The sequence below is a fragment of the Lineus longissimus genome, chromosome 9 (genome assembly GCF_910592395.1).
Source record: "Lineus longissimus chromosome 9, tnLinLong1.2, whole genome shotgun sequence".
NCBI lineage: Eukaryota > Metazoa > Nemertea > Pilidiophora > Heteronemertea > Lineidae > Lineus > Lineus longissimus.
The window spans coordinates 11,929,563-12,052,060 of record NC_088316.1 but is presented as its reverse complement, the minus strand read 5'-3'; the positions used below and the strand labels follow the sequence as shown (position 1 = coordinate 12,052,060).

General features: G+C 42.0%; 3 protein-coding genes, 1 long non-coding RNA gene and 2 other non-coding genes across 10 annotated transcripts; 5 read left to right on the top strand and 1 right to left on the bottom strand.

Moving 5' to 3' along the window:
* Positions 1–3,039: 3,039 nt before the first annotated feature.
* LOC135493767 (uncharacterized) lies at positions 3,040–118,757 on the top strand. Its single transcript, XR_010448292.1, has 3 exons — positions 3,040–3,239; positions 26,149–28,402; positions 118,722–118,757. It is a non-coding gene; the product is annotated as an uncharacterized LOC135493767 (long non-coding RNA).
* On the bottom strand, positions 28,343–32,893 carry LOC135493766 (cyclopentanol dehydrogenase-like). Of its 2 annotated transcripts, none has more exons than XM_064781317.1 (4): positions 32,549–32,893; positions 31,769–31,867; positions 30,060–30,241; positions 28,343–29,518 (listed from the first exon to the last, which is right to left on the bottom strand). In XM_064781317.1, the coding sequence occupies exons 1-4, from the start codon at positions 32,880–32,882 to the stop codon at positions 29,258–29,260; spliced, it is 876 nt and encodes a 291-aa protein (XP_064637387.1). In that variant the 5' UTR covers positions 32,883–32,893; the 3' UTR covers positions 28,343–29,257. The 2 variants fall into 2 exon arrangements, with proteins under 2 accessions (XP_064637387.1, XP_064637388.1); XM_064781318.1 differs by having other exon boundaries at positions 30,060–30,238.
* On the top strand, positions 36,288–69,712 carry LOC135493585 (uncharacterized). 4 transcript variants are annotated; one of them, XM_064781009.1, is made up of 15 exons: positions 46,586–46,828; positions 48,907–49,535; positions 53,025–53,095; positions 56,123–56,273; positions 56,502–56,576; positions 57,347–57,435; positions 57,799–57,872; positions 61,681–61,769; positions 62,253–62,404; positions 62,812–62,950; positions 63,180–63,282; positions 63,587–63,684; positions 64,767–64,820; positions 67,070–67,213; positions 67,826–69,712. In XM_064781009.1, exons 2-15 carry the CDS (start codon positions 49,098–49,100, stop codon positions 68,123–68,125), a joined length of 1,977 nt encoding a protein of 658 aa, XP_064637079.1. In that variant the 5' UTR covers positions 46,586–46,828; positions 48,907–49,097; the 3' UTR covers positions 68,126–69,712. The 4 variants fall into 4 exon arrangements, with proteins under 4 accessions (XP_064637081.1, XP_064637079.1, XP_064637077.1 ...); XM_064781007.1 differs by having other exon boundaries at positions 64,767–65,054; XM_064781011.1 differs by lacking the exons at positions 46,586–46,828; positions 48,907–49,535 and adding an exon at positions 36,288–36,336 and having other exon boundaries at positions 64,767–65,054.
* Trnaf-gaa (transfer RNA phenylalanine (anticodon GAA)) lies at positions 56,721–56,793 on the top strand. Its single transcript has one exon. It is a non-coding gene; the product is annotated as a tRNA-Phe (tRNA).
* Positions 80,366–82,235, top strand: LOC135493761 (uncharacterized). Its single transcript, XM_064781311.1, has 3 exons — positions 80,366–81,055; positions 81,401–81,623; positions 81,793–82,235. The coding sequence occupies exons 1-3, from the start codon at positions 80,656–80,658 to the stop codon at positions 82,178–82,180; spliced, it is 1,011 nt and encodes a 336-aa protein (XP_064637381.1). The 5' UTR covers positions 80,366–80,655; the 3' UTR covers positions 82,181–82,235.
* Positions 94,150–94,222, top strand: Trnaf-gaa (transfer RNA phenylalanine (anticodon GAA)). Its single transcript has one exon. It is a non-coding gene; the product is annotated as a tRNA-Phe (tRNA).
* Positions 118,758–122,498: the final 3,741 nt, after the last annotated feature.

Genomic DNA, 122,498 nt, shown 5'->3' with positions numbered 1-122,498 from the left:
TTTGAGGATGATGATGATGACGATGACGATGACGACGGCGACGACGACGAAGAGGACTACGATGACGATGGCGATAATGGCGACGGCGACGAGATGATGATGATGAGAACGATGATGATGATGATGATGACCCATGCCCACTATAGAACGATTGCAGAATATGAGAGTTTATACATTCCTACTGAATCAACCGACTGTCCGAAAATGTCTTTGGAAAATGAATATATTTAGCAAACTATACCGGCGCTCTGTAGTGTTAAAATCGCAGCGTTGTATTTGACAGAAACAGCAGAATATGAATGAACTGGGCGGACTCACCCTAAAAACAGAACGATGATATCGATATTAGATAAAAATCACCACAATATTGTAATATTTTGTCTCTCCTCACCACTACAGCCGATGTAATTAGATGGTCTGAGAATTACATATAGGCTTTTTTTCACCCATGTTGGAATTTTTCCTGAATGCGTAATACGTGAGCGCGGTTTAAACAATTTGATACTTATAGAATATTACAAATATTCATTTTAGTATGATATCAATATTCTTATACAGTTTCGAGGCTGTTCCCGCCCAGTTCCCGCTGATTCCGCTAAATCGCCATTGTAGACCGTAAACATTATCAAAATAGGTTTTTGGCAAAATGCGGCTGACAAATTAACTGTCGCCGAAGAAAGCAAATATTTGTGATTTTTAAGAATTTTGGACCCCTCTATGCATGTTACATTGTTTGGGGGCGACTACTGTGCGTGCTTTGGCCGCACACGGGTTGATGGATCGAGGAGATTTTTTAAATTGATAGGTACATTTATACAACCGTAGATATACAATAGTCTGTGTGTGTGGATGCTTTTAATGCAACTAATGTACTAATACTTGTTACAGTCAACAGCGACTAGACTATGAATGGCGTCAAACCTTGCCACTCTATGACTTCTTACCAGGGTACATTTAAGTGTATGGCAGATTTCTGGCAGTTGAAAAGAGTGGTGCATAAGAAATAGCACTGCAGCCGCAGAATGTTCGAAAAATTAGCATTTTGATCTTCCCCAAATATTTATGCATACATAGATCTCACTGCGCTTTATTCCTTGGACATTCGTCAACTTCACGCACCGGCAATCTCCTACCATTGCTGAATAGAAGAGCCTACTGCGATGACATCTCTCTGAAAGATTTATTACAGAAAGTAAGCGCCCAACAAAAAACGTGACACTCAAAGTCCTTTGATGAAACTCCGTGTCCGCTCCTTCTCCCTTTGAATCGTGGAAATCTCCGGCGCTATTAAAGTGCGCGCGTGCTAAAGCGAGAACGTACGTGACTTGCCGCGATTTGGTGGTGGCGTCAAGTTCGACTCTAATTTCCTTATTGCATCTCGTCCCTAGGTATGAAATTTGGCCTCTCCAAACCACCAACTGAAATCAATGTTAAGATATAAATACCGTTGTGACATCAATATTTGTTAGATATAAACAGTTCGTGTAAACACATAAGATAACGTCCGGTGAAACCAATGCATCCGGGCTTTTTTAGGATTTATATATGTTCAAGTACACAAACTGTGCGGCGACTAAATTACAGTTGGCATACATCGGGTTCTTCACAAAAAAACTTCCTGTTATTCAGAGATTGTATCTGAGAGTTGGACGCATAGAAAGAGTCTATAACTTATGTGAATCGAGGATTACAAATATCTCGTGAAAATTTCGGCATGGTGGCTATTGTATGGTTTGTATGGCCATAGATCTTGCATCAAAGACGTGTCAAAAATGCGCGTATTGAGAAATTTACGATGTTATCCAGTTTTGTTATGAGTTGGCTAGCAATATCGAAAACACGGTCATTCAAAGTGTTTGAATTCTTTGTGGTAATTGTCAAATGTGACGGTATTGGTGACATGCTGTAGGCGTTATATGACCCGATTCTAACGTCTGATATTAATCGCTTTGTTGTCACGTCATCATGCCCAAGTGTCCATTAATACGGTGTTTCGTACTAAAAAATGGTTCAAGTCAATTCAAAAGTACATGCATATTTCACGAGATTTATGGACATCATTTTAGGCTGTACGGTCTACTTATCACAAAAGCAATAATAATAAATATTGAAAGTATTGACGATTTTCGAAGTGAAAGTACAGTATTACGCGTGACTCAGCTGTAAAACTAAGCGATCGGGCATGTTGAAGTCCTCATATCAATGGCAGCCATTCATGTATCTGCCTACATAACAAGCCAAATCTGGTATTAAACAATCAAAGGAATGAGGAGTGGCATTCTTCATGTTCTGAAGGCTAAAGGCGATGTCTTTTTGGGTTTTTTTGTCATATTTGTGGTCACCTGTTAATCCATGGCACATTTTTGAAGAAAATGGTAGATCACTGATGGTCTGATTTTTGAGGGTTATACAAATGTCGTTGCTGTTTGATTAAACAGTAGCCATGCTGCGATTTATACGAGATCTGTAAAAAAAAAGTCGTCCCGATAATCAATGTACATATTTTGGACACTTTTCGTCTCTCCATCTCTGAGATCAGGCAGTTTTTCTGCCAGTGAATAACCCGGCCGATATAAGGAGTTTCAAACTTTAACTATTCTGATAAATAGCCGGTACGTGATTCGAATCATCTACGCCGTTCGTTGAATATATTTGAAATTTGTAATTAGATTTGAAAATTTCAAATAACCCGGCCGATATAAGGAGTTTCAAACTTTTAACTCTTTTGATAAATACCCGGTACGTGATTCGAATCACCTACGCCGTTCGTTGAATATATATGACATTTTTTAATTAGATTTGAAAATTGCAAATTGTGTAAATGAAAACTGAACATAAATTTCGACAATGCATTTATGCAGACAAATAAACATATGCTATAAACACCAAGTTTCAGCAAATTGGCATGCATGATAAATGCAATGCGACATTGTGTTTATAACTGCATCACTATTCCTGTAACCAGTACCACGAGTGGCGTACCCCTTTAAGTACACTTTATACGTATCGCACTAAAACCAAGACAATCACGAGATCGCACTCCAATGTTGTTCTACGATTTGGAAACACCACAAGTAATGTAGATCGCCTAGATGCGAGGTTACCAACGAGGCCTTTGGCTCTGCAGCGGCTAGACTGCGTGTGAAGATTTAAAGCCCGTTGCTCCTCTCATTCGGTCACTAGTTACTCAGAGGAGATGCAGCCTGTAGGAGCTATAGTCACCAAGATGTCGTTTTACGGTGAGTTTTAAACTTTTACTGCAATCAATGCTCATTCCATCTTGACTTTATTTACTGACAGTATCACTTGTTACCTTATACATCTATCGATAATCGTTGCCATTTTTACTTCGTTAACTGACAAAAGTATTAGTTTTACTTCAGTCCATAAAACCCATTGCCGTTTTTACATCGTCAACTGACGATAACTTCGTTGTTAGTTTTACCTCTATCAGTAATCATTGCTGTTTTACTTCGTTAACTGACAATATCTTGTTACTTTTACTTCTATCAGTTATCATTGCTGTTTTTCCTTCGTTAACTGACAATAGTGTTACTTTTACCTCAGTCCATCAATAACATAATCTTTGCTTTTTTACTTCGTCATTGGCTGATATGAATAAAGACTAGCAAATGCTTTTACTTCAATTTTGTACAGAAAGGCATAGTGTAAATGTACATGGAGTTTTAGACAAAGCATTTGCTAGTCTTTATTCATATCACCAAATAACTTGGTACTTTTACTTCTATCTAAATAAGTGCCTTTTTTCGTCGTTACCTGACAATAGTACAATAGTGTTACTTTTACTTCACTCCATAAATAATGACAACTCTCTCTACCCCTTTTTCCTCTGCGTGTGTTCGTTTTTAAAGCACTTGTTCTTCTCGATAATTTACTCGCACTGCCCGTTGCTGATCATGAATTAAGAATCTTTGTTACCATTGAATAGTTGGAAAACTATACTTTGGCCATTGCTAACGCATTCCCATTGAACAATGTACAAGGTTGTGTTTTTTTGTATAACTACTAACAATAAGTTAAGGCAATACCTCTGTCACTTTGTCCATTGTTTACTTCAAGTTTTGTCACTTTATAAAGAACTGCAATAATAATGTGTAAGGACAGGTGTACTTTGCAAGTCAAAACAGTCACATCTTCCCGTAGCAAACGTACGTACGGTCGCTGAGAAAGGACATCACACAATTTATTTTCTAAAGATGAATTTTTTTTTTTTTTAGATATCTCGACAGATGGGTTTATTATCTCGATCGATCGCGATATTATCTTGGGCGATCGAGATGATAAGTCCATCTATCGAGATATTTGAGGAAATTGTTTTTTTTCATGTTATAGAAATTAATCATGTGATGTCCTTTCGTTGCCACTCTAAAAACGCGTTAACTCGGATCGATACACTTTTCTTTATCACTTTTTATAGCTAAAAGAGCGTGGACTTACATTTGTCAATTACACACTGTACTTTGCAAAACAGCGGGCCATTTGATGTGGTTCCACTATTCCTTCCACGTTTTGTCAATACGGAACATTAAAATGCAATGAATGTTAAGAAGAGCTTCCCTTAAAACATAGCCGGGGTATATCCCATGAAATATTCCACCGCCATTTTCTGTTTTTGTTAAATTTCAAGGCGACTTGAACTTAGCGTGGCGTACATGCAACAGTGCTCAAGTAGCCAGTAACACATGTAAATTCCTATGCCAGGCTCACCTAAAATTATGATCTTCTCTCGAAGATGCAGCCATTCAAAAAGATATAGGGCCCAGGGGTTTTACCTCCAAGGCAAATGTCCTACACTTTTTGATCAGTTTTATGTAATGCTGTATCAATACTATATATCAGTCTATTGTAATGTATTAGGTGTGTACTGTTCGGGAACAGAAAACTGGTTACAAGGGAAGGTTTTAAATCTTGATAAGATGAAAAATCTTGGTGGTCAAGATGAGGTAGCATATGCCAAAAGAAAAAATACCATTTTATGCGAATGTAGCTCTATTGTCAACGTGTCCCACCGAGACCTATTTTAAGACTTCTCTGATCGAAAAGATGTTTGCTGATTTGAGAAAATTTGATAAAAGAAAAAACTTATAACGAATAGGCTTTATAAATTCTTGATCCGCTCTGGAAAAATGTAGCTGTTGGCTAAAATTCTTGAAAATGAGTTATTGATACCAGCTTATTCTGCACAAAGTTATCTTTGAAATTATGTTTGATACATGAGGATCTCTTGGGGATGGGCTGATGAGATATGGACTTCAGAATACATGATTCTCTGAAGTAAAAAGTTGAGAAAACCTTGTCCGAAAATGGGTTACTTATGGATAAACATTAGAAGGAGAAAATTATTTGCTGTATTTTGTGGCTTTAGTGGCCTCTAGACAGAGTTGAAATAACCCAGGAAAGTCATAAAATCATTTTTCCCAAAAAATGTTTGTCTCCCTTTTCCCTATATGCGACCTCCGCCTCCTTTTGCCGGAGTAGGTCACCGGTAAGGAAATAAAAACTTAACACTGAGCGGGTCAAAACATTACCTTGCACACCCTTACTATTTATACAATAACGAAATAGATTACTTTTAGCACGTTAAAGACTCTGATATTACGAAGCCCCTGCTAGCTTATGAGAAGCTCGATATTTTTTTAATCGTACACCAGCAGTGGCCGTTATATAACTTTAAGGCAAGGGAGTGAGCATAGTGCGTTATGCATTGGAATTAAGACCAATATTTTAAGACGAATTCTGAATAATGAACAACTGCATCGCAAAAGGCTGTAGGTTTTGTATTTCCTCGCTGATTGAAATAGAATGACAACAAGACGCTGATTGGTTAAAGCCGAAAGCACGTGTGGAAAATCTCGTGCAAATAAAAATTTCGCCTACCGGACGGTAGATTTTGAGACAAAGTTCGGAATTTATTGGAAAATGCGTTAGACATGATTCCGATGTTGGTCTCTGCAAAATATATTCAGACATTAACTCAAGGATTAGGCTTGGTGACAAGTCATATTCGGCACAACACCAGACATTGTTCATGTTTCTTGTCTTAGCTTTGATTGGCGTTTCGTGCGGGGCTCATTTGAAATATGATGAGATTATTTGTCTAAGTTTTATTAACTTAACTATAATCCGTCCACCGAACCCTTACATACCTAAATCCAATAAAAATAATGGCATATTGCTTGTTATATCTCATACTAACACCTTAATGGTCTTTCGAGTTAGTCAATTTTGACATAATGGTTTGGATGGGGTTTAATGTGCTCACCACAATCACTAAATAAAAGTGACGACCATAGCCATCAGATAAAGATATGGTAATATAAACCGACTTCTCGCAGGCGTAGCGATAAGAATGAGTTCGGAAGCAAATAGTGTATATATGAGCCAGTATTGCTTGTCCTTCCGGAGAAACTTTTTGTTGCTATATTCTAAAACACATTGATTTAACACGAACTGCACTTTACAGTGTAAATGCAGTATGCGCAAACGAAACTTCGTTTTGAATTCAGCGGTTATGGTTAAGCATTCATAACGGCTCGGGTTGGTGCAAAATGTGGAAGCTGTCAAGAAGCATTTAAAGCCAAATTTGTCGTTGTTAATTTGTGATATTTTAGAATAGAAATTCTACCACTGTTTTGGTCTACATTTTAGCTCCACCCTCGCGGTTTTAGTGAGACAGTTAGTACCTCCAGTTCGGTATCTATTCCCTAAATCACTATGCACGGGTTTCTAATGAATTCCGTCCAACACTTTTATTTTACTCTTTAATGTCATTGAATAACTGTGGAAAAGGTGTTCACGTTACGAGAATAGGTATCCAGGGAAATTATACAAACACAATAGGCATATGATGGTAGGCTTTTTCTTACTTCTTAACGGTACGATTTCTCTATCTTCTCTTAATTTATCCGACAAAGGTCGGACCATGTCCGACAATTCCCTGAAAGATCGGATTTCTAGAAAACCTGTAGAATACGAGGGCTTCCGAAAATAGAGCACCGAAGATAAAGTGCATATTTTGAATGGGATTAATGAGGTGTGAGCCAAACGCTCAGAGTGACATTTGGTCTTTCATGCCCCATTTTGGGTTTTTAGAAATCCGATCTTTGAGGGAAAAGTCGGACGATGTCGAACTTTTGTCGGATAAATCAGGAAAAAGTTAGAGAAACCGTTGAGAAGTTTGAAAAAACCTCCAACCAGTGAAGAGGACAGATATTAATGTTTTAATCCAACGCAGCTTGAAAACAGGAAGTGTCGACTCAGTTGTTTTTTTTCATTATCGGACGGAACGAAATATTATTTGGTCAAAAACTTGAAAACCTTTAATTGTACATGTCGTTCATCAAAATGAACCATCTCCCTAGGATGAATAGATATGATGTGTGGTGATTTAATTTATGTTTCGTGTAACCTTTCAGTTTCAATTCATTATGAGTGTGAAATTTATTACATTTCTTCAAATTCAGAATTTTCAAGCTAGGCATTGGGCAACATTTTGGCGATGACCGCTTAATAAATAACGCACCGATTAAGAATAAATGAAGTTTATATTTATAACCTAGGTTAGATTTATTCTTGATGATAATTATCAGTTACTTGTATAACTCTGAGTAGACAATGGCTGCGGGATACGGCACAATCTGTCTCCTATTTTTCAAAGTTTATAAATGTGTTGAAAGCGTCTCATATTTGAGAGACCGTGTCAGTGACCGTTGTAGTTAAAAGACACGACCCGACCTTGTTATAACCTACGTGCATGTATACATGTATGCACAGGTCAAATTTGAAATTGAAAATATAATTGTAAAGATGCAGTTGGAATAGCATTATGAAAACGATCGTCAGTTGAATTAAATCGAATGTATCACTTTGACTAGATAAATGTAATTCAAGCTCGCAAGTCGGATCGATTGCAAGAAGGTTGGGTGACACGCTCTATTAAAGGGGTACGCCATTCGTAATAACTGTTTGTCCAGGATAATTGATAAAGAGAGTTATAAACGCAGTGCCGTAGTGCAGTGGTTACTATCTGAGAGAAAAAGCTTGAACTTGATATGTGTATATCTGTCTACACGACAGTATTGTAGAAATTTATATTCACTAGTACGTAATTTACACAATTTGAATTTTTTTAATTCAATTACAAATTTCAAATCCTTAAAGGTTCTTTGGTATTTTATGGGTAATAGATAACCCAGCTTTTGGCTACCCAGTCACCTCCTAATCTCATAAGTAGTTTCCATGAACAAAATTGCACAAAAAAGGAAAAATTCAAAATCTAACTGAATAAAAACGCTTTTCCGATGTTGATTCCGATTTGACTCGAGTTTATAGCTCTCCATCCGTCGATCTTTTCCATGTGGAACGATGCACTAGTACGGCGCTTCCTAGAGCCATGGATCTACCCTGTGACGACTTGGTGTAGATATCAATATCGATTTTTTTCGACGTCACGCGGATGGCGCTTGATTACCCCGCTATTGCAACGATAAATGGAAATGAGGTTACGTCGTAACGTGACGTGAACTTGGATCTCGACGTGCACTCACGTGGCGGGAAAGGTATTTCGCGCCAGGACTTGTGCGTACTACAACGAATACCGCGTTTTTCTAATATCTAAGGGCTGAAAACAAATTGGAAAAGCATCAAACACGTTCAGAAAAATAGTTTACTGATGAACTAGAAGAAGAACTAACATACTGCAGTGAAAAGCCGCCCATTCCTTTAAGGAACCTAACAACGACCCCTTGGTGATGAACCCGATGTGAAGAGCTAAGATGTTTCCAATACAAAAGGCGTCCTTGCAAGAGCTGCGAACATTTGTTAGCAAAGTGAATGAGCATTTTAGTGGTCACAAAATTTCCTCAGTATATATTGTGGAACTTTGAGTTCTCGGAAGCAGGAAGTAACGATAGTCTTGCGTCCGCACAGTGTCTTCCCCACCTCTTCTCTCTTTCAAGGGTATTCTATTGGTCAAAGAAAGAATAAGTGAAACATGTCATCAGAGCTAAATGGGTTCGCAGAACAAATAACATTCAAAAGTTCATAAGCACTGTGACTAAAGGTGTCGGTTTGCCTGAGAAAAATATGTGCTCACCTGGTGAGGAAATGACGACACAAAAGAAACATGCAAAAGATTAATTCATTGTGAGGGATGTAAGGCCCGCATTTATTATTATCTGATTGTACCCCTCAAACACTCTAATGGGAGGGCCTTGTTTCTATTGTGTTGCAAAAATGTAACCAATACCTTTACCAACCGTAATAAGAGGCCATATCACGAACATCATCCAATGTCCGTAACACGCGCACTTTTTTCAGTCTCTCTCTCTCCCACGGACTTCTCAGGAAAATAACAAGAATTCGGGTTTTTTTTGCCTTTGGCAAACAAACACAGTGGTGAAAAGCGCATTAATATCGAACTACCCATCTTCAAGTTATGGCAGTTGGAAAATTCAAACATTCCAGGTGGTGCAGGAAGAGCAAACTGATGATGTACGTACATCGTGCTTTACTGAAATAAAAAAAATGTATATAGTTTCATGCCTATTTTTTTAAAATAGGACATTAACATGTTCATTAAAAGCTCATACCTGTGACAAGGTAATTAAGCATGAAACTATCAAAACTTTATTTCAGTACAGCACAATGTACATCTTCAATTTGTTCTTCCTGCACCACCTGGAACGTTTGTATTACATAATGCTATAACTTAAAGATGAGTACTTTGCCTATTTTTTAAAAATAGGACATTAACATGTTCACTAAAAGCTCATACCTGTGACAAGGTAATTAAGCATGAAACTATCAAAACTTTATTTCAGTACAGCACAATGTACATCATCAATTTGTTCTTCCTGCACCACCTGGAACGTTTGTATTACATAATGCTATAACTTAAAGATGAGTAGGTTGCTTTTTATGCGGTTTTCACACCTGTGCTTCTTATGTGATGCCCTATAATTTATACCCCAAGTTAAAATTTTAATAAGAGCGTTTCACGTCACCTTTAAGGAATATATACTAGACGACTCGGGACCTGAATTTGGATCGTAATGACCGGCGTTTAGAATTTGATTCTCCAGGGTGTCTCAGTGATCGTGTTATGGGAAGGTTGCTTTCTTGGGTAGAGAGTATTGCGCTTCCCGAACAAGGAAAACGGATGCGGTCATTCCGCTCATTACGAGAGGGATACGTGGCTATAACTGCGGGAAATCAGGCCACCTTCCCAGTGAGTCTGTGTTAACATCTTGTGAGTGAAAAATCCAAACCAGTGCCCAACCCACGTCAGCCTTCATGTAACCCATGTGCTCATTGGTCCGAGCCACGTGGTGTATTTTTCAATAGATGCTTTTACCGTGGTCTGAAATAAAGTGTGCCCCGCCCGCCCTCTTTGTTCTGGCTATGATACTATGTGGTATTTACTAAAATACCAAGTGTTTTTAAAGTTTAAATTGACCTAAAAAATAACGTGTTTATAACTATTTAGTTTGACCAGTGTTGGTCATATCGCGCGCTGTCCATCCTTCGATCTAACCTGTCTATTGTCGCTGATACCAAATTATAATGCCCGACTGCTACAGGGTGGCCCAGAATTATTTTCCATCGCACAATAGAATTCGTTTGTGTATCCATTGTGTGAGGGAGAATGATACTGGGCCACCATGTAGCATCTGTTCAGGAATTAGGCTCACGGAACAATAGGCCCAATCTTGGGAGGACCTGGATTGTTCGAATTTTGTTATAAATGTCATGTAAACGTAGACCACTCCACCTTAACAGTAAATCTCATCCCCAGACTGCTAAATATTGAAATGGTCATTACTCCGTAAGTAAACAGAAACGATCACGCGGTGCCTTTCAGATTCCTCCGAGCCAATTGGTATCTTTCTCTTGTCAGGCGTTCGTGTTTGTGCAAAATGTAGCTCAGGCATTCAGTCTGTCCTTTCATGTGCTTTCTAAATACCTAAGGAAATGTTGGTGATCAAATAGCCAATACCCATTGTACTACCCACGGATTACTCTTTTAAAAGAGCGATTATTAATTGTGCGGGCTATTCTAAAGAGACGACAGTCTGGTAGAGGCGTCCAGACTCCCTGGTATAATTGATGAGAAGTAAAAACTCGGCCGTCAAGATGGGTAGAGGAAACTCACCGATTTCTTTCCGCAGTTTTCTTCATCTCACAAATCGTCGATGATTTCACAAAGTGACCTATCTGCATTTTTTCTGAAATTGAGATAGCAGCTCCATCTGGGTTCTACTACCCACGTCTACTTACACACTTATTATCATGGTGATATTCAAAGTAGTCCAGAGTCATTCAAACTTATACAGAAACTTTGAGTTGTGTTAATTTGCCGATTGGCCACTTCGTGAAATCATCGACAAAATGCTTCTTTCGATGAAGGTATAACCCTGCTGGCCATGCGGAAACTCCTTTCTCGAAATAACCACTACCCTTTACATAAACTCGTAAATAAAAAAACAACATTTTTTTCCTGTTTAGAAGAGGCTCTTCAATGTCTGCCCACCGGAATTATAGCAAGATGTTTATTTGCAAAGGTTCTTTCAACTTCCTGTCTCTTTTAACCGGCACACGTGGGCAAAAAATACTTCCGGTCCTGTCTTGAAACTGAAACAGTTGGCAAAGGGTGAGTGGGTCGGAGTGCAAGAAATTGATAATGATAATCCAACAGTTACCTAAAAGTTCCTCTCTACGCTCGCCTCATGGCCAGCCACGAATGACTTCCTTGCTGCACCTTTGCAGATATGGTAGCCTTCTATTGTAACAACCCTTATCTGTTACCAAATGACGACCCTCACTCGTCAAATTTCATCGCCTCATGGCCAGCCATGAATGACTTCCTCACTGCAGCTAATAAAGGCTATCGATTAGACAACTAAAAAAGAGCGAAAAACCATTTTTCTCGGATGCTGAGATGAAAGAAATTTTAACTCCAAATGGTACCCTACCACCATCTCCAGTACATCAGTTCACCGTATCATGATGACGAAGTTTCCCCACAGGTTTCACAAGTCTTTCAATAAATTTTTGAACCTATTGAAAGACTCGGGGTTGTCAAACATTCACAGTTAAGAACTGGGCCTGGTAAAGACTGGTTAGTCTGACTAGACTAGTGTCGATATACAGTGAAATTGCGCAGCCACCAATTGGTGTTATACGGGTATTTTAATACGCTTTGTTTGAGCTGCAGCGCTAGTGGTGTCGCAACCTTCCACGTAATGTCACTATCCTTTTGGACCGCTGTGCGGAAACATCATTTAGGCCCTGAAAAAAAGCCCGTCTCTGAAACTTTAACCCTAATACGACACCTATATGGTCGCCTCGGACAAATATTCCCGGCAAGAACGGTATTTATGAGATCCAATTCAGTTTTCATACGATCCTTACATTTGTTCTCAAGAATCTTGTTTAGATAGTCCTCTGTCTGTAACCATGGCCCAACATCATTCATGCCAAAGTTTACATGGCAGATATTCTCTTTAAAACCCTCTCCGTTCGTTCAAAACTTTATAAATATAACTCGAATTTGAATTTTAGTTGTGTAAATACGCACTGAATATACAATGTACATGTATATTTTGGTTAGTTTCATGCATTGGATGGTTTCATGGTTTCATGGTTTTGGAATGTCCGAAGGTTAACATTTAGAACCTATCCTTTAAAAATATGACTGCCGTAAGAATAGCCAGTTGTTTGTGTGTGTGCACAATGCATTAGAGGCGCATAGGACTAATAGCAATTTTATGCACGCGCGCCCATGAACAAAACGCTGAAAAATTCCAAATGTACAGTTATAGCTTCATCATGCTTGCCACCCTTTTTAACTGCCGCTTTTGATGACGAACCACACGGTCTATTTTGAGGCCAATGCTCGACACAAAATGTAGTAAATATTTATTGTTGATTTAATGATAAACGCTTCCGGTAAAGTATCAGAAGAAAACGCAGCAAATCGGGGTGAATTCGACACCCCGCGGCTGATTGGTTTTTTTTAACATCACCAGATAAAAAAAAATGCTCGTGTTAATGGTTAAGGCTCAACCATCGCATAGAGTGTAACTTCCAGATCTGTTTATCTTCTAATCTTTAAAGGCTCACCACTGTCAAGGGAACCATTAACCAAAACCATATGAATTTATCCTCGCCCCCGGGAATGACGCACACCTTGGTATAAGTACATGCATTACTGACGTGATATTAGGACTGAAAAGGTTGCCTCTAGTGTCCGCAGAAACTTGTCTAACATACGCCGTTTTTTTTTGCATCTGCATCGACCTTTTTATCAATAATTCGATATATAGTCTTCCAGCAGTAGTATCATGCATAGTGTCACCACAGGTGTCACCTTGGTAAAAAAGATCATCCATTTTCCTCTACTGAGAAGTGGATCATGTCGAATGCTTACCCGAAGGTTGCTATGTACTCCTTTAATGGAAGTATCATTTTTTTTTTATCTCTCTGGTTTGAATACTATGTTAACCTATCAACGCACGAACATTGATGGCTGCGTTCTTCTTTGGGCAGAGCTTAAAGTCTGTGTCGATTGCAGTTAACCTGTTTATTGGCTACACGAAGGTAAAACAAAACTGACCACAATTTTATACAGAAATAGGCTATTGCCATCTGAAATACATGGGAAGTTAAATTGGCCGTTTATAGGAATATGAACTTAAATGATAGTTAATGTATGATATGATGTATAAATAATTGCTTTTTCCAGCCATTGTGTTTACTCAAACGATTTTGGGATTTCTTTTACCGACAAAACTTCAGGCCCCTGTGGTTCGAGTTGCAAACGTATTGGCGCCAAAAATGCACCTACATGTAATTTTGGCGAAAATGACTTCATACGATGTAATGCCGTATGTGCGAAAACCCGCCGCGAGAGCAGTTTAGTATGACCAGAGTCTTTCAAATAAATGTTCCAGTTGTGCGGAATTGGCTTGGGTCAACGCGAGACCCGAAAGAGCTTCGTAGAGCTCTGTCCCAACGTGCGTCTTTCGCAATGGGCGGTGGCTTTGATATTGAAACAATGCGGTCCCTAGTTGCCTGACTCTTTATTTGAAAGACTTTGTTTAAACAAAGGCCAAGCTGAGTGCAGAAGCAACAACTGCTGGGTTACAAGCAAACACTCGTAGATTGCATTGTATTTCTAATTATAATTTCTATATGTCCCCTTTGAGAACAAAGTCACAGTCAGAATGCAGGGATAAGTTCACTTTACATCGTCTTTCACACGCCTGCATGGCTGCGGTGGTTTTGTTCTTCACTTGGATATAAAGGAACGGTACACAAGTAACAACAAACGATTCCATTAGCCGACGTTCTATCGGGCATTTACTTTCACTTTACAACAATGTCACATTGTTGTGCAATAGGTTATATCCACGTTCTTGAAGTTCGTGCACCTCTGGGCCTCCGCACTCGATCACAAAAGCTTTCCCCAGCCCAAAAGGGAAAATGTCCTATGAAAAACGTGGCCGTCCCCATTGTATAATGACGGATTATGGTATAGGATTAAGCAGAGGCTATGACTCTCAATACCTCAGGTTGTTTCGTCCGGTTTCTTTTTTTGCGCAAGGCTGCATCTGTCAAAAAAATATCTGCGTGCAGACCTTTTAGGCAATTGTGAGCAAGCTTTTATCGCATCAAGACACGATTTTGATAATTCCTTGTATTATGCCTATGGTCTTCCTGTCTGTAAAACGAAACGCCACCAGCCGAGGCGTATTTTAAGACCTACGTTTTTACAGAGGCTTTTAACAATTATATGGTTGTAACAGTGTTTTAAAGAGTATTGTCTTTATGTATTTTTATTAGTATCTCTGGAAAAGCGCCATTAGTTATATGATAACTATTTTTATCATTATTATTACCTCAGAGATTGAAGTGCAGAATCCTTTGTTCCACGCACATTATCACCCTAGAATATTTCCAACTTCGACCCCGGCAGTTGTAGGGAATTCATATTAAAAAGGTCACTCTTTCGGGTGACTAGGGGTCACGCAACTTTACCCATCAGTTACCTGTAATTCGAAGTTGCTGTTCTCAGGTAGATAATAGGGAGTTGTCATTTGTAGCTGGGATCGTAAAGTAGAGTTCGTTTCACTGGATTGGGATTACGAAGTGTACTTCATGAATTTCTTTCTTAGACTAACTCTATTCTCAAAAATTAACTGGTACAAATGATAATGAGTATGAATCATGCATCAGTACTTCCCGAAAGGATCCGTCCGGCTGTGTGGATCTGGTGATGATAATAGGATGCTAGGCATAGTACTGTAATAAAAACTGTCTTCAAAGAGTTACCGATAAGTGCTGTTTTCAAACAGGATAGACGACCAAAGTTTCAGAGTGACACCAAATCCCCATCAGGAGTTTTCGCAAGCCCCCGAAACGTCCACGTGAAGACCTATCCCATTCTTCGACTTTCGTTATCAGGTGGTCAAAACAATGAGATAGGCGTTCCCGTTGAGGTTTCGGGGATTTGTGAAAACTGCCTCGAAATAACTTGAAACGCTTTGAGCGATGAATTTCGTTAGTTAACAGAACTTGATTCATTTCTAGAAACGTCGGCAAACTCAACAATAAAAACCAAGGCCATAGAAATTCATCTGAATTGTTTGCCAACCAAGTTAAAATGAAAACAGGATACGAATAATGAGACATAGAAAGAATATCCCCGGGCATGGGGCGTGTGCGTTCTTTCCTGCAACACATCTATATGTCAAATATCGTCTTCGGCTTTTAAATGTGTTTTTTTAAAGTAGCACTTCTTCTAGTTTGTCTGTCATGTGTGTCTACAGATTGGTAAGGTGTTCTGAATGACGACGCCCCCTTTTGCACTAAATCTTATCGAAGTCGCTTTATGCCTTCCCGTCTGATTTCCCAACAGCTTGTATTAAAACCACGAAAATGTAGATATGGCTAAACGTGGTTTTAAAATCATTTTTGTCACAGATCATGTCAGAGTCTCATTTCTACCACAGTGGTTTTGGAGAGACAATTAAAACTGCTGCTGAAAGGGTAAATGTCGTCCTAAGTGCACCTAAATGGCACCTAAAGTGCACCCAGGATCAGCCTGGATGCACGTAAGTATCCTTAAGTGGACCAGATTGAAACTCGCGCTGATTAAAAACCTGTGTCCGAGGTGTGGTACGCGTGCGTTTAGCTTCACACGAGTTGTAAACGAGGCGTCAAAATGTCAGTACGGGTTCCGCTAGCATTGCACGACAGCAACAGCTGCTCATCATCGTCATCATCATCATCCCCATCACTAGAGCGATATCGCTGCCGTATTACATGTCAATCCATATTTATAAACTTTTAAGGGGAAAATACAGAGAAAATGTTCGGCACGAGATTTCGAGATTTGCAACAAAACAAACATAATTTCAACCTCGGACACATGATTTAGTCGGCGTGAACCCAGACTGATACTGGGTGCACTTAAGGTACACCCATTTACCCTTTCTGCAGTGCTTACTAGGTTGGTATAAAATGTGTAATGCAAGCCCGTTGGCTTCGAGGTTCGCTGCTAGTGAGGCTGATGATTGCTGAAGGAGAGATAGACGGGGTATAAAAGCTACGACTAAAACTCACCATGGCAAAAAATCCCATTGGGAAGGGGAATCCTCAACAGCGTGTTAGTACTCATCACCGTATGAAAAAATTCATGCTCTAAATTTCTACCCTAGTTTACTGTAGCCCACCAAGGCTCATACACGGTCACAATGTACACTGTAATAAAAAGGAAAATTTCAAAAAGCCTCTGAGATTTTCAATAGAAATACTTCATTCTCTCTCAAACTGAGTTATTCGCATCAAACCCAGACATTGTGAGATTTTAGAATCAATGTCAGACCAGTCCGTGTATAATTCATGTAGGCCTCCTCCACAAAAGTGCAAAACGAAACGGCTAGGCTATGCTTCAATTATAAAGCGAGCTAAAAGCTTAAGGCTAGCTGCTCCGTATATGATTTTCGGTGACTTATTTCTTAAGCATATTTTAGGCCTCCATACTGGTAGTCTTTCCCAACACCGCACAAGTATCTTTCATTTCGAAAAAAAAATCGTCTGCCGCCTCAGTGTTCGCCAACAGTTTAGCACCACCCTCGCGGTGTTGAATGAGACAACCAGTATAATCAGATCGGTATATCAGTGACAAAAAATCACTTGTCTTGCGTTAACGCCTGAAAAGAGCTGACTCGGCTTTATGTGAGAATGGACGATTGTCGTTAATTGCTGTGGGGGACGAGTTAAGTTGTCTGTAGTCTTTTGTCATATATTATCGCAAAACAATTTTTGTCTTCGTTTTAACGGAACTATGATGAGCAATTCTTTTCTTGATGTATTAAGTTATAACTCCGGGCCTTATTTCTTGAAGAATCCGAGGTTTAGCCGGCTTAAATGTTACGATTGAATTGCTAATAATAATAGCTTCATCACAAGAAAGGCTGGCTACCATTGCTGCTCTTTATAACAACAATCGCAGACTAAAGTACATTGTTCTCGCACACAATTTGTAAAGACTAGGCACTGCCGTGGGACGGGAGGCTTTTGGTTAGCAACCATCCCATGGTCTTATATTCCCTCTAAATATTCATATTGTACAAATAAGACAAATAGCCAAACCGGATATAAAAAAGTCTCCCCCAACTTCTCACTTCTAAGTGAGATAAGTTCTTGTATTGCTTCCTGGCATCAGATGATAGTGTTTTACATATTGTTGGGAAGTTATTTCGAAAGATTTTAGATTCACTGGTACTTAAGACATTTTCTCATTTTTGATATCATTATACTTAATTAGTTGTCATACTTGACTTGACATGCTAAATGTTAAATGATTATTTCCTCTTTTTATGCACTTAAATGTCGCTAATACGTCATGTTTCTTGCTGTCAAACCCGATGGTTATGTAAGTTTTCAAGGAGTAATAAATACACATTGTTATTAGCGTAATATCACTTGATAAGATGCAGAACATGGATTTCGACGTGTATATGCTTTTCTCTGGTCTACGAGGCCACCTGGCGGAAGTTTTACGCCGAGACAAGACCACTAATGACTATTCATTCAGGTTGGAGGGTCGAGGCCTATCAATTAGACGAGTGCATGTTTTTAACTCTCAAGTACATATTTGGAGAGGTATTGAAAAAATATTTGTTGTGGCAAGTCTACAGATATAAAGAAATTATTTGATGAAAAAATTAATTTCGAAATTTGCTAATTGGGTAATAGGGGGCGTGTTTTGAGTTTTTTCTGCCAGTTGGCTGAAAAGAGTGGAAATATCAAAGTCTGTCTAATTTGTCGATTATCAAAAAATTTCCGTGGTCAATCACCAGTTTATTTTTCACCATTTACTTGCCCGACTGTCCGGAATAACATAATCTAAATTTCAGATTCACAACCGCACGCACGCTAAAAGGCTTAAAAAATCAAATGTGGTCTTGTCTCCGCCTCGGGCAATGGCGCTACGCTGATCAGTTTCTCCGTAACTCGCCATCATTTGAGCACTCCCCGCCCCCGCCTCGCTTTGGCTTTGCAAAGACAGGTCAAGTAGCAAGCACTTGGAGTGCAATCGGGCAAACTAAGACAAAAAACGATTTTAGTCCAAAAACTAACCCCAATGGTGTTTCAATCATGACGAAAATCTGTATGTGTCATGAACAGAATATATTGACAATCTTATATGAATTTAAAACCAAAGACCTGAGAAAAAAACGCTTTGTGTAAACAGTCTCCACAAATCGACTCCCGCGCATTGATTTTTGACTACAAACCTGCAAGTTCGAAACTGGCCAGTAAGACCTGATTGTCGTAAATGTATTATCAAAAAGCATTCCTCGGATGTCCTGGCTCTGTAGATTAATAATTTACGTTTCGGATTGAATCCAATTTCACCCAACACAGCGATCTATTTACCACAATTTGATATCTTAGTGTGTCCTCTGTCACACTTTCAGTAACGATGAAAACAAGTCTCTGTCTAGATCAGCCTCGTCCCAAGGCATCGCACCTCCACCAATTCCTGAGGCTAGGTTGGACTGTAGCTACATTTCGTACGTTGACCGGAGCAATCGACGACCCAATGTCATGAATTCTCGCAGGGAGGCGCGTGGCTTTAGGCCAGAGACCTCTATTAAAACCTGTGTACATTACGTGTACATTGTTGTGCATAAGTTTTGGTAAAAAAAATACACATTGGACCAATCAATCTGCACAAAATTTTATATGTGTCAAGAAGAACTTTGCCAATAGCATAATAAAGTTTAAAAACATTCCAATACCAATTACCTGAGAAAAAGAGATTTCCGTACACCATATCCATCAAAACGTCACTGGCGCATTGATATGGCCCTGTCAAAGTACAAGTTCTAAACTGACCAGTGAGACCACATTTTCTTAAATATATTATCAAAAAGCATATTTCTGTGATGGCCTGACTCTGTAGATTAAGAATCAACCACAGATTGAGAATTAATTCCACTTTGGTCCATCCCAGCCATGTATTTACCACAACTTGACATTTTGATAAGCTCTATGTGACTGCCACACTTCCGGTCGTGGATGACTACAGGACTCTGCCCTTTACCAGGATATGCCCAGACGCCTGAATTTTCATTGAGCGCTGGCCTAAATAGGTTCTTGAAAACAGTAAAGAATGACAGACTCTGTCACAAAAAGGTCAAAAACAAAGAGAAGACCATTGATGTGCTTGGAGATTATCTTTGGTGATTTTCATTGCGAAAACAGCTTGATTCAGTGGTGCGGTGACCACCGTGGCCATGCATTCAGTGGAAACCTACCATAGACGAGCAATCTTTGTCGCATGAGATTATGATCACAGGTCGCAGTGACAAAAATCGCTCGTTTGTGGAGCGTTTATGAACAACACTTTTGTCTCTGCAAAAAGAAACACATCCTGAAAAAATACTAGACTAAGTCGTCATTATTTGAGGAAGTCGTAACTCATTCCCGTAAACACGTCGATGTAACTTATACATACAAAGGCAAATAAAACTTAATCATCTTGTATGCTTTAACGGTTTGTTTTGTTCTGCATCCATTTTTTTATCGTTTGTAGACTTTGTCATTTAAATATTGCGCGGTTCGGAAAGAGGAGATCGGGTAAAAACACTTATGCTATCCTTCAGTGCCCCGGGCACGTGATTATATAAGGCAGTGTAACGAAAGTCGTATACCTTCAGGCTAGCCTCTCCCTCCCCTTGGTAACACCTGCATCGATCTGAAGGCAGTTAAAGTTTCGAGAGCCCCAAGCGTCTGAGCTGTTCATTCGAATATTTGAAAACCCTTTCTTTCATACACGCCATAACTGCCTGTGGTAAGGTTTGAAACTTTGGCAGTTTGAGAATTTTGATCATTCATTCCTCCAAAGGGCAATGCTACTGCAGCTGCAGGTAATAAGCATAATGTATACCTCAAATTCTAGAGCAACAATATACTTGATAAAAATCAAACTAAAGTGTAGTAGAATGCTGCAGCTTGAATAGTTCTCCGAATGAGGCTTTTTGGGTTAAATAGCTTTTTGCCGAGCACAGGACACCACGAACAAGCAGTGTCGTTCTTTCAACAGCCCACAATGGTCGTACCAGAAACGTGCCGTTCTGCATCTCCACAAATCGTTGATCGATTATAGTTACAGAGGAAAAAATGAGGCAAAATTTGACATCTATTGCTGAGATGCAACGCCATTTTTTACGTTCGCATTACTCTCAAGGCAGGCGTCACGAATGTGAGTGTAATACCCCTTCAAATCACACGGACATCTCATAACAACATGGACATCCAAGTTCCTTTGGGCAAGATATGTTTTTCTTCCTCGATTTGATCGTCAAGTCGTTGAGGTGTCACTGAGTGAAATAATCAATCTGGCTCTCTACTTCACAGCAACCTTTTCATACACCGAATTAAAAGGAAGTTTTCTTGCTTCAGATACAACATTTTTTCCTTTATCGGCCGCTACTCTTAAACAAACTTGTCATAATGACCACTAAATGTCAAAAGATAAGAAGGCGATCAGTACATAGTTTGTAACCATCCCTAATCGGTTGAAATAGATAATTTTTCTAAAAGTTGTTTCAAAAAATATTTAGAGACACAACGGATGTTGCCAGTCCATTTATATACCCAACCGCGAGTGATAACCTTCAAACTGATGCTATAAACAGTTCCATCGTTTGTGTCGTTATTTTTTGCATGCTGTACATTTCCAGTTTAGCCGTTAGGTCCCCTTAAACCGCATCGTCGAAGATGAGAGCATAAGTATTTCTTTATTTCCTACTTGCTAGAAGATTACAACACAACTAGGTATATTTACAACAACAAAAACAAAAGAAAGAAATTGCACAAAACAGAAAAGGAAAAGTGTCTGTGAATTATTTTCCTGAACATTCTTTCTCAATGCCGCCAGGTGGCGGCAGTGACACCAAGAACTTGTGACATCGCGTCAAAATCAAGGCCATCTATTTGCTTTCCCAGCAATGTTTCTACCAGTTTTTAGATCCAGTTCTTACTGACAAAAAAAATTAACTGGTGGTTCGCTATCCCGTTCCGAGAACCGATCCACCGAGAATGATCGACTTCTGCAAATGATGCCATCTATTTTCGGCCAGGTTTTCTCAATCTCGAAACCAGATTTCGTGATTGAGGCCTTGGTGCCTTGGTGCCCGGGTGCCCGTCCGTGATTCGGAATAACATTCAAAAGTGAGAAATGTTTGCGGCATGGACTAGGGTATGGACTCCGTATGGACTGCGGCAATCGTTGACGGTGCAGCAGCTCTCGGGCAGAATAGCAAAACCTCTCACTCTTATTGCCTGAAACATCGTATCAACGTCAGCCAAGAGACCTTGTTGTCAAATCTATGCGTTAGATTTATGTAAAAAGACCATGAAATATGCCATCGGAAGACGAGCCCAAAAGCCTACCCATCTTTGAAAATAAAAAAAAATCGTTAAAACCTAATCCGATTTCCCAATCGGATTAGGTTTTAACCAACCTTCATAATCGTCTCAGACGAATATATTAAAAGTAACATTTCAAACTCTGGGATCTACAAATTCCCCCGAGGATGATAATTCTCCAAAAATATTTTATTATGCTTTGGGTTTTTTTCTTGGTTGTGCTGAGGAAATTTTTTTGTGGAAGATATTTCCTCGGAAGGTTAGTGAACCTGAAGTCTTAGCAAATGTCTTTTAGTCTCAGTTTTATTTCTTATTGTCTTTTCCCTTATTCTCTTACTGGTCATAGCAAAATTGTCGTATTCATTGTATTTTTATTAAATGTAAAGCGCCTTGTAGTTGTTTTACAGAGAGCGCTATATAAATTGTGTGTAATAATAATAATAATAATTACTCTGTTGTGAATAAAAGGCTAGACATTCAACGTTAGGGTTTTTACATAATTATGTAACCCTGCCGTAGGCAGGTAATTTGAATAACGAGAAAAAGAAAGTGTGTATATAACCTGTTCTTCTGCAAGGCTTGGCCTGTGCATATGCAAAGTTACCGTGTTTTGCGATGAGCGATTTGTACAAAATGCATCAGATATTCGGTGCCCTGAAAAATAACTCGCTCTATAATTCAATGCACAGACCACAAACAACTCGCGAGAAATTCGACACATGTTTTCTAAGAGGTTGCCCGGAAATTTACTGTACCTCAGGACTCGCATTCAATGCGTCAAACCATGAAGGGGGATACAGAGTTCACATTGACGGCTGCATATAAGTCAGAAAAGAACTCGTGATTTTATAACCAACTCCAAAAGAAACAGTGGAGCTTTTCCACATAAAAGATAACCTCGCTTTGATTAAAAACAGCATCCGATAGACGGAAGAAAGCCAAAAAGAACAATCCACACCCTTATTGAGCCATGTATTTAGCAAATAGTTAAGGCAATGTATTATTTTCCGTATAAAAAAACTGACAATGCCTGATGAAATCGTTCATTTAAGTGAAATTTGCGCCAGAACCTGTATAGAGATGTCTTTAAAGATGTATCTCTTCGAAATGTAACTTTTACCCTTTTCCATTAACGTGGGCAGCATATTATAAGCAGTGTTGCCGAGTATAATGAAAATGAACCAGCAACACGCGCCCTCCAGGGAAATAAGAAAACATCTTGCCCGACTGAATGGCATTTGCTTTACTTTCGCCGAGTTTGCAGTGTCTCATACTCTTTAGACAAGCGATACAGATTCATACTTGGTACATGTAATAACAGATTTTTTAACATTGCAAAAGGCTGTCTGCCGGCGATTCAAGTTGATTGTTGAGGTTGGTTGGTCGATAGGACTACGATATTTTGCTCGAACAACTCTTAGGTATACACCTATGCGTTCTGTTGACGAGCCTTGAGCAAAATAGCACAGCGATATATATCAAATAGATCATTCAAAGAGAGTAATAAATTGGCTACTGCTATGGTAAATTTGAAATCTCAATCATCTTAATTCATGAAAACAATATTATACTAGTTTTTTTCTATGCACCGACAGCCACACGGTGTTTTTATGAGCGGAGATTGCGAAATGGGCCGATAATTCTAACCGCGAAATCAGCAAGTAGCTGCTTTAAGCGACAACTGGCAAGTCAATAAATGTGCATGCATTTGTAGCAGCAAGGTGAAATGTTTTAAGCGTTCCCCTATTGTTTGGGGAACGCAAGAAAACAGCTTGTTCCTCTGCGTATCTTATGTCATGTCATGGCTTATTCCGTCAGCGTTTTGTATTAAAAGGAGATGATACTGAGAGATGGCGTTTAACGAAATATGTTGCACTGGCATCGGCGTGTATACAAAGTTCGGGGAGATGGGAATGTCCCAGATAGTGAATAGCATCCCGCGAAGATGACGTCACTGCAGCTGCTGCCCTCTATTTCCCCATCGCTGAATTACAGGCAATGTCGGACAAACATGCGGTTTCGTAATGGATTCAGGCTTTCTAACTAGGGCAGTTAGATTCAATCTGACACATGTCCGAGTGTTGGAAATACTACATAATTGTTCTGAATATTTCTCTCTCTGACTCTATGGTATCATGCATGCTAAAAACAATGCAGGGTCAAAGATAATTGACTTTGAAATAAGCTCAAATGCGTAGAAATAAGTGTCTATGTCCGACTGTCTCGTGACTAAAACGTTATCAATATCTTATGCAAATGACCTTGTGAGCTATAAATAGTAACTTCGCGGAATGCTATTGTTCAAAGTCAATCAATTCTTTCCGTGTCATTCTCTGTCGACAAGCACCCTGCTTCATTTGTTATGTTGTAATGAGTGGGGGAACATAGTCAGGTGCTACACCGGTATGATCTGTTGAACACACTGAAGGTCTTCTAGTTTGATATCACCTGGCAGCTGGTGTTTATTAGTCAAACCAACTGATTCAACCTTCAAGCGAATGTTTTATCTCACGTAAATGCGTCAATGCATGTCCATGATGTCAGATATCCATGAATATCTGATGATGTACATGTAAGCTATAAGGTAAAGTTATATGGCCGCGAGAAAGCTATAGCCTATATATTGTGTACTGTCAGCTCTTTTTACTCTGCTAGTGGCTATCATTGTTCTTAATTGTGCTATAATTGTACCATTTACCTTATACATGTCAGACCACTTGCTGATGAAGAAACAAGTCTATTTAGGTCCGCGATTTATACATTATATTGTCTCTAATGTGCACTGGATGATGCATATACTTTATGCATGCTGGCCAAACTGATTTTGAGGGGTAATGGGTAATGAATAATGAGTCGGTTAATGAGTTTTTGATACTGGGGATAGACAAAAAAAACACAAACATCTTGATTGTTCGACCTGATTCAGTTACATATCCTACATGTACATGCAAAATTATTGCTTCGACGCGGATTAGCTTACCTGTCGCCGCTATAATATTTAAGGAAGTGACTACTTGGCAAGCCCGGCTTACCAAACAGCGACTTTTTCTTGTCCTGAATGGAGAGCCGAACTCAATATTAAAGTAAAGACTCCAGCTCGCCAAACAGGGTAGATTTTTTACCTGTTTGGCAAGCCCGGCTGGCCGAACAGGGTGGCTTTTTAGTGCTGTTTGGCAAGCGGCCCTCCAAACAGGACAAAAAAAGATACCTGTTCGGCGAGCGGCTTGCCAAATAGACCCAGCCAATATTTAAATTTGACTTTTTGTGGAATTCTTAGGTTGCTGTTCACGCTCTAACTAGCTAGACCTGACTTTGATACAGAACGTAGCTACTCCCCTATGATCCACCATCACTCCGCAAATCAGTGACGCTCGTAAAGGCTTGACCTGTGTATCATTGTATTCTGAATAGTACGAAATAATTCGATGAAACAACTTTTTAAAGGGACACTCTAGGCAACAGCTAGGTAGGGAAGATCAATTTGCACAAAGTCGCCAATAGGGGTCTCTCCCATCTCACAGTAGGTCAAAACCATTCACACTTGTACGAGGAAAATATCTAGTGGTGAATCAAACATGACCTTGTGCCGTTACTGTGCATATCAGTCACCCGAAGATAGCCAATTTAACTCCGCTGCTCTTGCGTTTTTTCGTATTCTGTACAATCCCTTGCACATAAATGTTAAGCCATTGCAGGGCTTTTTATATTTTTTCATCTTAGTTTTTTGTCAATGGTGAATTCATGTTCCACTAGGTTTTCCATGAAGCCTGGCCCTGGATAACAGTTAAATAATATCGACATTTGCAAAGTTAAAAGTCTTTTGACGGTATTTTTATTCAAATGAATTTTGACTTAAAATATAGCAAACCATAGGGCACCAAAAAAAAGAGTAGTTATATCCCCAGGCCTTAATGGACTACAATGTAGCAACTAAAAGTGCAAGTATTGTCGTTTCTTTTTGCCAAAAGCAGAAATTGAAGAGGCGTAAATTTGGTGTACACTGATGCAAACGAATGTGTACTGGAGGACAAAAACTCAAATGTGAAAATCAATATCATTATTATTGCTCAGATCGACTTACTTTTTGTGACTTTTCAGTGGTTTAAACCCACTGTGAAAGATTTACAGTGGGTTTTAACAACAAGTGGGTTTAAAACAATATCCGTTCTTATTTTTCAGCTTTCCTCACGACGCTGCTGCCTTTACTCATAATCCTGGCCACATTTTCAACCCAGCCGACAGAGGGAGCTGCCTGCAAGTGTTCCGTGTCATGCGCACAAAGTCTGTGCGCGTCTCGATGCGCAGCGAACTGCTTTGATTGCTGCCGGTGCTGTGTTTATCACGAAACGCTCTACGGAAAGCGTTCGGGGCTCTCTTTCCTCAACGGCTTTCAGGACTCTGAAATTATGAGCGAATACGAACAGCAAGCAGAGAATATCCTTGAAAGGGAACTCAATCCTGAGGGCAACTTCGTTTCATCGGACTCCTCAAAATACCCTCTTTTGAAAAGCAGGTCTATTGCGCGTGCACGCAGAAGTCAACGGAACTAAAAGACCACTTGTGGAATATTTCCCCAATATAGTCCACACTGCACGAGCAAAGTGAGGCGACAACCTGAGGCAACTTATCAAACTCTGCTCTTCAAAAAAAAGTATTCCGGATGCGTTTCATTGACTTTGGTAGGCTTTCCGACAGATCATACTGAACAATCTAAACAGAGCTGCAGACAGCTAATTCAATCAAAGACAAATAGTCTGTAATGATACCTTCCGAGGCAAAGACTTGGCGGAAACACTGACCAGGCGCTTTGTTCTTCCGAGGCCGTTCGAGTGTCATTAAAAGAACTGTAAGTTCCCTTAGCGCTTCAGCTTCCATCAGTTGGTCGTACGTCACCTCCTCAAAAATTTGTTTGCAGCACTCGTGAGAATGGCCTAACTGACTTTGCAAGAAGCGTTCATGTACATAAACAACACCTCCTTGATAGTTGATAGTTTGCAAATATGATGGAAAAAGGCCTGGTACTGACTTTGCCAGAAACGTTCTTTTCCGACAGTAACGATTTTTAAATATTTTCCCTGTATCAAACTGGCGAATTCTTATTCTGTTATTACTCAGGAAATTATTGTCATCCGGATTTTATTTCAAAACTACTGTGCAGTCGTAGGCCTACAGTATATGTCATGTACTATGTGACGCATTGGGAATTTATATGGTAAAATTGTCAAGAATTATCTGTATGGATTGAAAGGCTCAAATGATTAAACAATGACCAGAGCACTTGTTTCAATGTTGAGGAAGGCGATCTCGAGTAGAAGGTTGTCAGTGGAGCTATTAAGGACAAGGGGAAGCATTCACCCGATCTCTTTGAAAGACATACACACAACCATACCCAGAGGCAGGTATTGATTACTTGTGGTCAGAACTCACCAATGTAAGTCAGTTTTGGCGTTTTTGAAGCGAGATAAAAACCTATTGCAAATGCATAATTGTGGACAGCAGATGGAGTAACCTTTAAGACAACACTAATCTAAGAACGATTTCGTAAAAATTACGGATTGCAGGTGAAGTTTAGCCAACTAACTAACGTCACCACAGAAAACAAATCGTCGCCAAATCACTTCACATGTTTTCTTCTTTCTTAAACTGTGTGGCAATACTGGATTCTACTACAATGTACGTGTATGTCTATCGGTTGTATTAATTCCATAATTTTGTCTTTTTTTTAAAGGTAAATCTCAAGGTGAAATCACCTAGGTTCCTTTTTAACACCTTTCTCATCACATTTATCCTAAGTATATTTATTGGAGTAATGTACACCTGCATCACAGTCTGAAGATCAAACGAAAAAATCTGGAAACTTTTGTTCATTTTCTTATAAGTGTTCCCAAATTAACTTGCGAAAGCACTGTAAAAGAAAAAAACGGATGCAGGAAGGCCGCTTCAGTTTCCAATATAGCTTAGAGCAGAATTTTGAATAAGCTTTTTGAGATAAGGTTGAAAAGCTTTCTACGTGGGATTCAGTGTTACGGCGCCTTGGCGGCAGCTGGTTCCACAATTTTGAAGCAGTTGCCGCAAAGAAACGACCACCAAGAGTTTGGCACTTGACCCGGGGAACCTCCAGGAACATCGCAGATCCAGATCTAAAGCCTTGGCGATCGATCCTTCTTAATTGAATCATGGATCAGAGATATGCTGCAGCCTCCCCAGTCAAATACTTGAACACCAAGAGCAGGATCTTGTACTGGATCCTGAGCTTGACTGGAACCAGTGCAAGTGAACCAGCACAGGGGAAATGTGGTAAAACTGTCTCACCGAACACACTCTTGCAGTAGAGTTGAAATCCCGTTGGATTTGGTTCGAAACCTAGGCAGGGATACCATTCAGGACAGCATTATAGTAGTAAAGGTGGGAAATGATGAAGGCATGTATCAAGGTCTTGGTGGATTTCTCCGACAGAAAGTTTCGGATTTGCGAAGAAGTGGTAAAACCTGTCGCACCATCTCGGTTTTCAGATAACGGTTTTAGTATTATTATGATTATGGACGGATGCACATGGTGAAAGAGTTTCATTTTCAAAACGTGTTGCTCCTATGGAAACGAAGATTTACTTGGAAGTTTTAAGCCGCTGCTACCTTCCTGAATATTCAACCTATGGTAACTCCGGAACTGGTTTTTTGCAAAATAATGTTTTAAATGGTTATTTTGCACATAATCTTAACCGATACATGTAGCACTTTTTCTCTGCAATGAAGTCTCCGAGATGGCGTAGACCGAAAACAGGTCAGTCAACCTCTGCAGTCACTTTAACACCGGTACCCAGTCGATGGTCGTACCACTATTAGGGAATGGACTGATTTCTGGTAACAACAGACCTACCCAATTATTCTCAAACAAATTGTGGAGGGACGTATGCCTTCCTTACAGTCCTCAATCTCACCAGTTACAAGAGATTCGGCGCCAAGCTAGTACCACCAGGTATGGGTTAAGTCTCTAATCCATACTTAGTACCACAAATCGACTCGGCACCGTGCATAAGCATTAAAAGGTTAAGTAGTACAATTATAACCCTAGTCCCACCAGTGTGAAAAGCAGTTAGCAGCACACATTTATGCATACAGGACTATAACTGTACCACCGTACCTTACCAGTAAAATTGTCACCGAGTTTTCCGCACATCTGGCTCGATCCTTTTGATGGAAATTCGGAATGTAACGTACTCTATGCAGATGGAATTTGCAAATTCCCTTGAGATTTCATCTTCATGTAAGGAACCATCATCTTATAGTATTTAGTTTGTATCACTTTTCTTTTTCTCCGCCTCGTAAGTTGTCCCGGCGAAGTTATTAGGGTCGCCGTACCCCTCCGCACTCATGGCAGTGTAGCCCCCATCCACGTCAAGATTGGCCCCAGTGATAAAGGATGCATCCTTACTAAGCAGGAACACGATAGAAGCAGCCACCTCACATGGTTCAGCTATTCGACGTAGCATGTGGTAAGCGCCCCATTTTGGCTCATGGGTAGCTCGATCGTTTTTAGCTGCTTTCAGAACCTTGAAAGAGAAAGCACTTAGAAATTTAACGCCCTTCAGTGATACCAGCTACATGTGGATATCAATAGTTTCGTCAATAAAGATAGGCTATGATGCCTATCTTTCTTTACATTTTTTACGTGAACTGTACCATGAGGTATTCATACCATTTAACATGTTCTTTGTGGTAAGGAATTAATACACATCGCGGAAATTACGACATGGCCGAAGCTAGCGTGGGGAGGGCAAAAAAGTTCAGAAAAAAATGTGTTTTTGACCATGGTTTTGGACGAAAAAATTCACAAAGTATAATTTTGCCCCCTAAGACCGAAAACTAAGCTAGCTACACCCCTATACGGATTACCTGAACAACGACCTGCAACTTCACCTACATCGCATAATCGGTAAAAAAAGGTCAGTAAATGAAAATGATCGAGAAGATCGTTCAATTCAAGCTAATCAATTGACTACTTGACTTCTAGCAGGCTTACGCATCAACAGGCTTCGTAACACTTACAGCAGGCAGGCCTCGTACTGTCATCCTATCGGTACATGTACTTACCTCTGGTGTCCAGACCCAGCTGGGGCTGCAAGAGTTCACCCGTATCCCCCTTTCCGACAGATCAAGAGCCATACACTTAGTAAGCGAGATTATCCCACCTTTGCTTGTGGCGTAGGTCCATCTGTTTGGCTGGGCCCTCAACCCCGATATACTGGTTAGGTTGACGATGGCAGGGTCTTCTTCTATCACGTATGAAATGAAAGAAAATGCATGGACTACTCTAGTAATAAACGCATAGGACTCCTCATGACAAACCGTTTAACTTTTTATTGCTCGCATCTATCTCCGTGTCCTAGGATACTCACAATAGAATCGATTACATTCAGCGACTCGCCTACGGCTTACTGGACTTTGCGCAACGAAACGAAACGAGCGAAATGGGGGAGCGACCATTATGTTTTACCCCGGTAGGTCAAGTTCGATACATGGTGTCAGTCACTAGTATGGATGTTTATTTCCATTATGAATACGTGTTTTTAAAAATCTAAATCATGAATTTCCTTTCCATTAGAAGAAAACGATGACGACGTTTCAGTTTAGGAGCCTAAGTTTTGTGGTCCCAATGGCCAAATTGGCAGAAAAGTCGATTCACCGGTCACAAATGGTCGAAAATGACCCACAAAACTTCAGACCCCCAACCTGGTAATTATCACGGTCAGACCACAACAAAATTTCTATGGTTTGAAGATCTAACCCCGGGCTGTATTATCTGCCGAAAATTGATTTTCATCGGCACGTCTTGGAAAAATCTATGGGGCGCTAAACTTTACCAATTCAACTTTTTAATGCATTAGCAATTTGATGATAAATGTTGTGTGTAGCCGTAACCCCTTGAGGTCTGAACTTAAAACTTTGTTTACAAATTCACACCAATTTTCGTTTCAAAATTATTCTTTGTTTGAGTGATGACCCACACCCACCAAGGCAGCTGAGACACATGTCTTGTTGGACATGCCTACCGATTTTTACTAAATAAAAGCATAACTTCACTACACACTTTTCGGGGTTGAAAATGTACTCACGTAAATTACCAAAATTACATGCCAAATTCGCACATGACCTGTTATTTCTCAAAGCTTGGAAGCTCAAATGTCTGAATGTAATGTATGCGCGTAATGTATACTCTCAGCAAGCGAATAGTTGTGATCGTCCGTTTTTGATACGAATCGTTTCCTGTATGGCCGTTACAAGCCGTTGTCTGAATATGATGTGAACCTGTTTACCGTTCAATGCTGCTCCCTGTGACGCTGTACCCGCAAATGTTCAATGAAAAAAATGCTGACTTACACGGCTTGTTCGCATCGTAAACATAGGGGTACCCGGGTTAACTGTCTTTGCGTTTGGCCTAGATCGTGGTTACATGAACAGGCTGTGTATTATGAATAAGAAAAGTCACCTAGGGACCGTTGCGTAGAATACTTTTTTGGCGAAATATTGCGCAAAGTCCAGTAAGCCCTCGCCTACTCCAGGTCAAAAGGTGACTAGGTCTATATATTGAACCTTACTCGGGGTGTGACCCCCGGCTGACGGGGTCAATTTCACCAGCAACCCCTAGTGTTTGTTTTGCCTAGGCGCGCCTGGAACGATCATAATATGTAGGTTAAGAGAGGGTAAGTGCATTCCAGGAGTGTGCATGTACATGTTAGTATAACTTCAGTCTTCCACTGACTTGCTGTTGATGACCCTCCCTGAATACGGAAAAAACCTACCTTTTTTCATGTACGGGACGCATGCCTGGACCATGTTGGAGACACCTAGGACGTTGACACTCATGGTTTTTTCCCAGTCCGCGTTAGTCGCCTGGAGACCTTGAGATGAAATTATCAAAATTGGAAGTTCTGATTGGCGGATGATAGGTAAACCTCACAAATATATTTGTGATGACATAGGGAACTGAGTTAGCGGATTATGTTCCGTGAACCCGATATACACCTCAGGCATAAGAATAAAATCGTACATGTAGGTGCAGTCAAGTCAAATCGACTAGGAGAAGGTCCGTTCTCAATAAGACTATTTCTTGGCCGTACCACAGGCGCGTGGAAAAAAAGAGCTCAATAGCCCCCCCCCCCCCCCCCCCCAATCGACTTACAAACACGCACACACTGACATCACACATAAAATACAAGAAGGCGTACCAGTTGATATCAGTGAGATCTTGGTTACCGCATTTGCAACAATAATATTACAGAGTCACCTTAAAATGTTATCAAAACTTCAACTGTTTTGCATAATGAAAATACTATATTTTAACATGGGACACAGCAGTAATCTTTAATATCTATACCTGTTCGCCGAAAATTGGAAGAAAGGTTTTAAAAATTTATCAAATATTTCGAAGTATTAATTATCGCCCGAGAGGCGACAACTTGCCGTTCGGAGATCCTTGCCTAGCTGGCTACCCCTCAACTAGCCAGTCAGCCATTTTTAATAAGTAGCGCACGACCCGTTCGGAGGATGGAATTTCGTTTGCTTCATGATTACGACCCTACCTTGCGAGCCGAAGTAGACAGCAGAGTTCACCAGTCCATGGATGCTCCCCGTCCCAAGCTCCGACACTACTCGTCCGACTGCTTCAGCACAGATATCCTGTTGCGAGACATCAACACTGTAGAATCGAACGGCATACCCCGAGCTTTTCAGTCGCTGCTCTGCCTCCTCCCCTGCTTGATTGTTGATGTCAAAGATAGCCACCGAGGCGCCATCATTCAGGAGGCGTTCGGCAGTGGCAAGTCCTACACCCGAGGCACCCCCGGTCACGATGAACACCCGACAGACAAATCTGGTCTTAGTGGCGGCGCTATCAAGTACAAGTTGTTTCGCCATTTGTAAGCCGAATGTTGGCCTGATTTTCGAGGAATAAAATAGAATTGACACTAAACATCGATTTTCTTTATCAAGGACTTTTATCAAAGTAGTAGGTAGTTACATCGACATGTTATCAATGATTGTAATTCGAGAGATAGGCCTACGTAACGACGATAAGCAAACGACTGCTATTCTGTTGTGCTTGATATCGTCGGTCGTTTACACTCGTGTAAGAAAGTAGAGGGACACCAAATTTACCTGAATATCTCGGAAGACATTGGATATATCTACCTCATAAGCATGGCGTTGCTTTAACATATTGAACGACCTCCTGCCGAAATAATCATAGTTTCGAATAAATTATCATGTATGGATATCACACTTCCAAAACATCAAGACATTTTTTATCTTTTAAAGGCCATATATCTAGGTTTGAAAACATGCTTGATACTCATGAAATATGTTGAGGGTTAAAAAAACAAGATCCCAGACATTAAAAAAATTCTAATAATAAAGTCATTATTTAGTTATTTCAATTTTCAATTTTAAACTATTTGAATTTCCCACCACACACAACTTTAGATTAGTTCCACATATGGCCGCTAAGGATTTTTTGATGACGTAGATCAGGCCAGTCAAAACAAAGCAAGATGGCTTCCGCATACAGTTCAGAGAGTGAGAGCAGTGAATTTGAGGATGTTTTGGTCGATACAGAAGGATATTTAAACGTTGAGCCGTACATGTTCGAGCCATTAATATCACTAGATCATAATGAGAGTGATCATTCGGACGAAAGTGATTAGAATTTGTGGTTAATCAATTTGCATGGCAGACCTGCCGATATAGCAAAGAAGACATTGATAGACGGTTGCAGATGCATAACATGTATGATTTTTGAACAGACTAATGTTGCACAATTGTTTCGCCTCGTCTGTGTTGTATCGCCAGTTATGTCATGACGCTGAACTACTATTGAAAAGTGACGGTATTATGCACAATCATCTTGACGTGACGATATAATGCCGTGCAACGTTAGATAGGCCTAGATGTCAGATGACAATAATCTGTCATTGACAGTGGCTGTCACCGACACTGACCTGTGTCGCTGTCACCTTGCTATGGCTGGAACACAAGAAGACACTATGCGGTATCACAGGCCCCGATAGGGCCTACACATTATGTATAACAACCGACCTCGGCAGCCTCGGGCATTAAATGCAATTGACATGGTTGGAACAGCTGTTTTTAACAAGTGGCATTTGATATACAGTTGGATGCAGATATCCGGCTTCATGTGATAATCCGTATCGATAAAGTGATCACTGCAAAGTTTGGCCGAAGGCCCAGGCTTCCAACACTCCAAACGTTTGCACTTCCGAATCCACAGCTTCCTCCTCTCTCGTTCAACTGGCTTTGGAAATTCATGAAAATGAGTCCCATCCGTCATTCGATTGTTCTTTGTGCTATCCTTGACACAATTCGGAGCCACACAATACACCATAGTGAATGAAACACATTACTTTCAGGTGTGCATAATTAATTAAGGCCCTCCTGCTTTTATGATTGCATGACATGTACAGATAGCCTGATCTACATCACAACTTTTGCTGAACCCGCCGCCTGGCTCTAACAAGCCAGTTGCTAGCCTGATTAGGTAATCAAGTTGTCAAACACATAATTGGCTATATCTTCAAAATGGATGGAGCTAATTGCATTTGGTTTTCTGTATTGTATAAAGTGTTAGGTACACTTTTGAAATCGTCTTACAGCAGAAAATGGCAAAAAACCTTGAGTTATGGCCTTTAAGCTTGAAATGGTAACTATAAAAACATTTAAATTCCACCCGATGAGAATGTCTTTGGTCAATTTCAAAAGGTGTGGTTCAGAAATATCGCTCTTAAAAACTAAAGGGCAGCAATATTTTCCGGATTTTAAAGAAAATTATGTACGTTGAAGTGCTTTTGCAGCCTGCGGTAATGGTAACGTGAAAATAAGGCATCAAAAGTGATTATAGGAAGCAAAACACCCGATGATAGCAGGACCGATAATTGTGTTTAGTGTAAGAAGCCTCCTATGATTGGAGCGGATTTCAGCTTTTCTTCCTCCTCTGATCTGAGGAGGCCTGACAAAATCTGAGGAGCCTCTTCAGAAATAGTGGGCGTCCACGAATGGTCAGGTTTTAGTCTCCTTTTCACACGGCTAGCGCTGCCCCATCAATCCCACCTGTGGCTGCCATACCGCATTGACGTCGATACATATGGATTGAATTAATAGGGTAGGGATATCATAACGTGCGTGATATCAAGGAATCCATAACAAAAATTTGAATAGGATTCCCCTTGTAAATAGCAACGCCGGATAAAAATGCCTTTTACCCGTGGGCATGTTGTTTGAAATGATGTACCGCTTTGTGGCGGATTGTGTTTACATAATTCGTCATATTCATTCAAACTGTAGTTTTAACCAAACTAATGGTTTACAACTTTATGCAATGGTTTGGGATAGTTTTCAATGGATCAAACAAAACAAGATATGCGGTACTCGATATCTGTTGTGTCGGATCATAGGTCCTTCACATACATGTCAAGTACATATAACGTCTGAAGTTCCCTACTGGTCCACTGGTCAATGATACAACATTAGATTAGTAAATATCTGGATAAAGTCTGCGTCCCTAGAAAATAAAGATCGACTGGTGGAGATTTTTCCTGTTTAAGCATGTCCTGTGACACACGTTTTCACCGACAGGGTGAGATAAAGACATCAATTGAAGTGTCTATAAGCTAAGGGAACCAGGCTGGTTATTCTAAGCTAAGCTATACTTTCGGATCAGCGCAGTTAGGTAATTAATGGAATCGTCGCGGCTCCCAAACCTCATGGCATGTTGAATTCTAAGACAAGCTACATCACTGAACATGAAGGCGAAGCGAGGGCAGGCTGGTTATCTTTCCTGTGGTGCTTTATGTGAGTTGACTGTACCGCGCCCATTCGGATATAAGCCAAGACGTCCACATTGATGATAGTGCCCATGGACACTCAAATTCGCGTTGGTTCTCTTTGCTACCCTGACTATGTTTAAAACAATTAAAGCCTTATCAATATCCTTTTATTTATTCATCTAAACGGCAAATTGTGGTATGGTGCCATATCGTACATGTTCACATACCCTCTTCACCCGTTCATTGGCCTTCCAATAGTTTGTTGATGAAGACAGAGAGGCAAACCAATGTTCATTGAAAAATTACTTGACCCGCCATATGGGCATCATCCATATTGAGACACCATCCGTATTGGAGCATATCCGGATGAGCGCGGCACAGGCAGGATGCTCCCATTTGATAAAAGCAAGGCCATCCTTAACTTCAGGTCAACACTTGGCACGAACGACCGAGCTCAGTAGAGCTTGTGCGAGGCGAGGAGGATAAGACTGACTCCGGTTTTTTCGAGGATGGGCTTTGACATGTAAAAGAAGGTATAGTTGTGTGTTGGCTGTAACTCCGGGTGTAAGTGCGCCTTAGCGCAGTTTTGTAATCTTCAAAAGTGACGCTGAACTGCGGATACGGAAACTGGGTCGTTTTCCCGCGCTGCCTTCGCGCATGCGCTTAACCTTCGAATATTCGTCATTTTGATATTTTTGTAGTATTGTTGTGGACAACGAAACACATCTATGCAAAGTACAATAGTTCAGGCACTCATAGAGGTAATTACTAAATTAAGGCATAAATGCTTCATGCGTTGTGTTGACCATATTCAGGGAGCATTGCCATTGTATAATTCATAATCAGGCCCCTTTTATAAAGACTTTGTTCCTGCCGTCTTTGGACTTCTCGGATGTGATTTCCCGGGCCCCTTTTCTCGGCAATGTCATTTCGGAATCTCGCTATGCGTGAGCTGTATGTTTTAACTATCGTTGCCTAGGTGAATCTTGATGTATTATCATTGTATTGGTGTTCCTTTCGAACGTTCTATTAGCCCAAATTACTGTTTAATAGAGTATTTACAGCTGAGTTATTTTGGGACACCCTGTATCGCACCCTTTTGCGGGGTCACGTGACCTGCCATCGGTCTGCCTTGTAGTTCCGATTCAAAACACCAGTTGGCAGCACCTCCTTGTCCTTGTTTTATCTGAGGCAAATTGCCTATGTTAGCTTCATTTTTGTATCTTTGTAGATTTCACGGACGACACAGAAATTCGTATTAAAGTAAATCATCCCGTCGAGTCCTATGAGTTGTTTGTTGATAGTTTCGCTGCCCGCATCCACAGTGAAATCTCTATGATCAAGAATCGAGATGGATGGAGACAGCCACGCTGATGAGATGTCGAAGCTAAGTAGAGAGGAGAGCGAGGCCAGATTCGAGATAGTGGAGTTGCAGATAGAATTGGAGCACATGGTGAGAAGCAACCAAATAGAAACACAGATGAGAGAAATGACTTTCGAACTTGAAAAGCTCAGACTAGAACGGGAAATCAAGCGTAAGGAAGTTCGGAGACTCGCGGAACAACCAGTAGACTCAGATGAAACGTTAATAACCAACTTGCAGCTCCTTGCTAACGTAGCAGTGGCCAGTACCACCGCCAAGACAACTCCCACGGATGAGGATGCTGACACAACTAGTACTAGCAGACCCCCACCGGAGGTATCGGCACAGCAGAACTTGGACCCACAAGCACCTGTCTTCAAACCAACAGTTGAGAACAGCCACCCACCTGGGATACCGTTTCCCCAGGTACCGCCTACAATGAACCCGCCCTTTTCGGAAGATCAGTTTGGGGAACTCATTAAGATGTTTACAGGCCAGATAACGATCGGACGGCTTCCACCACCCGAGCCCACAGTCTTCAGCGGTGATCCCCTCATGTACCCAGCATGGAAAGCGGCATTTCATACACTAATAGAAGGTCGAGGGATACCTAAGAGGGAACAGATACACTACCTACGGAGATATTTGTCGGGCCCCGCCAAAGAGGCCATTGAAGGTTACCTGTACATGGATACTGAGGAGGCATACATTAGAGCAAAGGAGGTTTTGGAAAAACGGTTTGGTGAGCCATTTGTCGTTGCTGATGCGTTCCGTAAGAAGTTGGAGTCATGGCCCAAGGTTGGAAATCGTGATGGGACGGGATTGAGGAAACTCAGTGATTTCCTACAGCAATGTAATACAGCAATGAGTTCCATTGGTTATCTCAGCATTTTGGACGATTGTCGTGAAAACCGTAAAATACTGGCCAAGTTACCAGATTGGTTAGTATCGAGATGGGGGAGAAAAGTGTCAGACTATAAGCTCGTAACTGAACAGTTTCCACCCTTTCGTGTGTTCGCTGATTTTATGTCTCGTGAAGCCGACATTTCTTGTGATCCTATCACGTCGCTACAGTCTCTTCACTCTGGTGCCACTGGTAACGCCAGGACAGGGGACAAGCCTACAACAGGGTCGTCGCATGGGCATGAAAAGAGAAGCCATGAAAAGATGTCTTCCCTTGCTACTGAGACAACTGAACCCATGAACAGCCATCGAAAATCCACTATGACAGGTTCCTTTGTTGATAAGAAGAAATGCGTTTGCTGTGAAGAGGTCCATATGCTTGATGATTGTCCGGTGTTCTTGGCGAAGACACTGGAGGACCGTAAGCAATTTGTCAAGGCAAACCGTCTTTGTTTTTCCTGTATGAAAAAGGCACACCAAGCTAAGGACTGCAAGAGACGCTCCAAATGTAAAAAGTGTGAGAGAACTCACCCTACTGCACTACATGATGAGGCACGCTTTATCCAGGTCAACAGTACGGTAAAAGACAGTGGATTGAAGGAAGATAAGACAGAAAGGGCCAGCGTCAAACATAGCGGAATCAGTCATGTTGGCGGTTGTGACAGTGCATCGGTCAGTAAGAGCTCCATGATAGTACCGGTCTGGGTGTCTCATGAGGACCGGCCTGAGTATGAGATACTATCGTACGCCATGTTGGATACTCAATCCGATACCACGTTTGTATTAGAGAACACTCGGAAAACGCTTGGCTTGGTTGGGACAAAGTCACATCTGAGTTTGTCGACCATGTCTAGAGAAAACGAAATCATAGAAACTGTTAAAGTCAAAGGATTGGTCGTCAGAGGGATGAACAGTGACTTGAAAATAAATCTGCCTCCATCCTTCAGTCGTGATGTGATGCCGATGAACCGGGAACACATTCCCACCCCTGAGATTGCGAATGTGTGGCCCCACCTGACTAGGATTGCATCTGAATTGCCACCACTCCAGGATTGCAACGTCGCGCTGCTGATCGGGTACAACTGCCCCCAGGCCTTGGCCCCAAGAGAAGTTATAGCCCTCTCCGCTAATGCACCCTATGCCCAGAGAACGGATTTGGGATGGGGTATAGTAGGAACCGTAGATCCGAATCAAATCGACATGACGGGTGACAACATAGGTGTGAGCCATAGAATTGTTACGTATGGTGACAAAACCAGCGCTGAACATTGCCAAGAACAAAGAACACTAGTCATGCCAAACCGTATTAAAGAAATCATCACCATCCTCGAGTCTGATTTCAAGGACGCTGATGTCAAGGACAGTTGCGGACCACAGTCTTATGAAGACAAAAAGTTCATGGGCATACTTGATGCTGGCATAGTGCAGCGTGCCGATGGTCACTACGAGATGCCACTGCCTTTTAAGGGAAACCGACCAGAGCTACCAGAGAGTCGGGGAAAGGCGCTGAGGAGACTAAATCAGCTGAAGTTGAAGCTCAACCGGGAACCGGCTTACAGGGATAAGTATGTAGCGTTCATGCAAAGGATGATCGATAAGGGTGATGCCGAGCTTGTACCATGGGATGCTCAGTCATCAAAAGAGCACTCCTCACAGCATTGGTACGTGCCACATTTTGGAGTCGTGAATGCCAAGAAACCCGACAAAGTCAGAGTCGTCTTCGATTGCCAAGCAGAATGTGCCGGACACTCGATAAATAAACATCTGCTGCAGGGACCAGACCTGACCAACTCCCTACTAGGCGTCCTTTGCCGCTTCCGCCAAGAGACCGTAGCAATCACATGTGACGTGGAACAAATGTTCCATCAGTTTAAGGTAGCTGAGGAGGATAGAGACTATCTTCGATTTTTATGGTGGTCCGATGGTAAACTCGATGAGCAGCCCAAGGAGTACCGAATGACTGTGCACCTTTTTGGAGGCACATCATCCCCATCATGCTGCAACTTTGGATTTAAGCGACTGGCAGATGACTATGAAGCTGAGTATGGACACCAGGCTGCTGATTTCATCAGAGATAATTTCTACGTTGATGATGGCCTAACATCGCTACCAAGCGATGGAGAAGTCATACACTTGCTTGAAAACACTCAGAAACTGTGTAAAGAGGGAGGACTGCACCTTCACAAGATCAATTCTAACTCAGACGCTGTGATCCAGAGTGTAGCAGAAAAGGATAGAGCCGCTAAGAATAGTACGCGCCTACTAACTGAGAGCAATAATGTCACTACTCATGAGCCTACACTGGATCGGGCCCTGGGGATATACTGGTGTGTAACATCCGACACGTTTCAGTTCAAGATCGTCCTGCGAGACCGCCCCAACACCCGACGTGGTATTCTGTCAACTATTGGGACCATCTATGACCCAATGGGCTTAATTGGGCCTGTGCTTCTGATCGGCCGGCAGATATTGCAAGAACTCTGTGCTCTTGACCTAGATTGGGACAGTCAACCACCTGAAGACATACTACTGAGATGGGAACGCTGGAGAGATGATTTGTTTACCTTGGATCAGCTGAAAATCCCTCGTTGTTTGAAACCAGCAGATTTTGGTGAAGTCACATCCATAGGTCTTCACCATTTCTCAGATGCTTCGCAGCTTGCTTACGGACAATGTTCCTATGTAAGAATGGTAAATCAAGAAGGAAGAGTTCACTGCAGTCTTGTCCTGGGAAAGGCTAGAGTAGCTCCTTTACGCCCAATCACCATACCACGACTCGAACTCACAGCTGCGGTGCTATCTGCGAATATGAGTGCTGTTGTCAGGAGAGAGCTGACTTACAAGATAGACTCTGAGACTTTCTGGACTGATAGTACTGTAGTCCTAGGGTATATACAGAACGATGCAAAACGCTTCCACGTCTATGTCGCGAATAGAATCCAACAGATTCGGGACAAGAGCAAGTCGAACCAGTGGAGACACGTTAAAGGCGAGAATAACCCAGCAGATGAAGGATCCAGGGGAGTAACTGCGACGAGATTTGTACAGCCTGAGATGACAAAATGGTTGACCGGACCTGCCTTCCTGTGGGAGACCAAACTGCCAGACGCATCTGACATTGAGAGTGCACTATCACCCAAGGACCCTGAGGTGAAAAGTGTTGCCCTGGTCACCAAAGTCACCAAAACAGAACCAGGCCTCATACCAGATCGCCTGACACGTTTCTCTTCCTGGAGCAAAGCTAAGACTTCGATTGCCACCTGTCTTCAGTATAAACGCCGTTTGAGGGACAAAGCCAATGGAGCACAGCTGAAACCCAAGACACTTCACACATCCGATCTAAAAGAGGCTGAGACGGAGATCGTGAAAAGGATACAAGCCCTGGCTTTCGGAGAAGAGGTTGAGACATTGAAGCAGTTGAGACGTACAAAGGACAATGTCACAACCAAGAAAAATGCCATCGATAGGAAGCCAGTCTTGAAGGACAACTCGAGATTGCGTAAGCTGGACCCCTACCTGGATGGAGATGACGTACTACGAGTGGGTGGACGGATTAGGAGGGCTGACTTCCCGAATGAGGTAAAACATCCTGCGGTCTTGCCTAGAGACAATCATGTAACAACCCTGGTCATACGGCACTTCCATGAGGCCCAGGGACACACAGGACGTGGGATGACGGTAAATGCTATCAGGTTGGCTGGGTTTTGGATTCTCGGATGTCGACGTGCTGTGGCAAGCTATATACATACCTGCGTCGGTTGCAGAAAATTACGACGTGCGTTGCAAGGGCAGAAGATGGCGGACCTCCCAACCGATCGACTAGAACCAGCGCCCCCCTTTACTCATTGCGGTGTAGATGTTTTCGGGCCTTGGACCATCAAAGAGGGCAGAAAGGAGATTAAGCGATGGGGAGTACTGTACACCTGTCTTGGAATGAGGGCAATACACGTTGAGACGCTTAATTCCATGTCCACAGACTCCTTTATCAACTCGTTGAGACGCTTGATAGCTGTCCGCGGCGCTGTACAACTTATTAGGTGTGATAACGGTACCAACTTCGTAGGAGCGAAAAACGAATTAGAGCAGGCCTGGTCAGAAATGGATTTTGACCAAATACGGAAATACTTGCTGAAAGAAGAATGTGATCTTGATTTCCGGATGAATGTTCCCCGGGCTAGCCATCACGGAGGAGTCTGGGAACGCCAGATACGCTCAGTACGCAACGTTTTGGCAGGGATGCTGTTACATGAAGGAACACAGCTGGATGATGAGTCACTACGCACTCTATTGTATGAGGTGATGGCCATCGTCAATGGGCGCCCTCTCACTACAGACAATCTTTACGATCCTACCTCACTGCAGCCGTTAGTACCAAATCAGTTATTGACCATGAAATCTCGGGTGATCATTCCACCACCAGGCACCTTTCCACGAGAGGACCTACTTCTAAAGAAAAGGTGGCGCCGCGTGCAACATCTTGCAAATCGCTTCTGGTGCCAGTGGCGAAAGGAGTATGTCAATAACCTGCAAGAACGGCCAAAATGGAATCAGGACGTGCGCAATCTCAAAGTCGGTGACATCGTCATCATGAAAGATGATGAGCTACCTCGCAATCTCTGGAGGCTATGTAGAGTAGCAGCTGTCGTGGTGGACGAGGACGGTCATGTCCGTAAAGTCCGTCTTGCTGTAGGAGATCGCGCTCTGGACAAAAATGGAAAACGTATTCAAGCCACCACTTATTTTGAAAGACCTGTACAGAAGGTTGTGCTGATTTGTGAAGGAGACTAGGAGCAGTAGGACATGTACTTGCATAAAGAGCTGCACTAACGATTTCTAGTCATAGTTGTGACGAGGAGCCACAGAGGAGTACGTATAGGATCATACGTTTCATGAGGAGCCATTAAAATCGGATAGCATACGACGGTTCCAAGCGCTTATGTGTGTGAAAATTGAGTCATGTTGGCTCTTTCATAAGGGTGAAGTACTGGCGACCTCTCCCCTTCATTACAAGTGAAATATGTTGATTTTGTTTCAAGCTATCATAGTATAACCACAGACCAATGTTCTTCAGGGAGACAGAGTATCGTTAATAATGACTGGAAATCGTCCTGGGCTGGACATTGTGCAATTTCATGGACTTAATGTCATTCCCTAGAGGAGAGAACATCGGGACTTTGATTTAATGAGGGACCGTGTTTCAAGGCTTGAGTTGTTGAGGAGCAAATTCGCTCGTATCATTTTCTCAAGTAATTATTTGGTCATTTGTTTTGTTGTTTACAGTTGGAATCCTTTAGTATTCCGGGTTTTTTGTAACCGTTCTAAGCAGTTTCATGGAATTTGCCGAAGTTCAGTTCAAGCCTTTGATACATTAAGTTGTGTTTTTATATGTGATGTATGTTAGGAAAATCACCCTAGGTAATTTTGAGGAGCCATGTAAGTGCGCCTTAGCGCAGTTTTGTAATCTTCAAAAGTGACGCTGAACTGCGGATACGGAAACTGGGTCGTTTTCCCGCGCTGCCTTCGCGCATGCGCTTAACCTTCGAATATTCGTCATTTTGATATTTTTGTAGTATTGTTGTGGACAACGAAACACATCTATGCAAAGTACAATAGTTCAGGCACTCATAGAGGTAATTACTAAATTAAGGCATAAATGCTTCATGCGTTGTGTTGACCATATTCAGGGAGCATTGCCATTGTATAATTCATAATCAGGCCCCTTTTATAAAGACTTTGTTCCTGCCGTCTTTGGACTTCTCGGATGTGATTTCCCGGGCCCCTTTTCTCGGCAATGTCATTTCGGAATCTCGCTATGCGTGAGCTGTATGTTTTAACTATCGTTGCCTAGGTGAATCTTGATGTATTATCATTGTATTGGTGTTCCTTTCGAACGTTCTATTAGCCCAAATTACTGTTTAATAGAGTATTTACAGCTGAGTTATTTTGGGACACCCTGTATCGCACCCTTTTGCGGGGTCACGTGACCTGCCATCGGTCTGCCTTGTAGTTCCGATTCAAAACACCAGTTGGCAGCACCTCCTTGTCCTTGTTTTATCTGAGGCAAATTGCCTATGTTAGCTTCATTTTTGTATCTTTGTAGATTTCACGGACGACACAGAAATTCGTATTAAAGTAAATCATCCCGTCGAGTCCTATGAGTTGTTTGTTGATAGTTTCGCTGCCCGCATCCACACCGGGTGATCATAGCGTTTGTCATAGTGACAAAGGTAAAACATGGGTATTTGTGCTTCATCGCAAGAAACCAGCGCGACGTCTCTTTTTAATGAGCCTTTTACTTGTGGTAGGGCTATATCAATATAGACAGTATTCAAAACATTACGCACAACAAGAGAGAGAATGCGCAAAACTGCTATGCTTGTTTGATTAAACACCGCAAACAGATAAAGCTTAGTATTTTCTCTTTTCCGTCAATTATTTCTCGTCTCTGTGTTTTTCTACACTCCAATGTGAGTTTCCTTTTGGAAACTCAAATCACGTTGGAGGTTGACATCACTTCCTTTGATACTGTAATTGTCCCTCTGTTGAAAAAGGCCTGCTGAACTATTTCTATGAAATTGATGCAAAGGTAAATGGCATTACCACCAGACAAACTGGTATCGCCCACCCATCAATCTTGAATGCCATCCCACGACAATGCGCTTAATATCTCAGAGGGTTTGGCTCGCATATCGAGAAACAGTCTTAGATCGATGAGTCTCGAGTGAATTTCAACAATGCTGTTGTGCCACAGAGTACCAGTAATGTGTGATAATAGTGATGATATCATAACAACTTTATTACCAATGATTAAGGCCATCGGCCCGTTACAATCAATACGAATTGATACACACATACGTGTATATGTATACATATATATATATATATATCAAGCCACTCAATATGACACATATCAGCAGCTATTCTAACACATAAAATACTGCACATTATCAGTTTAACCGAATTTGCGCTCATATTGAACCCCTGCAAAGTTGATTTACGCTTATTTGAGCCACACCAAAATGCAACGAACCAGAACAGCGTAACTTTGCTGCAAGTATAGATTGGAGAAGAATGAGCAACTCAAATAATATGTGTGTTTTTAAATCGTATGGCGCTCAGTTGCAATTGACCCCCTAGCCATTTGCAAGGGTTGCTATTGAATGCAAGACTTACACAAACAAAATGATACCAATCTCATCTTCATACTTGCTATAACAACTGGGCTGCTTCGATTTTTGTAAATGGGCCAACTATGAAAATGTGTACATGTATATGTGACTCGCTCTACCAAAACTAGGCGCTTGTCGCATCTGAACTTGACAGATTGATACGGACTTGTTGTTCATTTCCCTATTGTAGACCTTTTGTGAAATCTATTACAAACTGATTTGGTCACATTTCACAAAAGGTCCACAATAGGGAAATGAACAAGTCCGTATCAACCTGTCAAGTTCAGATGCGACAAGCGCCTAGTTTTGGTAGAGCGGGTCACATATTCTCTATTTTCTTAATTGATCACCTAGATAGGCGGGCACTCAACCTTTTTTTAATTTTTGAGTCCAATTAACACATTTTGTTTGCGGGTAATATTTAGTACAGGGTTGTAATGAAACAATTTAGGCAGAAGCAATCCGCTAAGTTCAACGGGTTGATTTAAAAAAGCCCCCTATGTTCAAAATTAGAACCAAGTGCTAGTTTATCTAACCAATTGTTAGATAATATTCTTCTTTAATCCATACTTGTTTGCGGTAGCAAGAAACTACCATCCAAGATTGATGTCCATTTCCGGTGTTCAACTTAATTCTTTATTTATTAGTAAAACATCTCATTTTAGTAGCTGCTATTGCACCAACTGTGAATAATTAAAAAATAACCACCAATTAGTTAAAAAGTATAGTAAAAACTATCATGAAATCGGTTAAGAATGGTTGATACTTATTTCTCAGTCGGTGCAATAGTAACCCGCAGATATAACCATGTCATTTTAGGGCCTTAGTTTTTGTAACTTCCTGTATGGTCGTGTTGGCCAGTGACCAGATTGAACTGAGTCTCAAACTGTGGTCACAAAAAATTACATCATCCACCATGACCCAGTTTTTCCTTCTCTCTAATTAAACCGTTTTTTTAAGTTTAACAGAGTAGCAAAAGTAACAATAAAATAGTTATCTTTACTAACTAAACGAGTTTCTATCTAGGGTCTGTCTTCATCCTCATTATAGGAGAAGTGCTGCAAATCATACAAATATTCATTTAATGTTAGTCGACCAAATAGAGTAAGATAGTGATATAGGGAACATGATAAATCATAACACAGGTCATAAAACAGTGCCAAATTAACCAAGATTGAGATTAGTGACCGAATTGTTCATGTTTAGTCCCGCGCTTTGAACAAATTACGGCCAATACCAACCCCTGAGCTGATTGGCTTCAACTTCGAAAATATTTACTTTTGTTATTTCATCGGGTATTACCCCTGGTGTGGTTTCTACTTATCGCAGTCGGTTCAACTAATCGATTCGGACCACTGCAACCAAACCAGTGGTAACGATGTGGCCTCAGCCAGAGCACGATGGCGTAAACATTGAAACTTCCTCACCTTGCGTTAGCGTCAAAGGGTTACTCACTTGGCTTCAGTGAAAATGACAACGAGCTGCTCGCCGATTTTTCCCCATGTACAGATTAGCGATCACGTTGACTTGACGTATGCTTATTTCTAATCGGATATACATGTATGCCGTTAAAGAAGAACTATTTTACTGGTAAGTTAGTGTTGTTATGCAGTTTTGTTTTTGATAAACATCGGGAGGATACAATCTTTTATGTCGTTTTTATATGCCGGTTGTCCTCTGGGAAGCTGTTTTGACAGTTGGCCTACTATTTACGGTAGTGGCCGTTGACAGTGATTGTGACGATCTTTGAAGACAGTCGTAACCGGACAGTTACTACAAGTGACCGGTGCAGCAGTTTGAAATGTCCTAGGATAGAATGTCCGGGGAGACATTATTCTATTGACGTGCTTTACCATGTTTACATGTAATCTCTTAGCTATTGGGGGTCATGGCCTTTATAGAACCATACCAAAAACCCGTCAGAATACAATAGGGTCGGACACTTTTTCAAGGGGACACTTTTTCTACTTCTACGCCGGCGTATCGCATAGTTTTTAATTTTAGAACCGTCGTGAAAAGGTTTATAATTTAGATAGGCAAGAGAGTGGATATTGACAATTAGTGTGTACATGAATTTGGTTTAAGAAAAAAAAAATCTATAGCCTATTTTCACGAGAAAACGTCACTCTAATCTTGGTGATTTCGTGCAGAAAATGCAACATTTGATCTGATCATTTTATTTCATCTGAAACTTCAAGTCCAAAGTATCTAAAAATTCTGAAGAATCGGCCCAAGTATAACCAGGAACAGGCCAAGCATTTGAATCGAAATACTGACCTTCCCCAGTCAATTTAGGCTATTTTACGTGCAAGGCCATTGTATTGCTCTGTCTGTTGGTGTTTCGTTAGAGAAATTCCCCAAACACAAATAATTGACGTACATGTATATGGGACCTCAAGGGCCTAGTAGTAGCTAGAGTGTAGTCGCTTGGCATAATCATGGCCATTTCTGATAGACTTCATAGTCGTTAACCTGACATAATCGATGTCAAGGGCAATTAGATACCAACTGCGGTCAGTCGATTTTTTTAGAAAGAACCTCTTGACACTATTGTGGACTAAACTCTTGAATTGGCATGAGAAAAGTTCTCCAAATGCATTTAAGGTTACACGCTGGTAATTCAGTGCGGGAGACTAGGTTGTATAGAAAAAGTTGAATTTGAATTTCTAATTCATGGTCTTAGTCACCAGTATGGATGTGTTCTTCATTATAAATAAGTATGTTTTTTTCAACATGAATTTCTTCTCTATGAAAGGAAAATAATGATGAAGTTTCAGTTCAATAGCCTAAATATTGTGGTATCAGGGGTCAAATTAACCCGTCGCGGCCGAAATGTCGCTTCACGGGTCAAAAATGGTCGAAAATGACCCCCAAAACTTCAGACCCTCAAACACTGAAACTATCACGGTCAACACACAACGAAATTTTATGGTTTGAAGAACTACCATAGGTCTATTACATCTCAGCGTATTACATTCATTAGTAATAAAATGCTAATGCATTAACCAGTTAATTTAGCGACATCTAGCAGCTTATAACCCTTTTCCAGACGTTCCAGTGTGTACCCTATTAGTCTCCGTATACCTATGAAGAATTCCATGATTTTTTGGTCATCTTTCCAGCTTATTTGGCTAGTTTTCCAAAAAAAAACTATAAAAAATCATTAATGAACCACTTTGAAATCTTCGAATCATGGGAAAAATACAGATTCTCCAAATCGGAGTACTGCAACGATTCGATTTGCAAATCATGACTCTTCAGCGTAATGTTTCCATCAAAAACGCTTTTATTGACTTATATCTTTAATCCACGGTCTTTTTACAGCTGGATGTTCATGTCGAGATAACGATCATATTCGAACCTGCTTGGAACGTCAATCAAATGAGAAAAAATTATAATCCAACCAACTGTATTTTAATGAAAGATCAGTGACGACTTATTACAGCATGTAGGCCTGCCTATACGTAGGCAAAATGTGAAGCTCAGACATGACTTTAGCATATCAATAATACATGTATAGCATACCGCTGATTCTTCTTTAAATCTAACTGTTAGCCTACAATAGTTGACCATAAGTATTTCTTGTAGCGCCTGTGTTTGGCATAAAACGACACTTATCCGCTTTTTCAAAGTGGATTGCTGTTTAAATATTTTTTGATTTAATTCAGATGGCAACCATGAAGGATCGGAGTTTATCGGATATTGCAAAGGCCATGTAAACGTGACGATAGATTTCTAGATAAAACACTGGTGAAAACATTGAAAAAGGGGATATTACACAAAGAAGATGCTTCGGTTGTTGAAATATTTACACCGACAATTATAGCGCGTCCGCTATTCTCCTATACTATTAACTACAATGGCGACTACTGTAGCAAATTCAAATCGGACTAGCGACCGAAGTATGAATGGATCAAACTCACTGAGCAGCGCACGGCGGGGACACAGGGAACGTCTCCTTCCCGAGACACTGCAATATCAGCGTAGAGGATCCTATAGAAAGCGCACAAGCAGAGACAGTATCCACAAAGAGGAACAAGAGAGAATTCCCAAAGGGGAAGGGAAGTTTGCGGGACTCAAGCGGCACCCGAAGGCCCGGGCGATGTTATCTACAGTGACTTCTCTGGCGGTGGGCAGCAGGCGGGCGAAAAACCAGTTCGCCCGCAGTCGGGAGGGCTATAAATCCAGTGATCTTGGCGCGGCACTCAAGAAACAGGTTTCGCAGATAACGCTCATTCGGCGGAACATGAAGGAGTTACATATGCATGTTACGTCACGGTTCAAGAACCCTGGGGAGGTGAGTATGTTTCCATGTTATCTTCTTCTACACAAGCGTGGCGCGGGCATGTATCACTGTGGTTCCAAGCTTAACATCTTGTTTCTGACGTCACTCCGTTTGTCCTGGTAGTCATATTTTCTATTTTTATGTTTGGGAGGAAGAAATCCAGAAGACGGCGTGATGGTTTGGAATTTTCTATTGGTTCAGCAGATTATTGAAATCTAAAATTGCTCTTGGTTCCTGTACTAGGAATCCAACGCACTCGTACTGTGTCGTCTTTCCGCTGATGTAACTCATTACCCAACAGGCCCACAATCATTTTTGGAAAGCACTACATAGTTCTTATGAACATGGAAGTATATTTTAGTAATAAGTTCCCTTAGTTGTCTTATCAGTGTTTGTTTGGTAGATTTGAAGGGCTTGTGGAAAAGAATGATAATGTGGAAACATTTGCTGTCCTGATTTTAGTCAATTAAAGCAATAAAGTAATCCGTGTTGGGCATGTTTGTGTGCCGGCATATCAGTGTGCATTGTGGCTCGAGTAAATATATGCTTTGCAGAAAATCCTGTTTTTAGATCAAGTATTGCGATTATATTCTAATTCAGTAAGTTTGAAGCTAATCAAGAACATTGGCGTCTTAGTTTACTGACGTTTATGGCTGGCGCGAGTGGACAGAATTCAGAATTATGCCACGGCATAGATCGGAATTGTGGTGCACCATAAATCAACCAATCAAAACCTCGGATCTCGTGATTTATGCCGCACTATAAATAAAACGATTGCCACTTAATTTCTGAGTGGCCTAACTATGCCACACCAGAATTCCTACTAATGCCGTGGAATAATTCTGAATTCTGTCGCGGCATAATTCACGAGATCCGAGGTTTTGATTGGTTGATTTATTGTGCACAACAAGTCTGATTTATGCCGTGGCATAATTCTGAATTTTGTCCACTCGCGTCAGCCACGGACGTCGGCATTCACCTTATTGCCTTCGTAGGCCAGTCCTACAATCAAGATTGTAAAATGCAAAAGGAAACTCCAGAGGAAAATTGAGACTTACTGCCTTTTTGGCTCACCGTTAGGGGAGTCTATACGATAGGCCTGTGTCCGTCGTCGTCGTCGTCGTCGTCCGTCGTCGTCCGTATCCTGTGTGGCACGTTTCTTAACCGCTTGTGCTTTGAACTTGAAACTTTGTACACATGACCCCCTAGGTCAGAGGTACCCTGACACTGAATTTCGGTCCGGTCTGGTTCATGACTTGGCCACCAGGGGGCCAAAACTTAAAACACAAAAAGTGTGATATGTCTCTTATTGATGATCCGTTTTCAATAAAAAAAAATATGCTAGGTACTCCTAGCAAGGATACATCACATATCATACGGGTTTTTTATTTGACCTACCTTTAAAGGTCACAGAGGTCAAATAGTGTAAATTGGCCGGCAGGCCGTAACTATGGCACGTTTCTTAACTGCAATGACTATTGATCCCAAATTTGGTACACATTTACCCCTTAGTCAGGTGATCTCAGGGACCGAAGTTTGGTCCAATATGATTCACCACTTGACCACTAGGGGGCAAAATCCAAAAACCTTAAAAAATGTGATTATTCCTTAACTTCTTGCCCGATTGCCACTAATTTGATATCATGGGTACATCTAACCACCATACAGTATATGTCACACAGGTTTTTAATTTGACCTTCTTGTCAAGGTCACAGAGGTCAAATGGCGTAAATTGGCCGTCAGGCCGTAACTATGGCACGTTTCTTAACTACAATGACTATTGATCACAAATTAAGTACACATGTACCCCTTGGTCAGGTGATCTCATGTACCGAAGTTTGGTGCGATCTGATTTGCCGTTTGGCCTCCAGGGGGCCAAATCCTAAATTCTTCAAAATGCCATTATTCCTAGTTATTACTTGCCCGATTGGCACCAATTTTATATCATAGGTACATCTAATTCTAACAACCATTCAATGTGTCACCCTGATCTTTTTTGATTTGACCTACTTTTCAAGGTCACAGAGGTCGAATGTACTGTAAATTGGCCATTTTGGGGAAATTGTAATTGCTTGGACCTACATCAAACCTAACACTACATGACACAATACCATGCTCTTTATCCATCTTTCCTCCACATGAGGTGAGCACAATGGCCCTGGCCATTTCATTTATTGTAGGGTAGAGGTAGTTGTCATATTGTCATATTGTCATTTGTCGATATTTCCCTTGGTGGTTCTTCTTGCAACGATTCTTTTGTACATTTTGTTTTGATACCAGGCTTTTGGGTGATGGGTATACATGAAACGTTTTCGTACTCTTTTCGTTATACTTTAATTATAAGCTAGTTGATAAAAACAAATGCCGATGAGGTCATTTTGGGATATTGTGTTAGAAAGTTAGTTACAGCTTGATTGCATCATGTTATTCTATGCGTGTAATTTGAAACGAATGTACCTATGTCTCAAGGAGTTCGTCAACCTATTTTCGGACACATTCACAGTTAACCTACAGATCGTCAAACAATCATATCCCGCAAAAAAATGTCAAAATAATCGCAGCTAACACTTCTTCAAGTCTATCATGTTTGTGAACAGTGCATCTGTGGTGTATGATTTAGTAACATATGATTAGTTAGCTAAACTTATATAGTCTTGCAGAAAACCAAAGTCAGGGTATTAACCCTTCCATTGTATCCGATTCAAAAGATTAATTCCACTACATGTATAGCAGTGATCAATCAAAATACTTATACTATATTTAAACTTTTTTAGCATAGTTAATGTAGCTTGGTTGTTTAAAATAAGTTGGCAACGTGGCCTTACTTAAATTTGCCGTTGTCTTCTCATTCAGTTAAGTCCATTTAGACTTAACGCTGGGTTACTACCGGTAAACATGTTTTGACCAACCGGTATTTTTAAAGGTCACACTAAAGAGCATGTCGAACATTTAAAAAGCCTGTGTATGCGTGTATGCCTGTATGCGTGCGTATGCGTGTGCATGGGGGTGAACCGACCAAGATGACAGTATGTGTGGGCCTAAATCCCGCTAAATTTCTTGTAAGATTCTGGTTTAAAATCTAGTCTCCTCTATAATTTTACAACATTTTGGTAAGATGATATCAAACCAGAATCAAATGTTCTTCTTCTAAGCATTCGATTTTCTATTTATGGCTATACTACACTATCAAAAAGGCCTATGTCTCTTTTAAACCTGGTTGTCGTTTATTTTGTCCCTCCCTTGATCCCCAGAGCTTGGCCTCCAATGATGCTCCGTATGACCAAGTGGCCAATCTCTCGGTGTACCAGAGTGGGCAGTTGATCTGGAGTACATGTTCTAGTGTCTGATTAGATGTGTTGCACTGGCACTTTCCGCACACGGCTATGTTCATCCTCTTGAGGTCGGCTTTTAGTCTGCAATGACCAGAATCAAATGAATCAGCTTTCGGCCAGGGGCTCCATTGTCTTTTGTGCATATGTAAATATTTGTATTGTGTTACAGGCAAAGGCGCTGTTCAAGAAGTGTGTCCGCAGGGCGGTGATATTTCTGGCCTGGGTGTCTGTCCTAAACGAGTAGGTATCTCCATGTTTCTCCACTCGGCAACGTCGAAACAGAGGAAAGAGAGGAAAGGAGTTAAAATCATGTCTTATGAGAGGTCATCATTGCGTATTTATCGTAAACGTTGAACATACGGTATTACAATGCCTGTTTATATATTATGCTGTTTTGTATGATTTTCGAAATTTTCCAAACTACTTTTTATTGTCTAATTAAATGGTCTGCAGTGGGACAATGTCCGGAATTACCAAATCTCCAAGCTTGACCATGGTTACCGTCGCTAATAAGAGATCAACCTGCCCTCACAGACTACCACAAGTACCAGACACAACATCACACGCGTATACAAAATATAAATGTATCTTAATAAAACTGCCCTGAGAAGGAGGTCGCTTGTTCGAGAATTTCCCAGACTTATTATGATGTCACAGATATCGGCTGCAGGCCGAGCCCCAGTCCTCTGTTTTCTCCATGTCCTCTATTTCGACGTGGCCACTCATCCTGTCCACCACTATGAACTCACCACGTGTTGTGTTACATTTGCTATGTTATTTGTTATGTACATGTAGGAGTGGCAAGTGCACATATACTAATTTGGCCGAGATATGACCTTGTTTAGGGTGGACATTTCCCTGACCAAGTGGGATTAACCTCCCTCAATAACACAAAATGTTGTAAATGTACTCGTCTTGTCTTTTTGCGGTTGTGCCCTACGGTACTGATCCTTTATACTTCGTGCACGTGTACACAGATCTTTGGTGTACGTGCATGTCGGTACCGAAAACGGGTTGTCATAGTTCCAGATCACTTCAGGGTTGACCAAAGGCACCACCAATTAGGCTAGAACTTGAAATCCTAAAGCAATTGGAACTCCTTCAAAGTGATGTGAATGCCTCTTTCGAGGGTGGGAGTCGGTTCTCTGGAAAAGGAAGAACTGACTCCCAACCTTGACATTTCAAGATTTCAAGTTCTAGGCAAACAGGTTGCGCCTGTGGCCAACCCTTAACAAAAAAGCCATACCATTCTGTCCCTTTGTAGAGAGTTAACTAATTTAGTACATGAACAATATCTTTATTTATGTAATGATAACATCATTACTTTCCAAATCTACTGTTTACAGAATACAACAAAAATACAACTCTTAAAGTGCAGAAAAAAATTCAACTAGCCTGAGCAAAATATCATTATGATAGTGTGTTTACAGTGGGTGATATGAATAAAGACTAGCAAATGCTTTTATCTAAAACTCCATGTACATTTACACTGGGCCTTTCTGTACAAAACTGAAGTAAAAGCAATTGCTAGACTTTATTCATATCACCCATTGTCTTTGTCGTCGCAACTACACCTCGTCTCTGAAAAATAAGTCTGAATATCAGCTGCTGTAGCTTGAAGCAAACAAGCGTTAAAAACAACTGTTAGCATGTAGCAGGTGAAGTTCCAAATGCAACATTCCGTCAATTGATTTGCACTTTCTGTAAATGCATCCACATGCTTATTTAGCTCAAGTTAATGAAATATGCATATTTTCTCGACTAATCAATAATTATTGGTAATATTTGGTTAATATTCGCGCTCACGTTTGTGTAACATTGGTAACACTAGCGACAGATCATGCTTAATTGTTATTGATCAGTTACCAGTAACTTTGTTTTATGCTGGTGTCAAGTTAGTATTCATTGTTTAGGAAACCCTAAAAAATAAGAATATCATGGTATACACAATACTGAACTTCCAGCGGTATTGGCTCCGTTACCTCCGCCCACACCACTGAAGAAATACGTGTCATTTCTCTGTACTTGACGGTGCACCTCACTCAAATTTGAGCAGATTATGCCGTATGCAATGTACACTATCTCTATGCGGTAAATAAAGCAGCATAAGGTGAACCCGTTTTTCGATCACACAGACCTTATTTTCGATGGACACTGGGCTTACTGGACTTTGCGCAACGAAACGAAACGAGCGAAATGGGGGAGCGACCATTATGTTTTACCCCGGTACGTCAAGTTCGATACATGGTGTCAGTCACCAGTGAGTGATGACCCACATCCACCCAGGCAGCTGAGACACATGTCTTGTTGGACATGCCTACCGATTTTTACTAAATAAAAGCATAACTTCACTTCACACTTTTCGGGGTTGAAAATGTACTCACGTAAATCACCAAAATTACATGCCAAATTCGCACATGACCTGTTATTTCTCAAAGCTTGGAAGCTCAAATGTCTGAATGTAATGTATGCACGTAATGTATACTCTCAGCAAGCGAATAGTTTTGATCGTCGGTTTTTGATACGAATCATTTCCTGTATGGCCGTTACAAGCCGTTGTCTGAATATGATGTGAACCTGTTAACCGTTCAATGCTGCTCCCGCAGTACGCTGTACCCGCAAATGTTCAATGAACAAAATGCTGATAATGACTTACACGGCTTGTTCGCATCGTAAACATAGTGGTACCCGGGTTAACTGTCTTTGCGTTTGGCCTAATTTTACAACGATTACTCCCCATGCAACCACGATCTAGGATGGACAGGCTGTGTATTATGAATAGGAAAAGTCACCTAGGGACCGTTGCGTAGAATACCTTTTTGGCGAAATATTGCGCAAAGTCGAGTAAGCCTGGACACTGCACTGTTAATATGAGCTGGATTAAAATACCTGAATTTAGAACGAACCGCTCTTTACAGTGTAAATGCACTATGCGCAAACGAAGTCTCGTTTTGAATTCAACTGTTATGGTGAGGCAACCATAACCGTGTGGGTTAGTGCAAAATGTGGAACCTGTCAAAAAGCATTTAAAACCACATTGTTCGTTGTTTAATTTGAGATATTTTAGACCAACCTAACCACAACCGCTGAATTCAAACAGAGGCCTCGTTTGCGCATAGTGCATTTACACTGTAAATTGCGGTTCGTAAATAAAATTCTATTGATGCTTATAGTTATCAAAATGCTATTTTCATTTTGGTAATGATGATTATTATAAAACCCTTGGGAAATTCAACCAATCATTTCACATCTTTCGGGCCTTTTCAGAAAAAGCAATAACGTAGCCCGCCAGTTCCGGACGTTCACAGACATGGTGGCTGAAATTGATAATGAAGACGAGTACGAGTCGGAAAACCTAAAGGAACTGAAGGAGGCCGGGCTCTCCTTCGATAAGAATTACTTCAAGGCAACGAAAGAGGTGAGCGGTTTTCAGTAGGAAACGCGCAGCTAATTTTTGAGGGTATTCTAGAACCCTTGAATGAGGACGTTAAACTTATGGATTTCATCTCAACCCAGCTTCAAATCAATGCGGATGACATGTTGGTGATCCATGAGTCACAATCCAGTAAATCAAGCAGTCCAGTGATCGAGCTTTTTCGAATACCCAAGACTCTTTCTCACTCATCATGATATTATCTCGATCCAGGTTCGGCTAACACCCGAGGTCCTTTCCATCCTCACCCTCTCCCCCGACGCTAGGACAGATGAAATGTGTCAACAGGTAGGTCCACATGCTTGCCCTCCCGGAAAGCTCCTCCACAAACTTCGTCATTTCATTCATTTCTTTCATATTTTCCTTATTACAACATTCAGCTGCGAATAAAAGTTCGTATCAATAGTTGTTAAGCCTAATCGTGCATGAACAGCCGAAATAGCTCAGTTGGGAGAGCGTTAGACTGAAGATCTAAAGGTCCCTGGTTCGATCCCGGGTTTCGGCATTTATGACTATATTTTTCTTCCAAATGGCATTACATGTCGTCTTTTTGGAAGCCACCGACAACGAACCATAAATACATGTATATAATTTCTTTTTTAATTATCAGTTCATAACATGCCTTTCGTCCCAATGAGAGCAGGTGAACGAAAGTAATACCAGGAGATTTCTGATGAAATCACCATAACCAATAGCTCCAATGACAATGTCAGTTTAGATGTCATATTCTAAAACAACTGGGTTTAGAACGAATCGCACAATATAGTGAAAATGCACTGAGAGCCAATGAAGCCTTGTTTTTAATTCAGCCGTTATGGTTAATAGGCAACCATAACCGTTTGGGTTGGTGCAAAATGTGGAAGCATTTCAAAACATTAAAACCACATTATTCGTTATCTAATTTGAGATGTTTTAGAATAGAAATTGATACCTCACTGTCGGTAGTGATTGTCTCACTACGCCTCGGTTTTGGTCTACATTTTAGCTCAACTCTCGCGGTTTTGTTGAGAAAACCAATACCTCCAGTTCGGTATCAATTCCTTAAACCTTCATTTCAGGTGCTACAAAGACTTCAAGCCATGAAGATTTTTTCAGACTACCCTATCCACATCCAGGAAAAACTTTGCCGGGCAGCCTGGTACTTACCGTAAGTATAGGTTAGCAGAAGCAGTGTCGTATCATCGGTTCGAATAAAAGATGGTCAAACATCTCGACCACTCAACCTATTATGCTGACAAGGAAACAGATAAGTGGCACCCCTGTTTTTTCATGAAGATTCACGCCATGCATTCTATGCACAAGGGCACAAGTGACCACGTGGAGGTTTTTCAGCGAAGTAAAAAGAATCTGAAAAATAATTTGGAGTATTGTATTTTACCGAGATAAATTCAACGGGTTGCATACATGTTCTTGTGTTGGCCAAAAACCATTGAACTCAAAAACCTTCATAGCTATGAGTTTGGCCCACAGCATTCTTTGACAATTAATTCCTTCCATGATTTCCTTCTAGTTTACCGCCGAAGAAACGTATCATTCAAGAGGGTCATCACGCTGAAAACTTCTACGCTGTGCTATCAGGCCAAGGTAAGCGAACCTCACACTAGTAGGAGGCTTCTTCCGACTTAACGGTTTCTCTAACTTTTTCCTGATTTATCCGAAACAAGTCTAACAATGTCCGACTTTTCCCCGAAAAGTCGGATTTCGAGAAAACTTGTGAAAAGGTCTAGGCTTCCCAAATAAGGCATTAATTATCAAAGGCCTATGTTGATTGAGGATCACTCTCATTAACCCCATTCAACATAGGCCTTTAAGCTTAATTGCCCTATTTTGGGAAGCCCTGGTATTTTTCACAGATTTTTTAGAAATCCGACCTTTCAGGGAAAAAACGGACAATATCGGATTTTTTTCCGATAAAATTAGGAAAAAGTTAAGAAGTCGGAAAAAGCCTACGGCTAGTGTCAGTGATTTGCATTCTGTTGCAAACATGTACCAGGGCCTTTCCCCTTTATAATACAACTTCCTAAAAGAACGACAGAGGAGTAGTCCGGTACTCTTTCCTTGTCAAACAATCACGATGTTCTCTTTGGTTGAGGTGGAGTACCATGTCCACGCATCTTTCTGCCTATTGTTTAGTTTGTTTGTGAGTTTGCTTGACAATCAGCTATGCCGTTATATAATCTGGGTCCGGTTGTTCAAAACTTGGTTCCAAACCTGGCGTTAACTTGAAATCGGCGCTTTCTGCTATACATTCCTGTTTGAACAACCGAGCCCTGGTGACATCTGCATCACTTCACCAAATGGCTCTGTCGGTTTAGCCCCCGGGGTTTAGCCGCAACTGTAGTAAAAAGAAATATGTGTAATAAAACAAGGAAAAGTTTAACTTTGAGGTACGCCCATGATTTGGAAACATTTTCCAGAGTCAACATTAGCGCTTTGAGTAGCATTTGTAATCGAGCGTAATGCGTTAATGCAGTCTAAAAGCCAAACGGCTTTTTTTAACTTGGTCAACAATAATGCAGGATTTTAAAACAGTTTATGTGCAGTTCGGATGTTTGGTTAACTCTAGGCTTGTACCATAAACATTGCCAAAATCCATAAACCGAAATGAATCAACCGAAATTCGCATTACAGCAAGATTTGTATAACGAGGCATTTAGGTTTATCAGGTGGACATTCCAGTCATTTACTTAGGTTAGCATTGTGCTGTTACAACTCATATACATACTAATTGTATCGTATAGACTTAAGATTGATAGAAAAGCATTCTCACACATGTATCAGTTCATTACGAGGAGCCAAAGATGTTGATATACCAATATCAATCGTTAACCAATCTTTCATACCCTTGACCACCTAGGTCAATTACAACCCATCAATTTACACATACACCGCACAAAAAAAAGAATATAAAACCATGAGAGTCATAATGTGCTTTTGATGTGGATGATGATATTTACGAATGTAGGTAAAATCCCAACGGTTAATTAAAATCCGAAGGAAAAAATTATAACGGTAAAAATCCTTACTATAAAAATTCGAACGGTAAAAATCCCAAAAAGGTTTAGGTAAAATGTAGGTAAAAATCCGAAAATTTATAAATTTTCCAGAATCTTTTAATTTTCAAATATATTCTGAGATATTTTGAATATTCTGAGATTTTTGGAAATATTTTTGCTATTTTTTATTCATTTTGGAATGTACTTGTTCACCTTTTTTTTACTGAAATTGTCTTTGATAAAAAAAATCATGAATGACTACAACATCCCCATCCCTTGTTAAAAAGGGAGTTAATTCACGTTTGCATAAAATCTGAATTCTGTTTTAAAGTTTGAAAACATAATTTTGAATGCATGAAGTAATTCAATTCAATTTCTTAACATATTTTTAATAAATATGTGAAGAAATTGGATTTGCATTTAGAAACAATGGACATATTTAAAAATGAGTTTTTTTAAGAAATAAAGTTTTGTTCAATTTTTTTTCAAATTGGTAAAATATGCTAAAATTTGGTATTTTTACCTTTCGGATTTGTTACCATTAGGATTTTTTCCGTTGGGATTTTTACCGTTAGGATCTATACCGTTGGGATTTTTATCGCGTACCGTTATTTACATGTAAAAACCGAATGATAGATTTTTAACCTATTCTTGTCAGAATCAAATCCACATTGTTGGTCAGTAACCGTGCTAAAGCCAAATAAGCCAATGTTTTTAAACTCTACCTTCATTATGTAGACCTCTTTAAGACATAAAGGTCATACATGGTCATCATGGTGAAAGCTCGAAAAGCACCATCCAATTAAAAATTTTCTGTGGAAGTCAACTTCTCGGCGTTGGCCCGATACACGAATGTTACTAATTTTATCTTGATCAAACAGTACACTGTTTGAAGAATTTTTTTAAACAGTTTTATTATTACTTAGTAAGCCTACATCAGGTTAGAATTATGTTGTTATACGCTTCGGGCAACATTTAGTTTAAGGAAGAAGTTCACTTTAAAAACACGCTGAAGCCCTATCTGTTGCCTACCTATTTCAAAGCCCTTATTGAACCTGAGGGTTTTTTTCGTGGACAATTAATATTTATATATTTCCTCAAACCACTTGGCGAGTAGCCGTAACGTAATGTTAAGGGATGAAGTCTGTAACGTTTACCCAAATATTACTAAAAATATTTACAACACAATGTAAACTTTGGCGTCGGTTAGCCGCATATTTCACAGTTGACTTAAACCCAATTAAAGGTCTAGGAGCACGAACTTAAATATTGAAGCTGTTATAAAGTCAATCGAGACAAAAACGAATTTTTATAACTTGTGTCAGTTGATATTAGAAACATGAAACGTTCATATTATTTTCAATGTCAACTGTGACATTCACGTTGCAAAGGTCGCGACAAGTTGAGGAACAAGGAATAAAACAATTTTTATCCGAGTCATGTACATTGTATTTACAGTGTTCTATAGTGACACTATTAAACAGGTTTTTGGTGCGTCGATTTCACTTAGGCCTATTACAAGTAATAAAGGTATTTTGAACCGGTACCCTTTAACTGGCTAAACAGCGTCTACACAGGTATAGATTATGAGTTTCAAGGCAAACTGTCATACAAACATCACATTGTCATTGAAAGGTCGATTAATTTACGCCGACCATAGCTTGGAATAATGTGTGATGACTTTTCCAAACATCTTTGGTATCTATTTCTGTAGTCATCTTCCGTACCGTAAAACCTTAGTATTCATTATTTCGCCCCCTTAACACGATTTGATTCCATTAATATTTAGGATACGTTCTGCCTGGCTGAGGCTTTCACATTGGGATTAAAGAACCCATTTTGCACTATTTTCATACTTTCTTATTCTTTGCATCGTTCAAAGACCTCATTTAATATGGAAAACTGGATTAAACAGTATCATCTATCAGACCATTTCGCTGTCCCGCACAAACTTAACTCAGAATTTGATAATTTAGCCCCCTTTACATTTGATTCGATCACTAGTAACTTACAGAATACGTTCTGTCTTGCTGAGGCTTTTTCATTGGAATTTAAAAACGCAATTGGCGTAACTATTTTCATGCTGTCATGTTCTTTGCCTTGTTTAATGTCCTCATTTTAAACCTTACCTGAAATAAAAAACCAATTATTTGTCCCATAAAAACACAGAATTTAGTAATTTCGCCCCTTACCACGATTTGATTCGATTAACATCTAGAATACGTCTTGTCTGGCAAGTCTGGCTGAGGCGTTCACATGGGAATTTAAGCACTTTTAAGAACACATCTTTCAAAAACTGTTTCCATACTTTCATGTTCTTTCCATAGTCCAATAACCACATTTTAAACCTTAATTTGAGTAAAACAATATTATCTAATGATCCTCTTTTGCAACAGCTCTTGTCCGTGTTCGGCGGCAGGACCCCTCCACCGGTGAGACAGTTCAGCAGACGGTATCCAGGATAAAGAAAGGGGAAAACTTCGGGGTGAGTAACAGAATCGGTTGACAATATAGTCGAAGCAAAACTTGTTTCAGTTTCGAATCGTCCTGCTCCAACAGCGCAGATCAATGCCGTAAGAAAATTTCATGATGAGCAAACCTGCAGTCTTGATCAGAACTACCGTTACACTTGACTAACAGCGGTATTCCATTCGAAACTAAGAAGCTGGGTATAGTACACAGACGGACTAAGAATTAAAAAAAACCTATGTAATGCCTTACAAAATGGAATAGCAGATGGATGGGATAATCTATCTGCAGCAAATGATGCAGGTATAGGACATGGAGTATGTTGATTGGTTTGTGATGGCCCTCTGTGAGATGACAAAGAAGCTGTATTGCCTAATTCGCTAGACCAGTCTGCCCACGACCCAAATTTTAATGTGTCTGTCTTCGGTCGTTATAGGAGGTAGTCGGTGTCGTATTAACACAAATTGGTCTTCTGATTCCAATCATCTTGTTATTTCAGGAACTCGCGATAATCTACCGGACCCAGCGAACAGAGACTGTGGAGAGTGCCAGTCACATGCAGCTTCTGGTCGTGGGGCGAGATGAATTCCTCCATATATTCCTCAACACGGAGGATGAAAACGAAGAACCAGATCATGTCAGGTTCTGCAGGTAAATGGTCTGTGATAGCGGTACCGCGAAGGTGCCGGGCCATTCTCGCTGTATCATTCAAGATTTTCGTAGAGTAGTCCTTTTCCTGCACAACAGCTTCCCTTGACTCTGCAGGCAAACTATCTCCGCAGCGGTGGTGGTTGGGCAGACCCTTTCCGGGACTGTCTGAACAGAAAAGTTTCAATAGTCAGACAAATTCTTCTGAGCAGAACTTATTGGTCGAGTGATATAATCTCAGCTGTTGGCCCCACTGCGGTCGCAGCATCTTGATCCTTCCCCAAAAGAAAAGTAGAAGTGGCTGTTGAAAGGCGCTTTGAGAGAGACCTTGCAGCTGCTGCGGTACTAGTCTTGTACGCCACTTTTGATTACTCCTCGGAACAACAACTGATAACATTTTCTTCTTTCAGACAACTAGCTTTCCTGAAAAACTGGCCAATGGAAAAGCTAATCGGAGAGCCGACCAAATGTTTGTCACATTTCTTCAGGCCTGGGACGATAGTGGCAACTGACTGTAGGAACAGCGAGTGGATTTATATCGTGAAATCGGTGAGTTGCTATTACATGTACATTGACCTTGACCTTGTCACGAAGGTCCCTCAGTACATCAAGGTATATCCTATTTTCTGACAGCTACTCTTTTAATCTTTCCTCCACAGTTTGTGGGGTTTTGTTATCTTTGAGTGGCCATCTCAGCTACGAAGTAGAACGGGCATCGACCACAGCGCCCGGCCAGTGAAATTTGTGTTTTCCTAACGCACTTTCATTTATTTTACAGGGCAATGTGCAAATTCTGAAACAGCTACATTCTGTGAAACCGCGGTCTCCGAGGCGGGAGCAAGCCACGCCCATACTGCCTAGAATTGGATCTGTTCATCCAGGTATGGACACTGTTTGTGGAATAGATTTTTGTATCTACTATAGAGAAAAGTGGTCAAGAAAATCTGCATTCTGCCGAAACAATGCCTAAGTTCCTAGCTCAACAGGATCACAGGGTCTTGCATGTCAGACATACCGGTAAATCTGCTGTGTGACAATTGTTCAACTATTTCTATGAGAGGCAATTTTATTTGAACGTCAGAAGCATGATTATTGGTAATAATGATGATGAATGATTTAGCTAAATGTAAACTATGAGACTTTGAGCGGAGGATAGGCGACGTTGACATGTTCTACTCTCTTTAGCTTCCCGCATCGATACGGGCATACCAAGATCCAGGGGTGTGTCTGTACCAAAGCCCGTCTCAAGGGCCATGACAGAGTTTTTCGAAACAAGGCGATTTGTGAGTATTATATATTAGTCACTTCATGGAAGCATTCTGTTATAGATTGCAATAATAAATACTGTTAGTGATATGTTCGGTGAAAGAAAGGCCGAGCCTGTATACGTTTTCTGTTCAAAAACCGCTTCCAGCAGGACCGCAACTTCTCCAAATAGGATTAATGAAAACTCTTTGAACTGCAATAAAAATGCACTAGAACGTCGTGTAACCTTAGGCTTGCCTGAAATTCGCAAGCCATGCCAAAAACTGCCTTCCAACACTGGTGAAAGTCGTTATCAGAGAATGACATCAATGAATACTACATGTGGTGGCGCGTAGTGTCAAGCAGGGGTATTATCCTCCTGGTCAGGTAAATCGCACGCCCAAGTTGTCCCTTTAGGACAAAGTCGTAGTGTGGCTGTTTGAACAAGTATGGTATTAGATGAAAACCTGAACGTAACATCCAGATCGACCCTGGATGGACATCATGTGATTTTGAATGGGAATAAAACAACATAACCCGTTTTCCCATCGTCTGTCGGCAATCAGCTAGATTTTTTGTATCAAAATAGTCATCTATAGTTTGTGTTATCCGAAATCTTAGCTATCATCCATCTGTTTTCGAAAGCAAATTTGACAGAAAAATTACGCTTTGTGATTAGAGCAAGTCATTCGTGGATGATTTCACAAAGTGACCAGTCTGCAATTTTTCTGAAATTAAGATGATAGCGCCATCTGTGTTGTACTAGCCATGTCTACTTACGCACCAATTATCATGGTGATATTCAAAGACAATGTCATTTCTATAACTCTTTATCCTCTATTCATGCATTTCGTGCCATTATACTCTTTCATATGTAATGCACAGAGTCATTCAAACTATACGGAATCTTTGTGCGGAGTTTCCACAAAATGAAAAGTTTTCTGTTTGGTCACTTCTTGAAATCATCGATGAATTTAGGCCCTCTGATTTAAAGATACTACTGCGCGTCTCTTTCGGCATATCCCAGACTAATACTAGATAATAACCAAAGCGGGCTAGTGAATCTCAATCCTAACAAAATCCCGGACCTGCATGCCATTCCTCGTTTGTTTACCTTCAGCGAGAACCCACAGAGGACGTCCTGTCTCTGCGGCCACAATCCACGGAGCCTCAGGTAATCGACGCATTCTCTCTCAGCGACAGTTCTGACGACATGCTCTGCGCATGCTCAGACGACGACTCTCTCACCTCTGCTCGCTCTGTCGATTCCGATCAACCTATCAAGCCTGATCACACCAAGAGATTCCAAACTCGCTCCCTGGATGACGCAGAGAGTAAAATAGGAAATCCTGGTTTTTCCGAGAGCAAAATGAAATCGGCTTTTCCTACAATCTCCTGTTGTCCCTATGTAAGTTGGATCAAGGGCGGGTTCGATGCGTTTACTCGTTCGATCTGATCGATTTCATTACGACTGACTAAGTACGACACATGTACCATTCGCACAGACCTGGTGGTAACAAGGTTGATCAAATCGAGTGGTTGACATTCGAACGCCCCCGTGTGGTGTGTGATTTCAGCATGCGATGTGTCGGGCACATGTAGTTTTAACCGCACACCACCTTATTTAAGTCCTCCGTACTTATTACGTGCTAAATCAAACGTCTTTTGTCAAATATTGGGGTGGATAGGATCTCTTACTACCATTCATTGGTCTGCATGTATGGGGTGAACCAGGCCATCCACCCCAAGAAAGCCAAAAGACATGCGATAATCAGAATCGTGTACCAGTATGTAATATATGTACGATCGACATTTTATCACAAATTGTAAAACATTGACTGAAACACACACGGTTTTCACAACTTAGTTCTTACCACCCCGCTGTTTGCCCTCCAGGAGCTGGCTTGACTTCTAGACGCTAGCACAACTTCCATCGAATAAAACCGAGACTATTTCCTAGTGAATTCTGCAGTAATTTTGCTAACTTAGTTAGTCCCTGAAGTTCTATCTTTCAATTCTTATCTACTTCACGCCTTACTCCATTCAATCTCTTTCTTAAATCCCTTCGTCAAAGTCCTTGCATGGTACTCGTCGTAGCTAGCTATAACCTGTAACAAGTGTATGTTTTATTTCGATGTAAGCTTACATGTCATACATTCCAACAGGAACGCGACTGATGGTTCGAATTATAGCAAGCCATTAATCATTGCAATATCAATTTTGAAGCATGATGTCCCAGATTATGAAATCAAACTTTGATTTACTATTTCGAAGACACCTTTGCGAAAGTATGATTAAATATCCAGAATCGAACTGAAGGTTTCCTTGTTCATTTAGAGATATTTTGCAGTCTTCCTAAACACTGCCATAATGAGCTTTGGTTCCATATTGAACATACTGAAACTGATTTGAACCGATATTAAGATATCAGGATATGACTCTTCAACGTTTATTACCTCCTACCATTTGCTGAGCAAGCGAACGTATATGTTTCGATGAAATGCATACTCTTTGATCATGGCGGCTGTCGTACTTATATATTTCAGTCTGATTTGGAAGATGTTTGAATTAAAGCTAAAAGGAGTCAGTTCCAGTTGGTTGTTTTGATCTTGAACCGTGTATACACTGACAAAAATACCATCACGACCAATAGCATGAGCATAATTATCTACTTGTAGACAATACGTTATGTTGCCCATTTACCTTGTAGTTGAACAATTTAGACCTAGCCCAATACACGGTCTATGTTTACACACAGCCTGCCCGCGCCTTGACCTAAGATGAGACAAGACCACAACTGATTTTTTAAGCCTTTTAGCAGTTAAATTGTCAATGTTTGACCGCGACGCATCAAATAATGCGTGCGGTTGTGAATCTGAAATTTAGATTATGTTATTCCGGACAGTCGGGCAAGTAAATGGTGAAAAATAAACTGGTGATTGACCACGGAAATTTTTTGATAATCGACAAATTAGACACACTTTGATATTTCCACTCTTTTCAGCCAACTGGCAGAAAAACTCAAAACACGCCCCCTATTACCCAATTAGCAAAATTCGAAATTAATTTTTTCATCAAATAATTTCTTTATATCTGTAGACTTGCCACAACAAATATTTTTTCAATACCTCTCCAAATATGTACTTGAGAGTTAAAAACATGCACTCGTCTAATAGATAGGCCTCGACCATCCAACCTATGAATATTCATTAGTGGTCTTGTCTCAGATCCCATTGTTCTGCTGTCTAACCAAAGGGTTATCTGGGCAAATCTTGATTACATCCCCCCCCCCCCCTCACACACATGAAACGGCTTTCTAAGGGTTGATAGGCCTTAACCAGCAGAAGCAAATAAACGTAATGAATACTTCATCGGCGGCCATTTTGTCCGTCCTTGACCTTGATATTTATTTCCATCTACTAGCTCATCAAACAGACTTGCGGAAAGGTACAGACCTTGCCGAAGACGCAAAGGATCGTGAAACCATCCTCCAAAACGTCGACCCCAAGGGCCGAGGAAGAAGAGTTATTTGTGGAAGCAGCTGTACTCCGGGAGGGCGAGGTTATTGTAAGTTGACAATTCCGAATGGACGAGATCTTAAATCATCGATTTCGTCTTTTCGTAAACATGATAAATCGTACTAAATGAAGGCCGCTGTAAGCTCCACGCGCGCATTTTCCGCCAATGTTTCAACTGGGAACTCATAGTTTTAAGACAACACTCTTAACAGCTTCTTACATGTACAAGCAGTAGCTTGACCATGTTGACGATACAATGTGACTTTGTTCTGGAATTTTTGGGCCGTGACACAATTTCAGGCCAATCGGCTTAATTGGCCTGAATTACTTGGCGAAGGTGTCATTGCAACAAAACTGCCACATGAACCTCGGCACCGCGGCCATCTTAGGACATTGGCTCGAACACAGGCCTATATTTAAAGTTGCCTATCCTAGACATCCTTGAAGGTTGTTCTTGGTACCGAATTTAAAATTGATACACCGAGAAACGGCGCCAGAACCCTAATTTCAAACTGAGCTAGAAATTTAAAGGCAGCGGATAAATGAACCGACCCCATGATCGGCCGCAGTGTGTTCACGATCCAAAATGAAGTTGGGTCGCCGTCGATTTTCCGCATCGTTTTCCTTTATTTTGTTATATTTATTGATTACCCACTTTCAGGGCCTGGACAACCTTCCTCTGTACACAGAAAAAGATGGCCACACAAACACTGAGCGCACCATCTTCAGTGCCGTGAGCCAAGGCGCCGAGGTGGTCCTTTTCTCAAAGAGATTCTTTGTCCAGCATGCCAGCACTGAAGTGAAACAGTTCGTCCACTCTGAGGTCCGGCCTTTCCCTGATAATGACTCTTTACAGGACAAGCTCCAAGTTCACGTGGACTGGGACAAGTATAAGACAGAGGTGGTCGGAGACTTCTTGAAGCAGCGGAGATTGCTTTTAGACCTGGGCGCGGTCATGTGATGCGGAAGTAAATCTGCGCCGAGATTGTGTTCATGTTGCCATGGCCACCATGGCTGCCATCATATTGAGGTGAAGGCCGGGTCATATCGAGAACTTCCAGTTATAGATTGAAGGCGAAGGTTGCTCACTTCCAGTTCCATTTGAGGCGAGGGAATTGTTTCTCGTTGGTTACACACTAATAAAGGGGAGATTATAAGGATATTTCAGTCCCGCTGAAGTTATCACTTACTATTGCAAGCAGTTTCGCGCCTTCAACAGTTTTTCACTCAAATAGAGAAACAATGTGCGGTAAGCACAACGGCATTCTTCGATTCCTTAAGAGACTACCACAAAAACTGTATCTTGAAAAAGTCGTAGGACCGTGATCATGACCAACTTTTTTTATCGTACTGTTTGGAGAGTTACATGTACATCAGACTAATTCTATATCCAAAAAACTTTTTGTGTTGAATTGGGTGTTTTTCACAGCCTCAAAGGACTATCGAGAGCTGGTTGATTGCCAGTCTTGAAATACGCGAGTCTTTAGCAAGATGGTTTGATGAAGAACGGCTTGAAAATGGCCCAGAATCATATTCCTGAAAGCGCTGAATAAGGGCGCCAATAGTCAACACCATCCTGACATAACCAGTGGTCTAAAATCTACTCCGCCTCTCGATATTACAATCTCCTGATGAAATCCATTCCCTTCAGACGGATTGTAGCGGTAGAAAAAAAGCGCCCAATCAGCGCGTCGCTCTGTATTAGAGCGGATTTTGCACGAGCAACACAGTGCTCTTCCCGCACCAAAAGTACATGTAGTTGATGCATCATCAACAAGTCGTACGCGGATTTCTGAGTGGAACTGGAAACCTACTGTGGTCCTTTTTTTCAATATTATGTTCATCCTTAGAGTAACTGATCCGCACCGGACTTTTGAACAGGAAATAAGTAGGTAGATTTTTCGGAAATAAGTAGGTACGTTTTACCGCCCAGAAAAAGTAAATCGAAGGCTGAATCGCTTGCCGTGCGAAATCCGCTTTTGGGTTATTGAAGGCTCTTTGCTGAATTGCACGTCCCCCGCTGCAAGTTTGTTTCATTTTATAATAAAGACACAAAATCGCTTCAATAGAATGTTTAACAGCATAAAATCGATGTAGCTTAAAGAATCAAAATGTTAGAAAGTTATTAGATTTCAGTACTACCTGTGTTTATCGTATTATACGGCAAATCTGAACATAAACTATACAAGGCGTGTAAAGTAATCGGAACAGCCACCCTCCCCATCGGATCGTACTAGTTTTTCTCATTGTTTTGTATACGAGGTAGGAGTATCAATGAAACGGCCAGGGGCCATTGTGCTCACCGTATAGATATTTGGTACTTTGGAATTCATCCAGGTTAAGAAACATTGTACATGTATAGTATTAGTATATAGGTCAAACCAAAGTCGGTATGACATGTGATGTATCGTTGCTTGGAGTAAGTACCATTATGGTAACCATAAGAATATCATCAAAAACAAGTCACTAATAAACGAGATATTGCACTTTTTACCAATTTTAGTTTTGGCCTCTTGGTGGCCAAGTTGAGTACCAGATCAGATCGAAATTCGGTGTCCAAGATGACATGACGTAGGGAGTCATGTGCACCAAATTTCAAGTTCATAGCTATAGTGGTTAAGAAACGTGCCATAGTTTCACTCAAACGACCAATCTCATATGATATGTGATGTATCCCTGCTAGGAGAACCTACCATAAAAATGTTATTGAAAACGAATCACTAGGTTTTCACTTTTGGCCCCCTGGTGGCCAAGTCGAGAATCAAACCGGACTGAAATTCAGGGTCAGAGGTCAGCTGACCTAGAGGGTCCTTTGTACAAAGTCTCAAGTTCATAGCCTTAGGGGTTAACAAACGTGCCACAGTTACGCTAAAATGGCCAATTTAAGCCGTTTGACCTCTGCGACCTTGACAAGAACGTCAAATCAAAAACCCGTATCATATGTGATGTATCCTTGCTAAGAATATCTACCATAACATTTTTACCAAAAACTAATCAGTAATAAGCGAGATATGGCACTATTCAAATTTTTTGTTTTGGCCCCCTGGTGGCCCAGTTAAGAATCAGACCAGACCGAAAATCAGTGTCACAGGTCATCTGACCTAGGGAGTCATGTGTACCAGGTTTAAAGTTCATAGCTTTAGTGGTTAAGAAACGTGCCATAGTTACACACAAACGGCCAATTCACACCATTTGACCTCTGTGACCTTGAAAATAAGGTCAAATCAAAAACCGTAGGATATGTGATGTATCCTTGCTCTGAGTACCTACCATAAAAATAGAATTGAAAACAAGTCACTATTAAGCGAGATATTGCACTTTTTACTTTTTTTAGTTTTGGCCCCCTGGTGGCCAAGTCGAGAATCAGATCAGACTGAAATTCGGTGTCAGAAGTTAAATGATTTAGGGAATCAGGCGCACCAAATTTCAAGTTCATAGCTTTATTGGTTAAGAAACGTGCCCCAGTTACACTCAAATGGCAAATTTACGCCATTTGACCTCTGTGACCTTGAAAAGTAGGTCAAATCAAAAACACGTACGATATGTGATATACCCTTGCTAGGAAAACCTACCATAAAAATTTCATCAAAAACAAATCACTAATAAGCGAGATATCACACTTTTTAGATTTCCACTTTTGGCCCCCTGGTGGCAAAGTTAGGAATCAGATCGAACCAAAATTCAGCACCAGAGGCTATGTGATATAGGGGGTTATATGTACTAAGTTTCAAGTTCATAGCTTTACTGGTTAAGAAACGTGCCACTGTTAGGATACGACGACGACGACGACGACGACGACGGACACAGCGCTATCATATAGACTCCCCTTACGGTGAGCCAAAAACCTGATCTCAGGATGGGTCAACACGTGCAACCCAATATCTATAGTGTTTTTCATCGTTCTGGCCAAAGGTACTTAGTTGAACTAAGGAATGTGACCAGATACATTTACCAAAACATAGTGGCTGATTATCCTAATGCCGGTCAACTATGAGGCTGTGTAGCATTACAGGCTCGTGTAAATACAACCATTTATGATTGTTACTTCCGAAGTTTTTGTTAGATCTTGACGACAGAGGAAGGGGTACGCCGTTCCTATTTACCATTGAAGTATTGAAGTGAAATACTGTTGCAGATTTTTTCGTGAAAACGAGTATTGGTTCCTTGTTACTCAGAGATCCCATTAGACGAGGACTAAGAAACATACTAAAGGTTATTACATGTTGAATATCGCACTTTTTATTTTGAACTTTACATCTTAATCAATCGAGATCCTTGTAATGTCCTGCAACTACGATGCGATCACAACATAACGGCTTTACTACGATTGGCAGCCGGGATGGGACTCGCAGGGTCTTTCTTCTTCTTCGACACATTCTCCAAAGACCGTACACCCAGAAAACCAATGACACGTCAAACCACCACAGCAGTCGTTTTCACAATTTGAACCGAGAGTCGTGCAGGCATCTGAAAAGAATCGGAAACTCAATCTGCAGTGAGCGGTCAAAATACATGTATATTTGCTCTGCACCAAAATTTTACCCCTTGATTCTATACTGATGGCAGTCACACGGTGAGGACTCAAACTCAGTTTGTCTACTACCAGCTTCGAACCGTCACCTGTCACACTTGATGACTGAAGTGATTCGACGTGGTCCGCCTTTGATGCAAATTATCACCACTCGGACGAGTTATGAGACAAATGCATAATTGCGCAGTTCGCTTATCAAGCAATTTTGAAACGACCATCACTGGACTTAGCTAATTCTACTGCGAATGAACCTTGTGCTGTATCTGGATGATCCACACTGAGAATCTCAACTTAGTAACTCACACAACGTAGTGAGTGTAATGGTTACGTATGTATATAAAGTGTAAACAAAATTCATATATCCATCATGTCCATCGAATCTGAAAAAATTTGGGCAGACCCATGACAATTCTGGTTCCGGTACAGTTTGTCGCATTCCATACGGGCCGCGTGTTGGCCGATCCTGCATTCACGACGCACCGCAACCACAGTTACCATGATTCCCATTGTTTCCTTCCTCGTGACGCAATTATTTCATGACGTCATAAGCCATTGACCATTCATACAAGTAGATCTGAAGTGCGGGTGTGGGACATCATGTATTTAAAAATCGTCTGCTAGGACATACAGGACAACGTCGACGGAGACAGTTGTGACATTTCATTGCAGACAAAGCAAACGTCCTCTTCTTCTCGATTTACGTACTTTACTTCAAAAAAGTCAGTTTTAACACTAATATGTAAAGAGCAAGCTCTAGTGAACTCACACAACTGTTTGACATGGGGGAGCCCCCCAAACACCCGTCCTTCTGACATATTCATAAGCCAGTACATTGGGGGATGAGTCCCCCAAACCCCCTCCCCCGTTCTCTGAAAGTGACAGGTTTTAGTCAGTACATTGGGGGAACCACCCCCCCCCCCCCCCCATTGGACTCTAAAAATAGAATTCCTTGGAGTCGCTGAACAATAAGGCCCCATAAAGAAATAGTCCCCGCCCCGGTAGCTGTCTCATATATTTGGACAGAAGCAGCTCTTTGTGGTGAAATAATAAATGAATTTTCCACCTGCTAGCCTAGATATTTGTGTATGTTTCTTCACCAGTTAGTTAATAACGAATTTTTGTAGCTGATATTATATTCTTAATTGTTTTAACGCGTTTTTTTGGATTCATTTGGCGCCAAAATCAAGAATGGCAAATTTACGATCTTGACACTAGAGGCGCTGATGTCGTTCCGGAACGGTAGATGCTAAATCGGATAGCCAGGCGGTACGGGAACTCCTGCACTCTGACCACGTGACCTACGTTATTACCTCACAGTTCCGGCACTGGGTCGAGTTTGGCAGTTACTAGAAATCACGTGACTGGATCTGGATTTAGTCGTGTTAAAACTGACTTTTTTGAAGTAAAGTACGTAAATCGAGAAGAAGTGGACGTTTGCTTTGTCTGCAATGAAATGTCACAACTGTCTCCGCCGACGTTGTCCTGTATGTCCTAGCAGACGATTTTTAAATACATGATGTCCCACACCCGCACTTCAGTGGCGCCGGTGTGAATAAATCTACTTGTGTGAATGGTCAATGGCCCATGACGTCATGAAATGATTGCGTCACGAGGAAGGAAACAATGGGAATCACGTCCGACGTGAAACAGGGATGACGGAAAGTGAGACCGACAGACCACTAAGAGCTATTGCTGCATCCTATGATAGTGATAGTGATGAGGAAACAGACCATTCTTTTGGATTAGTTCCAGCTGTTGCAGACATCAGGCCAAACGACATGTTCTATACCGGTCTTACTTCTGTTATAGTTGACCCTGCACCAGGTCTGGTCTAGCACAAGAACACAGATAAAAGACCAACTCATTCATGTTCCTAATTCACTACCATTATCCCCAGCTTTAATAAAGAACTATTCAAAAATACACAACAACTGATAACAGAACTCTAGTCTAAAAGTGAAGTCATATGAAGTAACCTGAAGATAACAGAACTCTGTTATAAAACCTTATTTACATAATGTCATTTTGTCATATCTGCTTCACCTGTTCAAACCATGCAGATCTGCAGTACCTCTATCTTGCCAAAAACTTACTTCTAGTCACAAGTTTGAACACATGTGTTTTAATGTTGGTTATAACGAAGGATAAAGTCGGGTTCACAAACTTAAACTTGTTTATTCAGCCATGATGAAAGTAGTACCAAGAGCTTAGGCCAGGTGTCACCACCTTACAGTGGCATACTGTAACATCCTCTTTCCTTTAGATGACTGTTCTGATAATAATACTGTCCACTCACAATTAAACTGTCCAGCACCAAGTTACTACAAAACTTGTCTAATGCACCAAACAATTAAACTGTCCAACACCAAGTTACTATAAAACTTGTCTAAATGCAACAATATAACTGAACTGTAACTTATACCTCCAAGAACTTTTTTGACCCACAATTTCACAGGCATTTGGATTAGTAACAAGACTGGAAAGAGAGGTTACTAGCACTTCATTTCCATAACTATTCACAACTATGTTACTCCTCGTATCTTTTGGGTTTACGTACAATTCTTCCAGATCTGGTTGTACGGATTTCTGGCTCGGTACCAGGCGCATGTGATTCTACACTAACCAACTCCCGATTGTTCTGAATCTCATCGCTATGATTGTCCATGGTAGGATTGACCTCTGTCTCTGGCATGTCTGGTTGTGACAGTTCCACGGATTGTTCCACTGGTGGTGGATTTTCCTCCGTTTTCTTCAGATATACACGATTACGCCTCAGTATTCGATCTCCGGTATCGACTTCATAAGACCGATCTTTGAGTTGTTTAGTCACTTTTGCCCTTTTCCAGGATTTTTCTCCTTTTCACATTGGTTGAAGACGAACAGTATCTCCCGGATGCAATGGGGTCAAGTCCTTTGCATTTCTATCATAATAATGCCGTTGTTTTTCTTGACTAGTCTCAATATCTTCCTTGGTTTTCTTCCAGTCTACAGTTTCTGGTTTCAGCAGTTCTGATCGGGTTGGTAAAAGTGTCCTGGTTCTTCTACCATGCAAGCGTTGGACTGGACTATTACCAAGTCCTTGCGACGGGGTATTTCTCTGATCAAGAATTGCCAAATACGGATCTGAGTTTGACTTTAGCGCTTTCCTCCGAATTTTCTTAGCGGATTTGACAGCGGACTCAATTTTTCCATTGCTCAGCGGATGATAAGGATCTGTTATGTCATGCTCAAAGTCCCAGTCTTTCGCAAATCTTCGAAATTCATGAGAATCGTATGGTGGACCTCCATCACTAATCACCTTTTCAGGAGAACCATAACGCGCAAAATGGTTCTTGAGTTTGAGAATCACCGCCTCGGCCTTTGTGTCCTTCATTCGGTCTATTTCCCAAAAGTTGCTTAGGTCATCAACAGTGATCAGGAATTTCTTTCCTTCAAAATCAAATAAATCTGTACCAATGTTTTGCCAAGGACGCTCAGGAATTTCATGGTTCACCATGGTTTCTTTCTGCTGTTTTGTCTCGAATTCTCTGCACACTGCACATTGGCTCACTTTGCGTTTAATTTCAACAGTCATTCTCGGCCAGTAAAGAGCTTCGCGGGCTCTACCAATGCAGCCGTCAATACCAATGTGAGATGAGTGAACTAGACTACACATTGTCTTCTGCATACTCGCTGGTTCAATCACTCTCAATCCACGGAAAACAAGATCACCTTCAGTAGAGATCTCATCTCGGATGGAGAAGTAGTGTCTAATCCTTTGAGGAACAGCTCGGATGCTAGTAGGCCATCCTTTGAGTACAGTTTCTTTCAAAACTTTCAGTTCATCATCCTTGACTGTTTCATTGCGCAACTCGTCTAGTCTTTCCTCACGAATAGGAAGCGTTTTTGTGGCGTTCACAGCTTCGTATTCAGTTTGTTTGCCTTCATTTGGCAAATAAGCGCGCGACAGTGTATCTGCTACATACATTCTTGTGCCTTTTTCATACACTATTTCAATGTCATATTGCTGTATTCTCATCAGCATGCCTTGCAATCGTTTTGGCGCGCACACGAGCGGTTTCTTTAGAATCGATTCTAATGGCTTGTGATCTGAAATCACCGTGGTATGTCTACCATACGTGTAATGATGAAATCGTTCCAATGAAAAGCACACTGCAAGCATCTCTTTTTCTATCTGAGCATACCTGCACTCCGTTGGCGTAAGTGCGCGACTTGCGTAGTAGATCGGTTGACCTTTTTGCAAGAGGGACGTCCCAAGTCCACTCTGACTCGCATCACATTGTATTGTCAGTGGTAACTTCGGGTCGTAATACGCTAACACAGGGGCCTGTGTCGCAAGAGTCTTTGCCTCAGCAAAAGCAGCATCATGCACTTTAGTCCACTTGAATTCTTCTTCAGAATTCATTAGCTTTCGCAGTGGCGTCAATGTTTCTGATAGTCTAGGCAAGAATTTTGCCAGGTACTGAATAAATCCGATAAATCGCTGAATACCAGCACGATCAGTAGGTTTGGGCATATCTTTCACAGCCTCAATCTTGCGAGGATCAGCCATGAGACCCTTCGCTGACAGAATGTGTCCTGAGAACCCTATTTTTGGTTCACATAGCTCAACCTTATCCAAGTTGAATATAACACCTTTTTCACGTCCTCGTTGAAGTAAGCAGCGAATGTTCTTATCATGGTCTACACATGCCTCTTGATAAGTATCCCCAACACCATACGCGAAGACGTAATCTGCTATGCACAACACTCCTGTCAGACCACTCAGGGTTTGTATAAATCGACGTTGAAAGATTTCACTAGACACACACAAACCAAACGGTAATCGTTTCCAACGATATCTGCCATAACGGGTTTGCATTGTAGTAAGGTAGCTACTTTCTTCGTCGAGAACACAGTGCCAATACCCATTAACCAAGTCTGGCTTCGTAAACACTTTCGCATTCGTGAGCTCCGGTAGGACATCATCTATTATGGGTAGCTGATAATGCTCACGTCGCAATGCTTTGTTCAATGGACCAGGATCTATGCATAACCTGATGTCACCATTTGGCTTTTCAGCAATGACACTTTGGTTTACCCAATCGGTAGGTGTCTCAACAGTTGCTAGTACATCCTTTTCTACCAGCTCATCGAGTTTCTTTTTGAATCTCTCCCGTAAGGCTATCGGTTCACTCCGTGGTGGACGTACGACTGGTTGAATGAATCGTCAATGTTGAGATGAACTTCTCCAGGAAACTGTCCAATCTTAGTCCTGTCGAACACATCAGCATAGCCTTCCAATACGGGATCGTTAAGAGCCTTTGCTGTGTTTACAAGCTTGAAATTGCCCTGATTTACGACGATGAGTTTCATGTGCTCGACAGCAGTAAGACCAAGAAGGGGCACAAAGTCCTCTTTCACGATGACAAACTCAATGGAGTACAGTTTCCTATTTTTAGGATTACGGACATGCATTCTGCATTTCCCTTGGGGAACCAAACGCGCTCCGTTCCACATTTGCAGAACTTTGTTGCACTTTTGCAACTTGATCGAACTATTGACATGTTTAGCGGGTAATATATTCACAGCGGCTCCACTGTCCAATTGAAATTTCACTCGCTTCTTCGCAACTATCATTTCTGCGTAAATCTCCTTGTTGTCATTATTGCAAACTTGGTTTATCTCTGCAAGATGCACACACCCAATCACTTCAGGCTCATCGTCAGAGTCATACTCAGAATCGGTGTAGCCCACCGCATGTACACTTCTTGACCTGCATTTTGAAATGATTCAAACCACCACATTTGTGGCATTTCTGTCCATTTGCGGGACACTCCTGACGGTCTTTAGCATGCTTCCGTCCACAAAATCGACAGTCTATCAACCATTTCGACGTGTGGTGATTCGATGCACTATGCTCGTATTTCTTTGGCATTGGAGTATCGCCTCCTCTCGACTTTGGTTTCGATTTGAATCGTGACGACACCTTTTTTACATCTTCAGTCCCAGAAGAACCGATAACTTTGAGTTGAGTCTGTGCTAACTCAGCGGACTTGCAAATGTCAATACTCTTTTTTAACGACAACTTACGTTCTTGCAATAACTTTCGACGAGTGTTCTGATCTCGGATGCCAATCACAATTCGGTCACGAATCAGTGAATCCTCGAGATTTTCGAAATTACAAGTCTTTACCAACTCTCTCAGAGCACTAAGATACGTATCAAATCGCTCGCCAGACTCTTGGTTACGTGAATTGAACGTGAATCTCTCATACGTCTCGTTTACCGTTCCAATGATGTGATCATTGAGCTTTTTGACAATGTCCTTCAAACTTTTGCTCGACTCACAGGGCCGTATTTAGAGGGGGAGGGGGCAGGGGGGCAGCTGCCCCCCTGTGCAATAAATGTTGAAAAAAAAAATTTCAGACAGTAATAAAAAGACAAACTAATCTTAGCCATAGCTTTACCAGCATGATAGCAGCATATGGATAGCAGATGTTATCAACTCAGGTGCAACCCTTATAATCTGCAAATTAACATTTTCTGTCCAAATGTGGTATTTTCGTAAAATACTTCATAAAAGTGGTCCTTTTTTAGAGTAAAAATACTATTGATTCACACTTCCAAATGCCAGGAAAATGCCATTTCAGACCTTTTATTTTCAAATTTTTCTGGGGGAGGGCCCCAAACCCCCCCCCCCGGTTCGGATGCGCCTGCGGCGCATGCAGATCGCCTTCGGCGATCTATCCCACTGCCCCCCCTGGACAAAAAAGTTAAATACGGCCCTGACTCACCAGCAGCTGCTTCAAATGTGAAGCCGTTCAGGATCTTGAGACTCTGCGTTCCAAGCGCACTCTTGAATAATGCAACTCTGTAGGCCTCGTCCTTTCCAAGGAGGATACCGCGGTGACGTCACATCACGTGATCCCGACCCATATTACCGATCGCTATGGCCAATCAGATTCAGTCTACTGACAGCAGCAGCACTGAACACATCTCCACGTCTCACTGTCTGGTGCGCTCCTGTACACAAAAACACCAATAGACATGAAATATTGCAATACCCAGTACGGATTCTTCCTGTGTAAAATAATATTTACAGAGCAGATTAACTTCCACGAATAAAAAAGACGTTTGGCGTGGCCAAAGTGCGGAAATAATGTCTCCGCTAAAATACACTACGAAATACACTAGGCAATGCACTACGCAATATACAGTAGAGATGCAGTTGAGTTTGTTATTGTTTTGACTTAGAAGCCCGCCCATATCATAATATATTCATGTATTCATGAAGTATGAACTCATTTCTGTCCCATACAACTCTAAGAACAGTCAATTTCTCCTTTTAAAAATCATCAGCGAAACCGCGATATCCACAGGAAGATTTCGTTCTAGTGTCCGAAAATGCATGATCTTACAGGGGCGCTAACTCCACAAATAGAGGGGATCTATGGGGATCTATGCGAGTTTTAGGTCCTACATGTCTCCAACTTGTAAAATCTGTAAACATGCCTCCAAATCCTATTATGATAATGAAGAGATTGCCCCATATCTGGGAGACTGTTTTAAACCATCGCTTATTTTGGAAGATCGGTGCCCGGCTATTTGGTTTAAAAAAACCTATTTTTCCCCATCAAAACAGCACTTTTCATTATTCAAATGATAGCTTATTGTCTGAAGACTTATTTCATAGCAGAAAAGTACTAATAACTCTGATTTGATGCGAAAAATCTAACTTTTTTGATTAATTGATTTTCCTTGGCCGTGGATCGAGTTTGTTTACAATATGCAGCGCCATCTTGGAAAAGCCGTGACGTCACCGCGGTATCCTCCTTGCGTCCTTTCTTTCCAAATCAGCAACAATGGCATAGTTTTCCCATAGTTGCAACCACAACTTCCACCCTTCAACAGCATTAGCCTCATCAGATAAGTCAATTGGAGCGGGTGGTTGTATCGGTAGAAAGCTCTGGGCCAGGGGTGCAGGCACTGCAGCAACCGCTGCGGGACGAATGTCCGGCATGTCTGGTTCACCACCTGGCATCTTCAGTGTTGATTATACATGCAGCAATACACCCGTGAATATACACTAAAAGCACATGCTTTCACACTATTGACAATGTCACTTTGACTCATCAAATTCTCGGTTTTACTGCCATTACTATCACTTTGACCTGTATCGGAGGTGACTCGGGTACTTTCTTCTTTCTTTCATGGAGCCCTTAAGCTGTCACCATGTTTTAATGTTGGTTATAACGAAGGATAAAGTCGGGTTCACAAACTTAAACTTGTTTATTCAGCCATGATGAAAGTAGTACCAAGAGCTTAGGCCAGGTGTCACCACCTTACAGTGGCATACTGTAACAACATGCAGGTTTGTTTTGTACAAGAGAGAACCTATATTTTAAAGATTGCACTTGCTGCATGTACCACCAGATTTTAATTCTTCCATGTTTATTTCAAAACACGTAGGCTGAAAAGACTACTGCAAAACCTGCCTAGTCATGTCTTCATGCTAGTCTCTTCAGTCCAATTTGCATAATGACTATTCAGATATGAATGTGTACATCATTTTTTAATAACCACTAATTCAGCAGAAAATGGGTGATACCCCCTGGTTTGTTCTGTACAGTTTTCAAAATTTTGATAAATGGGTGTAGACTTTTAAAATACTCTAATCTCCCACTTACCTGTCCCATTCCTGAACCCGGAAAATCATCAGAAAATCCTAAGTCCAATAAAATGGGGTGGGGTATGGTCGGAAACAGAATGCCCTGGATCAATATTATAATTGTTCTGTCGACTTCCTTGTCACACCCCAGAGCCTGGCAAAGAATTACACTAGGCCTAATCGGGTGAGGTTACGGATGACCTCAGTGACATAACAATTACGTATTCTCCAAAACAGTATAAGAGAAGTTGGACAGTTCTTGTGTACTCATTGATGTTTTTGTCAGAGGTTCGATTTGTTAATCGACGAGATGCGTTTGTTTTGGATTTTTTGCTTTGCCATTGGATTTTGGGTCGTGAATTCGATGGATAACGGTGACGACGGTGATGGTGGCGGTAATGGTGGGCATGGTGATGGTGGTGACGACGGAGGTAATAATGGTGCGGCTAACGAAGGCCAAGAAAGGAGACATCTTCATGGCTACAGCTTGAATCAGCGTTTGGACTACGTGGATACTTTTAGGCTGCACCATGCGATGGGCATTGCGCATGCCCGGTCTTGTCGTTCTTTTGCCGTACATCACCGCATCCATCCAAGGACATTCTCAAGATGGCTAGACCAGTATGAAGAGATGTCGGAACGCCGCGACAGGTGCACCCAAATTGAGAGGAGACGGCGGAGGATTCGGCAGCATGGCAATGATGAACAAGGTAACTCATTTTTGTCAGGAATTTACGAAAGATGTACAATTTTAAGTGAAGTAGGCCCATAAGATTAAGGCCTGTACTCACTGACGCGTTTTTCCGCCGCATTTTCACCGCCGGGCGGGGAATCCTTTGTTCACCTAATGAATAACAATTGATTTCCGCGCCTCGGTGAAAACGCGGCGCAAAAGCGCGACAGTGAGTTCAGGCTTTCACTGTGAAATGAGGTTTTATCCATAGTTCGACATTATTCAGGGACTCTTCTTAGATTTCAGGCATACTCTACTCTTCTCCCCCTCCGATTCATCCCTTCACCGTCTGCTTGATAGGCCTACCGTTTGTCCTTTTCAGCGTTTTGGGCAGACATGGAAAATCAGCTCAACGACTGGTTTATTCAACGCCGCCAGCATGGAATTCCAGTATCCGGGATCGATCTCCAGTCACAAGCAGCCAGAGAATACAGACAATGGTGGACTAATCTGACGGAGGAACAAAGGCAGCAGACGAGAGCGCAAAGGCCTCGCAATCAGGATTTCCGAGCGTCAGATCACTGGCTGACCCGATTCAAAGAAAGGTAAAAACAACGAAGCCATTTCGTAAATTGGTATCTCACTTGGGTTGGGTTCTCTCACAACTTTTGTTCTGCCATAATGGAATAATGGGCCCAATGACCAAGAAATGGACAGTAATGGGGGAGTAAGCTACGTTTTTCAAAGCTAAAAGTGGTCTCCTTTTCCTTTCAGAAAAAGAATAAGCCATCGAAGAAAGAATAAGGACACGCGAACCCTCCCCGACAACGCTATGGAAATAGCGGCCGTCTATCGTAGGGAAACGTCTCAAATCATCCAAAATGGAAATTTCCATGTGATCATCAACATGGATGAAACATTTGTCAACTTTGACATGGTGCCGAAAACCACAATGGCTACAACAGGATCACATTCGATCGACATCAGATCCTCAAGAGGGAACGGGAAGATTGGATGCACGGTAACCTTGGCCGTCTCCAGCGATGGACGAAAACTACCAGCTGAGGTCAACTTTAGGGGCTTGGATGCTGAAGGCGAAGTTATTGCAGAACTGCGAGCCCATGCTCCCCAGAACGTGCGAGTAAGTAAACCTTTTCATTAACTAATCCTGGTTTATTAGCTGTTAGATGACCATATCATCTTCAACTGCCAATGGAGCTAGCTCTATGATCTGCCTGCTCCTCGTGTTTAATTTCCATTCTTTTTACGAATCCTGTTCTATTTTTAGAATCATTGCAGTACGTTGATCTTTGAAACCATTTCCCAAAGCTATCAGCTGGCTGAGCAACAATACAATCGGAGAATGAGTCATACATTTTCATGAATTGCACCGATTTATTCTTTATTTCTAAACGAAACGTTTTAATCTTAGGTTACAGGTACTCGAATGGCTGGGCAAGACATCAGTCATTGATCGAATGGTTGCAAGCCATTGCTGTGCCATTTATTGCCGGAGCAACCTTTCTCCTCATCTTGGATCGCTACCCTGCCCATAGACATCATCTGTTTACGGAGGAAATTCCGCGGCAAAATGGACAGGATTCGTTCATTCCTGGACGATGCACTTCAATTTTGCAACCTTTGGACTTAACTGTAAATCGCAGTTTTAAATGTCATCTCAGATTGGTGTGGAAAGCCTGGAAGATTGGACATACCGAAGATGATGGACACTGTGATCAGATTTCCCGCCAGGAAGTAGTACGTATGATCAGTCTCGCCTGGGAAAGAGTGGCATTCCAAGTGATAGTCAGTGGGTGGAGACTAAGTGGACTTCTTCCGGACGGGAATGACGACCCAGTGATCCCGCATCCAGCAGATGGGGAACTTGAAGAGGTTAATGATGAGCTTGAGTTTGACCCTGATGACGCTGATGTTGACTTTCATGATGAATAAAACCTTATCAGAATGTTAATCTTCTGTTCAATTTTTTCTTTAATGCCCATTATCAGGCAGTAGATCACCCTGTTCTTTCGTCCCAGTTCCAATCTAGTGACTTTACCCTTCCATGTCAAAGACGAGGCCACTCTTTTTAACTACAGGTGATGAAATCAACAATCAGGCCCGATCACAGTTTAAAGACTCCTTGTGGGTGTTCCTAGACCACTTCACTGCTCAACTGCAGAATAGCCAGGACTCTTCTATAATCACCCTTATTCCATTGGGCAATTGATCGGTTGTAGTAGCTCCCATTGTGTAAATACAGTGTGTTAAATGGTGAACGAATCGCCACAGTGATCTTGAGCTGTTACGAAACCGTGACCCTAATTGCCCCGGTCGCCCAGCCGCAGTACACGTAAACGACTACGTGACTAGGCAAGATTGTCGTAAAGCCTTACAGTGTCCATTGTCATGTCACTACTCCAGGCTGTTCCATAAATTGAGCTCTGCCCCAACCAAAATTAGCAATATTCGGACTTAGTCACTTGCGATAGGGTTTGGAAATGGGACAGGTAAGTGGGAGATTAGAGTACATGTACATACATGTTATTAGTAATAAAAAGTTTACAATGTACATTCTTTCTTTTTCAGTTTCCTATGGTGAGGCTTGCTTCGTTTCAGATAAGAAATATCTCCACGCAGCAGCTACAAATCCTCTGGCACATCCTTCAAGGATCGTCGGAAAATCTCAAATGGTTTCATACCATATTTGTTTCGCATCTGCAAGATTTCATCCCGGGTTTTTTCAGACATCCTTGGAAGAAGGACTGGCTGCATGTTTTCTGAAGGAGAGCCATGCTGCCCACCAATTCTTATCTTCCACTTTTTCAAATTGCTGAGATGGATTGTCATTGAGAGAGTCAGGGAGCAGTTATGGCAACTGTGCCTCTTGCCACCACTACAGCCTGAAATTTAAAAGAAATGTATCATGAAAGTTGTGTGGACGCATGTCATAAGTATCACTCTAAGATAACAATATTCTTTTACTCCCTCTTTATTCACAAGATAGGGTTAACTGCAATGATAGAAAACAAACCAGGCATAGAAATATAATCAATTAGGATCAGGAATAAATCTGGTTGCAAAAAAAACACTCTGAGTCAGAGGCCCAAACACACAAGCTCAAAAAATAAATGCAAGCCATAACAGTTAATTCCAGTATACCTCCAGGATTTGGGGCTTAAAATACTCTAATTCAATGGAAGGAGTTCAAGGAAGAGGCCAGGACCCTGCACCCATTTTTTTCACACATTTCTCTAATAAAAGTTACAGTAGGCTACCTTCTCTACAATGTATGTGAAGTTTGGTGCAAATTCGGCCATTAGTTTTCGAATTCTGGAGGATCACAATGCATTATTCCATTACATCTTACCTCTGCTCAGCCAGGCATAGGGCCCTACCTACTAATCGAACCTTGTCGATTTGTCGGGCCTCGATCAAGAGGCCATCTGGTCCATGAAAAACCATGAGCAAATGTTTGTGCAATGCGTAAATTGTTTGGAATATATTTGGTTTGGTTAGAACCCTCTGTTTTGAATATTGCGCCTATTTTCCCAGTTATTTGCCTATCGTCACCTTTGACATGTTCTTTCGCTAACTTTAACTTGCGCGCGCGCTGAGACAACCCCGCGTCGTGAGTTGCGATGACGTAACATGCGCTTCAGCCATTTCGATTTGTCAGGGAAGGTCTTCGCGGATTTCGTCCCTCTTTTTTGTGGGTTTTTTGTAACTCTTTATGGTTTGAATCGGGAGGTTTCAAGATTCAGGTAAAAGCAAAATATGTATAGAAACCCCTAGCCCACTGTCATTCAGAATAGTTAAAGGTGTACATCAAAATCAAGGTTTGATTGTCCGTTGTCTTGAATGCTTCGCCAGAAGTTTCGATGAGTGCGCGCCTCGTGCGATGCGTACATCTATGCATTGAGCATGCACTCTGTGTATAGGAGCAACGTCTCCCAGCGATTTTACAGTACCAATATCATTATGTCATGTACTAAGTTGTGAGAATATTTAGGACTGCTTTCAATGATCTGTGTGACAGTAATATGTAGGTTTTAGTTCTCCGTGTAAGACCATGTTGTAGGAAAGACAAATTTGAGGACATTTGTATACTACAAGTATGGTTGTGATGTAGTGTTTCTGATTGTGACACATGTTTGTACTATTTCAGAAAACCCCATGTTATGGTGTTAAAAGAAGATTAGAAATCGACTCCCGAATTGTTGAGTTTTCCATCCCTGTCTCCACCATTCTTTTCTGAATCCTGCTTCTGCACTGGTGAAGATCGACATGGCGCCGATGGAAGACTTAAATAGCAAACGCAAAGGACTGCGTGCCCGTTGCACGAGGGCTATCAACCACCTTAAAGAGAACATCGATAAGGACACGATTTCGCTGCTGAGACTTGAGCGAGAACTGGATGCCCTTGCAGCGGACTTTAGACAGGCATGTGACATCAATACTGATATGATTTCGCTGGTGGAGGAAGATTCGACGGATGCTGATGCATTTGTTCATTGGGAGGCGGAACTGATTGAGGTGTATTACAACTTTATTGATGAAGCCGCTGCCCATCAATCGAAGCTGGCCAAAGCTCGGCCACCTTCCCCCACAGCTTCTACTGGTGGGCCTGCATCCGGTGCTGCTGTCATCACGTCGCCCCCTGCTGGACTGGTTCCTGTGTCATTGCCGCCAGTCACTGCTGTCATCACGTCGCCCCTGCTGGACTGGTTCCTGTGTCGCTGCCAAGCGGTACTACTGCTGCTGCTGCCACGACGGCCCCTCCTGGGCTGTTTTCCGCCTCGCTGCCGACTGTTCCTGCTACGTTGCCACCTGGTTTTGGTCCGCCACCCGGCTTGTCCCCAGTGATGACTGCTGCTGGTCCATTGTCGCTGTCAAGTACACCGTCCATTGGTGTACCGCTTGCCAGCCCGTCTTCGATTCGGTCTGGTGTTCGACTCTCTGCCGGAGTCGCGTTGGATCCAGAGCCCACCTTCGACCGGTGGATCGATGAACTGGTGGAGTTTCAAGAGACGGTATTGCCCGGTGGTGTCAGTGGTGAATTGACTATAGCGTCTGCCCTCTATCGCATAGAGGCGGGTAGAGACATTCCTACATTAAAGATAAAATCGTTCAGCGGTAAAGCGATCGATTATGTAGACTTTATCGATAGCTTTAAACTACACATTCATGAGAAACCACATCTCAAAGATGATGCCCGTCTTGCGCAATTGAGAATGCATCTCTCTGGTGATGCTGAACGTTTGATAGCTGGTTTAGGATGTGCAGGTGTGATGTATGCAACCGCGTTGAAACAACTTAAGGACCAATTTGGGGCCCGCAGTGTAGTTGCTCGTGCCTTTATTGATAGAATTGCAAGGGGTAAAAAGATTGATAATTCTAGAGATGCACTTCGTGATTTCTCCATTGATGTTATTAATGTCATCGCAGGTCTGCAGCGCCTCCAGTACTTCGCTGATGTGAACGCCGTTGCAACTCTACGCCGCATCGTCCAGCGTCTCCCTGATTACCTCATTGACAAGTGGCAGGACACAGCCGCCCACATTCGCGAGCGTGACCCTATACGCGCGCCATCAATAACCGATCTGTCCGATTTCCTACGCAAGAAAGTCAGGGCAAAGTGCGACCCAGACTTTGGGGATCTCCGCTCCACTGACAAGGGTGTTGCTGGTAGTAAGTATGAAAAGCAAGGTACCGGTAGTCGCTCCTTTGCTGCGCAGGCTGTCAAGTATAAGTGTTACATCTGCTCTGAGCCACACAAGGTGCCTGAGTGCCCCACATTTGTCAGTAATTCAGTCTCAGAACGTCACAATCTTGTCAAGACACATAATCTGTGTTTTTCATGTCTTGTCAGGGGTCATCGATCTAAAGACTGCAGGTCGAAGAGGAAATGTGGGAAAGCTGGATGCACTAGGTGGCATCATGTGATGCTACATGTTGACTCTCCACCTCCGATTGTCCAGTCTGCTCCTTTTTCAGGTTCTGCCACAGCGGCTATTGACAAAAATGGTATTCTGCCTGTTGTTAGGGTGTTGTTTAGGGCTGAGAATGGTAGGATCAGGCAGGGGAATGTCTTGGTTGATTCAGGGTCAACGACCAACATTATCCGGAGGGATTTTGCAAGAGGTTTGGGCCTCCAGGGCAAGAACGAGCCCATTGAAGTTCAAGTTGTTGGTGGGTCACAGCAGGGCCAGCAGGATAGTCGTAGACTAAAGTTCTGGATTTCCCATTTGGATGGAGGGGAGGAGCACTTAGTTGAGGCTCATGAGATGGATTGCACAGTATCTGAGGTCTCACCTTTGAACATGGAATATTTGCATTCATTTTCTCATCTCAGGGATTTGAACATCTCCCACCCTGGTGGTCCAGTCGACCTAATATTGGGGGTTCAGTACAGTCATCTCCACTCAGAGGAAGAGGTCAGGCGTGGATTGGATTTTGAGCCCATAGCCAAGCGCATCCCACTGGGTTGGTATGTAATCGGTTCTGAGGGGAAGGCCCCTAAGCGGCTGTCTGTGAATCTGGTTAGGAAGGTCGATATGTCTGACTTGTATGACCTGGAGGTGCTTGGGGTCAGAGCCCCAACTTGTCAATGCCCTGTTGATCCCATGTCCTCAGAGGACAGGAAGTCTCTAGCGCTGTTGGAGAGATCTGTGAGTCTGGAGGGGGACCGATACATGATCGGTTTACCCTGGAAGAGAGATCCCTGTCTCTTGCCTGACAATTATTGCCTGACCAAGAAGAGGCTAATCTCTTTGGAAAGGAGTCTGTCTCGTACTCCAGAGAAGGCTTTGCTTTATGATGCCGCCGTCCAGGAGTATGTCGACAAGGGATGGGCCGTAAGGGTTGACCCCTGTGATCTTGAGAAGAGGCCTAGGTTTTATCTGCCGCATCATGGCATATACCGTCCTGATAAACTCAGCACACCCCTAAGAGTAGTCTTTGACCCAGCTTGTCAGTTCCAGGGTGTCTCCTTAAATTCTTTTCTATATAAGGGCCCAAATTTGATTGGAAACTTGTTTGGAGTATTGCTTAGGTTCAGGGAGGACTTAGTTGCTATTGTGGGTGACATCTCTAAAATGTTCCTTCAGATTTTGTTGAAGCCTGAGGATACCGAGGTGCATCGTTTTCTGTGGCGAAACCGGGATGACACAAGAGACCCTGAAATCTTCAAGCTGACCAGAGTTGCATTTGGTGATCGATCATCCCCTGACATGGCGAGCCTAGTGATGTTGAAGATAGCTGAGCGCCACAAGACGTCTCATCCGGAGGCTGCCCAGGTCCTAGAAGAAGATCGATACGTGGACGACCTGATACATTCCTGTGGAAAGACAGACGTTGCCCGAGGCAAGATGAGTGATCTTGATGAAATCCTAGCGACAGGGAGCTTCAGAGTCAAGGAGTGGTACATTTCTCGTGGTATCGGTAAACCTGAAGGTCAGCCAGCTAGTGTGCATAGTGGTGAGTCTATTAGTCTTGGAGGTAGCGGTAACGATAGCGTCAAGACCCTTGGGGTCTCTTGGGATCATAGCACTGATTTTATTCATTTCAAGGTGAAGGATCCACCTGACTCGTCTTTGACTAAGAGGTCTGTATTGTCTCATCTGTCAACTCTCTTTGATCCGCTTGGTCTTGCTACCCCAGTCACAATCACTGCCAAAATTGCCATGCAGGACATTTGGAGACTCAAGGACTTTGGTTGGGACACTGGTCTGCCCCCCGACCAGGTTCAGCGATGGAATGAGATTTTCTCCAGTTTCAAACAACTTGAGACAGTGTCTGTCCCTAGGTCAGTTAAACCAGACGACGCATTTGGAATTCCCCAACTTCATGTTTTCGGGGATGCCAGCATTCATGCATATGGGGCTGTTGCCTACATGCTGTGGCCAACAGCTGATGGTATTAGCGTCCGCCTGTTCTCGTCTTAGGCTAGGGTGGCCCCACTCCACCAAACCACAATTCCGCGCCTTGAGCTGATGGCAGCTCTCATTGCCTCACGTCTGGCTAAGACTATTCATTCTGAGCTGCGTACCAAGCCTGAGGTCCACTTGTGGTCTGATTCTGAGATTGTCCTCCACTGGGTCAAGTCTGACTCTCTCTCCTTGAAGCAATTTGTTGGGGTAAGAGTTGCTGAAATTCAGGCAACCTGGGATCCCTCAGTTTGGAAGTTTGTCCCAACAGCCCAGAATCCTGCGGATGATCTCACCAGGGGATTGACACCAGAAGAGATGGCCGGTCGCTGGATTGAGGGGCCAGAGTTTCTGAGGAAAGGAGAGACACATTGGCCAGCTCAGCCGTCGAAGATTGCTGAAAGGGATTGTGAGAAGAGACCGGAAAGACAACCCCCCAATATGTCTGCATCAGCTGTGAAGATTGTTCCACCAATCAAGTGTGAAGACTATTCAAGTTGGCCTAGACTTATCAATGTGACAGCATTGTGCCTCCGCTTCTTTGGTAATCTGAGGGCCAGGGCAAGAAAGGAGGATATAAAGACCGGAGAGCTTGAACCAGGAGAACGAGAAAGAGCTGAAAGGTACTGGGTTTCTACTGCGCAGAGAGGGCTCATTGATTGGGAAACTCGTTGCAAGGATCTGGCTCCCTTTAAGGACAATCAGGGTTTGCTCAGGGTAGGAGGTCGTCTTCGCAAGTCTCCGCTGTCCTATGATGAAAATCATCCTTTTCTCCTCCCAGCATCTTGCCACATTTCCAGATTGTTGATGAGAAATGTCCACTGGAAAAATGGACATTGCGGGTCTGAAAGTACTCTCTGCCATGGCCGGAGAAAGTACTGGTTTCTGAGAGGTCGGAATTTGGCACGTCAGATTGTTAGAGATTGTGTGGTGTGTAGGAAATTGCGCAAGTCTCCACTGGTCCCTTGGATGGCTGACCTACCCAGTGAGCGTCTTGCATTGTTTGCTCCAGTCTACAGTACTACAGGCCTTGATCTGTTTGGTCCATTCTTCCTCAAATGTGGTAGAAATAAGAGCACGAAGGCTTGGGGAGCCATCTTCACCTGTGGTACTGTAAGGGCAGTACATCTTGAGATTGTGGAAAATTTGTCCACTCAGGCATTTCTCCATGCCTTCAGGAGATTTGTCTCGCATCATGGATGGCCGTCAACTATCATCTCAGACAATGGTAGCTCCTTTATCAGCACGGAGAAGGAGCTAAAGAAACTTGTACAGGAAGGGCGAGAGCAAATTCAAAGGTTTGTCGTTCTCCACCAAGTCAAGTGGCGTTTTATAACCCCTCTAAGTCCAAACCAGGGAGGATTTTATGAATCACTTGTAAAATTGGTCAAGAAAGGTCTCAAGTTAGTTGTTGGACAACAAACCCTCACGTGGAATGAAATGTCCACAGTATTCGCGGAGGTCCAGAATCTGGTCAACTCCAGGCCATTGGGTTATAGTTTAAATGATCCCAATGATTTACAGCCCTTAACGCCCAACCACTTTCTTCTTGGAAGAGCATCGGCTGAAACGCCACAAGGTCCATTCAACCCAACCAAAAATCTCCACAAGAGATTTGAATTTACCCAGAGTTTGGTAAATCAGTTTTGGACACGGTTTGTTCGGGAATATTTGCCCACATTGCAAAGAAGGTCTAAGTGGCTTCGGAAGGACAGAGAGGTTCAGGTTGGTGACATTGTCCTTTTGGTTGATCCAAGTGCAGTGCGCGGTCAGTGGGAGCTAGGTCGAATCGAAGAAGTATTCCCTGGAGACGACGGTGTCATCCGCAATGTTCGCGTCAAAGTCAAGACCGGTTTCAGGAATCGTTCAATTCAGAGATGTGTTCCTATCCTAGAGTGTGATGGTGAGGACAGTGATTTCGTTGGAAGTGAGGAGGTGGTTCATGAGGACCAATAGATATTGTGTTTTTGTGCCTTGGAAGAAGGACTGGCTGCATGTTTTCTGAAGGAGAGCCATGCTGCCCACCAATTCTTATCTTCCACTTTTTCAAATTGCTGAGATGGATTGTCATTGAGAGAGTCAGGGAGCAGTTATGGCAACTGTGCCTCTTGCCACCACTACAGCCTGAAATTTAAAAGAAATGTATCATGAAAGTTGTGTGGACGCATGTCATAAGTATCACTCTAAGATAACAATATTCTTTTACTCCCTCTTTATTCACAAGATAGGGTTAACTGCAATGATAGAAAACAAACCAGGCATAGAAATATAATCAATTAGGATCAGGAATAAATCTGGTTGCAAAAAAAACACTCTGAGTCAGAGGCCCAAACACACAAGCTCAAAAAATAAATGCAAGCCATAACAGTTAATTCCAGTATACCTCCAGGATTTGGGGCTTAAAATACTCTAATTCAATGGAAGGAGTTCAAGGAAGAGGCCAGGACCCTGCACCCATTTTTTTCACACATTTCTCTAATAAAAGTTACAGTAGGCTACCTTCTCTACAATGTATGTGAAGTTTGGTGCAAATTCGGCCATTAGTTTTCGAATTCTGGAGGATCACAATGCATTATTCCATTACATCTTACCTCTGCTCAGCCAGGCATAGGGCCCTACCTACTAATCGAACCTTGTCGATTTGTCGGGCCTCGATCAAGAGGCCATCTGGTCCATGAAAAACCATGAGCAAATGTTTGTGCAATGCGTAAATTGTTTGGAATATATTTGGTTTGGTTAGAACCCTCTGTTTTGAATATTGCGCCTATTTTCCCAGTTATTTGCCTATCGTCACCTTTGACATGTTCTTTCGCTAACTTTAACTTGCGCGCGCGCTGAGACAACCCCGCGTCGTGAGTTGCGATGACGTAACATGCGCTTCAGCCATTTCGATTTGTCAGGGAAGGTCTTCGCGGATTTCGTCCCTCTTTTTTGTGGGTTTTTTGTAACTCTTTATGGTTTGAATCGGGAGGTTTCAAGATTCAGGTAAAAGCAAAATATGTATAGAAACCCCTAGCCCACTGTCATTCAGAATAGTTAAAGGTGTACATCAAAATCAAGGTTTGATTGTCCGTTGTCTTGAATGCTTCGCCAGAAGTTTCGATGAGTGCGCGCCTCGTGCGATGCGTACATCTATGCATTGAGCATGCACTCTGTGTATAGGAGCAACGTCTCCCAGCGATTTTTCAGTACCAATATCATTATGTCATGTACTAAGTTGTGAGAATATTTAGGACTGCTTTCAATGATCTGTGTGACAGTAATATGTAGGTTTTAGTTCTCCGTGTAAGACCATGTTGTAGGAAAGACAAATTTGAGGACATTTGTATACTACAAGTATGGTTGTGATGTAGTGTCTCTGATTGTGAAACATGTTTGTACTATTTCAGAAAACCCCATGTTATGGTGTTAAAAGAAGATTAGAAATCGACTCCCGAATTGTTGAGTTTTCCATCCCTGTCTCAACCACCCTCCTTCGAACCTTGTAGCCTAGTGAAATATAAGCTCCTTCCAAAGCAAAGCACAGCACAACACAGTCAGTCGAGTATTGCAATATCATGATATGCATGCACAATCGATAATGGGATGATTCTATTTTCGGACAAAGAAAAATTACGCAAAAATTAAGCTTATATATAGGCCTACTCACCTGAATCAAGGCCGAACTTATTACAGGTCAATGTAATAGAACCCCAGCAATCAACTGCTGCTAAAATTATTCGTGGAACATCAAAATAAATGATGAAAAAGAATGAAAAGTGCATTGAACTGCACAAAAAACGCGCCGTGCGCGGTCGTCTACGGTATATAGCAGAAGTACCATGCTACGATTTGACAACCTCGTCACCAATCGCGAAACGAATGCACAAGATCACCCAGGGTGATGTTGTGCATGCACAATATCACCCAAGTTGATGTTATGCATCGCCAGATAGAGCCTGGGTGATATTGTGCATCACCCAGGACGACAATAACCCCTTCAGCCTGGCCATAGCGATTTAGCGGATCCTGCGGATTCTGCGGAATCTGGGCGGAATCAGCATAAAAACAGCACGAGAATATCGATATTATGATAGATAATCCTTATAATAACTCACACAACGTAGTGAGTGTAATGGTTACGTGTATGTATAAAGTGTAAACAAAATTCATATATCCATCATGTCCATCGAATCTGAAAAAATTTGTACAGACCCATGACAGTTCCGGTTCCGGTACAGTTTGTTGCATTCCATACTGGCCGCGCTTGCCGATCCTGCTTTCACGACGCACCGCAACCACAGTTACCATGATTCCCATTGTTTCCTTCCTCGTGACGCAATTATTTCATGACGTCATGAGCCATTGACCATTCACGCAAGTAGATTTATTCACACCGGCGCCACTGAAGTGCGGGTGTGGGACATCATGATTTTAAAAATCGTCTGCTAGGACATATGTACAGGACAACGTCGGCGGAGACAGATGTGACATTTTATTGCAGACCAAAGCAAACGTCCTCTTCTTCTCGATTTACGTACTTTACTTCAAAAAAGTCAATTTTTAACACTACTGCACAATTATAGAGTGGTCTTAAAGTTCCATTTGGATAGAGATTTGACGGACTGATTTGAAAATTCATTCCAACCATGCAACTGTTTCAGAAATGAGAAAAAGCTCCTGGGTGTCATGACATGCATGATGTGTCTTGCCTCTGCATTTTTGTACTCAGACATGTCAGAGGGTTTTCAACTTTCATATCATTGAAGAAATAATTCATCCCAATGGTATATCAATCACATCATTTATTTAAAAATCGTCTGCTAGGACATACAGGACAACGTCGGTGGAGACAGTTGTGACATTTCAATTTTCATTGCATAGAGATTTGACGGACTGATTTGGCAATTCATTCCAACCATGCAACTGTTTCAGAAATGAGAAAAAGCTCCTGGGTGTCATGACATGCATTCAATTATTATTTCACCACAAAGAGCTGCTTCTTTCAGCAGATATGAGACAGCTACCGGGGCGGGGACTATTTCTTTATGGGGCCTTATTGTTCAGCGTCTCCAAGGAATTCTATTCACATGCTTGCCCTCCTGGAAAGCTCCTCCACAAACTTCGTCATTTCATTCGTTTCTTTCATATTTTCCTTATTACAACATTCAGTTGCGAATAAAAGTTCGTATCAATAGTTGTTAAGCATAAACGTGCATGAACAGCCGAAATAGCTCAGTTGCGAGAGCGTTAGACTGAAGATCTAAAGGTCCCTGGTTCGATCCCGGGTTTCGGCATTTATTAATTTTTTACTTATTTATTTCTGATCGTACAGTGTACAGTTGGTGCAACTATTTACAAAGGTGCTTAAAAAGAAAAAAAATATACTGGATCCTCTTGCCGGAGAGGTCCGCCTGTCGAATTGTATAGTGTACATTCTGGGGACCACGATGGACATAAAGGCCTACCGTGGGTAGGCGTCATTTTGAAGTGGCGATTATTTACATGTCAATACCTTTCTATTCCTATTGTGGGACTTCACCCAACATACTGGCAGATCCAAAGTGTATCCTGGCGGTGATTGAGCGAACTGTATTTCGTCTCGCATGTTCACCTTACGGTCGGCTTTTTTGTGCGCTCTCAGGTAATCATCTCCGTTTTTTGCCTATTTCTCGCTATTTTAGATTTTCTATACAGCTATCCCGTTTCTAAGTTTGTGCTCGTCCTTTTGCCAAATTTAGAGTTCGGTAAGGGCTATTATAAAGCTATAGTGAAGGTTCCAAGTTTTAGGTTACTTGGCAGTTTGGTTATTTGGTATGGCGGCCATTTCGGTTTGGTCATGTATACAGAGGTATAGGAAATGCATAGGTAAATGCATTATGGAAATAGGTCTGCTAGGGCAGCAAAACATTAGGTTTTACATTATGTAACATATCGAGGGTTGGGTGCGCACATGCGCTTTCCCGTCAAGCTCGCCGCGTGATTCGTGTTACGTGACACGCCCTTTTGTGCACGCCGGAGATCCTTTGTTAACTGGCTTTTACACCTTTCAACTGGTTTTATAATCCCATTCATAATCTCTGGGCGTGAGTTTAAATTCAGGTATGGTGGCAATCTTGTTTCACTCCCTTCTAGGCCGTGGCTAGATTGCTTCGCTCCTAGAAGTTTTCTGTCATGGCTTCCAATAACATATTATTGCGGAAAAGGCACTCATTAGTGGGCAGAGATTTGCTGCCCATTTTGAAGCTTCTCGCCCGTTTCAAGGACGACGACCTCCCGGACCCACTTGCTCGTATACGCCTCAACCGCCCTACCGAACAATTGGACGTCCCCGACATAGCAGTAGCCTTTCAGGAACTCACGGGTGAAGATGCGGTAGATTTTTTCAGAATGTCAGGTCGAGAAGATTCGGTAGGCAACTTCCGCCTGCTGCTACATTCGGCCATTGTGGTTGCGAACGAGTATGGACAGCCCGTTGGACAACAATTGCATGAAGACGAAGCACCAGTAGCCAAAGCCCCTCGCCTCGACTGTCAAGAACAGGATGAGGAAACCGCGCCGCGTTTACGGGAACGAATTCTAGAACTAGAAAAGAGAGAAAAGAACCGAAAGGCAGAACCGGTGGAGGCAGTCCTGAGGAAGGTGAGGAATTTATCCTTACAAGTAAAGCCCAACGTTACCCTCATCCTAGCCACTTTAGACGACAAGTGGCGTGCGCCAAGGACCAAGATCACAAAGATTTGCACCTCTTTTACGAGCTCGGCAAACAAGCTGAACGTTTCAAAGATACTGTTGATATCCCCACTTTTTGTCTTTCCGCATTGGGTGGAGGCCAGTCTGACGTAATAATGAAAGCTTTAGCCAAGTGCAAAAAGGCCAAAAAGTTGGTAAAAAAGCCGCTTCGTTCCAGGTCACAGTCTCCACCGGTTACCTCTTCTGCCGTATCCTCTTCCCCCCTTCAGTATGTTTACGCGCAGCCTCCCCCACCTCCCCAGCATCAGTTTGGCTTTGGTGGCTATGGTGCCGCTTACGGTCAGGGATATGGCGGGGGTTATGGGTACGGCAGAGGTAGAGGTCGCGGCAGGGGTTATGGCGGTTATGGTTATGCTAGAAATAACCCGGGCCCATGTAATTTTTGCGGTGAGGTTGGGCATTGGTACAAAGAATGTGAAAAGATGAAGTTGGCAAAGGCCCAATTTGACAACAAGAAATAGGTCTAAGGTAAAATAGTCCGGTACGCTAAGTGGTATAAGTGTATTGTTTAGAAAACCGTTAATAAGTAAAGCAATTTTGATTTTGAACATCTTCCTCTCTCTCAGCTCAAGGGATCTTACCCCTTGCGGACCTAGTTCGCGCGAGCTGTGAGTTAGGAGAAGTTCTCCCTTTGATAGTCTGATACGCCTGTAATGAGATGTTTCTACATTTTATTTGGTTCTTGCAGGAATCCCCCCCTACTATCTCACTGGGGCACTTTAAGCCAGAGATTCCAGAATGGGAATATGCGGTGAAATTTAATCCAATTGCTGCCGAAAAGGTCAAGAGGTTACAGGCGTCTTGGACTACCATTGGGGAAACTTCTCCTGACTTCACAGCTCAACAATTCAAACTCAATCAGGTTGTAAATGATGTATTACTTCTACAAAAAACTCCGGTGCCTTTGGACACTTTGCCTTTAAGGGACCCTGAACACTTTGTCGCTGGACAATTGCATCAAAATATTGAACTTTGAAGTTCCATAATGAACGATTTCCCAGAGAGCGAGATGGTTCACACTTGGTTGGAAAAAGGGGTTGATGTGCATTCTTTCTTTAGGCCATTTAAGGGTGAATTCAAGGGTCAGAAATACAATTCAAACGAACCCCCAGTTAGTTTTTTTTCCTAACTCTGTCCATTGTCAGAAACAAGCTGCTTTTATTTCCGAAACCTTGAATGATAGAATCAAAGCAGGTTCAGTCAGAGTTTGGGGTAAAGTTGGGGAGTGTCCGCCCCCTAAAGTAGTCATGCCCTTGGTAGTTGAACCCTCAAAGCCGAGATTATGCAATGACCAGAGATTCCTTAACCTGTGGATTAAGGATTCTCCCTTCACATTAGATACATCGAAAGAAGTACCGCGATTGGTACACAAAGATGCTCTCATGTTTGCCACTGATGAGAAATCGGGGTATGACCATATTAAATTATCGCAAACTTCGCAAACGTATTTTGGCATGGAATGGGCAGGTTGGTACCTAGTTTGTACGACGCTTCCGTTCGGATGGAAATCATCGGCTTATGTTTATCAAACTGTAGGCTATGCAGCTACAACCTTCTTAAGACATTTGGGGATCCCAACCATTCAGTATATTGACGACAGATTCTACGTGGTCCCTAAGAATATTGACGCGTCAAGCATTCCTTTGCTTTGGGTCTTTTTGGTATTATATATCCTTACAGAACTAGGTTACACGTTCTCCTTGCCAAAATGTGTTTTGCAACCTATGATGGCGCTCAAGTCCTTAGGGTTTCTAGTAGATTCTAGCAGGCAGGCGTTTCTTCTGCCATCTGATAAGAAACAGAAGTTTAAGGTTTTGCGCGAGGAAATTCTTCGTCAGCCCTTCGTCAGCCTTAAAACGCTACAAAGATTCGCGGGTAAATGCATTTCTATGATGTTGGTTTTTCCGGCCGCAAAACTATTTACTAGAGAGTTGTTTAGCGCAATAGCCAAAGCTTCGAAAAACAGTAAAACCATCCCAATCTCTGGCCCCCTACGGGACGAGATACAATTCTGGGCATTTTTGGATGATTGGCATGGGCATTTTTCTTGGAGACCAGAAAAACATTTACATTACGCTCTGGCTACTGATGCTTCGGGATATCGCTATGGCGCGGTCACTCTATCAGGGCCACAGGTTGGTCATACTTTAGGTGATTATTGGGCTGCAGATGATATAAGGCCGATTCATGTCAAAGAGACCGACGCCCTCTATTCTTCCCTCTTAGCATTGAGTACAAATATAAAAGACCACCGGGTAGACGTTAAAGTCGATAACACAAGCCTAGTTTCGTCGTGGAATAACAAGGGTTGCAAGGACAACGCCTTAAATGAAATGCTCATAAAATTGTTTCATCTTACTTAGCAATTAAACATTGATTTACGTTTGCAGTACATTTCTTCGGCAGAAAACCCAGCAGATGCTCCTTCTAGGGCGATTTCAGCTCAGGACACTATGTTGGCAAGTGAAAAATGGTTCCAATTGGAGTTACTCTATGGCCCGCACGGAGTAGACCTCATGGCATGTGACTCAAATGCAATGCGTTCAATACAGGGCGATGTTTTGAGACATTTTACCCTGCACCCTTCACCTCTGTCAGCGGGTCAAAATGTTTTCGCCCAGGAAATAGCTGAGGAGCTAAATCCTTACGTTTTCCCACCTATCGCTGTCATTCTACCCCTTATTCAGTTTTTGATCCAGCAGGAAATCCCAGTTTGCACGCTTGTGCTACCCATGACGTCACCCGCGCCAATATGGTGGCCACTATTAAAGCCCAGGATAATTTCACAGGTTTGCCTTGGGGTTAAAGGAGAAAAGGGCGTAGTATATTATCCCTCCAAGCAGGGGTTCATCAGAGATAGCGTCGGTTTGAGATGGCCATTAATGGCTTTTCGAATTAGCTGCACATCATAATGTGCGATATCCTTCGAATATACTCTGTGGATGACGCTTTAATCTTGATTATTTCAGAAAATCAGCGTTGACATGGGGGCAATTGACAAGCGGCTCCAGGAGTTGGATAAGGCGGCTTCCGCAACCCCCCTTATGAAGAAAAGGCAATCCCTAAAAAACGAGCTGTTGCAATTTTTGGCACAACTGCCTAAGAGGCCAACCCTGGAACGGGTTTCTCCAAAAGATCTAACACGATTTTTAGTATGGAAAGACAAAGCCGGTAGGACACAGATCCATAATGCTTCCTGTATATTCCTCGGGCATCATGGTAAATTCCACTGTGGGTGTCCTACCCGTCTTGCCTTCGGTACGTTAGAAGGATTAGTCCGGTCCCTGAAATCCATTATTTCTGAAGAAACCGACAGGGGCAGCACGTGGGATATTTTCTCCGGGGTTGGGAATCCGGCTGATTCACCTCCTGTGAAATCGTATTTGAAGTGTGTCAAACGAGAGCAAGGTTTCTCGCACGTAGTTGCCAAGCAGGCAAAACCCTTGTTCATGGATAAGCTTCAAGCTATTTCAAAATATATCGATAACCAGATTAAAAGACCAGATCTATCCCTTAGGGAGCAATTCGTTTTGTCCAGAGACCAAGCTTTTCTCAAGATGCAGTTCTTTGCCGGGGATAGGGCGAGTGATTTGGGAATTTTAAAAACACAGGAAGTTAAACGCTTACCCGATGGATCAGGTCTTGTAATCTCTCATTCCCATGGGAAATCGTTTTCGGTAAACAAAGTGAATACCTTCATTGTTAAAGAATGTCCAAATCATCTTATTTGCCCGGTAAAGGGAGTTCAGCAGTATATCTCCAAGGCACAAACCTGGGGGGTGGATCTTACGGTCGGATATTTATTCCGTCCAGTCTCAGAAGCCGGTGTAGTGTTGGATGCGCCTATTTCGTACAGTGCAATTTACGATAGATTAAAGATTTATCTAAATACATTGGGGATCAACCAGGGTGAGACCCCTCACGGCTTAAGAGCCGGCTGCTCCATTACTTTGCTTCTGTCGGGGGCAGCTTCAAGCCCGGCGGAAGTAATGTATCATGTTGGTTGGTTCACAGAGGCATCAGCAGAGTACTACAGTCGGTCAGATATTTTGGTAAAAGCGGCTAATGTGTCCGAAGCCCTGGCTGACAGTTCTCGTCGGCCAGAAGCGGTTAAAACACTTTACAGTAAGTTTGGCGATGTTGATAATTTCCCAGCAGCGTTCCCTTGAGCAGATTTCGATGTATATTTTTATGCATTTTCGTATTGTAATTATTGCATGATTGTGTTGGTTAGAGTGTGGCCTCGCCTTTTCGCTACATGCATCATCATACTAAAACCATACCGTGTAATCTTCTGTGGAATTTAAAATACAGTGTTGAGTTCTTATAATAAAGCAATGTTAGAATTTAAGTTACAATTTCTCGTTACCTTATTTTCGAATTCCGGACTAATTAGTCCCTAATTAATAATTAATTATGGCGGATTAATTAGTTAATTTTGTTTAAGTATTGGGAAAGGAGTTATGAAGTAGGGCATGTTTCTCCGGGATGGTTGAGAGCCCGGGCGTGCGCGCCTGTACATTTTCACACCCCAACACTTAAATGTGAAGATCATACACAAGCCTGGAGACACTTTGGGTATGTGCAGATCCAAAGTGTATCCTGGCGGTGATTGAGCGAACTGTATTTCGTCTCGCATGGACACCCAGAAGGAAGACAGTTTGGCGTGTACAGGTTAATGTAAACCCTGTGTACGATGGCAGGCTCTGGAGCCACTGCAGTGGATTGGCTTTCCCCTCCCTCCCCGCCCTAGTATCCGGATTGCTTTAGAGCCGTGTATGTATCTTCGCGCCATTACATTTTCACACCCCAACACTTAAATGTGAAGATCATACACAAGCCTGGAGACACTTTGGGTATGTGCAGTCTAGGCCTTGTGGTCACTGACCTAGTCGTATTCTGTTGCATAGCCAGACGTCGCTGGACACTATGGTGATGGGTGAATCGGCACGCGTGCAGGGCTCACGCTGGTTTGTTGTGGATGATTTTACACAGGGTGACACAAAAACACGAAGACGACTTTATAGCAAGAATACCGATAGGGGTATTTTTTATTCCACCAATGACATTTAGTCTTCTTCCTCTTGTTCCATTACAGGAATGAAATGAAGTCCATCATTCTCTTCGGCGTCTTCTCCGGCGTCTGCAAGAGCCTCCCCCTCTGCTGCATCGTCCTGCACAAGACCAGCCGCCCGAAATCCATCAAATATCACGTGTTGTGGAACTTCTTCCCATGCCCTCCCAATCAGATTGGCAACCTCAAGTAGGGTAATTTGGGGGCAGGCACCGTCCGCCAGTGTGTGGGCCGTCTTCCATGCTTTCCATGCATGTCGAAGTTTTGTCTTGAAGCTGCCCATCACTGTGAGGTCTAGAGGCTGTAATAATGGCGTAGACTTAGCTGGGATCAGTTGAATTAGTGCCCCAAGCTGGATGATTCGGATAGCAACTTACTCATTGAGATGGACCCTGGCACAGTCCTAGAGGTGGAGATATGTTGTGCCCTCGCCGACGAATGGCTCGAGTACCTGGTCGATGTATTCTATCATTGTAGCGACCCTTAACCATCCTGTTGGCGACTGGGCAATCTGCAAGATAATCATAATGGCTGAAAAGCTATGCCACATTTCAGTGCATGAGCAAAATCTTGTCAGTCATCTCAACATTCCATCCAGCCTGTGAAATGATTTTGGGTGCAGGTTATCATTGACAACTGATAAACTTGCGTTTATGACGTTTTCCGAAAACATCTTTTCGCAGGCCGCACGACGTGCATGGTTATCAGACCTCTGCTGTATGATTTGCTACCTCAGGAATGTGGTTATCGCGGTAGGGAGGGGGGGGGGGGGGGTACATCTCGTGAGAAGGGTAGCGAGAAGTATGAGCAAAGAGAAACGAGGGGCGGTGGATAGAGAAGTTTATACATGCCTGCCAATACTTGAGAAAATCTTGACAGAATCATCCCACTTACGTGAACATTCTCAGCGGGGTTTGCCTCTATCTCCACCATTGCAGCTGTCCCGGGGGTTTTGAATGTAATGTGAACTGCCATTTTCCTTCCATCGCTAGTAATGCCGAGTGTCACTGAACAGCCGAGACGTGGATTTCCTCGTGAAGATGTGATGTTCACTTGCCTATTTCCTCTGTCGTCTAAGGTGTAGTTTGGAACTGCATCAAACAAGGCAAATGTTTCGTCGATATTAAGGATGAACTCGGGCCGGAAAGTCAACAAAACAGCAATATCAGCGTGAAAAGTGTCGATTACCTCTTGTTGATTATCCGGAAGCTGGCGATCATCCTTGGTTTTCCGTCTCCTAGAAATGCCATACCTGAAACAAACGTGAGACACAAAGTTTTAGAGCAGAGAAACTGCAAAATGATGTCCCAGAATAATCCCTCCATTAGCTAGAACTAGTAATTTGTAAACTTGGTGTGTGTGCGTGTGTGTGCGTTTGTATCAGGGGGCAAATGGGTACATACGCCTGAATACACACCTTCCACTCGGGGACACACCGCCTAACGGGGACGTCCCCAGTTGGAATCTCATTCAATTCAGGAAAGAGAGGACGCAAGGGTTCCCGAAATTATGATTTTGGATTAATCGGAACAAGTCCGCATACCGCTGGTCCGTACGGATGAACTAGTTTCCACTTAAGACACCACGTGGCGTATCATATTTTCGCCTGCACACACGATGTCCGCAGACATGTCATTGCATACGGATGACGTCGATCACGTCATGCACGTCATGTCATGCAGTGCACGTTGGCGTTGCGCGAATATTTCGAGTGCAGCGTCAAAGCCAAGGGCGGAGGTAGTTGATAAAGTATGGAATTAGTGAAACCTTGGAAACACTGATAAACCTTGTAATATTCAATGTAAACCATGGAATCACTGTGCAAATAGCGCGGGAAATCGGGTGCGTTCCTTCCACGATTTATACCCTCCCAACTGACAGTCTCGTCCCAGCTGACTTTATTGATAGCAATTTGCCAGTTAGTTCAGAAGCCAACATTTTTAATGTGGAGGATGACGTCATCAATTGGCAATGCGCTGTGGTCGTTAAAATATTTTATTTCTCTTCAATGGAAGCAAAAATTAGTTTTTATGATTGTTTTGTATTCCATAGACGATAAAGTATTATGCTCGGTACTAGATGCACGAGATCATAGGACAAACACACACGTGAATAAAAAAACCGCTTAGAACTGGTGACGTCTGCATCCCTCGATGCGTACTGGAAGATGTAAGAAATCGCTCACGGCGAAGGAAATTTTCATCCGCAAACTTCGGTAATAAACATACATGACTAGGCTTCTTTTAATCATCGTTTGTTATAAAATATCAGTCAATCATAGACAATTAGGCCTAGACATAGTCGTCAACCTTATCCATGCATAATGCATGACAGGCCCCCAACTTCCCAAGCAACTCGTCTGATCGAAAAGGCCCCGCGTGGTGGTGGCGTATTTATAAGCGGAGCGCTATTGGTCCATATTATGGGTGTGTGGTGGGCGTGTCTTCCCATATTTGGGAGATCAGTACTGTACACTGGAGGCGAGGTACAACTGGGTTGTTTTAAAATATAGACTATTGAATCGGATATGCGACAGATTTCTAAATTACCATAAAATTCCAATCTGATCATGTAAGAATAAGCTCCAAATGTTGATTCGTAACCACGTTAGGTTCGAATGGCATTATTTCATGTTTTTATGCATTTTAAGGAGTGTTTCCAAGGTTTATCAGTGTTTCCAAGGTTTCACTAATTCCATACTTTATCACCTACCAAGGGCGGACACAGAATTTTTCAGGTCTTGAAGCCGAAGGTAGGTGTTTATCTATTAATATGATTAAGCTTTGGCCTAAGCTTTTTAAGCCTGACGTATTCCAAAAGAGGCAATTTTAGGCCAACATCGACAATGTTTTACACGATAGGCCTAGTGCATCAGCATGCACAGCATGCATGCCATGACTGCCCAGGCCAAGGCACTGGAAAAGGCCATGTCGATAGACTCTTTCGTAGAAGGCCCTGACCACACTCCTCGCATGCGTGGAGAGTGCCCTGAACAATACAAGTAGGATTAAAAATTTAATGTTGCAGAAAAACGGGAAAAAGTCACATTTGCATCCATTTTTTTCACAATCCAAATGCCTATTTCGTTTTTATATCGTGTCCAATCACATGTACCAACCAAGTTTGAAAGGAAGTTTATTTGGACTTTTTCCGAGTTAGCCTATGCCTGTAAATAGTGTAATGCATTTGCTGTAGTAAAAGTGGCTCTGACGATCATCTACAAAAGAGCCTATTTAGCGGATTCTGCGGAAACTGGGTGGAAACGGCATAAAAACGGAGTGAGTTGACCGGTATTACAACATATAATAAACATATGTATTATTCCGTAAATATCAAATTGTATAAACTGCGGTATTTATCAAGTAATAACTGAAAAAACCAACATGAAAAAAAATGGTTTGCATTTTTTTCTCATACAATTCCGACATCGCGGCCGTGGGAAAAAAACTGAACAATGGTGAATATTCCAAAGAATTAATTATATAAATGTAGATATTTTCCCACTACTGTATGGCTGTTTCCGCCCCGGTTTCCGCAGAATCCGCTAAATCGACATGGCCACTGGAAAATGTATAGGGGAGTCTACGGAGGAACCATATGCACGGTTGCACTGGACAACCACATGTCTGCTAGAAATGCAGTAGGCCTATCATCTTGAGTTGGTTTTTAGAATGGCAATGTAGGCTATGCATCTATTCTAGGCCTATAGTAGGCCTATAGTCGGATTCATGTCACTGGCGCCCTTTTTGGGTCGCAGTGCAAAAACTATACTGGGCCGATTTCTTAAAAGTTTTGTTTTTCTTGAATATAATTTCGGGACCCAACACAATTTCCAGGTTAGATATAGGCCTAGGCCTATGCCAATGAAGAAGAAAAAAATTGTCGACTTTGGAGCCCTTTGGCCGGCCATTATTACACTACGGACATAGTGATTATTAGCTCGTTCCGTCGCTTTATAACCACTACGACTAGTCATAATATTTGCGGAGGATTTCGTCTAACGAATTGGCAGGATGCCAACTAGGCCAACCAATCACGCGGTAGTCTGGCGGACACACCTCGAGTAACTAGACCAATGTATGTATGTGAATGCATGCATGACTCCACCAGTTATGCAGTTCAAACAGTGACATAAAACGGAGGAAATATTCCTACCGCCGCTGAAAACTATTCCTTATTGACAAATAACAAGCATTCACTTCAGTCATGAAAGGTATATTTAGGATTTCGTAGTGTATTTCACCAGAAAATCATCGAATCGATAAAAAGATGGCGGCAGAACTACACGTGCGATATACTAATTAATCATGACCTATTGACCTTGGCCATTCGAAGCGTTTTGATTCGGTGACAGAAAATACCACGTGACATTGCTGTTCATCAGCAGCATTCCCAGCGATAAGTGGCAGCCGCTGAGATAACCAGAACTGGTTGACGCGGACGGCTGCCCAGGGAGCCTAGCCATTATAGGCCTAGGGGAACCTGGAGAGTGGACAGGCCCGACTTTTTTTAATGGATGGTTTAAAATGAAACTTGGTACCATTGAAGATACACATTAAACAAAATTAACCTGAACGTTTCAGCAAAATGCATCTAGACAGAAATAAGCAGTACAGAGGAGAAAATGTCAAAATCAATGCACTACGTCAATGTACACGACCACACACAAAAATATTATTTCGTAACCATGGTTACTGAAATATGAAAAATCCTCTTGGGTCCAGAAATTAGATTCAAGAAAAACCAAACCTTGAAGAAATCGGCCCAGTAGTTTTTGCACAGTGACCCAAGGGCAGTGACATTTACTTATGAATCTGACTATCTATAGGGCCTATGCATCGCATGCATTGCCAACAGTCCGGTCCGTCATGGGTTTCTGTGAGTTGACAATTCACGGCTCTTCATGAGTTTTCAGAAATAGCGTTTTGTTGGCAAAAATTAACACACAAAGCCTGAAAGTCGACTTTGCAGACTTCTTTCTAGAATTATTATGTTCGCAGGATATTCTCAATATGTGACATCACAATCGGGGAAATTTTGAACCGTGACGTGTCATTTGTTCCCGATTTTTCGAAAATCGCTTGTGAAGAAAGTGTTGGTCACAAGTCATCATTTACCAAGAAACAAATCAATGTATGGTCGGTACTCTCACCTGCCAACATAGATAACATCATGCCATGTACACGAATTGACCATTCGAATGTACAATTTTTTAAAAAGAAGTTACGCTTTTTCTTTAAATCTGAACATATTTCGGTAAATCCATAGCGTGGCAGCCAGCGAAATTTTTTTCTGCAGGATACTTCTGCCATAGTGTACATCTGACAGCCAATCAGAATTCAAGGCAAGCACGTGTCTTTGTTGACATCATCTTTCCACATGGCGCAATAATGTCAACAATGCCACATGTTCTGATAATCTTGGAAAGAACAAGTTAGCAAATGGTTAGAGGAGTATATTAGCTAAAATATATTTATTTGCAGTATCTTAACATGTATTTTCATTGTCGAGTGGACTGTATTTATTGGACTTGTCTGTTAAGGCGCACTGTGCTCGGCAAAATAGCCGAGGTTGAATGTTTATCATCAATTTTACAATGAATCTGTGCAATTCATTCCTAAACACTACGACACAAACCTTGAGTTGAGCATACTTGGGGTCAGACAATTATTGTCACATTCACAGCTGAAGTGGCACTCGGCATGCGACTCGGTATCGTCCATTGTATTTGTATTATCATGCATAAATAAACAGTGTGACGTCAAAGATCGCGCCAATTGTGATTGGCTGTCAGATGTACACTGTGGCAGAAGTATCCTGCAGAAAAAAATTTCGCTGGCAGCCATTGCTCACGGAGAGTCATAAGGAATTCTGTTGTTGCCATTGTGACGTCACCTTTTTATTGGGAATACCCATTCCCATAGTGCATTGCGGTCTATCGAAACTAGGGACAAGTTTGTCGTTGTACTAGCGTTGTACTTCCTGTTTAGAGGAAATTTCATGCGATGCCATGAACTCACGGAAACCCATGACGGGCCAAACTGGCCAATGGGCTTGTGGTATTCGACTCAATGACGCGATTGTTGCCATGGATTTTGCTAAAATACGGATTCGCATGCTCTTGACGCAAGGGCCCAACGCGCCGCGTAGCGGCAAAAAAGCGAAGCTGGCGAAACATTTATAACGGGTCACCGTCACTTATTATTGGACTTATAGCGCATTTACGGGGTTGCAACTATTTTGCTTTATAGTGTCACCAGGAAAGAAAAGCATGCGACCTAACGCCGATCTATTTGTATAAAGTGATAATTGGAAGGTATATAGTAGGAAATATCAATAAAATAATCATTCCATGTCGTCTTTTGAGGGCATTTTTGATTGTAAAAAATATATGTGTACGTCACCGTAGTCTCTGCAATGATAATTTTATCAGAGCAGTCTCGCGCAAGTAGAAGTTCTTTACCTATTAGTTCTTCACTTATTAGTCTCAACGTCTGGCGCAAAGCCAGACGTTTTCCATTACGATTTCACTACGATGTTTGACAAGAAGGAGCAGTGCGCGAGATATGCTAATGAGCAGACTTCCCTCGCTTGAGTTTCTGAAGAATGTTCCATATCGCGCTAAGCTCATCACTGCTGATTTATGACAGGCGTGCAACGGTAGGTATCTGCTCCCCAACTTCCACCCGAATACGGTACAATAAGTTACCATTTGATGGGAATGGGACAATGCCCTCACTCTGTATGGAGTCATAGGGATAAGAAGACATTATTATGCCCAAAAAGCATGCGCATTCAAAAAACAAAATAGGCCTATGCAAGGTATCACACATGACCATGACGACGTGCAGAAAGTGCACTGGCCAGTGCATACCCTATGGCTATGTACTAGTAAACATGGTAAACATGAACAACATCATTATTCATCGGCAGTTCATTTTACTCCGAGCTTTTCCTGAAACATATAGCCATGATGATTAGGCCTACCATGTACCATGACCAATAACAGCACTAGATCATGTAGATGTCAACAAGTTCACATGATGATGATGAACCGTATAATCCCGCATGGCGCATGTGGGGCAAGCGTCTAAACCAAAGCCCCAAAATCACTTGTTTTGGTCTATTTCACTTGTGTTTCCCCCCTCTCCCAGTCCATAATACATTTACAGTTTACAATCCCCGATCATGGCCCAACAAAAGGTCATCGGTTGACTAAAGGAACACAACTGTTCAATGGAATTATAGTTGAATGCGATCAAACTACGTCTTTTCAATCGTGGATTGTAAATTTAACCCCATGGGCCTAGGGAAGGCCCTATAACAATACTTTCGACACAGTTATTATCTCCGCTGCCTCCACCATCCACCATGTTACACACAGTGCTCACTGCTGATTCTAAAATGCGCCACCTAGTCAAAACAGGACATATGTTCTTCTAGGAATAGATCTCTTTCCAATATTTCGTCATTCCACTATCGTCATCACCTCATCATACTTTCATTGACATTACAGGCACACATCCACAGAGCACTCTTCAAATCATCTACACAGTGGTTATCCAACTAGGATTATAAAGGTAATTTCTTAGCCCCGCACAGTGGGTTTCAGTCTTGATAAAGGGGCACTATTGCTAGCAGCTAGGTAGGCAAGATAAAGTTAGCCGAAGTAGCCGATAGGGGTCTCTCACCCCTCAAAGTCTGTCACAACTATTCAAGTTTGTACAAGGAATACATGCAGCGCTGACTCTAACAAGACCCAATAGGAATGTCGCACAGTCATCTGTCAAAAACAAGACCTATGTTGTAGTATGACTCTTGCCAATATTTAATAATTGCACTATCGTCATCACCTCATCATACTTCATTGACATTACAGGCACAAATTGACATAGACCTGACCACTGTTGCAATCAACGACACAGTCGCTATCCAAGTAGCATTATAGAGGTAATTATCATTATCATACCTCATTAGCATGTGAACCAATCGCGTCGCGTCCTTTGCGATCACGGCAAAGCCTCATGGAATAATGTCTTTCACCGTTGAATAATTTTTCATATTCCATGCCTACAACCTCAATTTCTTCATTATTCCATGGCTAGAAGTTCAATACTAATATAATATCCAAGATAAAGTTACAAGAAGTAGTCAATAAGGGTCTCTCACCTCTCACTGTATGTCCATACTATTCACGCTTGTACGAGGAATACATTCAATGCTGAATCTAACAACACCCAGTGCCCTTACTCTGTATATTACTCACTGGAAGATGGCCCATTTCACTCCTTGCTTCTACTTCACCTATAGTCTCATTGCAAACGCCTCACTTCTATGATATCACATTCACTTTCAGCTGTCATGCAACGCAACAACTGTGCTATCTGCCATCGCAATTCAAAGAAGAAGTGCAGCCGCCCACATTCCACCTCACGTCTGTCCGACCAGCTGCAATCCTCGAGGACGCCCCACTGTACCACGATTTCACTACGATGTTTGACAAGAAGGAGCAGTGCGCGAGATAGGCTAATGAGCAGACTTCCCTCGCTTCAGTTTCAGAAGAATGTTCCATATCGCGCTAAGCTGACCACTGCTGACCATGACAGGCGTGCATTGGACTGGTACAGGTTGGAACTGAACATTGAATATGCTGGTGGTGACGCTTTCTGATGAGAAGTTGGTCGTGACTGATGCAGTATCCTTGGACTTGTCCACACCATCGTTCAATCATTGCTCTCTGAGCTGCCTTGATTCTGTACTTACCCAAATACTAAGACCAAATGCCTGTTGACTGTGCTTTAAGAGAGACTGGCGCCATGCCTAGAGATATGACTGACCCCTATTGGCAAATTTGTATGACTTTATCTTGCCTACCTAGCTGCTGCCTATAGTCTCCCTTTAACTGCGGAACGCTTCAAAGTCGATAAAATGCCATGTTCCACCTTTTAATGTGTTCAGACCGCCATTTTCAAAATAATCAAGTCAGGACACTGCCTTCTAGTCTCATAATAAATTTTGCTTTCCTCAATAATAACATTTCTTCTTCTTCAATGCTTTCATCATTCCAAACTTCTCCTCCTCTGACTTTTACAGGGGTACAGTCATGGCAATCAAAACCCAAATACTGAGACCAAATGCCTGTTGACTGTGCTTTAAGAGAGACTGGCGCCATGCCTAGTCTCTCTTAAAGCACAGTCAACAGACACCAACCCCCTCAGACTCAGAAACCACAAACGCCCAACCCTTCCTGCTACCTTAATACTTCTGGGTGTATGCTTGTAGGTCGTGTGTCATATACTGCTCTAGACTATAGAAAAAGGTGGAGTTGTCACATTCAGCTTTTTTTTCATCATTCATTTCTGATTTTCTTGAGAAGTAGAAAAGCCTTACAGGAAAGTGAGGTGTCATTTGTTTGCTTATCTTGTTGCCTTTCAAATGAGACTGATTTCAAATGCCCCAGAATAAAGACAAAGGTGAAGGATGGTCAGAGAGAAAAAAAGCCAGGGGTGGAGCACGCGGCGGTGGAGGTGGCGGTGGAGGTGCAAGTACAAAAAACATAATTTTCATTGTTTCTACAATACAAGAGTCTATTTTACAAATCTAGTTTATTTCACTAGTCTAATACCAGTTGACACTGTATGGAAGCCACAAAGCAAAGAGTAAACTGTTTTGGTGGCATTTCCAGAAGTGAGAAAAAACTCAGTGTTGACTGCATCCAAAGGGACTCAAGCTTGAATTTTAACACCAAAGTTCCCACTTGCACATGAACCACTTTCTTTGAAGAACATGGAAAACTTATGACTGGATATGATAGAGCAGAGTCTCCTCTTCATTTTAAAGCAAACAGAACTCAATTTGGGCAAAGAATAATGATTTTACATGTTTTTTTCTGACGACTGTCTTTTTTGAGAAAATGAAGAAAACGTTTGTTCATTGTAATGCATTATCCTATTAATTCTTGACGCTTTGTTGGCATTATCACGTTAATGGGTGATGATAAAAGAGAAAGAAGTATATTTTCTGATAGGCCTTGGGTGGCTTATTTATTGATATCCAAAAATCCATAAAAGGTCATTTTTGACCATGTAACACTTTTTACAAGCAGTTTGTGACTCACGACCTGTAATCCTCCAATAGCAGGGGTTTCAGTTCAGCCTTTTAATATTTTTACGGCAGGCGGTATAAGCACCACGCCACCATGAGACCAGGCGGAGCAATCATGGACAATTCATGGTGGTTTTTAGTGATTCATTGGATTGGATCATCATCATCATCATCTTCTTCTCATTATTTTTAACGATGTATATTAACTATGGAATACGCGTGCGGGCGCCTTAACTGGTAACAAACTTAATAAGTCATTTTGTGCTGAGCAAGTCTATGAAGAACCAAACGAAAACGAAAATTTCCTAACTGCCAGCGTGCGTGTAAATGAGATACATGTATGTACAATCCTTCGTCAGCTTTATTCATATCTGGTGTTGTCTCCTTCCCAGTGCTTGTCGAGATTACATTTAAATGATTTGATTTTACCGGAAAGTGACGACCGAATTTGGTAGCGCGTTCCAATCATCCACAGTCCTTAACTGGCTTAAGAAGAAAGAATATTTACGAATATTAGTCCTTGCTCTGGCTTTCTTTAATTTCCTTGTATGACCCCTGGTTTCCGTTTGTTGATTATGTAAGTAACGTTTTGAGCAATTGGTGATCTTGCTCAAATAGTTTGTACAGTTTTATAATGCCATTTATTGGTTTAGCTCACCTCTCAGCAGAGCCACTCCTGACGAGGGGGCGGTGGCTAATAGTCCCTTGGGTGGTCGTGTTACCGGGGTTCCACTGTACTAAAATATTCTGCACATTTCAGAGCACCTGATCAATCCAACTTAAAAGTTAAATCTACATTCTTGTAAACTTGATGCTTATGCAAGAAGTGTCTCTTCCGTGACAAAAAGTTCCCTTCAAAATTATCAAAAATCAAGCCAAACCAGCCGAAAGAAGTTAAATTTCAATGAAACTGCTTTTGGAAAAATAAGTATACAATTCACCCTAACCAAAAAATCAAAAGTTCTTTTCCTCATGACCACTTGAAATGTTGGCCCCTTGGTTGACATTACCAATACCATGGAATCACTCGACTTCTTTTATTCCCTATCCAATCTCAGTCTCCGTCTTAATCTTATTTGTCTCAAAACCATCCAGTATTTATTATTCACGGAAATGATCATTCAACTGTGATTGTGTACAATTTGGGTCAAATGGGGACCCACCTGTTTCGATCGGGGACGCCTCTCCAAAGGGGGACACTCATGATCAGAGCAACATGAAGAGTGATGTAAAGCTGTACTATAGTATACAGGGTGTCAACATTTTTACATCAATTCGGAAGTTCCAAACCAACCGTGGGACATGGCACAAGGCCAATTTTAAGAGCGTGATTAGGATGTTCAGCCTTCAGGTGTTATGTGCATAATTGGGGACATTACACACGTACCCGTTTGAGTTGAGAGAATGATGTAAATTGGCTCGTCCCAAATGAGGCAGAAAATTCACTGCTAAAGGTGCAGCTCCACGTAAGACTTTTCTTGCGGAATCTCTCTATGGGCACTTTCCTAGATGTGAATGATGATACGTTGCTCGAGTCAAGGAAGAGTAAGGCAGATGTTTACTTGATCTTTTATTCTCTATCCAATCTCAGTCTCCGTCTTATTCTTATTTGTCTCAAACTCATCCAGCATTTATTCACGGAAATGATCATTCAACTGTGACTGTGTGCTTTTTGGGTAATATGGGGACCCACCTATTTCGATCGGGGACGCCCCTCCAAAGGGGGACACTCATGATCAGAGCAACATGAAGAATGATGTACAGCTATACTATAGTATACAGGGTGTCAACATTTGTATTTTACATCAATTCGGAAGTTCCAAACCAACCGTGGGACATGGCACAAGGCCCATTTTAAGAGCATGATTAGGATGTTCAGCCTTCAGGTGTTATGTGCATAATTGGGGACATTACACACGTACCCGTTTGAGTTGAGAGAATGATGTAAATTGGCTCGTCCCAAATGAGGCAGAAAATTCACTGCTAAAGGTGCAGCTCCACGTAAGACTTTTCTTGCGGAATCGCTCTATGGGCACTTTCCTAGATGTGAATGATGATACGTTGCTCGAGTCAAGGACGAGTAAGGCAGATGTTTACTTGATACTTTATTCTCTCTCCAATCTCAGTCTCCGTCTTTTTCTTATTAGTCTCAAAATCATCCAGTATTTATTCACGGAAATGATCATTCAACTGTGATTGTGTGCTTTTTGGGTCAAATGGGGACCAAATTATTCATTAATTACATGGCCTCCACTTTTAGCTTGTAGTGAAATCCTGTTTTAACCTCTGCCTTTAAGTTAGTTCTTATTTGTAAAACATAAATCGACTTTGAGAAAAGCTCACATTTCTTTGTTTTCTGCGAGAAAATAGCATGTTTGCAAGGAACAATCCGCGATTTACAATACGCAATGCAACTTATTGGTGTGCGTCGTGTTGCTGTTTCAATCGGGCCAGATACGTCATATAAGCTTCGGTCCGTGTTTGTCCGGATGTACTTCCCTCTATCAACGACGACTGAAAAAACAAAACGTAAATAATTTAGCCAGCTACCTATTGGGGTTCTGTTGAAGAGTTTCTGACTTAAGCCCCGTATTTTAATACAATACTCGATTCGAGGAAGTATATTGTGGTTTTGAATGAGAAACAAACACGCTACACTTGCCGAGATATCAGACCACTGATCGAGCAATAGCGATGGTCAGTGGCATTAGGTTACCTACTTGAGTGAGCTAATTAGTATTCACACTTTGGGTCACTCTGAGTGTTTGGCTCACACCTCATTAACCCCATTCAATCTTTATTGACCTATTTTGGGAAGTCCTGATATTATCGCAAGTTAAAAACAAATCCGAGCTAACAGGGAAAAGTCGGACATTGTAACGGTTGTGTCTCAAAGTTTTAAGATTTGAATTTGGCGCCACAGAAACTTTTGTTTTAGAGCCCACTTGTAATGACGTCATTGATTTGGTGGTCACGAGGTGACGCCATCCTTCGCGGCCTTTGCCAACAGCCATTTTAGAGTAGAAAGCCTTTGGGGTTTGGCCCCTCTTTAAGTTAGAATTTCTGACCATCCATGGGAAGATTGTGGTGGCAACGATGGTAAATGTGTTTATTAATGTATAATGAATGTATTGGTGGTCTCGCCTCGAAAATGGGGATCCGTAGATCCATAGAAATTGATCATTTATGAAAGTTTTATTGATGCACGAGGATGCAACGTAATGATTTCGAAGTGAACCTCTAGGTGCCGCCAGTGCATACAAGATGGCTGTCCAAACCCGGAAGTGTTCCGAAATGTACACAGAAACTATGTATTTCGAAGATTTGTTCACTTTCCCTGCTGTAGTTTGGCAGTCAAGGTAAAGATTGCCAATGTTAGATATGCCCCATATCATCTGATACTTTTAGAGCTCGTTGTGAGCCAGGTTTAGGGTCCTTTTGACCTTTTCTAAGGGTTGATGCACATTCAAAATAGGCTAGCAGTCATGTCCAATTTTCTACTGTTTTCTTCTTTCAGGATAGCTTGGTTTATGTGATGCATGAGACACGCCCCCCTTCTTTGACTTATTATAAGCTGTTTGTTTATGATGCACACTTTTGTATTTTGCAGTTTTACATGTTCTGTGAGATGTTACATGAAAGATTAGAATAATAAAGACCAAGAAAGAGAATTATTTCGTTTGTCCGCTATTGCTGCCACAGACATTGTCGGACTTTTGTCAGATAAATCAGGAAAAAGTTAGAGAAACCGTCAAGACTCCTACTGGTGATATAAGTTATAACATCGCGTACACCTACTGGCGCTATGGAACTTCTTGACATTGCTTGGAGAAAGTTCATGGTGATAAACACGGAGGCTACTCATGGATCCGATAAACACACCAGTTTCCCTGCTTTGATGATGGTGCCTATCCACCTTCCACCCGAGCTGATACCGCTCATGCTCGTTGTAAATACTCTCCAGGTTACTTCCCATGACATGTTGCCTTTGGACAACTTGACCATTCACATACATCGCTGCTGTACGCTCTCGACGGTCCCAGGTCACAACAACAGATGTCCACCGTAGCAAGTTTAATAAGGTATCTTTAATTTTGCAATGCAGGTGAATGATATCATTTTTAAAAAGCCTTACGGAGGCTAAACACAAATTTGTTTCTTGAAAAATAAAGCCCAAACTGGTTTGGTCTTCTCCTGTCACTTAGAAGCACCGCCATTCTATCATGTTCAAGTTTGAAAATATAAAGAGCTATAGTGAAACTAAAGCCTCTCATTTCGAATCTTGGAATTGTGATCCTTGCCGTGTTGTCCCTCATTGCCAAGACAGACCGGAATATGACTGAATGAACGTAATCTGCGTTACCAGTGATTCTGAATAATGAACCAATAATAAAAAAGAAAATCAAGTTAATACTTCACGCTAGTTGAGAGCTTCCTGAGGAAACCATTGGTTAATGTTCTCTGGCCCAGCTAACATTACTCCCTGATTTCCTCAGGATGCTACAAGAGATGTCTTCGGGAAACTGTGTTGTTGTCCTCAAAATTAACTGGGGAAAAAGCTCTTGATTTCCGTAACTACATCGTTCCATGGTTGCCAACAGGAGGCACCACCTTGTTTACCTCGTCCACGATCCGTAGAGTAGATCACAAAGAGATTCATAGCGTTCGATTAGCTCCAAAACGAATATTAATTAACTCGTTTATTTCAAGAGATCTATGTGTTCTGTGTTGGGGTTTTTCTTGTAGGTACGATCGCTATGCTCTGCTAGTGCTATGATTCGAATATCATCAAGAGCCTGTGCTGTGAGAATGATGGGTATCTCCTTTCAAAGTATGAGGCCCGTTCACCTTTAAGTGGGAGTGTTTTTGCAAATGAGCTAAATTTGTGGCCTCTCAATTAAACAACTTTAATTGCATTCTTTTCAAGTTTAAAACGAAATGATAAAAATAACTTTTATATTGTAGCAACTAGGGAAAGGTAAACGATACAAAGCACAAGTAAAACATAATGTGTACTTTTAAGATCTACGGTATATACAGTACGTGAGGTTATTCGAGTTTGGCTTTTCTTATCGAGGGAGGCGATGTTGATTCATTAATCCAATGATGCAAGATGACGCGACAGACACAACTTAGCCCGTTTCGAGGGACCGGCCACGTCACTTGTACCAGGGAGAGAGTCTCACCATCGCCTGGGTAACATTGTAACAAACAAACCTAATGTATAAATCTGGAGGTCTCCTTTCCCTGAGGAGAACCCCTCAGAGAACGCGGAGGATAACTGAACAGAACCCACGAGAGCTCGGGAGAACCTAGAAAGAACTCTAGTCAATAAGGGATTACTCGTAAGAGTCGAGATGTAGTACATAAAGTAATAAATCGTGTCCACAAGCTCTGGCTTCTGCCTTTGTCTTCCTACGATCCCAGGTCACCTACATATCGATATAGTCACCAGGAAAGCATGAAAGGATGGTATCTCTGACATGTCTGACTGTCACCATGCAAGGAGTGTAAGGAGGATCCCAGGCCAACGACCATGATAACGCTTTGCTGCCTGCCATCACGCATATAGTAAACAAGTCTCTTGAGTGTGGCCAGGTATCATCAAACCTAAAGTGTGCAATGGTCAAACCACTGTTGAAGAAGCCTTCCTTGGACAAGAATGTGCTCAGCAACTACCGCCCGGTTTCCAACCTGGCCTACCTTTCAAAACTCATTGAAAGGATTGTTGCGTCACGGCTAAATGAACACATGTCACGCTATAATATGCTCGATGTGAACCAGTCAGCATGTCGAAAAGGACATAGCACTGAGACTGTACTTTTGAAGGTGTGCAATGATATCCTCAAGGCCATGGATGTAGGGAATGAGGGTGCTCTTGTTCTGCTCGACTTGTCATCCGCCTTTGATACTGTCGACCACCACATCCTCATCAGTAGACTGTCGAGCCGCATTGGCCTTTCCGGAAAAGCTTTGGAGTGGTTCTCCTCCTACCTCACTGGACGGGAACAGTGTGTGGTGGTCGATGGGTCAAAGTCGGCTTGGTCCCCTCTTTCCTATGGTGTGCCTCAAGGATCTGTGTTAGGGCCTATACTTTTCACTGTGTATACTCTACCCCTTGGGGATATCATGCGGTCGTTGGAAGTGCCTTTTCAACTTTATGCTGACGATAACCAGCTCATGAACTTTTTTCCTTGTGGCTCAGGAGATGAGAGAGATATTGCGATCTCGAATACAGAGCAGTGCATTGCCAGCATAGAGAAGTGGCTGGTTGTGAACAAACTTTCCTTGAATGCCCCAAAGACAGACATGCTGAACTTTGTTTCGTCGCGCAGGACTGGTTCTGTGGAAGGTATCAATGTGGGACAGCAATGGGTTGCAAAGTCAAACAGTGTTCGGGATCTCGGGGTGTGGCTGGATGAGGGCATGACAATGCAGGAGCAAATTAAGGCGATTTGCAAGAATGTAAATGCTGCCTTGTATAAGATAAGCCGAATTAAAAAAATTCTCGACACAAGTAGCATCGAGAGGCTTATCCATGCCTTTGTCATGTCACGCCTTGACTCCAATAATGGGATTCTCTACGGTCTCCCTGACAAGGCGCTGGCTCCCCTCCAGAGACTCCAGAACCGGGCAGCCAGGATCTTGACCGGGACGAGAAAGTATGACCACATCTCACCGGTTCTTAGGTCTCTTCACTGGCTCCCGGTGAAGCAGCGTGTCATTTTCAAGGTCCTCCTGATGTGTTTCAAGGTGGTCCGGGGTTATGCACCTGCATACCTGAGCCTCAAACATGTTGAGAGGCAGCGTGTCACCAGGTCATCTAATGACACGTCATTGGCGTGTATGCGGATAAAGACAAGATTCGGTGACCACTGCTTCTCATCATGTGGTCCCCGGTTGTGGAATGCCCTACCGGAGCACATCAGGGGGGCGGACGCGCTGCTTGCTTTTAAACGACTCCTAAAATCCTGGCTGTTCGAGGAAGCATTTCTTGGTGGGGAGGTAGCGCCTTGAGCAGGTTTACCTGGAGTTTGGCGCTCTATAAGACATTGTTGATTGATTGATTGATAACGAACTGGTGGAGAACGACCATGATAACAAATTGGTGAAGATCCCAACCATGACAACAGTGTTACATCCCGGGCTTCGCGGTTTGATAGAAATCTGTGTCGGCAGAGAAATCACAATCCTAGACATTAGATCTGCTTGGAGAATGGTCTATGAAGCCATTCTCGATGCAGACTACTCGAAGCGGCAAACTTATTCCTTAGGATCTGGTATGATTCGTCTCTACATCGGTTGAGCGGACAATTGGTAAGTTATATTAGTCATCCCAGTCGGTTTGAGACCTACTTTCGTAATTGCTTGTACATGTAAATCTTAAAGCCTCTATACCTCACGTCTGGATGAGGTTCGTTGAGGCTATAACTGACGATTGCTGAAAGAGGAACGAGAATCTTCCAATTATATCTGTGAAGGTCTCACTAGCAAGTGGATACGTGGCCGCCTTTTGTCCTACCTCAAAAATACAGTTCTTCAGGCGCATCCCGTCTCAATGTTAATGTATGGGCCTATCCTATTCCAAATACTACTTACTTAAACGTCATGATCATGATTTCCATGTACAGAGGATGCTTTGGTGATTTTATGAGACACTCTTCTGTGAGTTTAGGACCACGCCGCCACTCAAGTTGGGCCTCATAGCCGAATATATGTCCAAGCCGCGGGGCGAGATTTGTCCAAGTTCATTGAGGGCGAATTTTCTTCGTTCGTGTTCTGGGCCATATAGCGAAACAAGCTTAGATGGGTTACACTTTTGGCAATGAACCTCCAAAGTACTAATATCGGGTTATCTTATCCAGAAGTATTAAGGTAGCAGGAAGGGTTGGGCGTTTGTGGTTTCTGAGTCTGAGGGGGTTGGTGTCTGTTGACTGTGCTTTAAGAGAGACTAGGCATGGCGCCAGTCTCTCTTAAAGCACAGTCAACAGGCATTTGGTCTCAGTATTTGGGTAAGTACAGAATCAAGGCAGCTCAGAGAGCAATGATTGAACGATGCTGTGGACAAGTCCAAGGATACTGCATCAGTCACGACCAACTTTTCATCAGAAAGCATCACCACCAGCATATTCAATGTTCAGTTCCAACCTGTACGAGTCCAATGCACGCCTGTCATGGTCAGCAGTGGTCAGCTTAGCGCGATATGGAATATTCTTCCGAAACTCAAGCGAGGGAAGTCTGCTCATTAGCATATCTCGCGCACTGCTCCTTCTTGTCAAACATCGTAGTGAAATCGTAATGGAAAACGTCTGGCTTTGCGCCAGACATTGAGACTAATAAGTGAAGAACTAATAGGTAAAGAACTTCTACTTGCGCGAGACTGCTGTGATAAAATTATCATTGCAGAGACTCCGGTGACGTACACATATATTTTTTACAATCAAAAATGCCCTCAAAAGACGACATGGAATGATTATTTTATTGATATTTCCTACTATATAGCTTCCAATTATCACTTTATACAAACAGATCGGCGTTTGGTCGCATGCTTTTCTTTCCTGGTGACACTATAAAGCAAAATAGTTGCAACCCCGTAAATGCGCTATAAGTCCAATAATAAGTGACGGTGACCCGTTATAAATGTTTCGCCAGCTTCGTTTTTTGCCGCTACGCGGCGCTTTGGGCCGTTGCGTCGAGGTCAGCTCTTGTGCCTCAAAAATCTCCTTTACATAGCATATAAACCCGCTCCTTGGTCCCAAGTCGGGCAATTCTGATGTAGGTTTTGACCATTTTCAGGGCCTGGGTAGGTCTGACGTCTCGCCCAGCGGGGTCCACCGCTGGCTAGTGAGACCCAAGCTCAACTTTGGTGGGCGGAAGCTCGAGGGGGCGGTGGCGGCGGTCAGGAATGAATCGGTTGGGTTCATCTTTAAAGAGAAAATATCGAGGAAGAGTGGGGATATGGGAAAGAAAGCACTGAGTGTGTTGATGGTTGTACTCACGCTTCATAATTTGATGTAAGATTGCCTCTGTTACGAGGGAAATGATGATTGACAGCCACAAATTGAAATGCAGCAGGCGTTTCATGCTGGGCGTTTCCGCATAAGAAACCCGATTATCATCGACGTCTCAGTGATTTGATTATCAATTATGCATTGAGGAACGTTAATCAGCTCTGTTCTGTGAGCCAACTATGCAAACTTAAAAGGCCTATAAGTATGTATTTATAATAGATTGTTGTATATATACCAGACTATCGATTGCTGCATATTTCGTCATGAAAATCAATAAGTGTGCAAAATGAAACATCATGATGGCAAAATTGTGAGGTTGACTTATGATCATCATTACCAGCATTGGGCAAAGCTAGCTGGGCAGCGGGGGGGGGGGGGGGGGGGGGTCAGATGCCGCAGAAGTCACCAAAATAATGTCTTATATGCATTTATTTATGATCGGTGATTCAGGCCGAATGTTTTCAAAAAGTGTCAATTAGCCAACCCGCCCCAAGAGAGCCTCCCCTACCGAAAGACTCGCTACGCACATGACCAGTCGACTTCATGCGCAGCAGGCAGCCCCCATCGTCTTCGACCATGTGATGTCCGTAATCTGTCTTCATCTTCAAGCAGTGATAGGGCGCAAGACATTCGTCGGCTGGTCTGGTATGGTTCGCATAGGCTCACCCATTGTTTATCACTAATATTTCAAGTACAGTAGAACCTCTCTATTATGGACACCCTCGGGACTGAAAAGTGCTGTCCTTAATAGAGAGGAGTCCTGATTAGAGAGGTGTCCGCTAAGGGAGGTTCTACTGTACTTTCAGCAACGTCGAAATCTTGTGGTCAAGTTGCATGTGTATGGTATGACTGAGTGATAAAAATATTCCTCGTAGAAACATGAGCGCTGCCGATGTACTGTCACGTAGTAGAGTTGGCGACTAGGGCATTAATAAGGATCAAAGACCTATGAGTGACCCTAAGTGTAAATACTAATTAGCTCACTCAATTAGGTCACCTCATTAACACCATCCAATACAGGCCATTGATCTCTAATGCCCTATTTTGGAAAGCGAGGCCTTTGATCTTTAATGCCATATTTTGGGAAGCCCTGATATTTTTCACCGTTTTTTTTCCTTTCTGGGAAAAGTCGGACAATGTCGGACTTTTGTCGGCTAAATCAGGACAAAGTTAGAGAAACTGTTAAGAAGTCGGAAAAGCCTCTACCAGTGAATGTATTGTGATGTTCCACACGTGCACACGGTTATGCCGATAGTACCACGTCGCAACTGATGATACCAGTAAAGGTAACTCCTTCGTCGCCGAGTATACTGACGACTTTTGGCTTTTCTATCTGTATCACTGGAAATTTGTTATTCTGCTCATCAGATAGAAGCAACTCTTTTCAATCATTACATGACCAAATTATTCATTAATTACATGGCCTCCACTTTTAGCTTGTAGTGAAATCCTGTTTTAACCTCTGCCTTTAAGTTAGTTCTTATTTGTAAAACGTAAATCGACTTTGAGAAAAGCTCACATTTCTTTGCCTTCTGCGAGAAAATAGCATGTTTGCAAGGAATATTCCGCGATTTACAATACGCAATGCAACTTATTGGTGTGCGTCGTGTTGCTGTTTCAATCGGGCCAGATACGTCATATAAGCTTCGGTCCGTATTAGTCCGGATGTACTTCCCTCTATCAACGACGACTGAACAAACAAAACGTAAAGAATTTAGCCAGCTACCTATTGGGGTTCTGTTGAAGAGTTTGTGACTTCAGCCTCGCCGTATCGAGTATTTTAATGCAATACCCGATTCGAAGAAGAAGTGTATTGTGGTTTTGAATGAGACACAAACAAGTTGTCACTTGCCGTGATATCAGACCGGTGATCGAGCAATGGCGATGGTCAGGTAATAGCCGATCAACTTCATTTGGAAATAGATTGCATATAAGTGCATGCTTTACTTTACGTCAATGTATTGACACGCATTGTCTGTAAGCTGAGCATTGAGGGTCAAGATGTCATAACTTATATCACTATTACTTTTTCCTAATTATCTGACAAAAGTCCGACAATGTCCGACTTTTCCCTGAAAGGGACGGCTTTTTAAAAAACCTTTCATAATATCAGGGCTTCCCAAAATAGGGCTATGAAAATCAAAGGACTATCTTAAATGCGGTTAATGAGGTTACCTAATTGAGTGAGCTAATTGGTATTCACACTTTGGGTCACTCTGGGTGTGTGTTTCACACTTTATATCACATGTTTTTAAAAAATCCGACCTCTCAGGGAAAAGTCGGACTTTGTCGGACTTTTGTCAGATAAATCAGGAAAAAGTTAGAAAAACCGTTGAGCCTCCGTTATGTCATCGCGTTTACCTACTGGCGCTATGGAACTTCTTGACATTGCTTCGAGAAAGTGCATGGTGATAAACACGGAGGCTACTCATGGATCCGATAAACACACTCATTTTACTAACTTGCTGATCGTGCTCATCCCCCTTCCATCCGAGCTGATACCGCTCATGCTTGTTGTAAACACTGTCCAGGTTACTTCCCATGACATGTTGCCTTTGGACAACTTGACCATTCACATACATCGCTGCTGTTCGCTCTCGACGGTCCCAAGTCACAACGACAGATGTCCAC

What these genes read in the sequence shown, in the direction of transcription:
- LOC135493766 (XM_064781317.1), bottom strand. Translation starts at nt 32,882, where the DNA reads ATGGCGAAACAACTTGTACTTGATAGCGCCGCCACTAAGACCAGATTT. An exon ending in TGTCTACTTCGGCTCGCAAG is followed by an intron (nt 31,868 to 32,548) that starts GTAGGGTCGTAA and finishes TTTCATCTCAAG; the next exon opens with GTCTCCAGGCGACTAACGCG. An exon ending in GCTGGGTCTGGACACCAGAG is followed by an intron (nt 29,519 to 30,059) that starts GTAAGTACATGT and finishes TTCTCTTTCAAG; the next exon opens with GTTCTGAAAGCAGCTAAAAA.
- LOC135493585 (XM_064781007.1), top strand. Translation starts at nt 49,098, where the DNA reads ATGGCGACTACTGTAGCAAATTCAAATCGGACTAGCGACCGAAGTATG. An exon ending in AGAAAGGGGAAAACTTCGGG is followed by an intron (nt 61,770 to 62,252) that starts GTGAGTAACAGA and finishes TTGTTATTTCAG; the next exon opens with GAACTCGCGATAATCTACCG. An exon ending in GATCATGTCAGGTTCTGCAG is followed by an intron (nt 62,405 to 62,811) that starts GTAAATGGTCTG and finishes TTCTTCTTTCAG; the next exon opens with ACAACTAGCTTTCCTGAAAA.
- LOC135493761 (XM_064781311.1), top strand. Translation starts at nt 80,656, where the DNA reads ATGCGTTTGTTTTGGATTTTTTGCTTTGCCATTGGATTTTGGGTCGTG. An exon ending in GCATGGCAATGATGAACAAG is followed by an intron (nt 81,056 to 81,400) that starts GTAACTCATTTT and finishes TGTCCTTTTCAG; the next exon opens with CGTTTTGGGCAGACATGGAA. An exon ending in CTGACCCGATTCAAAGAAAG is followed by an intron (nt 81,624 to 81,792) that starts GTAAAAACAACG and finishes TTTTCCTTTCAG; the next exon opens with AAAAAGAATAAGCCATCGAA.